The following is a 115,114-nucleotide window of genomic DNA, read 5'->3' as shown; positions in this document are numbered from 1 at the left end:
CGCCCGAGCGCCGCCTGGAAATTGTGAAGAATAAGACACGTATCCTAGCATGCAACGTGGATATATATATATAGATATAACAAGTTTCAATTTCATCAGAACGTTGGAAAAGGAATCGAGAAGCTCCGAGAAATATCCTTACGCCTTTTATCGTGTAGATTTGTGATTTATGAAAGATCCGCCCGTCTGTTTTTCAATCCGACTTCAGTACTGTATTTCTATCGACAAGAGCTTCAACTGGACGTAAGTTTTATTACGTTGTGATACGATTTGAAATTATGACATTGCCAGAATCAGATATGATTTATATATAGTGTTCTTGACATAATAGACATCATATAATCGGAACCAGATCGAAGAACAGACTGTTTATGTATTTGTATGATTTTCAGAATTGATATGATCGAGAATGTACAGATTTGAGATTATGATCTGTTATTGCTGAGATTATTAGTTGTGCTGGTATTGATATCGAGTTGTGATATTATATCTGTGATGTTGAGATTGACAGGGTTATTGAGATTGCATTGTATGTAGTCGAAACATCAGTAGATTGACATTGAGCAGATTCAGTATTGATTGAGATTATATCGTTATATCGTTGATATTGATCAGATTATGTCGTGATTTGAGTATTGGTCAGAACAGGTCTTGAATTGAGCTGTATATTGACACAGTCTATTCGATATTATTATTTCAGATTGGGTATGGACAGATTTGAATTAGAGACTTCGACTTCGTCAAATCGAGAAGAGAAAGGTATAAATTGATGTTGATGCGGGATTGCACAACTCGAGTCCGATTGGCTTGAGTTTCCCAAAATCAAATACTTTACTTTATTGCATTGATATTTGCAATTGAATGAAATTGATATCTTTGATCTATTGATTTATGTATTGAGTCTTAGGTGGATACGCCTAGGCAGAAACGATTGATCTCGTGACAGGGGTGCCTGATAGTGATGGAATCGTCACGCGCACATTGCACATTGTAACAAGATACTGATTTGGCGAAAGTGCCAAAGTCTGTGACGGATAGGTCAAGACACCGGATGTTTGGCTATATCGAAGTGGATAGAATTGAAGTTTCTTCTATTACTGATGTTCGATATGGAAAGAGCCAAAGTCCGTGAATAAGAACGTGCCACCACCCCGATCGGGAGTGTAGGTGGGTGTATGTTCTTATTCAGATCGGGATCCCTGGATTAGGATGAGTCGAGTCAGAGTCCATGAGTCACTGAGTGTGATTCAGAGTTTGTGTTGATTCATGTGTCGGATTTGATACATGTTATATTCAGAGTTTATATTGATTTACGCTTCTGATTTGATACATGTTATGAAATATCTATTTCATGCTTTTATATCTGTTTATATGAAATGCATGTATACATGATTTATACTGGGAATGTAATTCTCACCAGAGTTATCCGGCTGTTGTCTTGTTTGTATGTGTGCTTGACAACAGGTGGGATAAGATCAGGATCAGGAAGAGGATGAGAGATTATAGTTAGCGTGGAGATCCGGGCCCAGAAGCAAAATAGGATTCAGCACTGGATGTATAGTCGTTGAACCTAGTTGAGATAGTAACAAGTAGTACATGATTTGTACTTTACTCTTGACATGTATATCAGATAGATTACTATTACGTTTCCGCATTTATATTTAAAAAAAAGATTTAGTCCCACTTTTCTTAATTGTTATATTTGACATTAATAATGATTAAGACTTGAATTAGCGTCCGGGTCCCCACAGTGTGAATACTCGTTAAAAACGCGTATTCATATTTCCCGTCTGAATGTTTGAATGCCAACCACGCGTCTTCTCATTTATTCCCACGTGACTTTTCCTGAGACAATTCTGCCAACCTTGGTTTGAAATTTCAAAGCCTGCAAATTTGTCCCTACCTATTGCCGACATTTCTCCTACTTGGAGATTTGATTGAGAATCAAACACATCTCCACACATCTTTTCAATCTTATCATTCCTGCTGCTTACGTTTCCGCTAGACCACTTGAGAATCTACACCACTCAAACTTATCAGTGTTTACTGGCTTGGTCAGAAAATCAGCTATGTTATCCTTCGTATGGATCTTCTGCATATCCACGCTTCCTTCTTCTACTACTTCCCGTATAAATTGAAATTTAACTCCAATGTGTTTCGTCCTGGAATAAAAGGCTAGATTCCTTGCAATGTGCAAGGCACTCTGACTGTCACAAAACAAAGGAATATTCTCTTGTTTGTGCCCGATCTCCTCCAATAATCTTTTAATCCATATTGCCTCCTTGCAAGCTTGAGTAGCTGCCATATATCCTGCCTCCGTTGTAGATAATGCCACAACTGTTTGCAATTTTGAAATCCAGCTTACTGCTCCCCCTGCAAGTGTAAACACATAACCAGTAGTAGATTTCCTTTTATCAGGATCACTTGCATAATCTGAATCGACATAGCCCCTAAGTGTAAAATCCGATCCTCCATAACATAATGCAGCATTCGAGGTACCCTTAATGTATTTAAGGATCCTCTTAACAGTGCTCCAATGCTCTCGTCCAGGATTCGCCATATACCGATTAACTGCTCCCACTGCTTGAGCAATGTCCGGTCTTGTACAGATCATAGCGAACATCAAACTTCCCACTGCTGATGCATATGATACTCGAGACATCTCCATCATCTCTGCTTCATTGCTAGGATACATCTCGGAGGATAACTTAAAGTTAACAGGAAGAGGAGTCGAAATTGGCTTACTGTCTTGCATGTTGAAGCGTTGCAAAACTTTCTTCAAATAATTTTTCTGGGAAAGCCAAATCTTTCTGTTACTTCTGTCTCGATGAACTTGCATTCCTAAAATCTTGTTTGCTGGTCCCAAGTCTTTCATATCAAATTCCCTAGCCAACTGTGCCTTCAATCCTTGGACCTGATCTTTGTTGGGGTCTGCTACCAACATGTCGTCCACATACAACAACAAAATGATATAATCATCACCAGACCTCTTGAAATATATACAAGGGTCTGCACTCAATCTGTTGTATCCAAGGCTCATGATATATGAATCAAATCTCTTGTACCAACATCTCGGCGCCTGTTTGAGAACGTACAGAGATTTCTTCAACCTGCAAACCAAGTTCTCTTTGCCTAATTCCGCAAAACCTTCTGGCTGGAGCATATAGATTTCTTCTTCAAGATCTCCATGAAGAAACACCGTTTTTACATCTAGCTGTTCTAGATGTAGGTCAAACACCGCACACAATGCCAACACTACTCTGACTGTTGTAAGCCGAACCACAGGAGAAAATATCTCATTATAGTCAATGCCTTCTTTCTGAGCATACCCTTTTACCACCAATCTAGCACGATACCGCTCCACTTGGTTATTGCCATCATGCTTGATCTTATAGACCCATCTGTTTTCAATGGCTTTCTTTCTTCGTGGTAGTGTAGCAAGATCCCAAGTTTTATTCCTGTCTAATGCCTCCAACTCTTCTTGTATTGCTATCATCCATAAAGATACATCCGAGCTTTGAGTAGCCTCGTGGAAACTCGATGGCTCACCATTCTCTGATAATAGATAATATGCAATGTTACTTTCAGTGAAATAATCTGAAAACCAACCTGGTGGTCTTCTGTCTCGAGTTGACTGCCTCACATTGGAAACCTCAGACTCAACAAGTTCTTGTTCTTCGTGCTCTGGTACTGCTTCACAAGAAATTTGATCTTCGTCCGTCTTATTTTCCACCTGAAATATAGTAGTTTCTGAATTCAGTGTGCCTTTGTCTCCTTTTACTTTATCTTCCTTGAAGATAACATCCCTGCTGATGACAAGCTTGTGAACAGTAGGATCCCACAAGCGAAACCCCTTTACTCCATCAGCATAACCCAAGAAGATACATTTTCTAGATTTCGAATCCAACTTCGATCTTTCTTGCTCATTGTACATAACGTACACAGGAATTCCAAATATATGCAAATGAGAATAATCTGTCGGCTTCCCGGTCCACATCTCCATCGGAGTCTTCAGATCAATCGCCATTGAAGGAGAACGATTGATAATATAACAAGCGGTTTTGACTGCTTTCGCCCAAAATGATTTTTCTAGACCCGCAGTTCTCAACATAGCTCTTGTTCTGTCCAACAAGGTTCTGTTCATCCGCTCCGCCACTCCATTCTGTTGAGGTGTGTAAGCCGTCGTAAACTGTCTTTTGATGCCCTCATGTTGACAATATGCATCAAATTCGTTACTGGTATATTCTCCTCCATTGTCAGTCCTCAGACACTTGATTTTCTTTTCTGAATCAAGTTCAACCTGCGCTTTGAAATCTTTGAAGATCTGAAAAGATTCTGATTTCTTCTTGATTGGATACACCCAACATCTCCTAGAGAAATTATCAATGAACGAGACAAAGTATCTCGCTCCTCCTAGGGATACAACCGGTGCTTGCCAAACATCCGAATGAATCAGCTCCAATATGCTTTTGGTCCTGGCAGTAGAAGTGCCAAACTTTAATATGTGTTGTTTACTGGTAACACAGTGCTCACAAAAGGGTAGTGACATTTTTGTAAGTCCGGGCAGCAGCTTCCGTTCTGAGAGAATTTTCAATCCCCGTTCTGACATATGCCCGAGCTTTCTATGCCATAACACTGTTAATTATTCTCCTGAACCAATTGATGCAACATCTAGTTCTGTCTCTTTGTGTGTTTCTCCCAAAATTACATACAGATTTGCAGCAACCTTTTCCGCCTTCATAACCACAAGCGCACCCTTCACAATTTTCATGATCCCGTTCTCGATCCGAGTTTTGCACCCGATATCATCCAATTGCCCCAAGGACAAAAGATTTTTTTTTCAGTACCTTTACATGTCGTACTTCCTGTATGGTGCGAATGGTGCCATCAAAGATTTTAATTTTGATAGTACCGACCCCAGCGATTTCCAAGACATGATCATTTCCCATGAATACAGATCCTCCTGAGACTGGTTCATAATGATCAAACATTCTCTCCGAGACGTCATATGCCACGTCGCTCTTGAATCCATAATCCATGTGTCACAAAATTTGTGCCTGCCTTCTGCAACAGTTGCTGCTTCGCTGAATAATATTTCACCACTGCCTGAAGTACTAGACACATTTCCTTGAGAACTTTTATCGATACTCGTACACTCTTTCTTGAAGTGCCCTTTACCGCCACATTTAAAGTAGTAAATATTTTTCTTCTTACTTCTTGACTTTAATCTACCTCGTCTTTGGCTCCCACTGGAGTCACGGTCCATAAATCTTCTTCTTATCATCGGTAAAGCCTCTGCTTGCTTCGATGTTACCAACCTATCTTCCTTATTCTTGTGCCGGCTTTCTTCTCCGAGAACCGCAGTTAAGACATCGTCGAATCTTAGAAAGCCCATAAGAATATTGTTGGTAATGTTGATGATAAGCTGATCATATGAATCTGGTAGACTTTGAAGTAGAAGCTCCGCACGTTCATTTTCCCCTATTTTATGCCCCATGGAAGTGAGTTGGGCCAATAGAGTATTTAGTGTATTGATATGGTCGGTCATCGATGAAGATTCTGCCATCCGAAGAGTATAAAGCCTTCTCTTTAGGAAAATCATGTTGTGTAGTGACTTGACCTCGTACATCTTTGTCAGAGTATCCCAGATAATACTTGACAGTATTTCATCTGCAATAGCCAAGTGTAAATTGAAAACAACATTATCATTCATCTCATTCCACTTTCCATCGTCTGTAATTTCCACCGGTCTATCTCCAATAGCCGTCAAGCAATTTTCCTTTCTTAAAACTGCTTGTATCTTTATTTTCCACAGCATAAAATTGCTTCCGTTGAACTTTGTTATCTCGTACCTTCCCGCCATTATGTCTACAACAATTTTAGTAGACTGGACAAAATAATACCGCCTTAAATAAAAAATCTCAAAAAATCTTTTATGATGTGGAAGATCAGTCTAGGCTGCAACCACATAGCATAATCAGAATTTTAAGAAATTTTAAACCAAGGTTCTGATACCACTTGTTGGTCCCAAGTGCGGAATTTGAGATAATAAAACCCGAAAATAAAGAATAAACTGGACACCGAGATTTACGTTGAAATCCCCTAAAAATTATTAGGGTGAAAACCACGGGCAAGATGAAAAGAATTTCACTATAATATTTTGTGGTGTACAACTCACTCACTGTGTTTCCAAAGAGAACACACACTCTCTTAATACAGGAGAACAAAACACATCACAAATATTATAGAACAAAGCACTCAAATGCTTATAAGATGAGAGAAAACTCGAAGAAGAATGATTTCAGAATGAAGGGGGGAGCTCTAATTATAGAGTCCCTTGTCCGTGTGAATACGCGTATTCATATTTCCGTCTGAATGTTTGAATGCCAACCACGCGTCTTCTCATTTATTCCCACGTGACTTTTCCTGAGACAATTCTGCCAACCTTGATTTGAAATTTCAAAGCCTGCAAATTTGTCCCTACCTATTGCCGACAACCGGGTCATGCAACTTTATTATCCGCATTTTTTACGCATGCACGTTGTTGTGTCAAGCCCTGTGCCCCTTGTCGTGGACCACACTGCCCAACAACACAGCCCAACATGCGATTTCAATATGCATGGCGCTGTGCATGCCTTGTGCACACATGCGTTGTGTCGGGCACTAATGTGTGTGAAACGTCTGCTCTTTTAAAATGCGGAAATATTTTTTTTTATACAAGCTCGTCATTACAAAGTAACATTTAAAATAATCGTATTTATTTGCCAATAAAAATTATCGCAGTTTAAAAATAACTAATATCATCCAAAATCAACGTAAACATGTAAAAATCGTAATATCACTAACATATAAAAATGTGTAAACTCCTCTCAAAAGCCCATAAATCAATGTGCGGAAAAATAATGGTTCTCGGGTCATGTCACCGCACAACCCGCCTGCCTACTCAGTCTTCGACACCTCCTGTCTCCTGATCAAAATGCTTACCTGCATCACACACGCCTAGTGAGTCTAAAGACTCAACACACATGTACCATAAATAACAAATACATATATGTAGCACACAGCAGTGAAAAATATCATAATCAACATATCTTTCATGAACTTTAAATACATAACGTAAACGTGTCGTGTGAAATCATATCATCTCATGTCATCATGTACGTGTCAAAACAGTTCATCAAATCAGCATAAACTTAAACATTCCCTTTTAATTGAATTCAGCTTATTAGTTGTGACTTTCGTATCAGCTCTATCGTATCAGCTCTATCGATGGATCCATCTATAAAACCGTGGTACCCGGCGGCAGGGGACATCAGCGACAGCATTACCCGCCCACTGAGCCCGGGCCTCAGCTCATCATATTTCATGTCATCGTATACATATACATCGTCAGTCACAACCAATTTCCATCATTCAAAAATATCATCATTTTCATCATTTAATAAAACATGCATATGCGTAACTTTTCCTTTAATCCAAGCATGCAACATATTTATCATAATTGCGTAAAAATCGTAAAAATGATGCATAAACATTTAAAATATCATATATTCGTGCTCAGGGCGCTGCCAGGACCGGAATCTCACCTCGGGTGCAAAATGACCATTTTGCCCCTGAAAACCCAAAAATTACCGTTTTGCCCCTAGACTAATTTCACAATTATTGAAATTTTCTTAATTCCATTGACTCTAACATGTCCCAAATAATTATTTAAGCCTACATGAATTTTCCCATATTTTTATTTGACTTAAATCGATGACTTTTAAATTAATCTTTAATTATAACATATTAATGCATTTTAATCCCGAATTAAACCAAATCTTAGCATAAAATTCCCAAATTAAAAACTTAGACTTCTAATAATTATTTGAGCTTAAATATAATTTTCTATAGTTTTATTAAGTTTAAATCTAGGCGTTTCAATTAATTCTTTAATTAACGTTTCGTGCGGCGATTAAATACCGGATAAATCTAAAACCCATTCTTTTGATCCGAAACTTACCAAACTCTTAAAAATGTCCCAAAACATATTTAAAAGCATCCCTAGATGTAAACTCGAGCCAAATTCAAAACTTAAACGATTCATTTTAAAACTTGGACTGGAGTCCCGGTTTTAACCCGAATCGACTCGAAACTTAACCGAAAATTTTCCAACTCTTGATCACACCTAATAAACACTCAAAAGGTCCTAAAACCATCAATGCTCAGCCTCTAAACCTTTCTGAATAGATGTAAAAGTTGCTGTACATTTTCAGCTATTTTCTTATCAAGCCTTCATTGTACCATCCGAACTCTATCCTCCCTAAGCTCACACCAGCTCGCACCAGCCACGAGCCCAGCCACTTAGGTTCTAGACCAGACACTAAGGAGTCTATCAGAACCAAGCCAACCGCCCCACGCACGCTCTTAGCAGCTAGGAACCGAGAAATAACAACAAGCCTCCCACCGAGACCAACGCATCACTACTTGGCCCGATCGATTTTCCCATCACTCTAGCAGGGTTCAAGCCATTCCAGACCCCAACTCAGACCAACCAGGGTCTGGTCCAGGGCTGGAGAAAGCCCTCGCACAGCTGGTGTAGCAAGAAAACATGGATCGAAACTCCTCACACCTCACAACTGATCGGCCCTCAGTCTTTATCATCAAAACCCAAACAAGCTGCTCACACCAGCACCTAAACCTCTACAACCATGGACTGTACAGGCCCTTGACAACCTTATACAGCAGCCCCTTGCACCACATATCAGCAAGATTATGAGTAGCAACCGAAAAATGCAAACACTCAAAGAAAAACCGAAAAATCGTGCATGTACAAGGCTGGATCGATAAATTTTCATGCATTTCATAAAGCTTAGTATGCTATCAGTGTGTATGAAGAGAAAAGGGTGATACATGCGTGTCTGATGAGTTTTTGATGTACAAATTGAAACGTCCCAGATTTGACGACTGTCTTCACTGTACCAAGACGAGTCTTTCCAGCGTGCTTATGTACTCACTCACACGCACCCTAGGAAACTTTCCAGAGGGTCACCCATCCCAGAATTGCCCCAAGTCAAGCACGCTTAACTTTGGAGTTCTTATGTAATGAGCTACCGAAAAGAAGGTGCATCTCCTTTTCGGTAGCTAATCACATAAGAACTTCAAAGTTAAGCGTGCTTGACTTGGGGCAATTCTGGGATGGGTGACCCCCTGAGAAGCTCGTGTGAGTGAGGACATAAGTACGCTGGAAAGACTCGTCTTGATACAGTGCGGACAGCCGTCGAATATGGGGCGTTACAGTGTGTAACCTCAAGGATACGAAATTGGAGCAAACTAATCCGGGAAAATGATAAGAAACGAACTAAAGGTGATGATTGTGTTTGGAGATGTACAATTTACAAAAACATAAAGTGTAAAATTTGTGGTGTACAAGTGTGAAAAGAAGTTGACCAAAAAGGCAAAGGGAACCTAATAAATGAGCTTATAAAAAACCTCTACACATAGGCCATAGCTAGGCTGTTCGATGAGTTTAAGCACTGTGAATACATGCTGAACAGCATTCGTCTTCCATTCTTTGGAGGTGTCCATTCGAATTTGCTTTTGCAGCAAATTGTTGCTTAATTATCCTCATTATCCACCGTGTATTTTGGTTTTAAAAAATAGTCCTTTCCTAATACATAGGACGTAACTATTTTTTAAAAAAAATTAGATACAATGTGCTCCTGGTTAGGTTGCAAATTATTCCATAAATATTTAATGCAAACCGTTCAAATTTAGGTTGAGTTCAAGTTACCCTAAAGTACTACCCTAACAGTTGATTTAATAACCATGTTTCGACACATTAGCACTATAAACATTAATATTATTGGTGTGCTGTCGTTGAGGCACCAAAATTAAATTCCTATTTTCAAATATAGCGAGTGCAATGTGAGTATGGTTGAATCCACAGGAACGAGAGATTTCTTTTTTTCGATAATAAAAATAAATAAAAGGGAGGATTTTGTTGAATAAATATTAATTGAATAAAATAGTAAAAATGAGATTAACAAGCAATCAAGGATAATGAATTTAAATGAAATTCAGTACGAGCAGATTCTGATTCAAGGGGATTCCAATATTCGATTGTATCACTGTTCATTGGTTAACATTTGATTTATTCATGCATTTCCAAGCAATTAACCTTAGGGTTCTAGGGATAGCCGCTAAAATCCTTGTGCTTTTCTAATTTAATTGACTAAACCCAATATTCAGTCAAAACTTATTAGTAATTAACTGGACACAATAACATTCCATATTAATTAAAAATAGCATTCTCGGTTTGTGAAAACAGTTAATACTAAAATCTAACAGTCGAGATAACTGCAATTGATAAATCTAGTTTCCTGATTTATTTAGACTAAATATGCTAAGAATTCACGGATAGCAGTAAAAATTCATACATCGAATTAATTTGTCAGATTATTCGACATACAAATTTCATTGAATTAATATAAATCAACAAATACTTTAAACAATCAAGAATTTTAAATTAAGCACAAAAACCTCACAACAATAAAATGAAAATAATCAAGTTTTCCCTTGAATAAGAAATTAGAATTAGCCAAACATGATTTGGTTTCAATTTCCATGAAAATTAAATAAAAACAAAACAAAAGAGTGCAAACTAATTTCTTAAGAGATGATAAGAAGGATTCCAGTGCAGCCTCTCTTGCCTTCCACCTTGTACTGTACGCGAGATTTGTTGGAGGGTTGTGTATTCTCTAATTGATTATGCAGCCTCACTCATGTGAGTTTTGGTCAATGAAAATAAAAATGGGTCCAAAAGCATAAAATCTCAATAATCTAAATAAAAACCTAATCACTAAAAATAAAAAATACTTAGAAAATATCATCCAAGAATATAGAGTTTTTTATGGAAAAACTATATATAGTATTTATTCTTTAATATAAAAATTCCTTAATTTTCTAGGTAGTCGAAGAGTAGTCACAATGCGTGATCACGCCTAGTCAAAAAACCACTTCTGAATTTTTCTTCTCATATCTTCCACTAAGATCATATCAGCAACTTTAATTGTGATATAAAATCACATTTTTTATTTCAGATTTTATCACAAGAGCAGAAAATTCATCCTAAAATAAAACCACACAAAAATATGTCCATTAAGCACGTTGGAAGTAGTAACAATGAGAGATACGACAACAAAAATGCAAACTATTACGAGCCTATCAATTACCCATGTATTAAGATATGGACCATTAGATATATAATCTATCTTAAAAGTAGCATCTCATCAACCGTTGCATTTTAAGAGCCATACATAGTTAGAATAACCCGAAATCAAGCCTATCTATGTGGTCGTGGAAAGCTTTCCAAGTGGTTATCTCTTTTTCAATAAAATTGACGTTGCTTAGCGCTTATACCAAAAGTTGCTCGTAGTGTATGTGAGAACCGATTTTTTTTCCTTCCACCATATGATTGAACATTTGTAAGGAAATTAAGAGTGTAGGATCTTTTTGATTGTTGTATTAAAATAAGATAGATATATTGGCGAATATTTTATATGGAAAATCCTTGAGGTCAAGATATCAATCCATACACTTGTACATGCATATTTTCGAAAATTTGGGGAAATAAATATACAAGATTTAGAAAATCATACAAATTACATGGAATAAGGCATAAACATCCTAGCAAATTTCGAAAATCACCCACCAAATATTTTGCCTAGTTATTGTAGTGCCTAAATATTGGATTATAGGCAAGCTTATGTTACAAGAAAGGAAGCAAATCCTCCCATCCTTTGCACCTCATTTTCGAGCCATTAGATTAGGATTTTGGGGAACTCGATTTGGTAGAAGATCAGCAACCGTGGAAAGATTTTTGGAGCCAAAAATGTGAGATTTAGGCCAATTTTGGGCATGATTGGAGTGCCATAATTAACTCCCTTCTCCTCCCCTATAAATACCATGCCATACCTAGCCATTCCTCACACTAGAAATCCAAAAATCCCTTGCTGAATTTCGAAAATTCCAGCAGCCATCCTAGCCGAAACTCTGCCCGAAATCGTCACGAAGTTAGCCTAAAAATCGAGCCGAAGCGCTGCCCGGACGAGGAGCGACCTAAAATCCCGAAGCCAAGCATCGACGTCTTTTTAGCATTCAAACACTGTAAGGGGGCTGTTCTTAAATTTCAAAATTTCGGTTTATGCATATGTGATTTTTCGGTTTTTGGATAAAAATTTCGATCGAGTACAATTCTTTTCCTACTCTTTTTCTTGTGTTGTTGTCATTCGGTTTTTAAGCATTGTGAGGAGTCGGCTCTATATGGGTAGGAATCCCAACCACGACGTACCCTTACGCGGTGGGGGATATAACCGCTATACGGGCTCGCCCCCTTAAAATAGTAAAAATTAGGGACCGACGTCAGTAAACCATAGAAAGTAGATAAATCTCAGTGCTTGGTAAAAATTATGCATGTGTTGCGAAGTATGTATGCAAGCCATGAAAATCTCGAAATTTATGCATGTTGTTTTGTTGTGCTCGATATTTTCCCACTTGCTGAGTATTCCCAAATACTCACCCCCTTACAACCTTCCCAGATAAGCTTGAAGAAGAACTTGAGGAGGAAGAATCTGAGCAATTCTGGGGATGGTGAATACTCAAGAATTTAGATTAAGTTTAAAGTTTATTATGTTGTTCAGTTTTACGTTTCCGCATTAAAATCTGTCGTTTTTAAGATTTCGGTATTGTAAAGACAATGGTTATTTCATTTAAGATTATGATATATAAACTGATTTCGGTTTACACTGTGCTACAAAGGCTTGTTGTTTCGATTGTGTGATTGTTAAACAACGCCGGTGTCAATCCCGAGTCTCGGGGCGTGACAGTGTACGTTTAGAACAAATCACTTTTAAGTTTTGAATTTAGTAGTTAAACATGATATGATCATTTATTTGTTATTTAAACAAGAATACTATGCCAAAAGAATATCCCTAATTATGTTATTGTTTAAGGTCCATAATTTATACTTTTAAATGGTATAATACGTTTCGATATACTTCTCGCAACAAGCATTTTAAATAACATCCATAAATTGTGTAGACCAAATTTCCTTAAAATTTAATTTTTCTTTTTTTTTTAAAATGCTTCTCTATCCAGACACCCTCCTATCAAGGGCTAGCATTCAGTTGGAATGTTTTAACAAATTACACTATAATTTTGTCGATTATATGGTTCAATCTTCACGATCAAACTACATGAGTAAAAAGCTCCATCCTTAAAAATGGGATATTTTTCTGCCGGATTTTATGTATGTTTTTCATACAGTATACACCATCGAATTTGAACCCCAGATGAGCAATTGATTTGCAAGAAAGAATTGAGTTCGGCAAATCAATTATACAATGACCCATCTAAAACAAATAAAGAAGAGAAAACAAAATTGAGAAGCCGGCAATAACCTCAATTTTGGATGGAAGATACATGAGTTTTCTCAACTTTAGACTTTTGAAACACACATACATATTTTTTTTGACATTCCGACTCTCAATCTCACTCATTGATGGTATGAGAATGCCTATAAATAGTAAAGTTTGAGGTCTCTAAGCATATAACTCATGCACCTCATAAGAACAAAATTACATTATCTACAGAGAGAATTGCAGTGTTTAGAAAGCTTCAATAGGAGGAAAGTAGAATACTTAAAATTATTCTATGGTCGGAGGTAATTTTCGTTTTTCTGAAATTCCGATATCATTAACTCTTCGGAAATTTGTTTCTCAAATTGTGATATGAAATGAGCAAAAATTTTAGAAGCATAAATTGAGGGACTCTGTTAGTAAGTGAAGAGAGAATTGTACTCAAATTAAGAAATTGATTTTCGGAAGTTTTGATAAAGAAACTTGAATTTTTAAAACTATTGGCTGAAGGTAGAAGATGATAAATTTTTGCATATGTATATGATTTAGAGACCATGTGAAGCCTTCAATCTCATTTAGTGAGATGAAAAATTGGTTTTAAAAAATGACATTCAACCAGCTCAAATTAATTGACAGCATGTTTGATGGAAAATCATCGGCCAACTTGATTGACATTCTCAAATTTTATAAAGTTAAAAGCATATTGCTATAAATAACATGCAAATTTTTTTTATTAAAAATTAAGAATATAATGTGTTGGCCTATGCAGAAAAGACCAAATGTCTTCCATTGTCAGCATTTGAAATTTGTATTTAGAATTAATGTGTTAAATAGTATTGTTTAGTTATATTTATAAATATAATTTATACACATTAAAATTAGTTCTAAAAATTCATGTATAATTTATAAAAATATTTATTCTGTTAAATGTATGTATAATTTGTTGTTTATGTATATACATACAATATCGAGTGGAATATTATTAGTGTACTGAAATTAAAATCATAAATATTGCTTATGCTTTTTGCAATAGTATGAGATCTTGAAACGTTATAATTCACAAATTGTTCTTACTCAATTTATTTTTAGGTTTATATAATTTTATATGAACAAATTAAATTTAAAATATGAATGTAAAATTATTTAATGAAAAAATTTGTCTTATAAAGATTCACATAAATATGAATAATTAAGTTAAATAATAATTATAATGTGACATAAGAAAATATAATATGAGGGAGTTCTACATAAACTGATTTCAAACTGCCTTGTCTTGCCATTGATCTTCCTTGTGAACATTGCTCTGTCTAGAAGTTAGGTATTTAAACCATACCTATTTTTCCTGGAAGAACTCTTGGAAATTGTTGATTGTGTCGCTAAATAATTATTATATAAAACATTAAGTAAAACCAAAATTTTGTCTAGTGAATCGTATAATTATAAATAATAAGGTTTAGCCACAACATACTTAGTTATGCAAAATTATACATTAAGTGGAGTTGTGTTGAAGAAAATATTATTCTCAAGAATTTTAGCGTATGACAAAAACAAAGACAGCTCTGCGGTTCATATGTGTGACATATATCAGTTCAACCGTCCAGCTCAAATAATGGTGTATCTTTCTAACCGGCCAAAGCTAAAAGGAGTTTCAACCGCTTATCAGAACCGGATCATTTAAGGGACCATTTATTGCTCAAAGACATTCTCTGACCGGTTTAATACATTCAAAGTATTACACCATCTTGAAGTCAACATATATACATATGCTCCAAGATTGATCCGCATTTATGATCCTATCCCAAAGAAGAGAGACCAAGCATAGACTGCATGTTCTGATGCTAAATACAGTTACTATAAAAGGAACTCCTCAAGAAAAATACTTCAGAACGGTGCTGAGCAAAAAGAAGATTAAATGCGTTCATTAAAGAACATTTAATGCTCATAAAGACGACAACGACTCATCTGTTCAGAGAATCAGGTTAACGTTGCTATGTCCTTCCCGAACGTTAAGAAAATTGTGTATATTAACGGAAGAGTGTGCTAGCAGAAAGGTGTCCTTTTAAGCTCACTATCGAATCATAATACCTTGCTTGCATACTTGAAAAGATCTCCGAGCGCTCCTAAAAGTTTACATACTTCTTCGCTTAATCAGCACGCTTTCAACAGAAAATCATTTGATCATCTTAGGATCATTTTCGTGCTACTCACACCAAATCGTTTATTCTCATCATTAACCTTTTGGTTATTAGATCAAGTCTTGTTATTTGGTGAACTGAGTGTTCTTAATATCTAGAAGTGTAAAGTGATCACTAAGAGTTCCAATACAGGCAGTGTGATAAGTCCTGATTGGAGTGGGCTGTTGCAAATACATTGTAAGCCAAAGTCTTTTTGTGGAATCCTTCCTGGAAAAGGATGAAGCGGGTGACGTAGGAGTATTCAATCTCCGAACATCCGTAAAAATCTTGTGTTATTTACTTATCGCAAGCTCTTACTTTTTTAACCACAATTTATTTAGTTTGCCAAAAGTGTTTGAACTGTCATTGAAAATTGTGAACCGTTTTCCGCACTCATCAGTGGTTCAAGTTTCCAACCGTTTGAGAAAGAATTTTCAACCGCCTAAAAACACTTGAAATACTTATTTTAATTCAGAAAATTTGAAAGAGTTCATTCACCCCCCTCTCTAACTCTTTCCTGATCCCAACAAGTGGTATCAGAGCAGGGTTTTCTCAAACACTGACATCTTTTCAATCACTTATGGCTTCTTTCAATAAAATTCCAATGTTCTCTAAAGAAGATTATGACGATTAGAAAATTCGCATGCAGGCACATTTAGCAGCCCAAGATGACGACATGTGGTATGTCATCACTGACGGGCCAATGAGAATTCTGAAGGTGAATACAGCTTCAACAATAACCGAAGGTGCTCCTCAGATGGTTGAAAAGCACAGATCTGAATGGACAGTTGAGGATAAAAAGAAGACAAATTTGGATAACGTTGCGAAAGATATTCTCTATAAAACTCTGGACAAAAATATGTTCGCCAAAATCAAGACCTGCACTACTGCGAAGGAAATATGGGAAAAACTTACTCAAATATGCGAAGGCAATGATCAGACTAAGGAAAACAAGTTGACTGTGGCTATCCAGAAGTTTGACAACGCAAAGATGAAGCCAGGAGAAACTCTTGTAGAATTTGACGAACGATTCAGCAGTATCATCATCGAACTCACCTCACTCGGAAAAGAATATTCCAACAGAGAAATTGCTTTAAAGGTCATGCGAGCTCTTCCCAGAGAATGGGATGTAAATACTATAGCAATGCGAGAATCAAAAGATCTGAACAAACTGGAACTTCATGATCTCATCGCCGACCTTAAAGCGTATGAGTTCGAGCTAGGAATACGAACTGAAGAGGATCCATCCACATCGCAACAAACAAAGGCACTGCCAGCTACCATAGTGACTCTTCCGGTCGAAGAGTCCTCAAGTAAGTAATCGGCCGAGCAATTAAGCAATGAAACCATGTCTTTATTAGTTAAAAAATTCTGTAAATTCATGCGTAAGAATCAATCTCAGATGAATAAACCTCACTTCAACAAGGACCATACTGATGATGGTCAAGCTTGTTTTAACTGTGGAAAGAGAGGACACTTTATTACAAAATGCAACAGGCCAAGGAAAGATGAAAATAAATCAAGTGAAAGAAGACGAGTTAAAGACAACAAAAGATTTATCAAAAAGAAGAGTCAGCGAGTCCTAGTTGCAGAAGAAGACAAAGGCAAATGGGCTGAATCAGAATCTGAAAGATCTATTTCTGAAGAATCTTCAAGTGAAAGAGAAGAAGAGAAAGTAGAGTGTCTCATGGCCAAAGAAGATCAAGAATCTACTGATGAAATGGTATTTGACTTTAACTCTGATGAATTCACACGAGTAGATCTTGTCACCGCACTTCACGACATGGTAGATGAGTTTAAAAGGCTATCACAGCAGTTCAATGAAGCCAAAACAGAAAAACAAAACTTGGAAAACAAGTTAACTCTCTCTAGCTATTCGCAGCAAAAAGAGGTTAACAGTTTGAGAGTAAAGTTAAGTCTGCTAACGGCTGAGAATGATGATCTGCGAAGATTGTTCCATGCTACTTTGAAAGAAAACAAACGGTTAATAAATACAGTTAACACTTGGAACAAGTCCTTTGTTTCTCTGAATAGGATGCAGGAAATGCAGAAGCCAGCCGGAGACAGAACCGGGCTAGGTTATAGCATTAATGAATGCAGCACCTCAGGAGCACAAACTCAACCGCTACTAGAAAAAGGCAATTTAAAACCAATTAAATTTGTTAGATCTAGTACGGTATATGAACATGATAAACCTGAAGATCAAGGCACTCAGAATGTAAATCTTGAAAATAACAGAAGGCGATGCGGTTTAGGATACGTCGAAATTGAAAATGCTAAAACCAACCGATCATGGCTCAGATGCAGGCCTAATACAACCGTTCACAACGGTTCAGGTTGGGCTAGCAGAAAGTCAGGGTCAACCGGAAATCATTCAAAAACTAGACCGAACCATTACCACAATAGCCGACCTGTTCAAAAGAGATACCAGTTGAGTGACAATGACAGATGGTCTAAACAACATACTGGAAAGAAAAAGACACTGCATACACCACCTAATTATGCACATAACAGCTCTTTCCTTAGGACACATCATGAAAAATCCTTCAGGATAATTCAAGTGTGGATCCTTAAGGGTCTAATAAGCTCAGGACCCAAATAGGGAAGGGTACCAATGTCTCTTTTCAATAATGTTAGGTGTCTAAAAAGAAGAACTTGGAGGAATCAATCTGGTTCTTGGATAGTGGTTGTTCTAGACACATGACTGGAAACAAAGATCTCCTGTCAGAAGTAATCATCTACAAAGGTTCAACAATCACCTTCGGTGACAATTCTAAAGGTAAAGCTGTTGGTAAGGGTAAGATTATCCACGGCAAAATTATTATTAGAGATGTACTTCTTGTAGAAAATCTATGTTATAATCTGATAAGTATAAGCCAACTATGCGCCAGTGGTTACACCGTAGAATTTCAAAAACTCATATGTACTGTCAAAACCGCTGCAGGTAATATCATGTTAACTGGTCATAGAGAGCAAAATAAATATAAAGTTAAATGGAATGATGAGTGTCTTAGCGCACCTACTTGTTTTGTCGCCTTAAATGGAAATAAAAATTGGCTTTGGCATAAACGACTCAATCATCTTAACTTCAAATCTATTGCCACTATCAAGCAAACTTAAATTAGTATCTGGATTGCCTAACATTGATTTTGCCAAAGATAGAATTTGCAATGCTTGTCAGTTAGGTAAACAAGTCCGGTCAACATTCAAGAGCAAAGGAAGAAACTCGTCAGCCAGATGCCTGGAACTTCTTCATATTGACTTGTTCGGACCAATACCCTTAACAAACTTAGGGGGAAAGAAATACACTCTCGTAGTAATTGATGATTTCTCCAGATTTACATGGGTAACATTTCTAAACTCCAAAGAACAAATCGCTGATCAACTAATCAAGTTGCTCAAAAGACTTCAAAACGAGAAATGTGAAGCAGTTGACAGAATCAGGAGTGACAGAGGAACTGAATTTCTAAACTGATTCCTGTTATCCTATCTTGAAGATCATGGCATAAAACATGAATTATCAGCAACAAGATCACCGCAACAAAACGGAGTAGCTGAAAGAAGAAACCGCACATTGAAAGAAGCAGCTAGAACCATGATAGCCGAATCTGGTATCTCACAAAGGTTTTGGGCTAAAGCCATTAACACAGCCTGTTATACTCAAAACCTGTAACGCCCCGAAAATTTAAAGGTCCACACGAATCACATGCATATGATTTATTAAATTCTCTTGTATTTTAATTAATTGTTTTAATTGCATTAAATTAATTATGTTGTGCATATTTGCATGTTTAAAATATATTTTTCTACATGGTTGCATTAAAATTTATTTTTAAAAGGTTATTCGAGTTGCGATCGAGGAACGGATACCGAGGGCTGAAAAATGTAAAATATTTTTATTAAATGATTATTTTAATTATTTAAAATATGGCCGATGTTTGTTAGTATTTTTGAAAATAATGGTTTTGAGGTGATTTTATACGCCGGGACGTAGATTTTATCGGTGTTGGTTTTTCAAACAAAAACTCGAACGTTTTAGCAACCCGGCTATTAAATTCACAAAATTATGTAACCAAAAATTATTTTAATATTCTATTTAAATCCTAATTAAACTAATGGGCTTAATTTAGAGGCTTAATAGGCCTAAAGCCTAGTTAGTATTTAAATAAACTATATAACACATGATTAGCTCCCCAAAACCCTACAATCCCTACACAAACACACGCCTCACTTCTGAAAATTCACCCCAAGACACACGGCTCACACACATCACGATATTGAAGAAGAAAAATCGAGATTTTTGCAAGGAAGAGTCTAGCCAAGGTCTTGCTCCGTTCTTCGCAATCGTCAACGTAAAATCGTGCGTTAATTACGCAAAGGCACGCCTATTCTTCCTTTCAAAACCATCATCACATCATAGTATTCTTTTATGCATGAAAAACATGAAAAACAAGTAACATATTATGTATTTTCGTTTTTGTATGTATCATGTAAGTTTCAAGTGGGATTTTTGATCCAAATTGTGTTGTTTGTGTGCATAAAGGGGCTGCCATGTCTAGGGAAGGTTATGGTATGGTTTTACATGAATTTCAGACACCTAAACACCACCTAAACACCACACACGATTCAAACGCATGCTAGGAAGCAACTCGCTGTCATGGGAAGCAAGGGGCTCGGTTTTTGTTCTTCACGGCTAGGCTGGGCGTTGGCTGGTTTCAGGGGCTAGACAAGGTCGTGATGGAGTCAAGGGAAGAGTCCTAGCCATGCTAGGACTCGAGCTAAGAGGCTGGGAGGAGTCCTTGACAGCAAGGACTCCTACCCGAGAAGAGTCATGGACGGGCGCAACTTCTGTGCTTGTTGCAGACTTGTGGGCGCGATCCAGGGGGCCTGGGCTGGGTTAGGTCGACTCATTGGGGTCTTAAGTGAGTGCTCATCACAATGGTTCAGGGGTGGCTCGGTAGGTTAGAGTCCTGGAAGTTAGAACAAGAGTCCTTGTCAAGGTGTAACTCTCGGCCAACTTAGGTTAGTTGTGTGAGGGCTTTGATTTTCTGTTTGGGGTGGTTTCCGTGTGTTCCTTAGGTCCAGTAGGGTACTCTAGGGTGTTGGTCAGGGTTTGGACCAACATGGCTCGGGGGTGACTCGATAAAATCAAGAGATGGCTCGGGGTCGAAGTTTATGTGTCATATTAGGATTTCCTAAGCTTTAAAACTTGAACAACGGCTCACGGGGGTCGATTCGTGGTTCATGGGGACTAAAATAATATAAAAGACTAAACTTAGAATTTAGGAATTTTATATTAAAGTTTGGGATTTTTCGGAATTAAAACGCCTTCAAACACGTCCAAATACGAATTAATAAAAAAGTCTCGTTTTTAAGCTACATAAAATTATGGGAATTTTAATTTAAGCTTAAATAATTATTTGGGACATGTTAGAGTCAAGAAAATCAAGGAAACGTCAAAAACGTAAAAAGTCACGTCCAGGGGTAAAACGGTCTTTTTACACCGGAAAATTAGTAAACGTCATGGCAGTGCCCTATTTGCTGTTTTATATGCTAACATGATTATTTTTAATGTTTATGAATGTTTACAGGGTAAAATGATTATTTTATATGTTTATGATTTAAAATGTTAAAATGTTCATTTTAAATGCCTATGGATTTTCATGATGAAACAATAACATTAAAAGACATGTTGCATGCTTGGTTTAAAATGAAAAATGTTATATGCATGATTTTTATTAAGTGATGATAATAGGTTGAAGGATGTGAAGGGATTGTGACTAACACGATGATATGTTGGAGATATCGTGAGGGTTATGGTCCCAGTGGGAGCCCGACGATCGTATTTCCTTGGATACGGATATGTATATGTATATGTATATGATGATATGATAATACGTAAGGCCAGGGCCCAGTTGACCGGTGAGAGTGTTGCTGGTGTCCCCCGCCGCCCAGTACTGTGGTTACATGTAGATGGATCCATCGCCTAACACGTATATGAAAGTCACACTCAACGATCTGAATTCAACAAACATGAACACAAACATGAATATGAATATGAATATGAATATGAATATGGATACGAATATGGATATGAATATGAATATGTTTATGGGATATGTGTATGTTTATATGAAAACGTTTTTATGAAACTGTTTTTATGCATCATGAAAATGTTTACGAAAATATTTATGTTTATGTATATTCATGAAAACGATATTTTAAGTACAAATATTTTTCACTGTTATATGTTAACTGTATTACGTATTACTCGTTATCAAGAATATGACGTGTTGAGTCTTTAGACTCACTAGGTGTGATTGATGCAGATGATTATGATAATATGTTAATGGAGGTCTTGATGGTTGATCTGACTGGACTGGAGGTACACATAACCAGAGGACCGACGCTAGTTTTTCCGCACTAGTTATGATTTATGATTTTAAGTAATGTTAAATATATTTTTACGACGTTTTATTTGTGAGTGGTTTTTGAGAGGTTATAGTATGGGCTATTTTCAAATGTTAGTTGGTTGATTTATTTTAAAATGATGTCAAAAATATTTTATGGTTCAGGCCGATGCTAAGTGAGGTTTAAAAAAAAAAATTTCTAGTACTTTTTAAGCAAAACGAATAAGCAGACGTTTCAAAACCGGTCCATGATCAATAAGAATCATGAGAAAACTCCATATGAAATTTGGACCGACAAGTAGCCAGAAGTTGGATACTTTCGCATCTTTGGTTGTAAGTGTTTCATTCACATTAATGGCAAAACACATCTCACCGCTTTTGATGTTAAAGCTGATAATGGCACCTTTTTAGGATATTCAGCAGTGAGCAAAGCATACAGAGTTTATAACCAAATAACTCTCACTGTTGAAGAATCTATACACATTGTATTTGATGAATCATCTATATGTCATGACAGCAATAGTAACAGTATACATGATTTAATAAATAATCTTGATGCAACTAACCTTGAAGCACGCAGTGATGATGAGGCAGATCTCAGAAAAACAGGGGGAATCACATCAAAAGAAAATCCAACCGCTCAAGAACAAACTCAACAGGTGAACGAATCAGAGGACATCCAACAAACGCAGATGGAAGTAGCACTGGAGCAAGAAGAAGGAATTATTCAACCTATCGAGCTAAATCCATATGGACCATGTCTCCAGTGGAAAAAGGATCATCCACTTGAGCTGGTCATTGGTAACCCTACTGCTCTTCTTAGAACTAGAAATCAAATGATAAATGAAGTTATGCATGCTGCATTTGTTTCTCAGATAGAACCTAAGAAAATTGATGATGCATTACTTGACTCAAATTGGATAGAGGCCATGCAAGAAGAACTTAATCAGTTTGAAAGAAGTAAAGTTTGGCATCTAGTCCCTCGGCCTAATAACACTCATGTGATTGAAACTAGATGGGTATTCAGAAACAAAATGGATGAAAACGATTTGATTTTAATAAACAAGGCTAGACTTGTAGCTCAGGGCTATAGACAAGAAGAATGTACAGACTTTGATGAATTCTTTGCTCCTGTCGCCAGGTTAGAAGCTATAAGAATATTTCTGGCATTTGCAGCATTTAAAGATTTCAAAGTATATCAAATGAATGTTAAATTTGCATTTTTGAATGGATTACTAAATGAGGAAGTTCATGTAGAACAACTGATGAAACTTAAAATTAATATTTTATTATATGTTAAAACCTGTATTTTAAAATTTAAGTTTCATTAAAATTATAAAATTATGTTATTTTAGTATTGTTTGTTTATATTTAATTGTCTTACTAAATATGTTTTATTTTCTGGTTTTCTACGTGTTGGTAGAATAATGATAACTCAAGCTAGAAAATTCAAATGGAGGTGACTCAAACATGTTTGGAATCCTTGAGAAATTATCTACAACTTTGCAGAAGACATGATTGCCTAAAAAGATCTTTAAGATGATCAAATTGTGCAAATATCAAAAGGAGGACAAATTTACTTTTACTATGACCAGCATATAGTAAAAATATCATAACTATTTCAATATTTAACCAAATGAGGTGAACCAAGTGGCCAAATTCATATACAGACAATTCCCCACATGTTTACCATTTTGAGCAGAGTCAAATTCGGTGATTAAAGTCATGGAACAAAGCATTGAAAGAAGGGACATGTAATTGAACTTGGAGGAGACAAAGAATACTATTGCAACTACATGGCATTAATAAAAATTTTGACCATTTCTCTCATTTGGCCTATAAATAGAAGCCTTGTGCTAGCTTGAGAATCATTATATCTCATTGTAAAATATAGTGTGAGTGTGTATCAAAGTTCTAAGTTCCAATATATTTTCTTTCATGTTCTCAACTATGAGTGATATTTTAGTGTTGATCAAAAGTAATTTTATGGCAAGCTAAATCTATTATGTCAAGGTGAAGAGGATGCATTCTTGGTGAAGTAAGATTGTTTATATTTTGTATATTCTTTCTTTATTTTTTTTCATTTAGCTAACTAATTTTTATTGTAGGTATAAAAATGAATTATTTGTTGTTATCAATTTACATCAAATGCTTGATACCATTAAAGTGGTTATCTTGATTTGTTGTTTAATTTTGATACAATAAATATTTCATCACTTATTATTATATATATATATATATATATATATATATATATATATATATATAATAATATCATAATATTTCATTTAGACGATAGCGTGGCTCTGCCGGTTGTTCTAAATGAAATATTATGATTTAATACTAACATCTAACAATCTAACATTTACTTTATCGCAACTAACTTTTATTTTTCGCATCTAACTTTTACTTTCTCGCAACTAACTTTTACTTTATCGCAACTAACATTTACTTTATCGCAACTAACTTATTAAATCAATATATTTCATTTAGGCAATAGAGTGGCTCTGCCGGTTGTTCTAAATGAAATATAATGATTTAATTTAACATTTACTTTATGCAATTATTTATTTATATAGTCATAATTATAATCATAGGTATCATATATAAAATATCGGTTAATTCGGTATTTTCTATAGTGGGAACTATATTATATTATGTGTGTGTTTAATTTTTTGGAACCATTATTTATGGTGGTTTCTTTTGTTTTACTTTTAGTTAAACAATATTACATAAACCAAGAATAAATCCTCAAGCCTTGACAAAGTTTATAATTTGTAAACTTAATTCTTGCATTTGGTAATCTATAAATTAATAAATTTAAACTCAAAATAACCTCTCTGTGGATCGATCTCGTACTTACGAATTATATTACTTGCAGACAACCTACACTTGGGTGAATTATTATTTAAGTAGTAGCAACAACCACCTGGCTTTTTTAATCACACTTTTCCTAATTATGTTTACAAACTGGACAAAGCTCTGTATGGACTGAAGTAGGCACCGAGAGCATGGTATGACACATTAACCAAATTTTTGCTTGAGCATGGTTTCTCAATTGGAACGGTTGATAAAACATTGTTTACATTCTCAAAAAATGATCATTCATTGTTTGTACAAATATATGTGGACGATATTATTTTTTGATCAACTAACCCTAAGCTATGTGAGAGATTCTCTAAGATGATGCAGGAGCAATTTGAGATGAGCATGATGGGCGAATTAAATTACTTTTTAGGACTGCAAGTCAAGCAGTCCGAAAATAGAATATTTATCAATCAAGCCAAATACACTCGAGATATGCTAAAGAAATTCGGCATGGAAAATTGCTCTCAAGCTTCCACCCCAATGAGCTCATCAACTAAACTGGATAAAGATGAAGGAGGAATATCTGTGGACACAAAAATGTACAGAGGGTTAATAGGTTCTTTGCTATACTTTACTGCCAGCCGACCGGACATTATGTTTGCGGTTTGTTTATGCGCACGGTTTCAAGCTAAACCTATGCAGTCTCATTTTATTGCCTCTAAACGTATCCTTAAATATCTTAAAGGAACTGCTAATCTAGGTCTTTGATATCCCAAAGATTCAAGTCTTAATCTTGTAGGGTACTCATACACAGATTATGCTGGGTGCAAGGTCGACAGAAAAAGTACGAGTGGTTCATGTCAATTTTTAGGCGAACGGTTGATTTCGTGGCTTAGTAAGAAACAAACATCAATAGCTACATCAACCGCTGAAGCAGAATATCTTGCGGCTGGAAGTTGTTGTGCTCAGATGCTTTGGATACAACAACAATTGAAAGATTATGGCATCCAAGCTACTGAATCACCCATTTTTTGCGATAAAACCAGCGCAATAGCAATCACATACAACCCAGTTATGCACTCTCAGACAAAACATATTGATATCAGACATCACTTCATCCGAGAACACGTCATGAAGAAAGAAATACGGCTTGAATATGTTCATACTGATCAACAAACGGCCGATATTTTCACAAAACCATTACCAGAGGCTAAGTTATCTTATTTCCTGCAATATGCTTGGATTAATTGATTTATCTTGATGTATTTAGTTCTTGCAGTTATTCAATTTTTATTGCAGGAAATAAATGGAAATAAAAAGAGACAGTCGGTAATAGAAAAATAGAAATATTTAATTCAACAAACCATCGGCATTGTACATCCCTAACTTTATCTTCTACCGCCCTCAACCAGTTGCGCAACCAAACGGTCAGCTTACCGGTGGAGGTACGTAAAAATTCATCTGAGGAAGCAATCTTCCTCAGAGTCCTCTGCTCTTTTAAGAGCATGAGGAGGTAAATGTCATCATCAGAGAAGACGTATGATGCATCAGCGACATAAAGGAGTCGCTGATATTTCTTCAGAAGTGCCATCTCATTAGCAGTAACACCTAGTCCTCCATCAATGGAGGACCGAAGCTCTTCGACCTTTGTCCAGACTGCCAGCGTTTTCTCAAAAATGCTATCTTCAAGAGCAACCTTGCGGGAAGCTAACATCGACTCCATAAATTCTTTCACAAGATATGGCTCACTTGAACCGCCTGCTTTCGCCATTCTGATATTTGTTGTGTGTAAAACTAACCCCTCTACCTGTCTTTATAGATAAAGTGATTGAAGGGTCTCTCTCTCATATTGACAAACACTAGGATTTAAAGAGGATTTCTGTCTAAGCCATCGACGGTTCATTATCCAGAATTAGTCTTCAATCCACCTGTTTAGGGGGGAAAATGGTTAAGTCATTAATTAAATAGACTTCTCAACCGTTTCCTCCTAACTACATTACGCATACGGTTCATTTTACTTGGGCGAGATACTTCCACGTTATTGCGTAAAAATTACTCAAACTTTTCGACTGCTTCTGACTGATGTGACAGTTTTTACTTTTGAAATTTCAAATTAATTATTTTACCGCCGCTCAAATTTTGCAAAAATTTATTAAAAAATTCTCTCCACTAACAGTCCTCCACGTGGACTGGCTGGTGAATATCTGAACCGCACATACTGTAAGGCCCGAGAATTTTATCCTATTAATCTGAAATGATTTGGGGATAATTGATATGATTATAGATGGAAAGGATCGGACCGGGAAAGATGAGGATAATGCACGAAAATGTGCGAGGAACAGTAGCCTTCGCGCATATGCGCGGCACAGATGCGCGCATATGCGCGACGTGGGCAGAGGACCTCGCGCATATGCGCGAAGTGAGTCGCGCATATGCACGAGCCTGTACAAGCGAAGTCCAGAGGACCTCGCGCATATGCGCGGGGATGAGTCGCGCATATGCGCGAGCCGCCGAGAAGTTTATCCACGAGAACCGTAGGTCTCGCGCATATGCGCCGATATTAGTCGCGCATATGGGCGAGACGTGCAGTATGCACATTGAGCCACTCGTCCGTTTGCATGTGCGTGGATGTATATATATATATATACCTTGAAATTCTTCAGAACAAGAAAAATGAAGGGAGAAACGAAGAAAGGGAAGGAAAATCCCTACGCCTTTTATGAGAAATCCACCCGTCCGATTTTGAATCCGACTTCGGTATTGAGTTTCTATCGACGTAGGCTACAACTGGACGTAAGTTTTGCTACGTTTTGATATGATTTGAAATTATGGTATTGTCAAAATCTGATATGATTCATATATGATGTTCTTGTCATGTTAGACATCGTATAATCGAAACCGGACTGGAGAACAGATACCATATGAAATTGTTATGATTTTCGGAGTAGTTTTGGAGTCGATTTGATATCAGAATTGAATTGTTATCGATTATGAGGTGTTGGAATTGATATCTGACTGATATGGTAGTGCTGGATATATTGAAATTATGACATTATATTGTTGAAATAGAATTTGATTGAATTCTGATTATATCCAGTATTGATTGAGTGGTGTATTGACGCCGTACCCTCAATATTGTTATTGTCAGATTGAGTATTGACAGGCTTTGAGTTTGAGACTTCGACAGAGTCAGAGTATCAGAAAGAAAGGTATAAATTAATGTTGAGTTGGGATTGCACAACTCGAGTGAGGTTTGACTCGAGTCTCCCTAAATCACATACTTGAGTTTATTGCATTGATACTTGCAATTGATGAGATTGATTTGTATGGACTATTGATTCATAGACATTGTATGTATTGAGTCATTGGCTGATTCGCCTAGTTACTGGCTGATTCGTCTAGTCATTGGCTGATTCGCCTATCTTTGACTGATTCGTCAATTCTGCGATCGATTCGCCCAGACACTGGATATGTGAATTATATCGATGCCGTGTAGGGATTGATTCATTCCTATCGACTGAGATTCGGTATATTTATCATTATTCAGACACCGGGATCCCTAGATTAGAATTGAGTCGAGTCTGAGACGACGCGTCAGTTGAGTCGAGTCTGAGACGACGCGTCGGTTGAGTTGAGTCTGATACGACATGTTGATTTATAGTGTTTATATCATTCATGTTTGTTGAGTTGCTATATGTTAATGATATCTTATTTATGCGTTTATATATGTTTTTATATAATTGCATGTTTACATTGTTTATACTGGGATTTATTCTCACCGGAGTTATCCGGCTGTTGTCTTGTTTTGTATGTGTGCATGACAACAGGTGGGGCTAGATCAGGGTCAAGAAGAGGATGAGAGAAGACAGTTAGCGTGGAGATCCGGATTTAGGAGTATATCTGTTATATCACCTGAGATGTAGTGAAGAAACAGTAGTATTATGATGTATGGTCGTACAGGACTTGTACTTAGATCTGAATAGTGATCTTGTAAATGAGATAAGACTTATTTCATATGCTGCGTACTCTCGTATTTAAAAAAAAAATTTAGACCCTGTTTATTTTAATTGATTAATTATTCTCAGAAAGTGATTAAGAATGGAATTAAGTTCGGGTCCCCACACATACATACTCTACATTTGCAACCTCGCTGAGCTTACCTTGCTATTGCAACTCCATCGCATTCTCATCTAACTTGCAGGTGCTGAATTCAAACCCTCTCGGTATATCAAGAAAATGGCGGCCTCTATTGTTCAGAACACAATAGCTGTTAACTTCGCGTCAATATTTTCCATGCCCAAGAAATCGATGCAAGACATGTTTCGCACAATAGAATATTCTGGGCTTCGCTCCTTTCTGGGCTGTAGCTATAAATAATCCGACATACTGCTGAAGGAATTCTTCGAGTCTGTGCACATGAAGAACGACGAAATTATTTGTGTTGTCCAAAACAAAAAACTTCTGTTCACACAGAAGATGTTTGCTGAATTGTTCAGCCTACCCACGGAAAGAGTAACTGATTTCTCTACACTGCCTAATGGAAATATTGATATCTGGTGTAGTGATTTCTCAGACACGGACTCTCCAATTTCACATCCAACTTGTCAAAAACGCGACTTAAAGATTGAATACAGACTGCTAGCAGATATCGTCGCCAAAGGACTGCTTGCCAAAGTCGGTGCTTATGATAAAATCACTTTGGAGAAATTTCTTGTTATGCCCACTATCTTATCCAAATTACAAGTTAACTGGTCTGACGTTCTCTTCAGAATATTGGTGGCCATGATCAACAAAGAAAACCAATCACAAGGGTTTGCGGTTCCAATCTGCCACATGCTAATCAACGTCGGGGTTCAACCGGTTGATATGATAGAAGTTGGCAAAACTAAGCTCTTCAACTGGATATCGGTTGAAAAATTTATCCAAAAGAATCAACCGGCTGAGGAGATAGTCTCCATCAAGACTGAAATCGGGGAAGAGTTTGTCAAACAAAAGAAATCATCCAAAACCGTTTCAACCGCCAAGAAAACCAAGAGGAAGCTGGTTCTAAAAACAAGCTCCGATGATGAGTCCAAAGATGACGTTCCAGTTCCTCAAGTTTTTAAGAAAAAGAGAACTGCACAACCAACAAATATAAGATTAGTCAAACATCTTTCTACACCACTCGTTCCTGCCCCAATCCCTGCAATCTCCGTCACTAAGTTGAAAGGGATTCAAATTACAGAACCAGAGATTGAGTCCTCTTACTCTGGACTTCCCATTATTCTCTCCTCAGATAAGGGCAAACAGGTGATGATTGAAAATCCACCTCAAAACAATGCAGTTCATACGGCCATAGTACTCGCAAGCGAGCATGTAAATGAGGCTGTCCAGAAAAAGATAAAGATGTTTGACAGATGAGTTAAATATCGGGCTGCTGTAACTTTTGATTCGCTACTTCAATCCGGCAAAATAAATGCAGCTACTAAGCTGGAGCGGTCCATTTTGGAATGGACAGAAACGACTGATATTCAAACCGCTCTTCAACGACGAGACTTTCTGGAACTTCAAATGAAAGAAAGCACTCTCCGAATCATCATCCGGTTGAAAAGAAATAATTTTGACCCTTTTTGTCCTACATCCAAGGATGATTCGGCAGATCATCTCTCAACTTGAGATGGACGCGTTGTCACTGGCTATGAGAGTAGCTCAAATGCGACAAGATCTTAATCTCCCAGCCGTTACAGATCAAACAAAGTTAGACTCTCTGATGGACATTCATGAAGATCTGAGCTCCGAACATTGTCGAGCCATCCTTACTAAAAAGGATGGCTCATCTACTTCTCCCAATTTTCCAAGTACTGAAACACAGAGTCATCAGATTACCACCGATATTCCATCTGAATCTCCAACAATCTCTGCCATGGATAAGTCTACCCAACTGCCTCTACTTGATCCCTCAGCTGCTCAAACTGTTTCCATTGATGAGGCAGAAAAGTTTTTATCTGACTTTGATAAAGCTGTCACTTTTCAAGATCAAACAATCTCTTCACCAGTCGATCCCACCAAGGATGATTCAACAGCTCCTTCAGAACAGCTGTTGACATCCCCCAAGGAATTGCATACAACGCCAGCTCAGCCTGAAGCACCAACTGAAACCGGCTCTAAAAGCCACTGAGGATATTGATCAGATCATTGAGAATATTACAGCTGAACTAAATGAGCCAGAACCGTACAAATTGCTGAAAAGCTGCCCTCCTCTCAATTGGTCTCTCTCGAGCACAGCTTACTATCTGAAGAAGACAAACTTGAAGAACAAGTATCTCAAGAAGAAGCTCTAGAAGAAAGCTATCAACAGCGAATTCTGGCAAGATTGATCGCTATGGATCAATCAATTCTGGCGCTCAATCACAGACAATCTGATCTACAGAAGGACTTTCAATCAGTAAAATCGGCTCTTCGCATTGATATTTCCTCCATAGAAACAAGTTTCTCCATCAAGCAAGTCAAACACAACTCTAAACATCTCAACATGTGCCTTTGTCTTTCGGAGCAAATGACTCCTTTAGACAAATCTAGAACAACGCCTCGATGCCCAAGGCGCTCAGCTTGCGGAAATTATGACTTTCTTCGTTCACGGTGATGTCAAAAAAGAGGAAAGAGAGCGGCAAAAGGCTATTCAAGAAGCAGAACTATCTATAATGAAGGAATTACGTGAGTCAAGAGAAAAGGAAGACGAAGCTAAAGCTGGGGAACAAAGCTCAGGATCAAAGAAGGGTAATTAGTCATCTCGAACAATTGTGAAATACTTTGAACATTGTAATTTCATTCACTTAATGAAATACAATTCTTTCGCTCCTTTAAATCTCCTTAAAAAATACTATAGTCTTCCAGCTGGGTTTTGTCATCACCAAAAAGGGGGAAATTGTTGAAGAAAATATTATTCCCAAGAATTTTGGCGTATGACAAAAACAAAGACAGCTCTGCGGTTCATATGTGTGACATATATCAATTCAACCGTCCAGCTCAAATAATGGTGTATCTTTCTAACCGGCCAAAGCTAAAAGGAGTTTCAACCGCTTATCAGAACCTGATCATTTAAAGGACCATTTATTGCTCAAAGACATTCTCTGACCGGTTTAATACTTTGATGTATTACACCATCTTGAAGTCAACGTATATACATATGCTCCAAGATTGATCCGCATTTATGATCCTATCCCAAAGAAGAGAGACCAAGCATAGACTGCATGTTATGATGCTAAATACAGTTACTATAAAAGGAACTCCTCAAGAAAAGCACTTCAGAATGGTGCTGAGCAAAAGTAAGATTAAATGCGTTCATTAAAGAACATTTAATGCTCATAAAGACGACAACTACTCATCTGTTAAGAGAATCAGGTTAACGTTGCTATGTCCTTCCCGACCGTTAAGAAAATCGTGTATATTAACGGAAGAGTGTGCTAGCAGAAAGGTGTCCTTTTAAGCTCACAATCGAATCATAACACCTTGCTTGCATACTTGAAAAGATCTCTGAGCGCTCCTAAAAGTTTACATACTTCTTCGCTTAATCAGCACGCTTTCAACAGAAAATCATTTGATCATCTTAGGATCATTTTCGTGCTACTCACACCAAACCGTTTATTCTCATCAGTAACCTTTTGGTTATTAGATCAAGTCTTGTTATCTGATGAACTGAGTGTTCTTAATATCCAAAAGTGTAAAGTGATCACTAAGAGTTCCAATACAGGCAGTGTGATAATTCCTGATTGAAGTGGGCTGTTACAAATATGTTGTAAAGCCAAAGTCTTTTAGTGGAATCCTTACTGGAAAAGAAAGAAGGGGTGACGTAGGAGTATTCAATCTCCGAACATCCATAAAAATCTTGTGTTATTTACTTATTGCAAGCTCTTACTTTTTTAACCGCAATTTATTTAGTTTGCCAAAAGTGTTTGAACTGTCATTGGAAATTGTGAACCGTTTTTCGCACTCATCAGTTGTTCAAGTTTCCAATCGTTTGAGAAAGAATTTTCAACAGCCTAAAAATGCTTGAAAAACCTATTTTAATTCAGAAAATTTGAAAGAGTTCATTCATCCCCCCCTCTAAACTCTTTCCCGATCCCAACAAAGTTGGGTTACATAAAGGGTATTTATTAAGTAAAACCAAAATTTATATATCTAGTGACATGATCGATTAGGGGGTTAATCGTTGAGCTACAATAGCTCGGTTTTTGAAATATTGAACACCGATGAATTAAATTGAGTTTGGTATTCAAACCATGCGGAAAACACTCGAAATAATCCTTCGTAGAAACCGATTAAATATTTTGTAAAGCTTTTAAAATATATGCAAGTTGAATGAATAAAAGTATTTTAGTTGAAGCATTTTATCAAACACTTGGTATGCAATATTTTGGTATTTGAAGAACACATAAAATGCTTCAACAATGCATCCTTAGAACAATGAAAATGATAAGTAAATGCAATAAACAAATAGATACAAATTTATTTATGGATGTTCAGAGACTTCAAATGCTCCTACGTCACCCCTTCTTCTCCTTGGGAAGGATTCACTAGAAGACTTTGATTTATACAACTCTTTGTACAAACCCATTCAGCTAGGACTTACCCACTGCCTAAACTGAACTCCTAGCACTCAAGATTGTAGGCATCACCTTACAATCAGCATATTGTTTAATGTCTCATATGCAAAGACTACATACACAAGTTTATTGTCTTTGTGCAAGACTCACTCAACTAAACTTTGAAGTTCAACTCTCTTGTATATGTGTGAGTGATTGTGTGTGAAAAATTTATCTTTTACAATGTACATCTCAAATGTATCCTCACACAAGGGCTTGTGCTCTCAACTAGCTAATATATTCATGCTAACTGCCCATGCATTTGAAACCACCTCAAAAGCTCTTGTTTGATCTTCAATATGTTGTATTTATAGGCTCCAACACTGATATATACGTTAGACACAAGAATATGACCGTTTGGAAAATTTATGTACTGTTTTTGGAATTGCAACGGTCAAATTCGTCTTGCTGGACATTTTTCCGACTGCTCAACTCTGGTCAACTCAACTGGTCTTCAGTTCAATTGGTCAGCAGCTGGTTCAGTTCAGTTGGTCAACTGCTGGTTCAAGTTCAACTGGTTCGGTTCAGTTTCAGTTGGTCTGGTTCAGTTTCAGTTGGTCAGCAGCTGATTCAGTTCAACTGGTCAGCAGCTGGTTCAGTTCAGTTGGTCTGGTTCAACTGGTCTTCAGCTGGTTCAGTTTCAGCTGGTGTGCTGAAATCAGCCTAGCTGATTTCAGTTTGTGCAGAACCAGTAGTTTTATCATCATTTATTAGCATCTTAAGCTTCGATTCAGACTTTGACTTCTGAAGATGATTTGTAGATCTTTGTCTTATCTTTACAATGCATACTGAATCGCTTCAGTTCGATAACTAAGCTGAGAGATATGACCAAAATACCGCAACTGCTCAAACCCAACTGATTGCTGTTTTCGTGTGATCAGTTCGGTAATTGAGAGATCAGTTAGACCTTGATAACATTCGATTTTGCCCAACTGACGTGAAGTACAATTTATTCCAAATTGAGTTTTCTGATGGGTCAATTTGGCGGATTGTCATTTGGATCATCCAGCTGGGAGATATCGTCAAAACACTGAAACTTGTCAGAAATCAGTTTGTGCAGAATTCAGTTTCGGCTTGCTTCTTGTTTTAATAACTTCACACTTGAGTAAATATGTTAGAAACACAATAACAAGTTTTTTTAATATCAAAATCAAGATTGCGAACATGAAATGTTCCAACATCTAGTGAACCATGTAATTTTAAATAATTAAGGTTTAGTCACAACACTCTTATTTATGTAGTATTATACATTAAGAAGGTTGACGATCACACATTTATCAAGAGCATAATATTTAAACATTTGCGATTCAATGTCTTAGTGAGTCATATAATTTTGATTTATCAAAAAATATCCACATCATCTTTAATTGAATTAAAGTCACACATTAATTTTGAATCACATTTAGTTGCAATAGACATAAATTATATAAAATTATTCATCATTTTGATAATACTTGGTGATGAATAATTATGGAGAATATATATCTTATATATAAATAATTCAATATCCAAGTTATTCGTATGATTTTAATTAATTAAGAGTAGCCACAACATTTTTGATGAAGTTAAAATTATATATAAATTATGAGGATCAAATTTGGTTACAAGGGATATAATTGTAATTAATTATGTTCGAATAGTGAAATTTATCCACATGAAATTTTGGTATGTTAAATACAATTAATTAGGATACAATACTGAATTATTTTCTTAATTTATCCATATGGATTAAGAATGGAATATAATTCAATATTTATATAATTAAATTTATGAATCTAATTGAATGAAAAATTTAGTCAACAAACAATTTTTATGTCAATAATTCATATGTATATCATGATTTACATGGATAAAACATGACACATAGTTTATTGCTTCATTTGATAATATTAGTATGTATTCATTAATTTTGTAGCTTATTGTTCTGTTAATTACTCTGATATTAATTTCTAAAATTCAAGGTTATGATTATAAAGGTGTGGAAATGGAAGATTATTCTTCATACATGCTTAATGAACACTAATTTAGTATAAAAAAAGATGAACCATCTTTCATTAATAAAATCAGTGATTAATGTGACGATCGTTATTAAAAGTGGGAGGAATTTAATAGTTTCTCATATAATTTCATAAAAGATCAATATTTATGCTGGGTTAGGTGTTAAATCGAACAGTACAATAGTGTTCATACAAATATAAATATATATGTATATATATATATATATATATATATGTGTGTGTGTGTGTATATATATAATAAATATATATATTGAAAACAAGCCTCAAATTAGTAGTGTTTAAGATTTCATAATGTTACCTCCATTGAGTTTTTGTTGATAACATTGTGAACTATTATGAATATCAGAAGGTTAACGAGAGCAAATTTTTTAGGAAAATTATCAGAGTAATCGGAAGTTGCAAAATTTTATGAAGTATCTTCATGGTACTAAAGTTTTACATGCTTATGTATAGACCAATCGACAATTTGGAAGTGATTTGCTACTTCCGTTATAGAGTTTAAATTCATCATTTATTTTGAAGCATTATTATATGGTGTATTTTAATGAGTTTCATTTGAGCTTAGAATTATGAATTTTATGTATAAGTCATTAAGATTGTATTACTGCAATTTAGTTGTAGTGCTTGTGACTAACATATCAGTCAAATTAAGTATATCGACATAAATTATTTTAGCCGTTGAAGAATGTGTTAAGCAAAATAAAGTGGTCATTGAACATGTTATCACTAAATTGACGATCCTTGACCTAAAGACATGTAAATTAAGATGTTTAAGGATCATGTGGTAATTAATGATGAAATTTATTCCTAAAAGATTTCATCGTATAAACATTTGGTTTTGATTTATGAAACTCATTTAGTTATGATATTTCCCATATTCAATTAAGTATATATTCAGTTATCTTGAGAAAATATTAATAAAGTTAGATCTCGAATAAACGCAGGGTTTATTCATTAAGTTATACAATTTTGAGAGGCATAATACAATGTGATATATTGAAGATAATACTCGCTTTTAGAGGACCTAACGTCATGATTCAATGTATTTTGTTTTCTCCTACATGAATGTCGAAGTATATATAGATCAAGTGAGAGAATGTAAGAAAGATTTGAAGTCGGCAAATCAAATCATATAATAACCCATATAAACAAATAAAGAAGAGAAAACAAAATTGAGCAGCCGACAATAACCTCAATTTTGGACGGAAGATGCATACGTTGTCTCAACTTTAGACACACACATACTCATTTCTTTTTGACATTCTGGCTCCCAATCTCAATCATTGATGGTATGAGAACTCCTATAAATTGCAACGTTTTAGGTCCTTAAGCATACAATCCATACACCTCATAGGAACAAAATTACACAATCTACGGAGAGAGTTGGAGTGCTTAAAAGACTTCAATCAGATGATTCAATCAGAGGAAAGCAGAATACTTACAAATCATTTGATGGCCAGAGGTAATACTCGATCCACATATTTGTTTAGCATATTCATCGATGTATAGAAACATGATTTCGGTTCGAGGAAAAAAAGCTCTAACATGATTATCTCCCAGTTTTGAAATTTTCTTCTTTTATCTTTTGATTTTTTTTAAAAAAAAATTGTCATAAATAATTGATCTGCATTTTTTCAAACCCCCAAATAATTATAAGAATGATTAACTAAAAATATCCGTGTCTTTAACCTAAGGATGCCAAATCCACCCCTAAAACAATACATTGAAAAATATATGGGTACTTAGCGGTGAAATATATGTACGAGGAAATTAAAGGGAAAATTGTAATCGTGATCTAGTAGGTTTACTTCATTTTGATTTTGATTCTCGATGTTGCCAAGTTTTAGCATTAGTTCTCACAATTTTAATCAATTTTTGTGGTAGTGATGATATGATATTACATACATTAATATCATGTCAGTGCTATGTTAGTATCACATATGCATCACATCGAAAAAACGATTAAAATCGCAGAAAACCTAATCACAAAAAAACCAAGATAACCGATTAAAACCAAAATTTAAAAACATAGATAATTAAAATAAAAAAACAAATATACAAAACCAAAATTACAATTTTTTTCCGTAAATTAAATTATATACACAACAATATATAATATGGATGGTGTAGTTTTTTGGTTCGAGAATTGACCAAAACTTTAAACAAATGATCGACATATGTTGTCATTTTAAAAAAAATAGTAATTATTTAAGAGTACGTCTCTTGTGAAACGGTCTCACGAATCTTTACCTGTGAGACGGGTCAACTCTATCGATATTCACAATAAAAAGTAATACTTTTAGCATAAAAAGTAATATTTTTTCATGTATGGCCCAAATAAGAGATCTGTTGCACAAAATACGACCCGTGAGACCGTCTCATACAAGTTTTTGCAATTATTTAATCGTCAAGTGTGTGATTTTGGCGAATTTGTTCTCCGTAACTCTCTCTGCTATAAAAAAAAATATTGTCAAGGAGGAAGAATTAGATGCTATACACATCAAGAATAATTTATCCCCATCCCATTCTATGATGCTGTTCACTGTTTGTAGTTGAATTGTAAAGCATAAAGAGATTTGACTCGACTGTTAAATTTTAAATGGAGACCAGAGCAAATATATGCTCAAGCAAAAAAATAAAATAAAAATCACCGGTGGATATGAAAAGTTAGGCATCTGAATTAGTATCATTCGTTATTGTTTCCACACAATGATTCTCTAACAATGTATATCTATAATTTGGCTGAATGGCATCAACAACAATGGACAATAAAAAGATGCACTCGTGTTATAAAATCATTTAGACAATAAAATCACGTGGGGACATCGATCGTTTACAGATACAATAAGATAAATTAATTCATTATTCTAAAATTCATTAAAAATATAGTGGGAAATTGTTGAGTGCAATAATTGTCCCTGCTTGGTAAAGCGATCGAACCATGATGCTTGAGCTGCTGTGCGGTTTAAAATATTTGAGTTGAACCATTACCACTAGCTATAGCTTTTGGTAAAGCGGCAATCGCTCGATTCTACAATTGGTATCAGAGCCAAGGTCATGGGTTCGATTCCCATTGATTGCAAGGAGTGCAATTATTGAGAGAGAGATTGTTGAGTGCAATAATTGTCCATGCTTGGTAAAGCGATCGAACCATGGTGCTTGGTTTAAAAGATTTGAGTTGCACCATTACCACTAGATATAGCTTTTGGTAAAGCGGCAAGCGCTCGATCCTACAGAAATTATTATTTTTGATCCACCAACTTGTCTCATTTTGAGTTTTAATAATCTACTAAATATTCAAACTTCGATTTAGGTGAAGTAACTTGATTTTTTTTAATTTTATTTGTGCTAATGTAACATCGAAAAATACTGATTTAACTATGGGAGATGCTAACATGATATTATGAATTGCTGACTTGTGCGACGCCATGTCAAAAATTGGATCAAATTAACTGAAAATTAAAAGTTAGTGCACCAAGACCAAAGTTGGACAATAAGTTAGTTGGCTGAAACCCAGAAAAATTATTTTCCTTAAATTTATGTTGACATTTCTTAATTTTTATATCCATGATCACGAATAGATGAAGCTTCCATATTTCTGAGATATTCGATCCAAATTTCTACTTGTTTTTGATTGACGAGAAATTAAGAATGAATGACTTATCCATTTGTCCCAAGATTAGACTTGTTTTTGTTCCTAATCATCTCATGAAATATAGACATAACAAGTGAATAAATGCTCCATTGATGTTACTTTCTGGCCGTGTAGTATCGCGGCGTTCCTTTTGACAGATGGCTAAAAATTTTTACGCCAAGATAAAAGAGTGAATTAAAAATTTTAAAGGTATATATTTGATTATTTTATAAAGTTCTGTATTTATTTAAAAATTACGAACTTTTGGAAAAACCTTCCCACTCTAGAAATTAATGTTGAGACTCATATTTAAACTAGCGTGAGAAGTCATAATTTTTGTGCCAAATTAGGGGGTTATATTTAAGAACATGCAAAATTATCAAAATTTGTGTTTTAGTCTTATTTCGTGAGTGTTAACGACATCAATAATATTTGGTGTTAGCTCAACAATGTTTTTAAACACCTTTCTTCCCGGATCAAGTTAGAATCAGGATTCGAACAAGTCTCCATTTACATATACAATATATATGTGTGTGTGTATAAATATATCGTATACAATGACTACAAAGCTTCCCTCTCAGTAAAAAGGCTTTTTATCAAACTTGGCTTTCAAAGTATTAATGCTGAAAAGCTGTGTGATATGGTTCCCAGTTATGGCAATGCTGGCCATAGATCTTGCTTTTGCTATTAGTAATATACTTCTCAAGAAAATTGTGAACGAAGGGATGGATCATTTGGTCTTCATCACCTATCGTCAGTCTATTTCTGCTCTCTTTTTATCCCCTTTGGCGTATTTTTTGGAAAGGTAGGGATTGTAATTCCCAATTTTAACACAAGGAAATGCTTGGTACTCCACAAGATGAGCTAAATTCTCTAAGTTTGTCTGCAGGAGAAGCAGGCCTAAGCTCACATCAACCATATTGTGTCATCTTTTCTTGAGCGCCATTATTGGGTAATTTTGAGTATACGTCTCTCTAGATAGTTTACTTCATACTAAATCGGGAAAAAACGTTAAAACTATGTAAAAATTGAAAATGGTGCCATATGAAAAGGTGGGAATCACCTGATATATGGCATAAGAGAATAGTTCTTTAGAAAGTGTAGATCAGCCTGTCTCGGAGACATGGTTTTTTTTTTTCCATGGCGGAAGTAACACGATTTTAATCACGTTTAACGGGTCTAACATACTGTTGCAGGGCATCTCTAACACAGTATCTATTTCTGCTGGGCTTAGAATTCACCTCCGCGACTTTCTCGTGTGCCTTCCTCAACATGGTTCCCGTGGTCACTTTTTTAATGGCATTACCATTTGGGTGAGTGAGTTCAGAAACTCAATACTCTCCTTTTCTCCTCAACTTAGAGTCAATCTCTTTAAGAATCAAATATATCTATACGTGCAACCTGTATGTACTTGTTTCTTTGTTTTTTGTTTAATTTTTCCATTTGTTTGGCGCAGCTTGGAGACTCTGAACATAAGACACAGAAGTGGGGTAGCTAAGTTGGTCGGCGCAGTAGTTTGCCTCGGAGGCGCCGTCTTATTAACTCTTTACAAAGGAATGCCTTTAGTTAACAAATCCATGGAACAGTTGCAGCCAAATTCAAGTTTTGGAAGTGAAAGATGGGCTGTGGGTTCAATGGCCTTGTTTGCTGGAACATTTTTATGGTCCTCGTGGTTCCTCCTCCAATCCAACATCGCAAAGAAATACCCGTGCCAGTACTCCACCACTGCTATAATGACTTGCTTTAGCGCCATACAGTCGGCCATTTTGTGTTTGTCAATCGACAGGAGGAAATTCTCTTCCAGTTGGGCGTTGACTACAAGTGACATCTTCATAATCATTTATGCGGTGATTATTTCATTTCTGCATATACTTATTCCAAAATCTTTTGAGGTTTCTTGATAAGAAAATTTTTTTCTGATCCAGGGAATGGTGGGGTCAGGATTGTGTTTCGTCGGAATGTCGTGGTGTGTGAAGAAAAAGGGTCCCGTCTTCACGGCGGCTTTCAGCCCCCTGGTGCAGATAATGGCGGCTACAATCGATGTTCCGGTCTTACACGAGCAACTTCACCTGGGAAGGTGATGCTCAGCAATTCTTGGTATCTAACCCCCCCTCCCCATGATTTTATGGCCAGCTTGTATAACATTCATCTGCGTTTGTATGAAGCAGCTTGATAGGGTCGGTTACTGTTATGATGGGGCTATACATTCTGCTTTGGGGCAAGGACGAAGAGAACCAAATCCGAGGCACACAATTAGGACAGCAAACTGAAGGTCTGAAAGAACCCGAGGCGCAGTTCCAAGTCTTGAAATTAATCTCTGTTGAAACAGAACGTGCACCACAGGCTTAGTCTTTTTTTTTTTTTGCCTTTCCGATTCTCTTGGAAATTTTGCTTGGTTTGTGTATAGACAATATAAATGTGTATTTTAATTGAGAGGAAGCAACAACGCATTATATTGGTAAAATATAGTCGCGTATTGCGCAAGAACATTGTTCTTAAAAGTCCGCTTAAGCTTGAAGCTCGACTAAAAACGCTCCGCTTCGGAGAAAAGCGGAAAAAGCGGTTAAACTGTAGTTGACCGAATTAAGCATAATTGAGGTGTTTAATTAAGTGTGATTAAGCACAATTAATAGCATGTATTTATTTTTTAAATTTTTTATCTTGAAGGTATGTCTTTTTATTTTAAAATAATAAATTAGGTTTATAATTTAGATGTTTATTTTTTTAATTTTAATTCTGATTAAGCATGTCTGATAATGATTTGACAAATATTTAGCATTTTTTAATGTGGTCTAGTTGCAAAAACAAATAAAGATTGTAATTTTGAGATTTTTATGTTTTCTTAAATATGAGAATTAATGCATCAGACTTAAATTTATCATATTTATTTATTAGTTTATCCATTTATTGGTTTGAGATGATTACAATTACATTAAAATTAAAAAACGCTTTTTCACGATTAAGCGTGTGCTAATCTCGCTTAAGTTTGAAAAGCTTGGAGCTCCACATCCGCGCTTCAGGACGCTTCACGCTTTTTAGAACCTTGCGCAAGAAACAGAAGTGCTGATTTTTTTTTAAAAAAAAAATTAGTCTCGCATTCCATTAAACTATACTAGTAAAAAATTAGTGACGTTTATGTAAAGATAGTATTTATCTTCGATTTTATGAATATCTGGTTCAATTATATATTTACATCAAACATATTTATGGTATAAAAAATATGGTTAACTTTGAAGATTCAATCTTGATCCCTGCTCTTAAACAATTGACACGTGTCCATATTTTTAAATTTATTCTTAATTTTAACTGGGGCGAAGGGGAGGAACCATGGTTAGCTAATTCTCGTCACGCTGATTTTTTTTTCTCGAAAACCTTTTTTTTTTTTTTGAAATAGAACAATAGTTTACCATAATTTAGTGCAGGAAGAGGAAAAAAATCAGCAGTTCTGTTTTAGATACGTATACATGTCATCGTATATGTATACGTGTTTTAGTGCAGGAAGAGGAAAAAAAATCATATTTTAGGGGTTCTCTTTATATTAAAGAGTTTGAGTATTCATCTCAAAAGAAAATATAGTACAAATAATAATATACCCATGTATTAAAAATTACGAACAAGAACCAAATTCATATTTTATCTCAAAATGTTGTAGAATATACAAAATGTTGATCTACTTTTTTATAAAATACATAAAACTAAAGGGGTTTACAAACTTTTGAATAACCAAAATAAAGTGTTCGAGATAATATTTAAATTTATATATATTAAAAATTAAGATTAAAAGTACGATATGTTATTACTTTAAAATATTTTTTGCAAATCATATAATACATACTCAATTCATTTCATACAGTCACACTAAATATTAAAATAAATTTATCACTTTATTTTTTTGTTTAATATAATATTTATTACACAAACATATCAACTACAAATTTGAAAAAGCATATTTTGCTTTAAAATAACATTTTTTTTAATCGTTATTACACTAAATGTTTGTGATGAGATATAATCAATTTTTAAATTAGTTTAATCCACTTGAAATAAGGATTTTTTTAAAAATTATTAGCAAATAAAAAGGGAGTAGGTCTCTTGTGAGACGATCTCACGAATCTTTATCTGTGAGACGAGTCAACCCTACCGATATTCACAATAAAAAGTAATATTCTTGGCATAAAAAATAATATTTTTTCATGGATGACCCAAATAGGAGATCTGTCTCACAAAATACAACCCGTGAGACCGTCTCACACAAATTTTTGGCATGAAAAGGACAGTTTGTTAAGCCCATAAAGAGTGCCCATTACCCCTTAAAAGCCCACCAAGAAACTGCTTAGCCTACAAATTCATTTGGTCATCATTTTAATGATATCATCAATGAATTAATGGTAAGGAAAGCTGGAGGAATTACAAAGAAATTGGTCAACTTCCAATGTGGAGCTGGGTAGTCGAGGAACCATCTTGGGGAACCAAGTAAAAAAACAGAGAACAAGATTATGCCGAAACAGTTGCAAGCAAGTGGCAAAAATGACAGCCCGTGTTGCTGTTAATAATGGGGAAGAACTCGTCAGAACCCAAAGTCCAACGATAAGGTACTAGTCATTCAAAACTTTGTTTACAAGACTACAATGAACCATCAATCGAGCACATACGACTATGAATGCTCAGAGTGTCACGTCCCGAGACAGGGATTGGTTGACACCGGCGTTGTTTTCAAATTTACATTCGAAAATAACAAGCCTCAGAAGTATAAAATTCAGAAACCAGTCTTTTTATTCATAATACGAATATTCAATGTCTGATACAACTCAACTAATAATGTTTTACAGCGGAAAAGTAAAATCAGAAATACAATGTCTGAACATATGCTGCGGAATATAAAATATAAATCAGAGCTGATAAACAACGATCTTCTTCACTAGCCCCAGAATTGAATCTGGTCTTCTTCTTCTAACTTTTCTTCCTCGTTCTTATCTGAGATGGGTTTGGTGGGTGAGTGATATGGTTGTCACTCAGTAAGCAAGGGTGGGAATAACTCCCAATTTCGAAATCGTTTTCAACAGAACAGTAATACAATAATATACAGAAACTCATTATTTCAGAACAGAAATCAGTATTCATAAATCAGTAATCGGAAATCAGTATTCGGTATTCAGTAATCAGAATTTAACAAGTAAGCACTGAGCACGTTCGTGAATTTCATGGCTAAACTGATATCAGTCCCCTATATGTTCTCTCCTCTAAGGGGTGAGGCCAGTAATTAGTAATCAGTAATGTTCAGAATATATATTCCTACCATTAGTTCACTAAGTTTCAGTGCTTCAAAATCAGATATCAGAAATCAAGAATATACTTTGCTTTAAAACAGAAATCATCAAACGAGTTTCAAGATATTTATACATAAGCCCACTTACACTATTTTGCTTGAAGGATTTCGGTTGCAGTCTTCTGGAATCTGGTTGCCTCGCTATTGGATTTTACAGCTTCGAAATATGCACTCTCTTAGCTCTAATTTCAAGTGATAACTCAAGGTTTTGGTAACATCAATTTCAGGGATTGAGGGTGCTATTTATAGGTCAAAATCTGACTGTTAGCCTTCCAATTAATGACCATAATCTGCCATTAACAGCCATTATTCCATGTTAAATGCTTCAGTTACAAGTCCTGAGCAGAACCAGTAGCTATCTGCTGGAATCTCGCTACTGAACTCTTCTGCTGCTGGATTTTGTCAGCTGGAAAATACCATCTTCTGAAATATGAGTTGCTGCTGGAATTGATAGCTTCTAATGAAATCTGCTAGCTGCTGCTGCTACTGTAATTTCAGGTTCTCACACAGAGGGCAACATATCCACCTCAGCCTTTGCTTGTCGTGCTGTTAATGTAGAAGAACAAAATTAAGTACAAGGGATATCAAGGAAACATGGTTCAAAGGCCAATGAACTAACTATATACGATCTGGAGGAACCAAAACCTCGAAGCCAAGGAACCATTCACATGTTGGAGGGACCACGAATTGAGGGCGACAAAGCAATACTTGCCAACAAACGAAAAACACTTCAGGATTAAAAAACATGTTTTCCCCAGCATATCAGTCGACTGGGCCAAGAGCTTACGAGGGAAAAATTAATTTGGTACATGGAATTATGTCAACGGGCCAAAAACCTGTGGGGAATTTGTTTTAGTTTTAAAGTTGGAGGAACTGCAAAGAATTGATCTACAAATCCCAAGGTGGATCCGGGCACTCTAGGAACTAACTCTGGGAACAAAGTGGAAAAAGAGAGAGCAAGACTATTTCAAAACAGTTGCAAAGAAGTGACAAAAATGGCATCCCGTGTTGCTGTTAGTGAGTCAGTTAGTGGGGGAAAACAATTACTGGAGGAGCCAGTCCAAGAACCATCATTTTAAAGAGAAAAAATAGAATTTGGGGCCATCGTCAATAAGATACTCTCAAAAGAGCAATCTACAAATATGAATTTATTCATTTTTAGCTTCAATCTTAAAATTTCTAGTTCGATATTTCTACTTCATCTATCCTGCAATTTGTTTAGTTCCCGTAGCTTTCAGATTTTATATTTCAGCTTTTATATCATGTAAAAATGTTGTTTTCAATTCAAAGCTTCGCTAATCTCAATATCCCCAATGTCATCAGATTTTATAGTGGAAGACCATATCAGTCACCCCTTATTTTATCTCCCCAGATAACTCAGAAGAACAAGCTCAGGAAGAGGAAGAGGAACGAGAGAAATTTTGGTGATGGTGATAGATACGACCTCTGAAGATTGTTTCATTTATTTTAAGTTTTGATTTTAATTCAAGTTGTGAGAAGCTTCAGTAAATTTTATTTTATTCGAAATGTTTTTACGTTGTAAAAACAATTGATTATGACTTATAAATTAATTGACTAAACTTTGATATACAAGGACTTGTTTTTTCAGTTGTGTGATTATAAAATAATGACGGTGTCGACTAAACCCGGGCTCGGGGCGTGATATTTAAGTAGTATCAGAGAAGCCAGGTTTATAATCCAGTGGAGATCCTTTCGAAAAAAATTGGCTTTCTCACAATCACAAAGTCTTCTTCACAAGGAGAGAAACCTTATTTCGGCCAAATTTCATCGTTTTAGGTCCCCAAAATTGAGTTTTTGTCATTTAAGGAAATTTGTGAAACACTTGTAAATTTTCATAGAAAATTCGAAATACGATTCCGTCAACCGTCCCACGATTCTTTCGACATATACTTTCTGGCTATGTGAAAATCTCGAAAATTTCTATTTTTGGAAAATTCCTCAAATATTCCATTTCAACACGTTACTGCACTAGAATAACTTAGTAACTGTCGAGTTGATCTGATTTTCGGTTATTCTAAAGCTTTACCATTGCTTAATTCTAGGAAATGAAGTGCCAAACTCGTTCTGAGATCCCCTTTCGTATGGCCCGACTCGCCTTGGACCACAAGAAGCATGTGATAAGACACTTAAGGATTAGGCTGGCTAAGGAAAGATTGGAGAAACAAGCAATGTGGAAGGAAAGAGACCTCCTGGATATTAAGATGAATAATTTCGCCCACGAGGTGGAGCAACTTAAAGAAACAACTTGGAGCTTCATTGCGACATCGACACAAGACGATTCAAAGAAAAGGATCAACGCGACGACATTAAGCGCTACAAAATATCGAAGGGGACACATGTCATGATCACTCACAAATTACAATCATCATCCCCTTTCTCAACCCGATCCAAAGTCACTCCAATCCCAGAATGATTTAGCATTCTTCTATTGATTCAGTCCATCCGAAAGAAGCAGGTGGGTGCTGGTTTCTTCAAAGAGGTGACCAAGTCCTATTATGACACTCTTCAACAGGTTTCTTACCAAGGTCTCTCCCCTTGTCTAAATAGAAATCTTCGAACCTAGGTTGTTTTTTTAATTAATTTAATCTACTTCGAGTAAGAGAATTAAAAAAAGAGACTACTTATTAGCAAATAAGAAGGGCCATTGGTTAAGCCCATAAAGAGGGCCCATTACCCCCTTAAAATTCCACAAACAAACTTAATAAATAAGTTATGTCTCCTCTTAATAAAGTATGTTCTCATTTCCTCTCATTGGAAATTCACTTTTACTCTCTTTTATAATTCTCTAAAAGTGATACTTACTTGAGAGTTTGGAGAATTTTTGCTCGGGAGCTTCGACAAACCTAACTTTTCTTTGTGGCGTAGGTGATAATCCACTCAAAGTTCATTTTCAGGAGACATTGAAGTATTATCTGACTTTTACTCTCTTTTATAATTATCTAAAAGTGATCACTTACTTGAGCGTCGGAGAATTTTTGCCCGAGAGCTTCGACAAACCTAACTTATGTTTGTGGCGTAGGTGATAATCCACTCAAAGTTCGTTTCCCGGAGACATTGAAGTATTAGCTAACTACACAAACCAACAAACTATCTGAAAAGCTGATCACCCGAGTTCCTGTATCTCGGATAACCTTGTTTATTTTTCGCATCAGATCGATTTTTTAAAATTACATAAAAAATATATAAGAAAATATGGAATAAATTATAAAAATATAGGAATGAATTTTTTTTTGTTTTTCACAGGTTGGAAATAGATTATAATAATGTTTTAAAATAATGTTTTGTATAATATTGTACTATATTTCAACACTGATTAAAGTGTAACATTGACAACTTGTAGTAAAACAATTAAAAATGTATTGTAAATAACATTTCTCAATTTAATTATATATTTATAGCTAACAAATTAATCAATTAATATAATACAAAAACTAAAGGCAAAAACTTATGTGAGACGGTCTCACAGGTCATATTTTATGAGACGAATCTCTTATTGGGGTAATCCATGAAAAAATATTACTTTTTATGCTAAGAGTATTACTTTTTATTGTGAATATTGGTAGGGTTAACTCATATCATAAATAAAGATTCGTGAGATCGTCTCACAAGAAAGCTACTCAAAACTAAAACCAGGAAAATACAAAACAAAGCATGCAAAGAAATTTGACTTGAATATTCAAATAAGTAGTTAGCTGGTTATTCACTTGTAATAAATGCAGCAATAAACATAGAAAAAAAAAAGAGTTAATAATTTAAATCTACACTAGGGGTTGAGCTCCTATAATTTTCTTGTCATATATATGAATAAAGTTTCCAGACTAGCCTGCACAAACTTTGCTTGATTATGTATAAGTACATATATGTTCTTAAATGAATATTAGTTATTATGGAGATGAGAGGAGGGGACGTGCATGGGATTGTAAATGAGATATTGACAAAAATTATGATAAAGAAGAAGAAAAAGTAGTTCTAGCATTGTATTTTTTTTCTCTAACGATTTTATTATTTATATAATCAAATTTCAATTTTAAATTCGTGTTTTTCAAAATTTGGCAATTAATTTAGTTTTTAAGCTTGAATGTTGATATAGTATTTTACACTGTAAAAAAAAGAATGATAATAAAGATATCATATTAAAATCGAAATTTGACAATATAGTAAGCAACCATCGAAATGAGGAAAATATAGAAGACCAAAACTGTATTTTTTTTCCTTGTGATGAATAAGAAATAACAAGTAAAGCTTTTGGATATTTAATAAAGATTGGCTAAATTTGGTTCCATATAATTACACCAAACTTTCCGTGGAAAGTATCACCTACCCACCAAACTAATATGGTCAACCAATCGATAACACGTATATATAGCTATAAGTTTAATAAATTTTTAACAATTATTTCTCAATCAGTATGAGGAAAAAACTTGAAAATCTTTTCAAATGACTATTTTTTATAACTGTCATCGTTTAATTTGACGCAATTCAGGAAATTCATTTCGCTCGTCATTTTTTAGAAGATTTGGAACAATGATTGCGAGCATCATGTAACGTCCCAGATTCGACGACTGTCTTCACTGTATCAAGACGGGTCTTCCAGCGTGCCTATCTCCTCACTCACACGCACCTTAGGAAACTTCTCAAGGGGTCACCCATCCCAAAATTGCCCCAAGTTAAGCACGCTTAACTTTGGAGTTCTTGTGTGATGAGCTACCGAAAAGAAGATGCATTCTTAACTGCACAGTTCCATGACTGAATAGTTTTGGAATCACTCTCCTTTCGGTGTAAGATCAGTTCATTCATGTTCCCTCCGCCTAGAAGCCTGTCAGGAGCCGCTCATTGTCCGTGCAACCTCATGGCACCGGCGATCACCCCCCGCCCTCTTCGGTCCCGGGCCTCACATTCCCACCAGCTTCCGCTTGGTTCGTCCCCAACCACACCGTACTCGGAGAGGTCGGCTCTGATACCAACTGTAACGCCCCAGATTCGATGACTGTTCTCACTGTATCAAAACGGATCTTTCTAGCGTGCTTATGTTCCCACTCACACGCATCCTAGGAAATTTCCCAGAGGATCACCCATCCCAAAATTTTCCCAAGTCAAGCACGCTTAACTTTGGAGTTCTTGTGTGATGAGCTACCGAAAAGAAGATGAACCTTCTTAACTGCACAGTCCCATACCTGAACAGTTTCGGAATCTCTCTCCTTCCGGTGTAAGATCAGTTCATTCATGTTCCCTCCGTCTAGAAGTCTGTCAGGAGCCGCTCATTGTCCGTGCAACCTCATGGCACCGACGATCACCCCCGCCCTCTTCGGCCTCGGGCCTCACACATCATATCATGGGGATGATATAGTTTCAATTTGATAAACAAAACAAATTTTATTCTATCGAGTTTACATTTTGTTTTATAATATTTTATATATTGTGGAACGACATACAAAATTAATTATTGTATTTTAAAAATCTTGAGAAGGACACGGATAACGTAATTAAGATATGTATATGAGATATCATTCAAATATATATATCAAAGTTTTTGTCTTATTCAATATCTCATCTAATAATACAACTGTTTAGATTTCATGAATATCTTATAGTAGACAATTAATTTGATGAAATATTGTATAATTCAATTTGAATTTCACTATTCGGCTAAGTGAATTTATTTGACGAGTAGTTCTCTATGTTATCATCATATATGTTACGAATTAGTTTGTTAGCCACTTTAACTAAAAAATAGACAAAAACAACCTCTTAGCCACCTCGAAATCTATCGAGATAATATTGGAAGAACTAAAGTGCAACCGGCTAAATGTCTCAATTTACTAAAATGTACAAAATTGATCTATTATGTCCACAAAGCTTTAGAATTGTTCTCATACCATTAAAAATAGAATGAAAATTATACACAATTTTTTTTCATGTATTTCTTTTTCTGAATGAAGAATTTTTTTCTTTTTGTTTATTCTTTGAGAAATATTGATATTTTATATGGCATCAATATGTTGCAAACCACGAAGAAGCAACATAATCACTATATAACCCTTAAAGGTTTACATATACCATTTTCCAATTTCTTCTTCATTGTGTTGCATTGAAATTTAAATATGAATCATTCTTAATCTTAATATTTTGCTTTAAATACGTCTTCAAATATATATGTATATGTTTCATGTCACTTAGTTAGACCTAATTTCAAATATCTAAAAAAATGTGTTTGAATTATATCATAAAGAAATAGGGACATAGTATACGCAACATTATTTTTTATAACATGTTTTTTTTCATCCAATATGTTTGCCATAAATTTTTTGTTCAAAATTTGATTCATTTCTTAACTACGTGTATGAAGAACCAATAAATTATATAATTCACAGAAATCATATATTACCCTCTTCATAGAACATAAGACGCAAAATATGTGGCTTTGATTGGTGTGCTCTGATAAATATTTTCATATAAACAACAAGACAAATAATAGAATATCAGAAAAATAAATTGCCGCCAACAATACTAAATAATATGAATTTAAAAAATTCATGACACAAACAACCTTCATAAAAAAATGATGACTCAAAGTTCAAAAATAATTTATTTAGTACAATAACAAATGAATTGAAGTGTATACGAGCAACAAAAAGTATAAATCACTTTCAAATTAAATACTAACTCATATTATTCAAAATTTTTATAAATTTTTCAATATTTTTTTTTCAAATAAAGAGAATGCGCCTTATTAACGTCATGGTTTCATAAATATTTTACTTTTTAAAAAAAAACACAAAGGAAAAATGATACCTCAAAATCATCATGAAAAATCCTTTAATAAAACCTTAAGAAATAAAAATATAATACAAAGTCACACAATTTTCCTTAAATCAAAGAAAAATATTAGACCGTTGACAAAATATATCTGACAACGACAAAACATATGTTAACTTGTGATACAATTAAAATTTAGAATCATGCATAATCATTTAATTATAAAAAAATCGTATGCCAAAAATCTACTTGACATTATCTCTTTTAACAATTTATCCATGTTTGTCGTCCACCAGAGGACTCATAGATCAACTAATTTTTTTAGTCCACCTATTAATTTCACAATAAAAAATACTACAAAAATAATATAATCAAGTACATAAAAACTCAAATTCAAATACCTTCAATCAATTTTCAATTTAAATAAAAAAATTTGTACATAGAATATAATAATGTTGTAAAAATTTTGAATAATGATTTACAGACAGAAGTTTGGAAATACATTTGTCCCAATAAATAAAAAATATTATATCTTTATATTCTGAGACATAAGCTAAAACGAAGAAACATTTCATCATTTTTAATATTTTCTAAGTCGCTTCAAACTAAGTAATTAAAGCAAACTGAAAACATGCATTATGTGTTTAAGAATTAACAAAATATCTCTAGGAAAAAAAATTAAAAATAATCATTTTTGTGGGATATATGGTTTTGTTTTATATTTTTTTTCGGTGAACAAACAAATCACATAAGGAATCCAAACACAACATGAATAATGCAAACGATATATAACGCCAAAACATATAATGCTGTGTTAAAAAACTCATCTCATTGTAAGAACACAAAATGATCAAATGAAGCATATTATTTAGTAATATTTATTTAGCAGCATATATAAAAAATTGACTAGATAGCTTAAAAACAATGTTTGGAATAACTTACATACAAACATTTCTCTCAATCATGTATCTCAATTGACACATAAAGAGTTTGAAAATATCTTTGTTCTAAATGGGAGAAAGAAGTTTTATATAACTTTAATATTTATTAATAATTTATTTTTATTCAATCCGACTCATCTCCCTTCATCTGCCCATTATTACCTATCATCAATATGGTAGATATCTTTCATGAAAAATGGCTTCAATAACATCATGAACATGACAAATTGTAAAACAAAAAATGGTAAAATGGTAATGTTATATATGAAAATCATATATTTAATAGATAATATTTATTTAACATCATATATCGAAAATTGACTAAATAGCTTAAATGTTTATATTGAAATCACATACATACAAATATTTTCTCTCGATCACATATATTTGTTGATATATAAGTAGTCTAAAAATATCTCTATTGTAAATGGGAAGAAGATGTTTTATATGACCTTAATATTTTTTAATTATTTAATTTTTTTCAATGTTACTCATCTCCATTCGTCTTCCTATTATTACATTAATGTTCCTAATATTAATAAATTTTTTAATGTATAACATTATGAGAGTGATTTTCTATTATTTGATGTCATGATATAAATTAAAGTAAATAAATTTAAATTTAAAAATAAAAGTAAAATTTAAATTTAAAAACAAAAGTAAAATTAAAATAAAAAATAGCTTGATTGAGTTAAGTGCTCTATTAATAATCCTATTAAATTAACGTAGAAAATAATTTAAAGAACATCATGGACATTATACAAATTATAAAACAAAAAGGGTAAAATAGTAAGTTTACAAAGTAAAATAAAATCAAAATAATAATTAATTTGATTGAGTTAAGTACACTATTAATTATCATATTAAACTAATATGAAAATGACAATAAACAAATCGGTAAAATAGTAAGTTTACAAATAAAAGTCACATATTTATAATAATAAAATAAAATAAAATAGATGTTAGTAATATTAACAAATTTTTTTAAATGTATAACATTATGATAAATTTATAAGTAAAATAAAAATAATAATTAATTTGATTGAGTTAAGTACACTATTAATTATCATATTAAACTAACATGAAAAATCACTTAAAAAACCTCATTAACATGACAAAACATAAAACAAATGAAAGGGCAAAAAAAAACTCACAAATGAAAGTTAAGTACACTATTAATTAACATATTAAACTAACATAGAAAATTACTTAAAGAACCAAATGAACATGACAAATTATAAAATAAATAAAATGGTAAAAAGGTAAGCTCACAATTCAAACTCATATATTTATAATAGTAATATATATATATATATATATATATATATATATATATATATATATTGCTGAACTAATTTGTTGATCTATTTTTGATTACATAAATTTCAACAACCAACAAATGATACGAGGCCTAAGTGCTAGCATGAGCGATGCTGTAAAACGGGACAGAGAGAGCAATTTTGTGGACAAAATTTGTGTTAAAAGATATCTTATTTCATAGAAACTTTAATTAAATATTTATAAATTTTAATTTATGATCAAATAATTAGTTCTCTTGAATCACCATATTGTAATTTCATTATTCAAAAGCTCTCATGTACATATTTTTTATTATTGAAAATATCATCCGTAATTAAATTATTATTAACTTTTGATAATACAATACATATATATCCATATATATATATTAACCATGCTTTAAATTAAATAACTTTTGTTTAATTATCCAATCTAGAATCTTTTAAAATGTTTAATGAGAATTTTGCACTTAGTAGTTCGCTATTACTAATTTATTATTTAATTAGTACATTCTAAATTTACTAAATAAATAATTGTGAATTCATTATAATCTTGATCAACGATCAGACAAAGCCGACGTGTTGAGGGTACAAATCTCATTCAAATAATGAAAAATAAAAATTTCGAAGTATAAAATTTTACAACTTATCCATTTTTGACAGCCCCCAGTTTTGTTAACTCTTTCACTAAAACAGACAGTTTCACTCTCCTCACTTAATTAACAGTTAAGCTAAATTCCACAACTTTTGTAGTCACTAAACATATCAAAGTGCATGCTAGTATATAGAGCCTCTACGTTGTCTTAGGTCAAAGGACTAATGATATATAACTATAACCACGGACTATTCAACTCGATAAGTGATTATCATTTGGAAAATTCGATGGAGAGTTGTTCAGTGTATCATCAAATACACTATATATATAACTATAACCACGGACTATTCACATATGCTAGTCACAAACTCGATGTGATTTTTCAGCATTGTGCTAAAAAAGGAAAAATCAAGTAAAGCTTTTAAGAATTTAATAATGATTGGCCAAATTTGTTTGATAGAATTGTACTGTATAGATTGACAACGGAGCCAAATTGATATCATATTATATAACGATTATATTTAATTTTGTATCATATCATGCTGCATGTTTTACAATATAACAAAAGATGAAGATGGAAATATTGAGCGGAAGGTTTATTAAACCATGCAACCCAACTCCCGATAACCTTAAGAGCTACAAAATTTCATTGCTTGATGAGATGTCTCCTTCGATGAATGTGGCGGTGATTATGTTCTACTACAGGCCGGGTAACCTCCAGTTGTTGGAAGAATCATTGGGTAGAATTTTGGTAAAATTTTACCCACTTGCAGGAAGATATATGAAGCAAAATCAAACAGTTGATTGCAATGATGAAGGGGCAGATTTTGTGGAAGCTCAAGCTGATTGTGGGCTGCATGACTTTATCAAAGTTGATGCAGATTGTGGCCGATTGCTCCATGACTTGCTTCCATGTGAATTAGGCACGAATTAGCATATTCTTACGTGATTCATTTCAAAATTTATGCACAATAATACATTTTTTGACTTAAAAGTTTAGCCTTGCAACAATGCATATTAGCTACATCTTTTTGATTATATATTTTATGATATAATGCTAAAGTAGTTGAGTTTTGTGAAATTTGTTAGTAATTTCAGATGTTTATAACTTACGAAAGATGGCTGCATCATGAATAGGTGCGGTTGATCAAATCACTGATCCATTACTATCAATTCAAGTCACGAAATTCAAGTGCGGCGGGATTTCTCTTGGCGTTTGCGTTTCACATAGAGTGTTTGATGCTTCTTCACTAAGCACATTCATTGCTGCTTGGGCAGCAGATGCAGCTACCATTGGTCTAAGTCTAACATCAAGAGAGAACCTTGCCGAAAATATCATTAACCCAAGTTTCGACTCCGTGTCTTTGTGGCCTGGGAGGAATCTTGCATCCATGGACCGTGAACCATCGAGGAAAAGGGATCCCGCATTTGTCACCAAAAGGATTTTATTCAACAAAGAAGCTATAAAAAGTTTAAAGGATAAAATGAATGGAAACGGTACCATCAATCATGCTGTCTCACGTGTGCGTGTCGTGTGTGCATTTCTAGCCATGGTTCTTACAAGGATTGATCGAGCCAAGGAAGATGAGATGGGGTCCAGGGATTATATAATCGCACAAGCGGTTAATTTACGAGGAAGAACTATTCCATCGATACCAAAACATTCTTGCGGCAACTTGGTGGCACAAGCATTTCTCCAATGCCTTGGTGCTTCCGATGATACTAGAAGTATGAAATTTGAAGACTATGTTAATCTACTTGGCGAAGCGACCCAGAAAACTGTTTCGGACTGTGGAGAAATTTTTGGGAAAGGTGATGAAGGTGGATACAATGTGATTGTTGATCCAAAAGTTAAGGTCGTAAAGAGAATAAAGGGCGGTGAAGTACATGTGTTGTGGTTTAGTGATTGGAGCAAGTTCGGTTTCTACGAGGTTGATTTTGGATGGGGTAAACCTATTTGGTGTAGTGTTGGGAGTCCCGCGGCTGATAATCTTGTAATATTGATGGAAATTAAGGAGGGTGATGGAATTGAGGCGTGTGTTCATTTACATCAGAAGTTCATGGAGAGTTTCGAGCAACAGCAAGAGATCAAATTGCTTGTTGATAATTAAGGTTGAGAAATTAAGGTGTGAAATATATTAATGTATTTCTGTATCATTTTAAGACTGCGTTGAGAAAGGTGTGATATATTAATGTATTTCTATATCATTTTAAAATCGTTTGAATAACATCTTGTTTATGAGTATTTATTAATCTAAATATTTCAAAACACAATAAATAAAAATACACCATGACGATAAATCAAATATATTCACTTATTTATATAACATTTTTCAATTTGCATGATTATAACATAATGAGAGCTCTCTCAAATTAACAAAGATATTTTTTATCCAAATATCATTCACAATGAAAAACAATATAGATAAAATTAAGAGAATAGTAAATTTTACTAAAACCAAAATCACAATGTATTTAAATGGAGTGCATGTAGTGATTGTCAAATAAAATTCTCTTAATTAACTAAATTATCATAATGATGTTAAAATAAAACCTCTAAACTTGTTATTAAGTTAAATATCAATGGTGTTTTTACTAACTTTTAATTACTTGCGAATTTTGTTTAATTTTTTCCTTTTATAGAATAGATATTACACATCAACTCAAATATTTTAAACGGTATAGTAGCTCAATCGTCATGATTCGATCGATGTATCCAACAATGACAATTTTTGCACTCCAATAATTACACTAATTGCAATCTATGAGAATCGATCTCATGACTTTGACTCTTATATATACCAATTGTAAGATCATGCATTTGTCGATTTACCAAAAGTTATAACCAGGGTAACGATGCAACATTAATTAAAATTTTTTAAAATCGTAAAACAACTCAAACGTCACATTTGGATTGTTATACCTTACATAAACAATTATTGCACCTAACAAATATGATATAGTTGTTATTTTATATTTTAGAAATCATTTTTCTAAATCAAATTTATTCTCACTAATAAAATAATTTCATCAAACACAAAGTAGTTTTAATTAATAATAATAATTTAAACACAAATATTAATTGTTAGGGTGACCACTCTATGTCATCACTTATGCTTCATTAAGTTGCAATCATAGGAATAATGCAGAATGAATTGGTAAATATAACTTAGTTAATTTAATAAGTGAGTAATATTAAATAACAATTTTGTTATTTTGAAATGTGAAAAATAGTTTTTATATATATAAATTCATCATATATAATGATAAATTAATTAATATGTAGAAAAGAGAAAAAAATTGTTTTTTATGTATGTAATTTCATCATATATAATTAGAAATTAATTAATAGGTTGAAAAGAACAAACAAGATAACAAATCAATATATTATATACGATGATTTCGTAATAGAATAATGCTAATATAACCATACTTTATATTATGTTTAGAACGCAATTGAAAATTGATAACAAAATATATAATAATAGAAACTTTAATCTTAAAAACATTATTATCTAAAATATTATCATAATACATAATGAATCATAAATGAAATCACTAAATTATTGAGTAACAATTTATTTAATTATTACTTAAATCAATTTATAAAATAAAAAAAGATAAGATATAAATATTAAATATTCATTAGCAACCATGAAGAAATACACTAATTTTAGTAACAAATTTTAGTTAGCAACAAAGAAAAATTATGGGTAAATTGATAAATTCAATATGTATTAATATCCAAAGACATTTAAGATAGACAATAAATTATAAAAGAACCCATCAAAAAAATTATTGATTTAATTTGCTTCATTAAATGAATAAGGGTATGTTGGAAAATTCACAATTAGAAGTCATATATTTATATGTATGTTAGATTTTAAGTGGTTGTCATATATGTCGTGTGTTTAAGTCGTTATATCGAGTAAAACACATACCATGAAGTTCAAAACGCATTATTCATGGGTAATTTCTGATCTTCCTGAAAAGTGCCATACTTCTGCACAGACGAATCTTTGGAGATATGGCCAAAACTTTGTACAACAGAAGAAATCTTGAAATGGAACGCGATGAACTCCCAACTAAGCACAAAATAAACACAAGTAGATGAGGCAACTTATAGAAGGTCCTCTTACCCAGTAGCTCGTCAAAACTTTTAGGTTTTCAGGGACCACATTATGCCAATCTGAAGCCCGTTATTTGTTGAGTAAATGCAATTACCTCAAGTGGAACATCATTTTCGAAATACTGGAAATAGGCTTCCACTTAGACTTGACAGATCTTGAATATGTTCTCTCGAGACATCACCTCAGCTGATCTTTTGATTTGATCACTCGCAGGATATCCAACCAGGAGAAGTTAGTTCTCGCAGGTGTTTAGATATCACAAACGTGCAATCTTAGATGGAAGCAGAGGTCTGCTTGCCACAATATTCCATAGTCTACCTTCCAGGTCTAAAACATTTAGATTCTTTGAGTGTTGATTCAAAGAACCAAAATGTTGCTATGTAATCAAGCAAGCAATCTTTGAATTCAAGGCCACCTAAATTTGAATTCAAAGAACACCATTTTTGAATTATAAACACATGTGTTGATTAGTCAAAAATTATGAGGTAAGCCATGATGTTTTAATTTTGTTTTCTTCCCTAAACTTCACCTATAAATATCCATCCATTCTTCATTTCAAAAACACACCAAAACACAAAATCCTCTCATCTACAATCATAAGTGTAGAAGTGAGATAAAGGATTTAGTGCGAGATTTCTTAAGGAGTGTTTATCCTTGGAAGGAATAGGATTAGTGGAGAGAAAGTGAGTGTTAAAATCAGAGTGTTCTGAGTGAAATACTTTGTATTCTCAATTCTCTTGTCTTCTTTGTTATTAATAAAAAAGTGATCTCCTTGAGAGGTTTAAAGTGGACGTAGCCCAAACTTGGGGTGAACCACTATAAGTATTGGTGTTCATCTTATTCAATTGTTGATATCACTTATGATGTTCCGCTGCGATGTTACCTCGTTTGTTTCCCCGATATCCCAACAACTGGTATCAGAGCTAGATTCTCAAATACTATAGGAAGTCCTCGTATGTTTTAATGACATTATAGTATTTTAGCAATCTAATATATTTAAGATGGAGGTACGCACAAGCAATCTAATTGTTTTAATGACATTATAGTATTTGAGCATACGAGGACTTCCTATAGTATTTGAAACATACCAGAGCTAGATTCTCAAATACTAGATTCTCAAATCTAAAACATATTAGTTTCTCAAATACTATAGGAAGTCCTCGTATGTTCTAATATTTGAGCATATGAGAACTTCCTATATGTTCTAATAAATGTGAGCTAGATTCTCAAATACAAAAGATGGAGGTACGCACAAGCAATCTAATAGTTTTTTAATAATTTTTTACAATGTGGGAAAAATAGATAAAATAAATGTGAGAATATTTGGGTTGGATAAATATTAGAGGAAGGAAACTAATTGTTTTCCTCCATTATTTTTAATGACATTAATTAAAAATGTCATGATAACTAATCTAATATGTTTTTTTATTTTACACATTATTAAATTTTTTCAAGTGTCATTATTAAGTATTTGTAACAACATTTAATTAAAAGTGTCTACAAAAAAGTGTCACAATAGCCATTTATTGTTGTAGTGTGATGCAGGTTTCTCGGAGTGACTCTTTAATACCATCCATGCTCTTAGTGGTCTGGAGTTGGGTAAATCCGCATCTGTACTCTGGGCAATGTAGAAGCAAAGAAACTCTAAGTTATTCTCAGAGAAGGATTCATTCAATTTCATATCTACGAAATGGGAAAGAAGACAAACACGTGGATAGCATAAACACATTTGTTACACTTTTTTTCGAAACTAAATCTCTCAACTACCTGGGCGAAATTATTTATTGGCCAGCACACTTGTTGAATAATGCAAAACTCAAGACACCATAATAAATTGGATGGATGATGAATTCGCCATTAATTATCAACTTGGTGAGCGCAAATCCAGAGAGAATTAACAGCTCGAGACAACAAAAATAAGTTGGATGCGTGATGAATTACACCCATTATTGACCATGCATCGTCGTCAAATAAATGGAGATCATCAATTTCCCACCAAATAATAATAATAATAACCAATATCTTTTCCTGTCAATTGGAAATCTCTCTGATCCGTAGTACTTAATCAAATTATTTTTGGAAAAAAAATATTGGTTTTGCATAATTAATACATTAATGGTTTGATGATATTCAATTGTTTTGCCCCTATAACTGGCGGCCTGTGCTCTTCTCTTGCATCATGCAATGTATAGCTTGAAATTTAAAGTATATTCAAAATGTATTTAATGAAGGTTTTTTTTTTAAATAAAAATCATAAAACAACAAGTTTCGTAGTAAAAATCTTGTCAAAAACCAGTCTATGTCATAATCAAATCATTGTCTTTTTACAATTAAATGAATACAAAAGAATGATGAAGCTTATAACGTGAAAATAAAATGATAACATAATTAAAATGATAATTTTGATCGGTTAGGGCTTCATCACTATCTTCAAAAGTGTTCTTGCTATTCTTCTTCGACTTGCTCCTCATTCTTATATAGGGATGAAGCGTAAAGGGAGAGTATTTTGTGAAATACTCAGCAAGTAAGAGTCGATCGAAACAGAAACAAAATAATATAAATATATATAATTTTGAAAATTTGAAAGAGTCATGCCGCAGATACATGTCGCGACAAGGTCATGACAAAGAATAGGCAGAATGTAAACATAGCTCAAACGTATCATAGACATATTGTATTCGTAGTTGTATTGCACCGCTATTTCATCTCATTTTTCATTATGTTACTGATCAATCCTCTATATGTAATTCTTCTAAGGGTGAGACCAAATATTGGTTCCTCTAAGAGGCTACACCATATATCGGTTATTCTTACCAAAAGCATCAGGGTCATAATGTAACGACCATGGGCTATCCCGATCTTGGGCTCCCTCGGGGGCCTTGTCCCATCTTGGGTTCCTTCTGGGGCATTTTCCCTCATAGGCTTTCCACAAGCGTCATTACTCATAGGACTCTCCACACCAGGTTGGTGGAGTGATACATCCCCAAGTCTCGAACCCATGACCTCCTGGCATAATTACATAGTTCAAAGAGACTTGGTACCAGTTGGGCTACTAGATATCGGACCCGGGGCCCCACATTAGGTGGTATCAGAGCGTAAGATATTTGGGAACATGGTAGATCGAGTCAGTTTGAATTGCTTGATCATGTGATATATTTGTTAGCATTTTCATTGTGCTATGATGTGAAATACATGATTTAAATTGAGATATTATATTGTTGAGTTTTATTCGAGATTTTTGAGATTGTTGAGTCTCAAGAGCCAGAGATGATTGATACAAGATTGAGATGATTATGATGTTGTGATTTTATATGTGTTTGATCTATTTTATATCAGACATGGCTACTCGAGGTAGAGGTCGTGGTAGACCTAGACAGGACATACCAGTGGCACAAGATCAGGGCAGTGCTACTCATACTCAGATGGATATAACTCCGACTCCGATGGAGATACTGTTAGCCAGATTTCAGTCTTTGCACCCACCGATGATGAAGGGTATAGAGAATGCATTAGAGTGTGAGAACTGGTTGGAGAATATGGATCAGTTATTTGAATCTCTTGAGTATCTAGATGATCGTAGAATCAAATTAGTTGTTCATCAGTTATTGGGTGTTGCTAAGAGTTGGTGGATAATGACTAAGAAAGCTTTAGAGGGTCGAGGTACGATTGTTACCTGGGATATTTTTAAATCTGAATTTTATCAGTGTTTCTTTTCTACCTCTTACAGGAAAGATAGGGGAGCCGAGTTTGCAAATTTAAAACAGGGAAATCTGAATATTGAGGACTATGTTGCTAAGTTCTCAAATTTACTGAGATTTGCTCCTCATGTAGCATCTGATGAAGAAGCTAAGACCGATCACTTCATAAATGGTCTTAACCCAGATATATTTACTTTGGTTAATACCGGAAGGCCTAACACTTTTGCTGAGGCTCTTGATCGAGCAAAGGGAACTGAAACTGGAATCATTAGGCAGAGAGGTTTTCAGTATTCGCAACGACCCCAACAGTCACAGTTCCGACAGCATTTCAGACAGGGTAATAGTGGCGGTAACAGTGGAAACATAAGAGAGCAGTTCAAGGCTAGAGGCAAGCAATTTAAGAGGCATGACAGTAATTTTTCGAGTTCTAGTGGATCGAGACAGTCTGGTTCAGTTCAGAGCACTGGTTATTCAGGTCCGACTTGTGGTCAGTGTGGTGGTAGACATTATACCGATCAGTGTAGAGGAATCTCGAGAGCTTGCCGCTTGTGTAACCAGGTGGGACACTATGCTCGAGTGTGTCCTAACCGTGGCAGTGAAATATCTCAGAGTGGGGGATCATCGAGACATACACCTCACCAGAATCGTCAAACCCCTACAGTTCATTCTTATCAGTAATCAAACCGGACAGATCAGAACAAACAGAGTGGTGGCCACAGGGTAGGACAACCACCTAGACAGCAGGCTCGAGTTTTTGCACTCACTGAGGATTAAGCACATAATGCTCCAGATAATGTTATTGCAGGTAATTGTTTTCTTTCAAGTTATCCTGCTTATGTTTTGATGGATACTGGTGCATCACATACTTTCATAGCTGAGCACTTTGTGTTGTTGCATTCATTGCATTCTATGCCATTATCATCTACATTATCTATTTCTACTCCACTGGGCAAAGTGATGAGGTCAGCAGAAATGATAAGTGGTTGTGAATTTCGTTATGAGGATAATGTCATTGAGATTGATTGCATTGTGTTGGAGATGTCTGATTTTGACTGCATAGTTGGTATTGACATGTCGACAAGATACAGGGCTACTGTAGATTGTTTTCAGAAGATTGTTGAGTTTAGGTCTGATATGACAGATCACTGGACATTCTATGGTAAAGGTTCTCGAGCTAAGATTTCTTTGATATCTGTTTTGTCCATGACTCGTTTGTTGCAGAAAGGAGCCGAATGTTTCTTGGTTTATGCAATTGATATTTCAAGGTCAGTACCTATATTGATAGATATTCCAATTGTTAGTGAATTTTCAGATGTATTTCTAGATGAGATTCCAGGATTTCCTCCAGTCCGAGAGATTGATTTCAACATTGAGTTGATGCCAGGTACACAACCTATTTCTAGAGCTCCTTATAGGATGTCGCCAATTGAACTGAAGGAACTAAAGGAATAACTTGAGGATCTATTGGCTAAAGGATATTTAAGACCAAGTGTTTCACCTTGGGGTGCTCCGGTTTTATTCGTGAAGAAGAAAGATGGGTCTATGAGGCTTTGTGTCGATTATAGACAGTTGAATAAAGCCAGAGTAAAGAATAAGTATCCTTTGCCAAGGATTGATGATCTCTTTGACCAATTGCAGGGTTCTTCAGTATATTCTAAGATTGATTTAAGATCCGGATATCATCAGTTAAGAGTTAGAGAGACAGATGTGCCTAAGACTGCTTTTCGTTCCAGGTATGGGCATTTTGAATTTTTGGTTATGCCTTTTGGGTTGACCAATGCACCTGCGGTATTTATGGATTTGATGAACCGTGTGTTTTAAAGGTATATAGATCAATTTATTGTGATCTTCATTGATGATATTCTTATTTATTCAAAATCTGAAATTGAGTATGTCGAGCACTTGAGAGCTGTTTTGCAAATTTTGAGAACTGAAAAGTTGTATGCTAAATTATCGAAATGCGAGTTTTGGTTGGATAGAGTGGTTTTCCTTGGACATGTGATTTCAAGTGCTGGTATATCAGTTGATCCGAGTAAAGTTGATGCAGTCATCAATTGGTCTAGACCGACATCAGTTCCTGAGGTACGTAGTTTTATGGATTTGGCAGGCTATTATCGCAGATTTATTGAAGGATTCTCACAGATTGCGAGGCCAATTACCCAGCTGACACAAAAGAATGTACCATTTATTTGGTCGCAAGCATGTGAGGATAGTTTTGTTGAACTTAAGCAGATATTGACTAGTGCTCCAGTTCTGACTATTCCATCCGGTGTAGGAGGATTTACAGTGCACACTGATGCTTCACATCAAGGACTGGGTTGTGTATTAATGCAGCATGGCCGTGTGGTTGCCTATGCTTCACGACAGTTGAAGCCACATGAGTCTAGATACCCAGTGCATGACTTGGAACTAGCAGCAGTGGTTTTTGCGCTAAAGATTTGGCGTCACTACTTGTATGGGGAGAAATTTGAGATATTCACTGATCATAAGAGTTTGAAATACCTCTTTTCACAAGCGGAGCTGAACATGAGACAGAGGCGTTGGTTAGATTTGTTGAAGGACTATGATTGCGAAATAAAATATTATTCAGGAAAGTCTAATGCAGCAGCCGATGCTTTGAGCAGAAAAGTATGCAATATGTCCTTGATCACTAGCAGTGTATCTGACTTAATAGAAGAATGTTGTCTTTCTGGTTTGGATTTTGTGGTAGATACTCAACCTATAAGAGTATTTATGATTCAGGCAGAGCCAGAGTTGTTTGTAAAGATTAAAGAGGCTCAAAGGTTAGATCAAAGCATTCAGAAATCAGTTGAACTTGTTAAATCAGGACATCGATCAGAATTTCAGGTCAATAATGAGGGTATTTTGTTTGTGAATGATCGTATTGTAATTCCTAATATTTCAAAATTGAGGATACAGATTTTGCGTGATGCTCATTGCAGTAAATTCAGTGTACACCCTGGAAGTAAAAAAAAGTACAATGATTTGAAGAAACAATTTTGGTGGAAAAGAATGAAATATGACATAGCAGAATTTGTATCTCGTTGTTTGAATTGTCAACAAGTGAAAGCAGAAAAAAAGCGACCAGAAGGTCTTTTGCATAGCCTTAAGATTCCAGAATGGAAGTGGGACCATATCACCATGGACGTTGTAACGAAATTGCCGAGGTCGTCGAGGGGTTGCGATTCAATTTGGGTTATCGTTGATAGATTAACCAAGTCTTCATGTTTTATTCCTTATCAGATGACATATAGGCATGATCAGATGGCCAGTTTGTATATCAGAGAAGTTTTGAGATTGCATGGTGTGCCTAAGTCCATTGTATCAGATCGTGATCCCAGATTTTCTTCTCATTTTTGGCAGAGTTTACAAGAGGCCCTTGGTACTCATTTGCATTTGAGTACAGCCTATCATCCTCAGACAGACGGACAGTCAGAACGTACTATTCAGACATTAGAGGATATGTTGAGAGCTGTAGTTATGGATTTTGGCATTGGTTGGCAGGATTCATTACCACTTGTCAAGTTTTCTTATAACAATAGTTATCAAGTGAGCATCGGAATGTCACCATTTGAAGCACTATATGGCAGGAAGTGTCGATCTCCTCTGTATTGGGACGATTTATCTGAAGCACCCATTGTAGGACCTGATATGATAAGAGATATGACAGAGAAGGTAAAATTGATTCAGAGTCTTATGAGAGCTGCTCAGGATAGACAGGCTAAGTATGCGAACATCAGGAGACGGCCGTTGATTTTTGAGAAAGGTGACAGAGTTTTTCTGAAAATATCTCCATTTCGTGGTACAGTTAGATTTGGAAAGAAGGGTAAATTATCACCGAGATTCATAGGTCCGCATGAGATTTTGGAACGTGTTGGTGATTTGGCTTATAGATTAGCTCTTCCTCCTGCATTATCAGGTATTCATGATGTTTTTCATGTGTCTATGTTGAGGAAATATCATCCAGATCCTTCTCATGTACTTCCACCCGATGAGATTGAGTTAGATCAGAATTTGAGCTACATTGAGAGACCGATTCAGATTCTAGACAGAAAAGATAAACAACTCAGAAATAAATTGATACCATTGGTTAAAGTACAGTGGAATAGATATGGTGTCGAGGAGGCAACTTGGGAATTAGAAGATAAAATGAGACAAAAATATCCAGAGTTATTCAAATGAAGTACGCTTCTATTCTCGGTTTTAATTTCAGTATTGATTATTACATGTTAGACTTGAAAGAGATGATTGATTTCGAGGACGAAATCTATTTTTAGAGGGGAGGAATTGTAATGCCCGAATTTTGATATAATATGGCAGTAGTTGTGATGGTTCTTGGCTTTACGTTATGGTATGAATGGTAATGATGTTATAGAATGGAATAGATAATGGATGGGTAGAATCAAAGGTGGAATTTGAGCTAAATAAGTAATGGAAGTGCAGAAACGGTATGAAAAATATGGCACAAGTTGTGGTTTTTAGAATAATGTTTTGTATATTGATCCAATTGATGTGAGGTTACTTTCATTAGAAAGATAAGACATAAGGCTATAACTTTCCAGTTTTGAGTTTTGTTCAAATCATTAGGGAAGATGAGCCAAAAGCGCCCTGAAGTGTGTCGTGCGTATCGTCGTTCTTACAATGACACATGTTGGGAGATTGAGCATAACTTTTTACTCAGATCTCCAAATGACATGAGGCCAATTGGAGATGCAAGACAAGACATAGGACTACAACTTTCTAGTTTACCACTTTTCCTAATTCTGAAGGGAAGAGGCGTTTCGAAAGCAATCTTTGTAGTGGATGTGCACAGAGTGCGCGTCCGGGCGGGAATTAATGTGCGCCCGGGCGGGTCTTGTTCGGGAAAAATGGTGTTTTGGCCGAGAGTTCCGCGCCCGGGCGGAAAAAGATGTCCGCCCGGGCGGCCAGCGATTTTTAAAAAGCGTGTTTTCGAGATTTAAGTGATATAATAGAAGAGTTGGTTCACTTTTCCCTCATTTCTCTCCTCACTTCTCGATTTTTCACTCCAAGGGAAGCTAGAGTTCTCTTTTTCCTTCATTATCATGCAATAATAATGCATAAAATGCATAAAAATAATTAAATACAATTTAATAAAATAAAAATACATTATATGCTTTAAAAGAATTTAATAAAATATCAAAGAAATTTAATAATTTACATGCATGTGGTTCACGTGGACTTTCCGATTTTCGGGACGTTACACATAAACTTATCGTTTCTTGTTTCGGAAATTTTTGAATCATAATAGTACCTTTGAACTTATAAACATGTTTGTAACAAAAATAAACATAATTAGCAAAATAGTACAAATCAATGTCGAATAGAACATATCATATTATGAATGATAAATTTAAAACATACATATTTATTTTAAAACATAAGCTCGTTTACCTATTTTTTCTTGAAATAAAACGTGAACGAAGTTACTAGAAATGATCGAACAAGTGTTGTTTCTTGCTATCGAAACTTGTTTCAAATGGGATGTTGTTTATGCTTGAAAAAAGGTGTCGATTGGTTCGACTCTTGGACAGATTTTCTGTAGAATTTCATTACTAGGATGCTCGAAAAATGTTGCAGCCATGGGGCTCGAAGTTGATGGTGTTTTGATGCTTTTAGGTGTAATTTTACTAATGAACTTGATGGATATTTATAGAGGTATAAAGCGGTGGTTACCACCCACTACTTCCTCCCACTATCTCAATCAACCACCCATGACTAGACCATGATTACCCCCATGTTGTGCCTCCATAACTCCTCCATTGTAGTGGTAGAAGCAAGTGGATAGTGGCAGTGTAATTTTTCGACCGGGTCTTCACGGGTGCGAGTTCTCATATACTTGTGACTTGTACTTTCATTTTTATTAACAAAAATTAAGCTACTTTCTGAAGTTGCCTTTGAACCAAATGGATTCTCACATAACGGGAAATGCTGCACCATTTTCAAACTCAATGGATGATATATCCAAACAACACAGCTCCCAGTTTGCTAGTAGCTTGAAGGTAAAACTCTACACCTGTGTACATACTCTTTATTAGTTGATTAGATTTTTAGAAAGAAAACATTTTTTGATATAAGAGAGTTTTTTAAACAACTTTTTGAACCCTTGAAAGCAGTCTCATATTGTGAAACAGTAAAGTACTGTTTTTTGTCTCTACTTGTACTCATGCATGAAGCAATTTTATTTAAGTTTCTTGGGCACTACACATGAAAGATTCTTCAGCCTTGAATAAAAATCTAGATAACTGGCTACTTTTTATTGCATCTGACGTTCTCATTATTTACATTGATTTTAGGATTTAAAAAATCTGAGGGAACAGTTATATTCGGCAGCCGAATATTTCGAATCATCCTATGTCAAAGAGAATCATAAACACTTGTACGTCATTAATTAATAACAGATCCTATATATTATTTGTTCTGAATTCGAAAGAATCGATACAGATTTTGCTACTGATTGGAATTTGATATATTCAAGTTTTCAGTTTGGTAGAGGGGTCCAAAGATTATGTTGCTAGAGCTCTTGTCCATACTGTTGATCATTTTGGCTCTATGGCTGATAAACTCAAAAAATTCTTGGATGAGAAGGCCAATGAATTCTCTGATACAAATATTCGATTTTCTTCCATTCAACAGGTATAAATTTTTGAACTCTTGCTGAATCTACACCATAAAAATTGTTAATTTTGTGGTGGAGTAGTAGCTATTTTTGCCTTGTCCAAAAATTTTATGGTATGGCTGATATTTGTATGAATTGGAGGATCCTTTTCTGCACATTTTTCCTGTGGTAGATAATATATTCTGCTCAAATTTTTCCCATATTACAAAAGGTACATTATAGCATATATTTAATTGTATGTATGAAAGCGTAGAGATTAAACACTTACCAAGGATTCTTGGACTTGAGAGGCCTATCGAAACAGTCGATGATAAAGCACCATAAGAAGTACAACATTCCAGGCAATTACCTTCGTCATTTTTTCAGTAGCCCTTCAACTATCAATCCTTATTTTTTGTATTTAGACATCAGCTTATCATTGTCCTGTCAAATTTTTTTTTTTGGCGTGCAGTTGCAGATAATGTTATATCAGCCAAATCAAAGTTTTTGCACAAAGATTGCAGTCCATGTCCTGAATATGACAAGCACCAACAAGATCAAAGTAATTGTTTTGTTTTATTATTTTTTAAAAAAAATTGGTTGTGTTTATTTTCTTTAAATGCTCTGGTGATCAGAATTTGTGCATGAAGGGCGAAGGCACTTAACATTCAGTGTAAAATTTCGGCAGGAAACTACGTTTTTAACTAAAGAATGTAGAACCTTGGGAAAAAAGATTATTCGGATGGCTCTTGTCACGTCCCTTACTAGTTTGTCTCTAAATAGCTAAACTTGTATATCTATTGTGTTAGTGGGATTTTTAGTTTTCTGCGTGAACAGAACCAAAATTTATGTTATGGTCCCGAGTTATGGATCAAGTTAAGGGCAGTGAACCGTAGATTTATGATGAAATTGAGGGTCGTTTTGGGTAGACATTTGAGGCTCTCACGATCTTTTAGCACTAGTATTTTAGGAAGATATATGTTTAACCATTTATTTACATGCACTCAGGGACGGAGCCACCCCAAAGGTGGGGTGGGCTCCAGCCCAGTCTATTTTTTTGTGACTAATTAGGAATATGAAATGAGTTTTCTTTTTTTTTAAATTGTAGCCTTGTATTTTTAATTTTTTTCCCGATTTTTAGCCCAATATTAGCCCATTTCCTGAGGGTTTTCTTTTACGGCCGTCCTCCTAAAATGGAAACAAGAGGATGAAAGCTGCTAGTCTCCTGCTGATTTAAAATTTCACGTGAAGGAATTTTTAAATATTTGATTTATATTATTTAATGTTGTTTATCGATTCATTCAGCCCAGGATAAATTTTTTTTCTGGCTACGTCCCTGCATGCACTCACTTATAAATACATTGAATCATTCTCCCTCTCAAGATAAATTTTCCTATCTACTACTAAAGATAAACTCAAATCCTAACATAAATAGAAGATCATTTTATCTTTGAAATGATCCTATTATTCAAAAAAATAAGAGAACAACAAATCATATTTCTAAATAAAATAGTATAGCAGAATAATTCATTGAGCTTGAAATTTACATCTTGTTGTATTATATTATTCCATATAAGGCCCATGACATTACTCCCCCTTGGAGATCATGGTTGTCCTCAACCATGAGGGAAGGGTACTAAAAATTGTGTTGTACTTTTATGCATTTGCTTATCCCAAAAAGCTTGGGGTAGTGGTCGATAATCTTCAGGTGGGAGTTGTAGACTTCAATCAATATTTCCTTTGGTTTTTTTTAAGAAAGAGAAATGAAACATAGTGTGAAGTTTTGAATTTGCCGGTAGTTGGAGCTTGTATGCAATTAGACCCTCCCGTTCAATGGCCAATTTGTCTTCCTGAACATTTTTAATTGATTGTTGCAAGCCTATGGACGTGGGTTTTCTATTCCAAGTGATTAATTAGAACTTGCTGCCTTTTTTCAGTAGCTGTCATATCCTCCGGATACAGAGCTTTGATTTGATGTTGTAGTGCCTGGAATTCCCCAATGACGATTGCACTATTTTTATGGTCCCGAGTTATGGATCACATTAGGGGGTGGTGAATGTGGATTTATGATAGAATTGAGGCTCGTTTTGAGAGAGAACCCTACGATCTCGTAATTGACTTGAGGCTCACATGATTTTATCAAAGATAAATTTATCTATCCACTGTTTAATTAACAAACAACCAGACTTTATTAGTGTAAACAGTGAAAATAGAGTAAAAAATTTCTGTTTTGAACCTACAGAAGACATGACATCCTCGTAAGTAGGACATCTCAAAAATTTCAACAACACAACAACATTTATATACTCGAAAATAGATTTCAATACATTAAACCAAACATCAATTACAAACAGAGCCACGCAAGCTCAATGAAACATAATAAATTCCAAGACTCAAGTATAAACATACAAATACACGAGACATCTCCTCGAAAAATGATTCAATATATAGTATAAATATCTAGAGACTCCAAACTCATTACGACTCAACTCATTGTGCTCCAATGACAGACATTCTGCCCACTGCATCAGAACCACATGTAACTTGCTATGGAATCACAAACAAACCACAGCAGCCCTGAAGGACATGGGTCAAAACCTAGTACGAAGATCAAAAAACTTAAAGAATATATAAATGAAATGAAATGTAATCAATATAATGCAATGCATGTAGGGTACCAGATAATCTCGAGTATCAAATTAGATCTGATAAATCAATATCAACAATTGTGGCCCCATGTGTCAGGGGTGTGACATGTCAAATACGCCATCGTCCCTGCACATCTGCATCAAAGGTGTCAGTATGCAGGACTGCTCGACCCTTCCGCTGTTCATTAGAGGTGTGACGCTTACACGCCCCCGAATCTGATGTCTAAAAAACTCATCCAAGAGTAAACAGAAATCTCATAAACAACAGAGTCATGGCTAGATATAAATGCAAGTTCAACCATGCATATAAATCCACATATTATTCTAATATATGCAAAATCATGTTTTAATTTATGAATGAAGAATAATCTTAAAATGCATTCCAATAACTGTAAGAAAATTATCAATATGAACATTAACCTTCAACTTTAATTACCACAATAATTTATGAAGTTTCATATGCTTCCTGGTTATCCAAACTTGTGACAATTAATTAATTTCACATCAACTTCTATTTATTTTTCAATAAACAACAATTAGCCTAAAATTCCAAAATCACTATTTAGGCTTTAAAATTCTAAAACTTGCGACTTATAAATTAAATTCCAAAAAAAAAAGTTTCAACATCGTCAAAAGCTAGAGTATTTAAACAACTAATTGTTAGAATATAATATATTATTGTTAGCTCTCAAGGGTAGATTAGTCATTTATTCTTTTTGTGTTTACCCTAGGTATATAAACATATTCTCTTTGTATTATTTATTCAGTTTTACAATACTACGACTTGAGTTTTCCGCTCACTCTCTATTTCTTCATGGTATCAGAGCCTCCATCTCATGGATCTGTCAATCGTAGAGAAGAACTGTTAATCTTATCCACAGCTTTCGCGGATCGAACTCCGCGGTGAGTTCGCTGGGGGGCAGCGCGCCCCCGCCCGGGGTTTGGGACGGAGCCCCTACCGATTTTTTTTTGCTGTTTTCGTACAACTTTTCGTTCGTCTAGTTTCTCTTTGGTAATCGACTTCTTCTCTGCATCGTGTTTTGTTTTATTCGTTCGGTTTTGTTTGGTTTTGGCATCATGGCTACTCGTAAAGACGATTCTCTTCAGTCAATTAGTGTTCAATTGGATGGAAAAAATTATTCGTATTGGGGTTATGTTATGAATAATTTCTTGCGGGGGAAATCGATGTGGGGCTACGTCACAGGTGTACGAGACAAGCCTACAGACCAGACGAACCCTGATTATGCTGTGTCATTGGATGTTTGGGAGGTAGATAATTCGAAGATTATTACGTGGATTAATAATTCTGTTGCGCACTCAATAGGTGCTCAATTGGCAAAATACGAGACTGCTAAGGAGGTTTGGGATCATCTGGCACGCTTGTATACACAGTCTAATTTTGCCAAACAATATCAATTGGAGACAGATATTCGTGCCCTTCAGCAGAAAGATATGAGCATCCAAGAATTTTATTCTGCCATGTCGTCACTCTGGGATCAATTGGCATTAACAGAATCTGCAGAATTGAGAGCATTCTCACCTTATATTGCTCGGAGAGAAGAACAGCGCTTGGTACAATTTTTGATGGCACTTCGGAATGATTTTGAGGGTCTGCGTGGGACGATTCTTCATCGTAACCCTCTTCCTTCTGTTGACTCGGTTGTAAGTGAATTGTTAGCTGAAGAGATTCGTCTTAAGTCTCACGTTGACAAAGGGACAATCCCGATTACACCATCTGTCTTTGCAGCTCCTCAACGACCTCAAGCTAATCACCAAAACAAGTCAAATACGAAGGTTTCTCAAGATGAGTGTGCTTTTTGTAAAGAGAATGGGCACTGGAAAGCTCAATGCCCACTATTGTTGAGTAAAGGAAAAGTGCAGCCGCAACAGCAACAACAACGACCACATAACACTCCGTGGAAACCACAACAGCAACATCAGCCATCTCAGAACACTCCATGGAAACCACAGCAGCAGCAGCAGCCATCTCAGAACACTCCATGGAAACCTGGTAATCCATCAAACCAGTGGACATATCGACCACCTCAGTCTAACAATGCAGTTGCTGCACCGTCTTTTGATCCGTATGTGTTTGAGCAGTTTCAACAGTTCCTCGCTTCACAGCCTCATGCTATGTCAGCTTCTTCACATATAGGTTTGTCATCCTCTGGCACTTCAGGTATATCTTCGTCCATCTGGGTCTTGGATTCAGGAGCATCTCATCATATGTCCCCTGATTTGTCATCTTTTGCTTCTTTGTCTCACAATTCTTCCATTGAAATTGTGACTGCTGATGGTACACCTATGCCATTAGTAGGCGTTGGTTCTCTTGTTACGTGTTGTTCATCTCTTCCCGATGTATACTATATTCCCAATCTTACACTTAATCTTGTTCCGGTCAGTCAATTATGTGAGTCTGGATACTTAGTCTACTTTTCTTCTTCAAATTGTTATGCGCAGGACCCGCGATCCCAGAGGCTGATTGGGACAGGCCGTAGACAGGGGGGACTTTATGTTTTGGATTATCTCAGAGTACCAGATGTTGCAGCATCTAGTGTGGATCTCTCTTCTTTTCGTTTGAGTCAGTCGTCTTCTGTTTTTTATTTATGGCATAATCGTCTAGGACACGTTTCCGCGTCTCGTTTGAATTTTTTAGCGTCTACAGGAGCACTAGGAACTTTGAAAAGTCATGATATTTCTGATTGTAGTGGTTGTAAACTGGCAAAATTTTCGGCATTACCATTTTATAAAAGTCTATCTTTTTCTCCTACTCCTTTTGATCTTGTTCATTCAGATGTGTGGGAACCATCTCTTGTTCCCACGAAAGGGAGGTCGAGATATTATGTTTCTTTTATTGATGATTGCACTCGTTATTGTTGGATTTATCTGATGAAACATAGATCTGATTATCTTGCAATTTTCAATGATTTTAAAGCTCTTGTGAAAAATCAACATTCAGCTGTCATCAAGTGTTTTCATTGTGATTTGGGGGGGTGAATACACTTCTAATGATTTTTCGCGTTTGCTTGCTTCTGATGGTACCATACGTCAAACCTCGTGTAGAGAAACCCCTGAACAAAATGGTGTTGCCGAAAGAAAACAAAGACATATTGTTGAAACAGCTCGCTCTTTCTTACTGTCTTCTAATGTTCCTAGTGCATTTTGGGGTGAAGCAATTCTTACTGCTGTTCACGTGATCAATAGAATCCCAACTTCACACAATTCAGGTTTGTCACCCTTTGAAAAAATGTATGGTCATGCTCCTGATTATTCTTCATTGCATGTTTTTGGTTGTGCCTGTTTTGTTCTCCGACCGCAGATCGAGCGCAATAAGTTGTCTCCGCGCTCTGCTCTGTGGGTTTTCCTGGGTTATGGTATTGGTCAAAAAGGATATCGTTGCTTTGATCCAATTAGTCAAAAACTTTATGTCTCTCGTCATGTTGTGTTTCTTGAACACGTTCCATTCTTTTCTATACCTGTTAGTTCGCATAATATGACACATGCAGATCTTATTTGTATTGACCCTTTCACCTCCGACACCGACGAGACTTTGCCCACGACCACACTAGAGACTCCTGCTCCTCCAAATCCCCCTACAACAACCCAATCATCTCCTGGCATCGCGGATAATCCTCCACTCCGTCAGTCCACTCGGGTTCGTAAGTCTACTCGACTACCTGATTTTGTTTATTCGTGTTATTCTAGCTCTTTCGCTTCATTTGTTGCCTCTGTTCATCGTCTCTCTGAGCCTTTATCCTATAGCGAAGCTGTTGGTAATCCACTTTGGCAGAATGCTATGGCTGAGGAACTGACTGCTCTTCATCATACTCATACATGGGATTTGGTTATGTTGCCACCCGGAAAGCACACTATTGGCTCTCGTTGGGTCTACAAGATCAAGACCAAATCTGATGGATCTATTGAACGCTACAAAGCTCGTCTTGTTGCTAAAGGTTACTCTCAGAAGCATGGCATGGGTTATGAGGAAACATTTGCCCCCGTTGCTAAAATGACGACAGTTCGTACTCTAATTGCTGTTGCTTCTGTTCGTCGATGGAAAATCTCTCAGATGGATGTCAAGAATGCTTTCTTGAATGGTGATCTTCATGAAGAAGTTTTTATGGCTCCTGCTCCTGGTGTTGCTCACCAACCTGGTGAAGTTTGTAGACTTCGTAAGGCTCTTTATGGTCTCAAACAAGCTCCTCGTGCTTGGTTTGAGAAATTTTCTATAGTGATTACTTCGCTTGGGTTTATTCCTAGTCATCATGATTCCGCATTATTTGTCAAGTGTACTCCTGCAGGTCGTATACTTCTGTCTTTATATGTTGATGACATGATAATCACCGGTGATGATATTGATGGTATTGAGGCTTTGAAGTCTGAGTTAGCTCGCTGCTTTGCTATGAAGGATTTAGGTTTGCTACGTTACTTCTAGGAATTGAGGTTGCCTATTCTCCAAAAGGTTATCTTTCATCTCAGTCAAAGTACATAGCAGATCTATTTGAGCGTGCACGTCTAACTGATAACAGAATAGTTGATACTTCCTCTTGAGACCAATGCTTGGTACTCTCTGTCAGATGGACCTCCTTTGCCAGATCCTACCTTATACAGTACTATTGTTGGCAGCTTGGTTTATCTCACTGTGACTCGTCCAGATATTGTGCATGCTGTTCATGTAGTAAGTCAGTTTGTCACTGTACCAACTACAGTTCATTGGGCTGCTGTTCTTCGCATTCTCAGGTATCTTCGGGGAACTCAGTTTCAGAGTCTTTTGTTTCTCTCTACTTCCTCCTTAGAGCTGCGTGCATACTCTGATGCTGATTGGGCTGGCGATCCCACGGATCGTAAGTCAACCACTGGCTTCTGTATTTTTCTTGGAGATTCTCTTATCTCTTGGAAAAGTAAGAAACAAGCTGTTATCTCTAGATCTTCTACCGAAGCCGAGTATCGTGTTATGGCTTCAACTACTTGCGAGATTGTTTGGTTACGTTGGTTGCTTGCGGATTTCGGTATTCTTCTTCGTCATCCTACTCCGTTATATTGTGATAATCAGAGTGCAATTCAGATTGCACGCAATTCAGTTTTTCATGAGAGGACAAAGCACATTGAGATCGATTGTCACGTCACTCGTCATCATCTCCAGCTTGGCACCATCACGTTACATTTTGTTCCTTCTTCTCTGCAGATAGCTGATATGTTTACCAAGGCACATTCCGCTTCGCGCTTCCGTTTTTTGTCTGACAAACTCTCCATGCTTTTAGCTGTAGCATCGTGAGTTTGAGAGGGGATGTTAGAATATAATATATTATTGTTAGCTCTCAAGGGTAGATGAGTCATTTATTCTTTTTGTGTTTACCCTAGGTATATAAATATATTCTCTTTGTATTCTTTATTCAGTTTTACAATACTACGACTTGAGTTTTCCGCTCACTCTCTATTTCTTCACTAATAACCACATATTCTTAAAATTCCCAGAATTTGACAATATACTTCAAAATTCTTCAAATTATCTTTCAAATATCGATGAACTAAATGGTGAAAAAAACATAGTAGAGCAAAGCTTAAAAACCAAACCGAGGATCGTCCCCTCGTGTATGTGCTTCGAGGATCGTCTTGGACGTCTGTTTCTCAGGATACAACGAAAAAACCAGCAGTGACTTAGCACGAGACACTACTACGGTAAACTGAAAACGTACATTTACTTTATCACCGAAATTTAACGGAGGCCAAATGAAAAGCTAACAATATGAAATGCAAGAGAATACTTGAAAGAGATAAGATTTTCATATATCTGAAATGAGGAAATGAACACACAATTTATAAGCTCCAAAATGCACACCAAAAGTCATGCATGATTAATTAACTCAATTAGTCTTCTCATTAACTCAAGAATATGAAGAGCCAAAACTCGTCAATTAACTTAAGAATGTGAAAAGTCAAAATACACTTCCACAATAATGAGCCACAACTAACTACAGAATGTGGAGAGCCAAAAGATACTCTCACATTTATGAGACATAATTTTTATTCAAACTCTAAATTTGATTCAAATTCCAACAAAAGGTTGAAGGGAGAAATGTGCTTACGTTCTTTCTTCACATCATTGATACACAAAGTTGTTTAAAACATTACCACTGGTAATACTAGAGATGATGTAAATTAGGGATGATGTAAATGAATCAAAATGTTTGTGAACTATTCGAAACTCGATTCGATAAAAGTTCATTTAAGCTCGTTTAATAAGACTCGATAAGATAAACGAACCAAGCTCAAGCTTTACAATATTTGGCCCGTTAACTCGTGAACATGTTCGTTGGTAAGTTCGTGAGTCTATCTCTTAGATGAAAAATACAATTTTCATATTTGATTTATTGATTTAGCACATTACTTATAAATATATAGAAAAATCTATTAAATTTATTTATTATAATAAATTTAAAATTTTTAATAAGAATTTTATATTTTTCTCCAAATATAAAATTTATTTTTTAATGAATTTAATGAAAATTTAAATGTATAATTCATATTTATTAAATTCGTTTAGGCTCGATAAAAGATTGAATAAGCTTGTGAGCCATGAATATATTCGTTAAATAAAGCTCGAGTTCAGCTCGATTATAAATGAATCAAGCTCAAATATTCAAGAGTTCGGCTCGACTCGACTCGATTGTATCCATAGGTAATACATAGGAAAATCAGAACACATAAAATAATTCATCATTTTCAAACAAATGAGGTTATTCTTGACGCATCTTAGCCTCTAACTCTCGTGTAGCTTCTTCTTTCCAATCTCTACTCCACTACACCATGACCAAAGGAATCATCTTGTTCCTAAGTTTATCTTTGTGGTTCAAAATTTGCACTGGATGTTCAACATAGCTAAGTGAATTGTCCTACTCCACATCATCGGTACTAAAGACATGATACGGATCTGACTCGTACTTCCACATCATAGATACATGAAACACATTATGTATCAAAGACAAACTATGCGTCAAGTTCAAACGATAAGCCAATGAACCAATCCTCTCAACAATCGCATAGGGACCAATATAACGTGGATCTAACTTTCTTCTATCCTCAAATCTCATAGTACCACGAATCAGTGATACTTTCAAGAAAACATAATCGGCAACCTGGAACTCTAAAGGTCAACGCCTTTTATTAGCATCATAATTCACTGGATTTGAAATTTCTATCTTGTTGTAGTATATTATTCCGTAAAAGGTCCATGACAATTTACTTTGAAGGGATTAAAAATGTTGAACTCAACATGCGACATAATTATAAAACAAAGAACTAGTGATTGGGTTGGAAAAAAAAAATCCCCACTAATAAAATTGTGTAAAAATGTGGTTTTTTGCATTCATAATAAGGCACATATTCTACCTTCCTTTTCTCCGGTTCAATTAAATTTGTATCACATAGTCATCAAAATTGAATATTTATAATGCCTATGATTTGTCATGAAGTGAAAACTTACTTTTGCCACAGATATTCCATTCGATAAAGCTTTTCAAGTAGCAAAATCAGAACATAAATCATCTGTATTAAGGTAAAAGATAACATCAGAAAAATGTGGTTTTTTCTTTATCATTCATTTTTTTTTTTTTTGAGACATTTCTTGGTTATGAATATAGCTTTCAGTTTGATATTCTTTTATGTAGAAAAGGACAGTCAAGGATTGAAAGTGCTGAAAATTCTCCAATTTCTAAAGTCTTCTCTTACACAGGGATTGTGTCTAATAGAGAATCAGGTGAGTGCATAGTATATTTAGCTCGAATGATTCATCAAATTGTAACTCTATCTCTCAAAAATTGCAGTTTTGAATTTATTGTATTTACATTGACGATGAAATATGATTATAATTCTTAATCGAGATTCTTGTCTATAAACTATTCTCGTTCGAACGTCGACAATGGGTTCCTACAAACGTTCGGGATCACTCGATTCATTTGATTAGCATACAAATAAGTCCCCATGCAGAGCTGAGTTACATGCTCAATTACAATATTTTGACATGCTTCCTTGAATTCAAACCAGGGAGCTGCTCAGTCTCACCTCTTCGTTTGCCACTCAGAAGGTCGGGAACAATCCCTTACAGATCAATGTCACCTAACCTTTCTAACAAAGAACATAAGGTAAGCAATGAATTCCAGCCTTCTAATCTCAGATATTTCTGCATGCAGTCTAGCTTAGACGAAGAAACATCAGTTAATCCTTTTGATGCCATGTGTACAATAAATATTATTGCAGAGTTCATTAGAACTAAGACGAGCCATTTCAGTTTGCAGAAGATTCGAGATGAGAAATCGAGAAAGAGATACTGAATCTTATCTCAAGAGAAGTAGCCATATATTCAAAGCATTTCTTAACATACCTAGTTCAAGAAAGGAATTGTAGATTATTGGAGATGACAGATACAGACAGTTCCATTACTAATATATGCATGATCAAGGTCATTTTAGTGGTTTATCTACTAAGACAAATATTTACCCGTCACAGATTTTAAATGCTAGCAGTCGATTGTGAATTCTAGTAGACTGTAGAGTGTAGGCTATTTAAACTTAAAGCACGTAAATAACAAAACTATATACATTGAATATTACTGTGCATACAAAGAGATAAGATGAGGTTATTTCAAGGAATTTCCGTTGATATAATAAGATAGAGAATAGTGTAAAACCATTTAATTACATTCAAGTTTAACTGACATAAACAACAATCTTTGTGTGCAATTTTTATCTTTTAGGCTTTTATCATTTATGTTGAAGTGTATCTTTGATTAAAGGAAGAATGAAAGAGATACTGTTCGAGAAAATCTGCTTTCCAACTCAACAGCCAAACATTGAGCAGAAAACTAGAATAATGCTTCCTTGTATAACAAACTAGACGATTTTTGCAAGAAGGAAATCACCGGGTCCATTCCAAAATACAGAGGAGAATACAAACATGTCGAAAGGGAGATACATCATAGGGATAATCCGAACATTTTAAGACCAGAATTTACAGAACGTCAGCATTTGACTTCATGACCAAATCATCTGCATCGAACTGCAAGATTCTACCTATGAAGGGATTGCAGGCCACATATTATCTCGTTTCAATATTTTGAACACCGTATGAACATGTATGAAGGGGAGTTTTACTGGAAATATTACATATTTGTTTTTGTTCAAAATCCAATATCAAAACTTGGGAACTCGGCTATTTCCTTTGTAATGACATCATATATTAGAGTCTCCGGTTCAACATTGGAGGGATCTTGAGAAGCACCTTTATTTGATCAGCCATACCAAAACCATGAACTCCTCCTTCATGGTCTACCTTACTAGTTCCTTTGTTTTCTTCACAAAACTACAGCAGCGAGAAAAAAAAAATTTGTTACTGTCAATAAAGCTCAAAATTCATATACTGCTACCAAAACATCTTAACATGTTTGACCTTTTCTACTATATTGGAGCTCAAATCATTTGTTGATGTAGCAGTTAGTTTAGTTCTATGCTTTGCGAGGTAATAGAACATGATAAGGCCAAATCTTGCAAATATTTTAGTGATTTAATTTTATAATATTTGCCCTTATCTAGAATTTTTATCCCTAATTTTGTGATTATTTGAATTAATAATTTTAGATTTGAATAAAAGTGAAAAAGTGTTTAAATTAAGAGATAAAATAAATTTACTAGATTTCAAAAGAAACAAAATATCAAAAGAAGAGAAATAAAATATTTTTATTCCTTGATGATATTGAAATCTTGAAAAATCTATGTAAATCTTGATAAATATCTTATATATACTTTCTTTACTTGACATGGGCTTAGAAGGGAAGAAAGAAGGAGGCCCATTGAGTAAGGATAAAAGGAGAAGAGGCAGAGACGTGAAAAGGAGGCGCAAAACAAAAGAAAAAACCAGCGCGGAAGGGACAGATCAGAGGAGAGGAGAGAAGAGAGAAGCATACAGAGGGAAGAGACAGAAGAAGGCATCGCAGAAGGAGAGGGAAGGAAGAGAGCATAACAGAGGAGGAGGGCCGTAATAGGAGAGAAGAGGAAGGAAGCACAGAAGAAAAAAGCTACGATGAAGTAGTGAGAACGCGGAAGAAGAACATAAGGGGAGGAAGATTGGAGGACAGAAGCTGAAGGAATTCCTCACACACGTCTAAATCACAGAGAATTCCTCTTATTTCCTTCTTTCTTTTGTTTTCTTCTATGAATTTAAATATGACTTTTCACTTATATTTTGAATTCATGGAATAATTTTCTTTAGGCTAAGACCACAATAGGGCCAAACAATACTTTATTTGATATTTGTTTTATTTTCATTATATTATTTTTCTAGATTTTAATTATTGATTGACGTTGGTTTAATATTTATTATTAATAGCCTGATCAACTATTTACATGTCTGTTGATTAATCACGAATCGGAAGATGATTGATTAAATATAGCAACAAAGACGTCATCAACACATGGTTAAACTGACTAGAAATAGTATTCAGTTTCAGTGTGCGATTTTAGGTGAAAACTGAAATTCCACAAAGATTTAATGCATTTAGATCTAATTAAATTCAATTAGAAATAATTTAACTGTTAGATTTAAATAGGTTTATTAACTCGAGGAATCGTTTAACAAATAAATTTGGGGATTTCACCGTGATTGTCAAGAATTAAATAATTAATTGGATTTTAACACGTGTCAACATAGTAGAGTTTGGTACCGTTGTGTGTCTTAGTTATTTATTTGAATTTGAATCCCTTCTTGATATATGAATCCGTCGTTTTAATTGCAATTATTTTATTTGATAATTTAGATTAATAATCCACGTATCATCTTTTTATTTATTTTGTCTAGCTTAAGTCAAGTGATATAAATTCTAATAATTAAATATTAGTCTCTGTGGGATCGATACTTGGACTCATCATCCATTTACTATAACTTGACCTAGTCCACTTGCTAGATTTATTTCCAACCGAAATCGTCGGTCAGAACACTAAATCATCATGAAGAGCCAGATTCTAGGCATGAAAGTTAGAAATATAGTTTGTCTTTGCATGAAATGATTTGGGGGGGATTTTCAAGTTCCACATTTTTGTTCGCTATCATGAGAGATGCTGATGTTGAAGTTGTTTGTCCAAATGAATTCAAGGTCCGAGTTTCCAGTATTTCAGGCTCTGCAGCTGAAGAAATTAACTCCAACTCACTATTATCAGTGTCCTCAACATTACAGGTGAGCAATGTATGGTTAAAAGTTTCAGAGCTGCAGTAAAGTAAGGAAAAGATTAAAAAGAAAATTAACACCGACTAAGGTTAGTAAATGACCGTGAATGAGTGTGATTGTCCATCATATATATTCCACCAAAAAGCAGGATTAACTATGAAAGTGTGTGGACATGGCCAATGGAGAAAAACGAATGCATTGTCCAAAGTTTTCCATGATGCAACATGTTCCATTGTTGTTAACCAGATTGACAAATCTTCAACTGATATCACAAAAAGTTAGTTGACATTATCTTAATAGAAAGTGTGAGCTCTGTCGAAGAACAAAATCATTTCCCACAGAAGTGAGATTCAGATATAGAACCAAATTTTTGGATACTTCAGCAATTTTCCTATGTCATCGAAAGAAATACTTTTGTCTCTATTTTCAGAAAATATTTTTCATATTCAAAATTGAAACAAATCATTACCATTGCATTTTCATTTTCTATTGCAAATACATATTTTTTCATCATATTTTTCATGTTTCCTAACGTACTTCCATTCATAATTTTAAATTGTGTCACATACCAGAAATATACAAGTACACACATAAGTGTGTGTGTGTGAAATAATTAAATCAATATATTCTTAAATGACAAGACATCAACAATAACGATGTATTCTTCAGGAAATAAGAGCAAATATAAGTTATATTCTCCAATATTAACTTCCAAAAAAACATTCCCCACAAACACATATCTGCAAATGCCAAAACAAGACAGAGAACTATCAATGATTTTTGCCTGTTAATAGACAGAAAAAGAACTACACAGAACCAAGACAGTTTAAGACAGTGTGTCTGTTACTAACAAATGCATCGACAACTTCAAGGCTCTGAAACCTGAAACTGTTTACAGCACTCCAATTGAAACAGTAATAAAAAAAATGCTATTTTTAAATTTGATTACATTTTTTGCAGTATGCATACCTGAGACAGAATGCAGATGAGCTAGTCTGAGATCTTCTTGCATTTGCAGAAAAAGAGCAATTTTTTTCTGCATCATTCAGAATTTCAACATCCTCGTATTTTATAATCTTAGTGCTACAATCACCATCCAAGACTTCTTTTTTACTTTTAACTTCTGCACATCCATTGCAATTTTGTGCATAGATGTTTATGTGATGCTTGATACCATAATGAACTGAAGAATCTGAGCCATGGTGCTCCTCCAGTAAATGTTTGTTCTCTGAGACTTACTTTTGGGTTTTCGGAGAATGGACAAGATTTCAAGGGCTGCCACAAAATAAACTTGCAACACTCAGGTTATAATAAGGAATTAGGATGTACAAGAATAACACATAAGATAGTAAAAATGGGATGAGTGGATGCTATTAGCATAGTATATTTGCACGAATTTACTGACATAATCATTTGTAGATGCTTAAATATCATAGGAAGTGATGAAACAAAGAGATACTGAAATTCTCAATTTAGTATATTCTGCAAACTATGAACTTGTTATCCGCGGCATGGTGAACAGTATCAAATTTAAATTCCTTATGAATGTTTCTACTGCATAAACCAAAACAAAAACAAAAATAAAGGATTGCCAAAAAAATTGTTTTAGGAAATTATAAATAATATTTTAATAACCACAGCACAACTGATTGGTAAACAAGGTCTGAATCATGTTCATTGAAGAAACGATGCAGCATAATCATATATAACTCTTCTAAAAGAACAACACTGACATCTTTTCCTGGATGCAGAAACAGGAACGAAGTCAAAGCACACACTAATATAAGAGATCACGAAAAGAAACATTGAACAAGAAGAGTGAGACATCATTTGACATTGTATATAAACTGGATACACATTGCTACTAGTACAATAGAAGAAAGATAGAAAAAATTATTTCTGAATCGATACTGATCTGGAACAAATACGGATGTACTAATTGCAATGCTATCCAGATCAAGGGATCTATCACCAGCACGTTTAGGCACATTTGTGAATGTTCTACGACTTATATTGGTGTTTACAACCTTGCAATTTGAATCACCAAAGTCAGAATGTTCCTTTTGAGAAGTTTTGTATTGTGGTTGTCCTTGCATTGAAACCAACATAAAATAAATAAGATGAGATGATTAGATGACATGTCTCCCCAAGTCAAGTATTCTTAGAGGAAAAGGAAATGAAAACATTTCAATTCACTGATAAAATGCTATTTAATTGGATGTACTTGTTTAAACTTTAAAATAAATGAGGTCAGGTTACAGTTCAATATGTATGGATCATCTTCTCCTCTTGAATAGCATAGAAATCTAACAAAACCTGGCAAAACAATATGAACCATGGCACAAGGAAAAGTAACGAAAAAAAGAAATCCATCCTCTTATAATTACACTGCTAACTTAGTTTTATACAAGCAGTTCAAAAATGCTATTGCTTTTACTTTGTACTGCGAACGAATTCCTCCATGATTTGAGGTATAGATGCTGGAAAAATTTTCCAAACCCCCAAACTAGGCATGGATGAAGTTGATAATCATGAAAAAACAGTAAAATTTACCAAACTGCAGACTTTTATAAATATGGTAGAAAGGGATGTACTGGCATGAAATTTCTCGTAACAAGAAATTTCAGCTTGACTATCAGATATATTTTTTCCAACTATTTTGTGATTTTTCACTGGTGGATCGATTGGCGGCTTACGATCTACCTGTTCTCCAATCTCCACTAAATGACCCTCAAATGCTAGTGATTCACCAGAATTAACTAGTTCTTTCTTTCTCAGAAACCTGCCACCCAAGAGCGCTCTGTTTGTATCATACAGCATGACCTCATGGCAGAAAACAATTAAGGGAGGTTATAATATATTGAATGGATAAGAGCAACAAATAAGATGAATGGAAAAAATGAACACTCTGCATTTCAAGCATTCACTTTTAAATTACTTGGTGTAGATGAGCAGTATGTCGTCACAATTGGTATCGAGAAATGAAATTATGCACAATATCCATACTTTAAAAAAATGAATAAATTGATGTTAAAGCTGAATATCACATAAACGTTTGGATCTTGATATCAAGATTGACTCATAAACAAAAGAATTCCGTGAACTCAAAACTCTGAGAAAGACAAGAAAAGGGAAGAAATTAATATATGAAATTTAGGATAGAAAATTGTTATGAATTTTAAATTTTTTCCTTCAGTTTCAGCTTTCTTTTCATTGAATTTAATTATAATTGATTGTTAGACAACAATACCTAGAACAATTTGCATCAAGTTTCTCCAGCATCCTACTTATATCCCTGGTTACTTGGCTGTAAAGACATCAAATAAAATCAGAATATTTTATTTACAAGACTTGATCATAATCTACACCCCCCCTCAAGCTTGGCAATAGATGTTGATTAAACCAAGCTTGCCAACAAGAAATTCATGAGTTTCTTTTGACAATCTTTTTGCAAGGAGATCGGGCAGTTGATGAATAGTAGTAGGCACATGTTTAATACTAATAATCTTTGCATTTAACTTATCTTTGATGAAGTGTCGATCAACTTCAACATGCTTGGTTCGATCATGATGAACTGGGTTGTGAACAATGCTGATGGTTGATTGGTTGTCACAATAAAGTTGCATAGGGTCATCATATTGCATTCTCAGTTCATTCAACACTCCTTTTATCCGTATTAGTTCGCACACTCCATGAACCATTCCTCTAAACTCTGCTTCTAGGCTACTTATCGCAACTACTAATTTTTTTTACTATGCCAATATACTAGATTCCCCCAAACAAATGTATAATACCCTGAGGTTGACTTTCGATCAGTTATAGAACCTGTCCAATCTACATAAGTGAATACATGCATCTTCGATCATCTTTGTTTGCAAAGAAAAATCCTCTCCCAGGGGTTTGTTTCAAGTACCTTAAGATTCTACATACTGCATTAAGGTAACCTTGACATGGTGAATGCATATACCGACTCACCAAATTGACAGCAAATGCAATGTCTTGACGAGCATGGGCTAGATAGATGAGTTTCCCAACGACAAGTAGATATCTACCTATATCCACTGATGTTCCCTCAGACATTTTTCCTTTGTTTCCAAGCTCGATTGGCGTCTTGCTTGGCTTGGAACCCAACATACCAGTTTCTTCTAAGAGACCTAGTGTGTATTTCTTTTGAGAAAAGGAGATACCTTTCTTGCTTCTTGTTATCTACACCCCTAGAAAATATTTCAACTCACCTAGAACCTTGACTTCAAACTCATTTGCCATTAATTGTTTGACATTCTCCATCTCTTGGATATTATCCCATGTGACAATTACGTCGTCAACATACACTATGAGAATGGTAATTTTAACTTCTTCGGAGTGTTTAATTAACAGTGTATGATCTGTTTGTCCCTGCGTATATCTAAAGCCTTTTACAACCCTGAAAAATCTATCAAGCCAAGCTCTTGGAAACTGCTTCAATCCATATAGAGACTTGTGGATTCTGCATACAACTTGTTTATCCATTTTTTCTTCAAATCCTGATGGTTGGCTCATATAGACTTCATCTTCAAGATCCCCATCAAGAAAGGCATTTTTTATATCAAGCTGATGGAGAGGTCAATCAGGATTAGCTGCTATAGAGAAAAGTGTTCTTACAGTATTGAGATTTGCATCTGGAGCAGAAGTTTCATTGTAGTCTATTCCATAGGTTTGGGTGAATCCCCTGGCAACCAAGTGTGCTTTGTATTTTCAATCCATCTGCTTTATATTTGATTGTAAAAACCATTTGTACTCTACTGTATTTTTTCCTTCTGTCAATTCCACTAAGCTCCAAGTATTATTCTGTATAAGAGCCTTCGTTTCTTCTAAAACAGTCATTCTCCACTCAGGATTAGCCATAGCTTCTTGGATAGACCTGGGAATTATAACACTTGACAAACTAGAGGTAAAAACATGAAAAAAGAGGGAAAGACGTGAGTAGGAAACAAATTTAGCTATGGGATGTTGAGACAAGATCTCACACTTTTCTGAACTGCTATAGTATAGGCAACTCAAGACAATGGGAATAACCTGACCGATCATCCACCATCGGCTCGGTTTCATGACAGTGAGTAGGATTCACAACATCGATATTTGCTTGAGATTTTTTTCGCCTTGAGTAGACTTGTAGTTTTGGTTGAGGTATTGATTCTCCCTCAGTGTCTAATATTGGTTCAGAAACGGGATTATGAAGATGAGTGACAAAATTGTCCAGGTTAATGCCAAAGAGAGGTGGAATATCCCAACAAGCTTTATGAGAGTTCCCCCCTGAAGCGTAGAAGGAGAGAAATAACGGGCGTGTTCAAAAAAGGTAACGTATCGAGAGACAAAGAGGCATTTGGTCAGAGGTCAATCGCACTGATAACCCTTCTGAGTAGGAGAATACCCAACGAAGACAGTTTTCATGGCCTGAGGAGCAAGCTTCCTACAGTTTGGGATTATGACTATGGATAAACGTGGTGCCCCCAAAGGTTCGAAGCTGGTGAGAGTAGGAGATATGAGGGAAATGTTGAATGAAAACGGCACCCCCCACGAATGTCGGCACAATAGTCAAAGAAAGTTAGCTTTGACGGAAATTTTCAGACGCGTTTTCACGCTGACAGGAAGTTCTATCAACAGAGCTCTATTCTTTCATTCTGAAATCATTCCTTCTTCGAGTTTTCTCTCATCTAAGCATTTGAATGCTTAGTTCTATAATATTTATAAGTTGTTTTGTTCTCCTGTATTAAGAGAGTGTGTGTTCTCTTTGGAAACACAGTGAGTGAGTTGTACATCATAAAATATTATAGTGGAATTTTTTTCATCTTGCCCGTGGTTTTTACCCTAATAATTTTTAGGGGTTTTCCACGTAAATCTCGGTGTCCAGTTTATTCTTTATTTTCGAGTTTATTATCTCAAATTCCGCTATGTGGGACCAACAAGTGGTATCAGAGCCTTGGTTTAAAATTTCTTAAAATTCTGAGTATGCTCTGTGGTTGCAGCCTAGACTAATCTTCCACATCATAAAAGATTTTTTGAGATTTTTTATTTAGGGCGAGATTATTTTGTCCAGTCTACTAAAATTGTTGTATGCATAATGGCGGGAAGGTACGAGATAGCAAAGTTCAACGGAAGTAATTTTATGCTATGGAAAATAAAGATACAAGCAGTTTTAAGAAAGGAGAATTGCTTAGCGGCTATTGGAAATAGACCGGTGGAGATTACAGATGATGGAAAGTGGAATGAGATGAATGATAATGTTGTTGCCAATTTACACTTGGCTATAGCAGACGAAGTTTTGTCAAGTATCTCTGAGATAAAAACAGCCAAAGTTATCTGGGATACTCTAACAAAGATGTACGAGGTCAAGTCGCTACACAACATGATTTTCCTAAAGAGAAGGCTTTATACTCTTCGGATGGTGGAATCCTCATCAATGACCGACCATATCAACACACTAAATACTCTATTTGCCCAATTCACTTCCATGGGGCATAAAATAGGGGAAAATGAACGTGCGGAGTTTCTACTTCAAAGTCTACCAGATTCATATGATCAACTTATCATCAACATTACCAACAATATTCTTATGGGCTTTCTAAGATTCGACAATGTCTTAACTGCGGTTCTCGGAGAAAAAAGCCGGCACAAGAATAAGGAAGATAGGTTGGTAACTTCGAAGCAGGCAAAGGCTTTAACGATGATAAGAGGAAGATATATGGACCGTGACTCCAGTGGGAGCCAAAGACGAGGTAGATCAAAGTCGAGAAGTAAGAAGAAAAATATTTACTGCTTTAAATGTGGCGGTAAAGGGCACTTCAAGAAAGAGTATACAAGTATCGATAAAATGTCTCAAGGAAATGTGGCAAGTACTTCAGGCAGTGGTGAAATATTATTCAGCGAAGCGGCAACAGTTGCAGAAGGCAGACACAAATTTTGTGACACGTGGATAATGGATTCAGGAGCGACGTGGCACATGACGTCTCGGACAGAATGGTTTGATCATTATGAACCAGTCTCAGGAGGATCTGTATTCATGGGAAATGATCATGCCTTGGAAATCGCTGGGGTCGGTACTATCAAAATAAACATGTTTGATGGCACCATTCGCACCATTCAGGAGGTACGACATGTGAAAGGAGTGACGAAAAATCTTTTGTCCTTGGGGCAATTGGATGACATCAGGTGCAAAACTCGGATCGAGAATGGGATCATGAAAATTGTTAAAGGCGCGCTTGTGGTTATGAAAGCGGAAAAGGTTGCTGCAAATCTGTATGTACTTTTGGGAGAAACACACAAAGAGGCAGAACTAGCAGTTGCATCAATTGGTTCAGGAGAAGAATTAACAGTGTTATGGCATAGAAAACTCGGGCATATGTCAGAACGAGGGTTGAAAATTCTCTCAGAACGGAAGCTGCTGCCGGGACTTACAAAAGTGTCACTACCCTTTTGTGAGCATTGTGTTACCAGTAAACAACACAGATTAAAGTTAGGCACTTCTACTACCAGGAGCAAAAGCATATTGGAGCTGATTCATTCGGATGTTTGGCAAGCACCGGTTGTATCCCTAGGAGGAGCGAGATACTTTGTCTCGTTCATTGATGATTTCTCTAGGAGATGTTGGGTGTATCCAATCAAGAAAAAATCAGACGCTTTCCAGATCTTCAAAGATTTCAAAGCGCGGGTTGAACTTGATTCAGAAAAGAAAATCAAGTGTCTGAGGACTAACAATGGAGGAGAATATACCAGTGACGAGTTTGATGCATTTTGTCAACATGAGGGCATCAAGAGACAGTTCACGACGGCTTACACACCTCAACAGAATGGAATGGCGGAGCGGATGAACATGACCTTGTTGGACAGAACAAGAGCTATGTTGAGGACTGTGGGTCTAGACAAGTCATTTTGGGCGGAAGCAGTCAAAACCGCTTGTTATGTTATCAATCGTTCTCCTTCAGTGGCGATTGATCTGAAGACTCCGATGGAGATTTGGACAGGGAAGCCGACAGATTATTCTCATTTGCATACATTTGGAAGTCCTGTGTACGTTTTGTTTAATGAGCAAGAAAGATCGAAGTTGGATTCGAAATCCAGAAAATGTATCTTCTTGGGTTATGTTGATAGAGTTAAGGCGTTTCGCTTGTGGGATCCTACTGTTCACAAGCTTGTCATCAGCAGGGATGTTATCTTCGAGGAAGATAAAGTAAAAGGAGACAAAGGCACATCGAATTCAGAAACTACTATTTTTCAGGTGGAAAATAAGATGGACGAAGGTCAAGTTTCTTGTGAAGCAGTACCAGAGCACGAAGAACAAGAACATGTTGAGTCTAAGGTTTCCAATGTGAGGCAGTCAACTCGAGACAGAAGACCACCAGGTTGGCTTTCAGATTATGTCACTGAAAGCAATATTGCATATTGTCTATTATCAGAGGATGGTGAGCCATCGAGTTTCCACGAGGCTACTCAAAGCTCAGATGTATCCTTGTGGATGATAGCAATGCAAGAAGAATTGGAGGCATTGGACATGAATAAAACTTGGGATCTTGTTACACTACCACGAGAGAAGAAAGCCATTGGAAACAGATGGGTCTATATGATCAAGCATGATGGTAATAACCAAGTGGAGCGGTATCGTGCTAGATTGGTGGTAAAAGGATATGCTCAGAAAGAAGGCATCGACTTCAATGAGATATTTTCTCCTGTGGTTCGACTTACAACAGTCAGAATTGTGTTGGCATTGTGTGCGGTGTTTGACCTATATCTAGAACAGCTAGATGTGAAAACGGCATTTCTTCATGGAGATCTTGAAGAAAAAATCTATATGCTCCAGCCAGAAGATTTTGCGGAAATAAGCAAAGAGAACTTGGTTTGCAGGTTGAACAAATCTCTGTACGGTCTCAAACAGGTGCCAAGGTGTTGGTACAAGAGATTTGATTCCTATATCATGAGCCTTGGATACAACAGACTAAGTGCAGACCCTTGTACATATTTCTAGAGGTCCAATGATGATTATATCATTTTGCTGTTGTATGTGGACGACATGTTGGTAGCAGGCCCCAACAAAGATCAGGTCCAAGGATTGAAGGCACAATTGGCTAGGGAATTTGATATGAAGGACTTGGGACCAGCAAAAAAGATTCTAGGGATGCAAGTTCACCGAGATAGAAGTAACAGAAAGATTTGGATTTCCCAGAAAAATTATTTAAAGAAAGTCTTGCAACGCTTCAACATGCAAGATAGTAGGCCAATAATGAGCAGATAGGATGGAGATGTCTCAAGTACCGTATGCATCAGCAGTGGGAAGTTTGATGTTCGCTATGATCTGTACAAGACCGAACATTGCTCAAGCAGTGGGAGCAGTTAGTCGGTATATGGCGAATCCTGGACGAGAGCATTGGAGCACTGTTAAGAGGATCCTTAGATACATTAAGGGTACCTCGAATGCTGCATTATGTTATGGAGGATCGGATTTTACACTCAGGGGCTATGTCGATTCAGATTATGCAGGTGATCCTGATAAGAGGAAATCTACTACTGGTTATGTGTTTACACTTGCGAGGGGAGCAGTAAGCTGGGTTTCAAAACTGCAGACAGTTGTGGTGTTATCTACAACAGATGCAGAATACATGGCAGCTACTCAAGCTTGCAAGGAGGCAATATGGATTAAAAGATTATTGGAGAAAATCGGACACAAACAAGATAATGTTCCTTTGTTTTGTGATAGTCAGAGTGCCGTGCACATCGCAAGGAATCCTGCCTTTCATTCCAGGACGAAACACATTGGAGTCCAATTTCACTTTGTACGGGAAGTAGTAGAAGAAGAAAGTGTTGATATGCAGAAAATCCATACAAAAGATAACATAGCTGATTTTCTGACCAAGCCAGTGAACACTGATAAGTTTGAGTGGTGTAGATCCTCAAGTGGCCTAGCAGAAATGTAAGCAGCAGGGAATGGCAAGATTGAAAGGATGTGTGGAGATGTGTTTGATTCTCAATCAAATCTCCAAGTGGGAGAAATATCGGCAGAATAGTCAAAGAAAGTTAGATGCAGGAAAGTTCACGGAAATTTTCAGAGGACGCGTTTTCTCACTGACAGGAAGTTCTATAAATAGAGCTCTATTCCTTCATTCTGAAATCATCCCTTCTTCGAGTTTTCTCTCATCTTATAAGCATTTGAGTGCTTAGTTCTATAATATTTGTGAGGTGTTTTGTTCTCCTGTATTAAGAGAGTGTGTTCTCTTTGGAAACACAGTGAGTGAGTTGTACACCACAAAATATTATAGTGGAATTCTTTTCATCTTGCCCGCGGTTTTTACCCTAAAAATTTTTAGGGGTTTTCCACGTAAATCTCGGTGTCCAGTTTATTCTTTATTTTCGAGTTTATTATCTCAAATTCCGCACGTGGGACCAACAACGAATACTTAGTAATAAGGCTAGTGAACATGAGAGCACGAGCAACCTCCAAAAGATGACAATTTTTTTCTTTCCGACACCCCATTTTATTGTGGAGTATGCACACAAGAGCTTTGGTGCAAGTTCCCATTGTTTGATAGATAGTCACCAAGAAGTGCATTGAAATATTTGATCGAGTAAAACTTACACCGTAAATTCTTCACTAAAAATATGATTTTGTATGCTCAAAATAAACGTCAGTCCACGATGACCAATAATAGTAAAATGTATAAAAATATACGGATATCGTTCCACAGGGACTGTATTACACAATTATTATTTTCAACTATTAAACATTTTGCAACGATGATTTGAATGATTACCGACTACTAGAATGATTAAATAAATAATTAACAACATGATTCAAGGATTAGACGATGAAATGAACAAATTAAGATGATTAATTAAAGATCCAATGAAAAATGAATTTGTCGGGAGTCTTGGTTCACCTACCCCTCGTTAATTTAATTAATTAGTCTCGACAATGATCCACGCTTTGATAGGATTTCCTAAATAGTTTAACACACCCTCCCGAGCCATGCCAAACTAATTCAACACAATGAAGTAATTAAATCTCTTTAATTATTTATCAAAGGTGAATTGTACGTCGCTCTGTGAAATCCTCTAGCTTTCGATCTATTGGACTATTACTATCAACGTGTATCCAATTTCATATCTCTATGCAAATTGTAAATCAACGGACTAATCTACTTGTTCCTATCACAAGCTATTCTCTCGAACTCACTCGCAAATTATTATTAAAGTTAGCTACATTTTAATAATGCAATGAAAAACAATAGCATAATCAAGAATGACTCAAAATTCGAGAGTCAAATTAACTAAAACCACGGTTTTGAGGTAGGATCCTTTTAAATCCCAACAAATATGAAAAGTTAGCTCCAACAATTCATGATAAAAATATGCAAAACGATGTTTAAACTAGAAGTTCTAAACTAGAAATACTAGATTGATAAAAACTAGAAGAATGGTGCTCGGAAATCTCAAAATTCTTCAACTCCAAGCAACTCATCCCCTCCAAGCTTCAATGGGTTTTTTTTTATAATATTATAAATTAATATTCTCATTGTAAAAATGTGGCAAGTTTTGAAGGTTTGTAAAACTAGTACAATCTCGTACTTACTGTCCCGGATTCATATTTTTTATTATTATTATTTTAAAAAAAAGAAAAAGGAAGTGGGGGCACGGATTCTAAGAATCCGTGTCCAATCCGTGTGTCCGGATTTTAATTTTTTTAATTTTTTTTAAAAAAAATAATAAAAAGGAGATCGGCGACTGTTTGTGCAAAACCGTCGCTATTGACGACGGTTTAACCAAAAACCGTCGCTAAGTCTGCCACGGATTCTGAGTCCGTGGCACAGGGTCACGGATTCAATACCCGTGACCCGTACACCCGTGACTCCCTTCTGGTCTTCTGCCTATTTAAATGTGGTGATGCTCTTCATTTTATCACCGAAGCCAAGCAACTTAGGAGCAAAATTATTTATTTCGATCACCGAGCATCGAACATTCTTTTCAGCACCGGTCTTCAGACTTTTCCATTTAATCATTAGCGTGAGTCTTCTGCATTTTTCGGAATATTAAGAGGTTACAATATTTTTTTGTTTAGTATATTTTATATTGTTCGTTCATTATGAGTTTTTTAAAGCGGTAACCCTCTTTAAAATGAGGTGCGCATCTCCTTCTCGGCATGTATACATTTTATAACTATTACTATACTTAATAATTACATGTTACAATAAATAACTATTTTGTAACTATTATAATGACATGTTATAATAAATTAATATTACTAATGTATACGTTTTAATATAATATAAATAATACAAACAAAATATTAAAAAAATTAATTAAATTACCTTCTCAGACATAATTATACGGAACTTGTAATAATATCAACGGACGATGCTAATATCTGAAATAAATGACAAGTATTATAAAAAAAATTACACAAATAAATTACTTCTTAATATATAATTATAATATTATCAACGAAATTAAACATTACCTCTTCATATCTCTTCAAATGAAATGGACGATAAAATCAACAAATAATATTAATATATGATCGAAGTAGAAAAGATAGATTTTGCGCATATAAATCGGATGAAAGAAATAAGTTGCGAGAATGAATATGAGGAACAATTATTTTCGGCGATGATGGAAAGAATACCCGCATTTCTACTTAAAGGAAGAAAACACACAGAGCGGACACGGATTCTTAGAATCCGTGACAGTCTTTTACGGATTTGCCTTAGTGACGGTTTTTGGTTAAACTGTCGTCAATAGAATAGCGACGGTTTTGCACAAACAGTCGCCGATCTCCCTTTTATTTTTTTAAAAAAAAATTAAAAAAGTTAAAATCCGGAAACACGGATTGGACACGGATTCTTCTTTTTCTTTTTCTTTTTAAAAAAATAATAATAAAAAATATGAATCCGAGACAGTAAGTACCGAATTGTACTAGTTTTACAAACCTTCATAATTTGTCACATTTTTACAATGAGTTTATTAATTTATAATATTTTTTAAAAAAAACCCAAGCTTCAATGGCTTCTAAAAGTTTTTTTTTTTTTTTTACCTCAATCTCGCTCTTATTCCAGTTATCTCCCCAAAATTTGAATCACGCTCGAACGGTAAGATTCTCCCTCCGAGCGCCAACAACTCTGTCTCACTTCTTTCAAAGAACATAAATCTCACTCGAACGGTAAAATTCTACCACACGAGCGCCAACTGGTTTGTCTCCAGATTTGAGAAATCACTTTTTCCGCTCGAACTATAAGATTCTACCGCTCGAGCGCCAACTGGTCTGCCTCAAGTTCTCATCTTTTTCTTCTTTATTTGATACTTTTCACCCTATTTCATTTTCCTGGCCATTTCACCTGCAAAGTTATCAAATATGAGTGAGCCACGATCATATGCATATGATATTGCTAAAATGAAACAAAATTTAAATGAAATGCACACATACACAATGCAAACACATACAAAACTAATGCAATAAAATACGTAAAAAAGACACATATCAACCCCCTCATACTAACCTTTTGCTTGTCCTCAAGCAAAATAGGTTATAGAACATGACGACGAGACGAAACAAGACACCAAATAAAAAAAAATACTAAAACAACCAACTCGATGGTGAAACAACAACCTTGTGTCTCATGCCTCTGTGGGTTTTTGATACACATCTCATCAGTCAAATCACAACATACATTAAGACCCTTTTATAATATATATAAGATTTGAGAGCATAGAATGGAGAGTTTAAAGCTCATATGGTAAAATTAGAGATGTCGAGTGCAGAAAATACGGAATTGAATGTTTGTACAACAGATTTAGAAGGACTGATGCACACATGTTGTCTCAAACATTAGACCTTCCTTCTGTTTTTTGAACTTATTCAACACGTATTATTGTTTCTAATGAGATTCAACCCTAACCGATCTCTATTTAGTCTCTAATAAGCAAATGAGTGAATACAATATGGCAAAATATTTTGAAAAACAAGAGTTATTTAGAAAATTATATTGGGTAACCAAAATAATTGTTAAGAGCTTCTTGCAGTTAATGATAACTAGTTATCATGTATATTAACAAAGCTTCTTGCACTTAATCAATCAATTTTAAATTTAACATTTTATATGTTGTTAGAATTACCACTTTTATATATTATTTGAGAAAGCGTCTATATATTTTTCATGGACAGAGACGGATATATTCTAGGGCTGTACTGGGCTGTAGCCCAGCCCACTTTTTTAATAATTTAGCAATGGTTTTTCAAAAACCGTCGCTAATATTTGCGATGGTTTTGGTAAAACCGCCGCCGATGTGGATCGGCGACGGTTTTAATTACACCGTCGCTACTAGTGACGGTTTATTCAAACAGTCGCTAATAACAGTCGCTATTAGCGACTGTTTTTTGAAAAACCGTCGCTAATAGCGACGATTGTTTCAAAAATCGTCGTACATCAATGTCTTAGTCCAATCAAGTCCCGTCCATTTACAAGGATGAGACCAAATTTATCCTCTGATCCGCCCCACCTCAATTCTTCAAAATTTCTCTCCCAAGTCCCAAGCCCTTTAGCGACAGAATAGAATTGCGGACTCCCGAAGAAATCGAATTGCTCATCGGCAAGGCAACAATCCAGGTAAGAATCGGCTATACATTTTTTATTTTGTTTTTTATAGCTTCTCTATGTGTGATTTGTGGTTTCTTGATTGTTTGTTGTTGAGTTATTGATTGACTATTACTTGTTTATTTGTTTAATAATTATTTTATTCTTGTTTAGGATTATAAATTGAACTATTTCAAAATGGAATATCAATCTGCTGCAAAGAAAGGAAAAACATTGATATCCTCTTTCTTTAAGAAGAGAGATCGTCAAGCTAGTGAAGATACTTCAATTCCTACGGTCCTTACAATGCAACATCAATCCAGTGAAAGTCTTCTATTTCCCAATATCCAAATTCTTTCATGTTCCTCTCCTAGAGACGATCATCAGTCTTCGTCTACTTTTATTGATCCGGGAAAAAGAAAACAGATATGTGAATATCATGTTAATGTACGAGATGAGATAAGACGTTCATATCTAAATACGAGGCCTTATCAACCAGATATGTTGGAGTATCCAGGTACAAAATTTGGAAGCCAGAATCGTCGTTTTCAGAAAAAATGGTTTCAAAAATTTTATTGGTTGGAGTATTCGCCTTCAACAAATAAGGCATATTGTTTCTATTGTTTTCTTTTCCTGAATGATGTTAATTCATCTAATATCTCGGCATTGGTCAATGAAGGATTTGACAATTGGAAAAGGGTAAACCAAGGAAAAACATGTGCTTTTCTTGCCCATATTGGTTCTGCAGCTTCTTCACCTCATACTATGTGTGAGAGAAGGGCTGAAAATTTGATGAGGCCCTCACAACATATTGATAAAGTGATGCATGCACAATCTAAAGAGGAAAAAGAAAAACATCGTCTGCGTTTGAGCACCTCAATTGTAGCTGTTCGTTGGCTAGCACTTCAAGGTTGTGCTTTTAGAGGTAACGATGAATCTCTATCTTCATCTAATCGTGGAAATTTTCTTGAATTGGTGAAGGCTTTTGCAAAAATGAATATAGAAATTGATGAAGTTGTGCTTGAGAATGCTCCAAAAAATGACCAATATATCGCTCCAGAAATTTAGAAAGAGATTTTACATATTATGGCCAATAGAGTACGACAGATGGTTCGTGAAGAAGTTGGAGATAAATACTTCTGTATTCTTGTTGATGAAGCCCGAGATATATCTAAACGAGAGCAAATGGCCATTATATTGAGGTCTGTGAACAATCATGGAATTTTGACAGAAAGATTTTTTGCCATCAAAAGTGTTAGTGACACTACCTCAATGAATTTGAAAAATAAGATATCAAATGTTCTTGTTCATCATGATCTCCATGTTAAGAAAATCAGAGGCCAAGGATATGATGGTGCTAGCAATATGCGTGGAGCGTGGAATGGACTTCAAGCATTATTTCTCAAAGATTGTCCCTATGCATACTATGTCCACTGTTTTGCACATCGTTTACAACTGACATTGGTTTCTGCAGCTAAGGATGTTAGTGTTATTTGGACAATATTGTTAATATTGTCACTTCTTCTACTAAGCGCATTGCTGAATTACATACTGCACAAAGAAATGAAATTGAGTATATGTTGTCAATTGGAGAACGTGATTCTGGAAGTGGTGCAAACCATATTGGTAATTTGCAACGAGCAGGAGCTACTCGTTGGAGTTCTCACTATGATTCGGTAAAAAGCTTGATAGGTATGTACACTGCAACTTGCAAAGTTTTTGAAGTTCTCAGTGATTATTCTCCAAATGGAAGAGTTAAGGCTGAAGTTCGGGGGATTTACAGAAACATGGCAAGCTTTGAATTTGTGTTTATTTTGCACTTAATGTATAAAATTATGAGAACAACAGATACTCTTTGTCAAATTCTTCAAAGAAAATCTCAAGACATTTTGACTGCTATCACATTTGTCACTACTACCAAAACTTGCCTTCAAGAATTTAGAGAATGTGGGTGGAATGAATTTCTTCAGGAAGTTAAAGTTTTTTGCTCAAGAAATGAAATTGATGTACCTGACCTTGATTGTCTATATAAGATTGGACGTTCCTGTCGGCAAACTACAATAGAACATCATTACCACTTTGATGTTTTTAATGCAGCAATAGATTTCATTTTGATGGAGTTAAATACTCGGTTCAATGAGTCATCGGTGGAACTTCTTTCTCTTAGTACAGCTTTAGATCCTAAAAATTCATTTGACTCATTTAACAGTGATGATATTTGCAAGCTTGCGAAGAAGTTTTATCCTGGAGATTTCACATATCAAGAAATTGTTGCTTTGGAGTATGAATTGATACATTATAAACTTGATGTTATGCAGAGTTTAAAGGTTTCTACACTTGTTGAGTTGTGTCAGCAATTGACCGAGAGTGGACGGTCAAGTGTTTATGTTATGTTGACTAGATTGATTCATCTTGTTTTGACATTACCTGTGTCTACTGCCACTACTGAGCGGGCTTTTTCAGCAATGAAGCATGTGAAGACGGCACTTCGCAATAAAATGGAGGATGACTTTCTTGCCGATTGTTTGACACTCTATATTTAACGAGATTTAGCTAAACATATTGATGTAAATTCTATTATTGATGAATTTTATGTTTTAAAATCTCGTAGGGCACAACTTCGTTGAACGATATAATGTAAATTTTTTTTAATAATATATAACTTATCATATTGACTTCAAGCCCCCCCAACTTTTATTCCTGGATCCGTCCCTGTTCATGGATATAATCATTATTCACAAATACGAATTAAAGTATAACGGAGAAAAATAATTTTAAAATTTACTATTAACGCAGACTTCAACGATTACAAAATCGATCTACACTTCTTGAACTTGAAGTTAACGTGATTATTAAGGTACAACAGTAAAGCCTTTCATATTAGAACACAAGAAAAATTAAAATATGAAAATAAGGCGTGCTTTTTGAATTCATCTCAATTTATTTGGCATTTATCTCCATAAATATCAAATATATTAAATACTGCCCGGTTGAATGCCAAAAAACACTACGGCTAATTTTTTAGAACGGCCCGAATGGTGAAATTAAGTTCCTAAACTGCATTGATCTGCGATTGCTTTTCGGCTAAGCCCAGTTCTGCATGGGCTTCTCTTTCGGCCATGATTCTTTTAGTGGACTTGTAGAAGGTGGCGTACAAAAATAGTTGGGCCAGACCAAGAACCGATCCTATCCCATTTGGGGCCTACATTACAAAATAGTATATAAAGAGATAATTGCTTGAATGAGTACTTCGAATAAGCATGTAAACGTTTTCCACGTTTAAAAACAACAATTATATTTACATATTTTTTTTAAAATTTGTGAAAATTAATAAATAAATCTGATAACTTCGAAAAACTTGTTATATTTCTATTTTTGTACATTTAAATGTAAGATAAAAAAAACTAAGAGTGTGAAATGTAAAATAAATATAAATTTAACGAGGATGCATGTGAAATATTTGGATTTTTTTGAAAGAGTATATCTCTAGTGAGACGGTCTCACAAATTTTATCTGTGAAAAAGGTCAATCATATCGATATTCACAATAAAAAGTAGTACTCTTAGCATAAAAAATAATATCTTTTTATAGATGACTCAAATAAAAGATCTGTCTCATAAAATACGACATGTGACACAAATTTTTGTCTTTTTGTAACTGCCACAAATCTCAAAGTGACGACATAGTAAAATACTTTGACATGCAATATTCTTGTAAGACAATAACTTACAGCAATGAAGGGATCGAAACGAATAAGGGCATAAGCAGTCCAACAAATTCCACCGAGGAAGGAGAAGAGAGACAGGAAAAATGGCATGTACTCCACACTTCTCGTTCTGATCACCAGCTTCTGCAACCATTTTAATAAAAAAAAATATTCATATATTCCATTAATAAAGTTAAAACATTTATCAAATTAGAACACAAATAGCCAATTATATATCCATTTACATGCAAGTTTTTTTTTTTTTTTTATTTTGCCTAAAAAGGTGCTTCTGAATGTGATCGAGTACAGTAATCCAAACTTGTAAAGTGGTAATTAATATAAAAATCAAGAAACCTGAAAATATATCGTACCATGACCGCCAACGGGGCCGCGTACATCATAATGTTCCCCAACATGCAGATGCTACGGACGACGATGGACCGGAGCTTGGTTGAATGAAGCAAAGTTAAGACAAGAAGGGCCAAAACCGCCACGAAAATGCACTCCGCCACCACCGTCGCCACCAACTTGAGGCGTTTCTTGGCATCAGAAAATATAATAAAGAGCGACAGATACACAATCTCGATCACTAAACCCGCGCCATTGATGGTCACCAATAGGGTACTGTTGGGGTGGACCACAGGCAGGCCGTACAGAATCCATAGCCCACAGTTGATAAATGTTGCCAAATAGGGTATCGGCGAGTATTGTTCCACCGATTTTTCCTTCCATATCCCATAAAAAGTTGGCCTAGTCACAAAAATAAGATCACAATCCCAATTTTTCTATTAAAAAAAATGCATTTTCACAATGCAAACATAATATATTACTATTCCACATCGAAAGAGTAAAAAGTTATCTGCTTTTCAATGATAAATCAACAACGTCCTTACTTAAATATCATGAAAACATGAAACGAAGCTTACACAGGAGACAGGAACAATATGAGTGCTAATATGTTTCCTGAAAATAAAAAGATCATAAACAGAAACCAGTTAATAAAAAAAATCAACTAATTATCCAATTAATTTAAATATTAGAAATCCAAAAAAACATTTGATAAAAAAAATTTTGTTCGAGTGGTACACGACGTTGCATGTGTAAAAGAAACGCTAAAATTTTAATTTATGCACCTAACCGTTAAATAACAAAACCCGGAAATATCAAATCTTCTGATTGGTAAAAAAAAAAATTATTTCCCTTTGTAATATCGGTATCAATTTCAATGTATTTTACGTATATATGTATATATATACACACTTCCGCAAAAATAAAATATAGAGCATGCCACATATATTTATGGATCCTTTATAAAATTAACATATATATATATATATATACATATATATATAGTTAATTTGAAGGGTGTTTTTTTTTTAATGCATGGAAGATAAAGGAATAGGAATGCTGTATATATATATAGGCAAGAAGAGAAGATTCGATCGGGATATGCTAACCATGACTTAAGGTTCTTGTAGACGTTATCAATTATACCCAGAGGATCATGGGGTGATGCTAATATATGCTTTTACTACCATGATCTGATGGTTGCTGTCACGCCCCGGGACGGGGGTTGGTTGACACCGGCGTGGCTCTCAAATTCACATTCGAAAACAACAAGCCTCAAAAGTAAAGAATTCAGAAAGCAGTCTTTTATTCATAATACTGAATAATTCATTATCTGTTACAACTCAAATAACTAATGTTTTACAGCGGAAATGTAAAACTAGACATAACAGTGTCTTATCAAATGCAGCAGAAATAACATGAATAATAGCTTAGCACAGTAGTCTTCTTCACCAGCCCCAGAATTGATTCTGCTCTTCTTCTTCTAACTTTTCTTCCTCGTTCTTATCTGAGATGGGTTTAGTGGGTGAGTGATATGGTTGTCACTCAGTAAGCAGGGGCGGGAATAACTCCCAGTTTTCGAAATCGTTTTCAACAGAAACAGTAATACAATAATATACAGGAACTCTTATTTTCGGAACAGAAATCAGAATTCAGAATTCACAGGTTTCAGAACAGAAATCAGAAATAGTAAGCACTGAGCACGTTAGTGAATTTCATGGCTAAACTGATATCAGTCCCCTATATGTTCTCTCCTCTAAGGGGTGAGGCCAGAATCAGAATCAGAATTCAGAAATGTTCAGAATATATATTCCTACCATTAGTTCACTAGGGAGTTTCAGTGCTTTAAAATCATATATCAGAATTAAACATACAGAAACTGTGCTTTAGAACGGAATTATCAAACTGATTTCAAGATATTTATATATAAACCCACTTACTGTAATTTGCTAGAATTTCGGTTGAAGTCTACTGGAATTCTGGTTGCTCTTTCTACTGGATTCTACTGCTCGAAAATAAGTACTCCTTTAGCTCGAAAATTCAAGTGATGGTCTCAAGATTTGTGTAACCCAATTCAAAGGTTTGATAGTGTTATTTATAGGCCAAATTCTGACTGTTAGCCTCCCAATTAATGACCATAATCTGCCATTAACAGGCCTTTATTCCATGTTAATGCTTCAGTTACAAGTCTAAGCTGAATCAGTAACTGTCTGCTGCTTTCTCGCTCTTCTGCTGCTGGATTCTGTTTGCTGGAAAATACATATCTGCTGGAAAAATATCAGCTTCTGAAATATGAGTTGCTGCTGGAATTTCAGGTTCTCGCATCCCTCCCTCCTTATGAGAAGTTTCGTCCTCGAAACTTGATTGAACATGCTCCTCAAAGAGATAATGGTATTGATCTCGCATCTTTTCTTCCAACTCCCAAGTAGCTTCTCTTTCGGTGTGGTTGGACCATTGTACTTTGACATATGGAATAGTTCGTCTCCTCAGTACTTGGTCTTTGTTGTCCACAATTCGAATTGGAATCTCTTCATATTTTAGCCCTTCATTTAAATTTCACTCAACCAACAGTGGTCCAACTTCAAGAATATGACTAGGATCGGAAATATATCTTCTAAGTTGTGAGACGTGGAAAACATTATGGATTCTTGACATATCAGGTGGAAGTGCTAATCTGTAAGCAAGTGTTCCCACTTTATCAAGAATCTCAAATGGTCCGACGTATCTGGGATTCAGTTTCTCAGCCTTATTGAATCGGAATACACCCTTCATGGGTGACACTTTCACATATGCCTTCTCTCCAACTTCGAATTCCACAGATCTTCTTTTCAGGTCAGCCCAACTTTTCTGTCGATCTTTTGCAGCTTTTAATCTCTCTTTGATCAAAGCGACTTTATCCACTGTTTCTTGGATCATTTCGGGTCCAACAATGGCTTTTTCCCCTACCTCATCCCAATACAGTGGTGATCGACACTTTCGTCCATACAGAGCTTCGTATGGTGCCATTCCAATACTACTGTGGTAACTATTATTGTACGCGAATTCGATTAAGGGCAGATGTTCGCTCCAATTACCACTGAAGTCTTGAGCACATGCTCTCAGCATATCTTCTAGAGTCTGAATTATCCTCTCTGTTTGGCCATCGGTCTGAGGGTGATATGCCGTACTAAGAGTAACCTTAGTCCCCATAGCTTGTTGTAAGATCTTCCAAAAGCGGGATGTAAACCTCGGATCTCTGTCTGATAGTATGCTAGCTGGAACCCCATGCAATCGTACGATCTCATTCATGTACAATGTGGCTAGCTTGTCCAAATTATAGTTCATGCGGACAAGTAAGAAATGTTCAGATTTTGTGAGTCTATCTACGATTACCCAGATGCCGTCATGACTTTGTCTAGACTTTGGTAACCCAACAACAAAGTCCATGGAGATATGTTCCCATTTTCATTCTGGAATTTCTAGAGGTTGCAGAAGTCCTCCAAGTCTTTGGTGCTCTGCCCTGACTTGCTGGCACACGTGAGACTTAGAAACATACATTGCTACGTCTTTCTTCATTCCACTCCACCAAAAAATTTTCTTCAAATCTCTATACATCTTGGTACTGCCAGGATGAACTAAAAATTTTGACTTATATGCTTCAAACATTACTTCTTGTCGAAGGTTATCGATGTCTGGTACACACAATCGTCCTTTCATCCACAAGATTCCTTTGTTATCGATCTCAAAATCTGGTGATTTCCCTTCTTTAACTTGCTCTTTTAGTTTCACCAAAGCGGAATCTCTATCTTGACTTATCTTGATTGTGTCTCGAAGACATGGTTGTGCTGAAAGTGATGTCAGGATTACTTTGTTCATATCCTTCCGACTCAAAGCATCGGCTACCTTGTTTGCTTTGCCTGGGTGGTAGCTTATCGTCAAGTCGTAGTCTTTCAAGAGTTCAATTCATCGTCTCTGCCTCATGTTTAACTCTTTCTGAGTGAACCAGTACTTGAGGCTTTGATGATCAGTGAAAATCTCACACTTAGCACCATATAAATAGTGTCTCCAAATCTTTAGTGCGAACACTACTGCAGCTAATTCGAGGTCATGCGTTGGGTAATTCTGCTCATACGGCTTCAACTGTCTTAACGCGTATGCAATCACCCTTCCCTCTTGCATGAGTACACATCCTAAACCTCGTTTAGATGCATCACTGTAGATGGTGAAGTCTTTGCCTTCAGTTGGCAATACCAACACTGGCGTAGATGTAAGCTTCTTCTTCAAAGTCTCGAAGCTTTTCTCACAATCTTCACTCCATTGAAATTTAGAGTTCTTCTGTGTGAGTTTGGTGAGAGGTATTGCTATTGAAGAGAATCCTTCAACAAATTTTCGATAATAGCCTGCTAATCCCAAGAAACTTCTAATTTCTGTCACAGTCTTTGATCTAGGCCAATCTGAGATTGCTTCGACTTTCTTAGGGTCCACAGATACTCCTGCTGCTGATATTATGTGTCCCAAGAATGTGACACTCTCTAGCCAGAATTCGCATTTCTTGAACTTGGCGTATAGTTCCTTTTCTCTCAGCTTCTGGAGGGTGAGACGAAGATGTTCTTTGTGGTCTTCCTCACTTGACGAATATACCAGAATATCGTCGATGAATACCACAACAAATTTGTCAAGAAATGGCTTGAACACCCTGTTCATGAGATCCATGAATACTGCTGGAGCGTTGGTTAATCCGAATGGCATTACCATGAACTCATAGTGTCCATATCTTGTTCTGAAGGCTGTCTTCGGAATATCATCTGTCTTGACCTTCAATTGGTGGTAGCCTGACCTTAAGTCGAGCTTGGAAAAGATTGAAGCTCCTTTGAGAGTTGGTCAAACAGGTCATCTATCCTTGGAAGAGGATACTTGTTTTTTATTGTAATCTTATTCAGCTCTCTGTAATCAATACACATCATCATGCTTCCGTCCTTCTTCTTTACAAATAGGACAGGAGCTCCCCACGGAGATGCGCTTGGTCGGATTTGCTTCTTATCCAACAATTCTTGAAGTTGCTCTTTGAGTTCTTTCAACTCTGCCGGAGCCATTCGGTATGGTACTTTTGAGATTGGTGCAGCATTGGGCACTAAATTAATCTCAAATTTCACCTCGCGGTCGGGAAGTTCGCCAGGGAATTCTTCAGGAAAGACATCAGGGAATTCTTGTACTACCAGAATCTCTTCTAGCGTAAGTGTGGTTTCTTTCTTTACCTCGCTTAACATGGCTAGGTAAACTTCTTCTCCACTTTTCATGGCTTTCCAAGTTTGAGAAGCAGAAAGAAGAGTCTTTCGTTCTTTGGTCTTGCCATGAAATAAAAGTTTCTCTTGGTGTGGAGCTTGGATGGTTACCGTCTTTCCATGACAGTCTACTAAAGCATGATTCTTGGCTAACCAATCCATTCCAAGAATTACGTCGAATTCTACCATGTTTAGTTGAATCAGGTTTGCCTTGAAATTCTGATCTTCTATGAGGACACCAATATTCCGATATAGAGTGCGAGTTTCTAAAATTCGATTAGCAGGAGTTGCTACTCTATATGGTTCTTCTAAGTTATCAGGCTTAGCTCCTAACTTCTTGGAAAATCTCTTAGACATGAATGAATGCGTAGCACCACAATCAAATAACACATAAGCAGGTATATAATTGATTAGAATGGTACCAGCTACGACATCATTCGAGTGTCAGCCTCCTCTTGGGTGATAGCATAAACTCGAGCATTTGGCTTGTTCTCCTAAGGCTTGTTTGGAGTTGTTCCTCCTGCTGGTCCATTCCTTGGATCTGGAAGAGGACATTGAGCAATGCGATGGTCCATCTTTCCACAACGGAAACAAGCTCCAAAATTCCTACGACATTCACCAGTGTGTGTGAATCCGCAAGTTTGGCACTTGACTCTTTCTTTGTTTGATTGAGAAGAAGTGGTTCCTTTGGATGGAGCACTGGTAAATTGGTTGCTTGAAAACCTAGGCCTCTTGAATTGCTGGCCCGATTGGTACTGGCTTGGCTGAGGACGTTTGAGTTTGTTCTCGCCTTCACGCCTCTTGATGTCATTCTCAGCCCTGATGGCGGCTCCCATCAATTCATCAAAACTATTGGGCTCGATAACGGCAAGGGCAGATTGAATACGGCTGTTCAACCCCTTCTTGAAGCGATGCATCTTCAAGGCTTCGTCTCCCATGATGGTTGGGGAGTAAGTTCCTAACGAGTGGAACTTGGATGAATACTCCACCACTTTCATGTTTGGTTCTTGAACCAAGCTTTCAAATTCTGACAGCTTCTGCACTCGAACTGCTGTCAGGAAGTACTGCTTCAGAAATGCCTCTCGGAACCTTTGCCAAGTGATAGGTCCTACCCTTACCATAGCTGGTGAGACTCCTTCCCGCCATTTGGCTGCTTTATCCACAAGAAAAGGTGTAATCACATCTACCTTGACCCCTTGTGGAACCTCAAGTAGTCGAAGATGGTTCTCCACCTCCTTCATCCAATTCTGTCCGACCTCGGGATCGGAACTTCCATCAAAGTTTGGGACTCTTGCTCTTCGGAGAGACTCATAATGCTGTTTCCTCCCATTTTGAGCTGGAGGTGGTGGTGGTGGTGGCTGATTAGCATTAGGGTTCACCAACCCTTGTAGCGTGGTTGCCACAATCGTGGCTATAGCCATCAAATCCACTTGACTGATGCCAACTGCTGGTGGTTGCTGTTGGGGTTGTTGTGCATCTTCGTCATTACAGTTGTTGTTGCGGTTGCCGTAACGAGGATTGCGATTGTTTCTAACTGGTCGACCGTCCATTTCCTACAATTATGAAAGTTCTAAGGTTGATGGCAGAATAGAGACTAAACAAAGGAATCACAATTATCGAGTAATTGCTCCAAAATTAAATATGAAACCAATGGATAGAAATAAATTTTTATTGATTCCTCAAGAAAGTGCAATTACAACAAAACATCGAAAATGAGAACATAAATGCAAATGGAACACGTGGTATTACGAAGGACTACTACTGAATGTCTAATCTATCACTTCTCCTAATCCCAAATCCATAGGATCCTTTTCAACTTCTTCTTCTTCTTCGGGATCCTCCTCGGGTTCTTCTTCATGATTGGCTACTACTGCTTCCAGATGTTCAATATGACCATGCAGAACCGCATTCTGGTCGCTAAGAACTTCGACAGTGTCCTGCAACTCTTGAATCTGAGCATCAGTCTGTTCTCTATACTGATTATGCTGGTGTACGAGTTGGTGATTTTGATCCTTGAGTATTTGGATCTTCTCAACTAGGGTATCACGTAACTCGATGAATTCAGCAACAGTCTTTTGAGAGGTCTCAAACTCTTCTTGAGTCTTCTTATTCCTCTCTTCTGCTTCATGCAGATAATGAGCATATCGTTGAACATCACACCTCAAGTGTTCTGCTCGACGCTCTAACTCGTCTTTGTCCAGCTCTAGGCAGTAGTTATGCTCCTTAAGTTTCTCTAGCTTCTTCTCTAAGCTTTTAATGTAGCTACTCTGCTCAGCCATATCCTACATCCAAATCATGAAAGTGAAGGTTCAGAAACGATATCAAGAATACAAGTCGAACTATAGACAATTACTGGAATGAACAGAATCAGTATGCCTATAACATTTAGTAGAAGAAAATGGCTCAAAACTTTTTCGGTCTCAGAATAGCGTGAAATTTTTTCTAAAAATCCTACACATCAAGAACATGAATGGTACCAAGTTTGGTGCAAAAATATTAAACCGTTTGAAAATGAAAATTCTTCAAAGTTTCAAAATTTTGAAAAATTTTACGAAAATGATGATATCCCTATCTTAACGAAGGATTTTTGGGTTCATCGGTGGTGCTAAAGCGATTGAATGATTTTAGGTTAGGTTTTCCTCGTCGAGAGCTTTCCAACGCATACTTTTAATAGTAAAAATTCCTCCTGTATCAAAAGTTATGGCCGTTTGAAGTTTGCGCGAAAAACACCTCAACTTCCATGCCATTTGCAAGGTCAACTGCATGCGCCTACTGGAATTCACGGGCTACTGCAATTCTGATGCTACTGCAATCAGTCTGCTGCTTTTCCAGCACTGTTAGAACCAGTCTGCTGCATTCCGAGTCTACTGACCCAGTCTTCTGCATTCAGATCTGCTGGTTTCTGTCTACTGGTTCTGATTTCAGGCTACTGGTTTTGGGTCTACTGGTTTCCATCTACTGGTTCTGGTTTCGGGCTACTGGTTTTGGGTCTACTGGTTTTCAATCTACTGGTTCTGGTTTCCCTTACTGATTTTCCTAACTGTACATAGTCGGTCTATCATTTCAGTAGTCTATTACAGTAGCTTATTTTCAGTAGTCTATCACAGTAGCTTATTTCAATAACCTTCAGGACTTAATTTCAGAACTCTATCAGAACTTATTATTTCTAGTTCCTCCTCCCCAGATTATGAAACCTGGTTCGCTCTGATACCACTTCAATGTCACGCCCCGGGACGGGGGTTGGTTGACACCGGCGTTGCTCTCAAATTCACATTCGAAAACAACAAGCCTCAAAAGTACAGAATTCACAAACCAGTCTTTTATTCATAATACTGAATAATTCATTATCTGTTACAACTCAAATAACTAATGTTTTACAGCGGAAATGTAAAACTAGACATAACAGTGTCTTATCAAATGCAGCGGAAATAACATGAATAATAGCTGAGCACAGTAGTCTTCTTCACCAGTCCCAAAATTGATTCTGCTCTTCTTCTTCTAACTTTTCTTCCTCGTTCTTATCTGAGATGGGTTTGGTGGGTGAGTGATATGGTTGTCACTCAGTAAGCAGGGGCGGGAATAACTCCCAGTTTTCGAAATCGTTTTCAACAGAAACAGTAATACAATAATATACAGAAACTCTTATTTTCGGAACAGAAATCAGAATTCAGAATTCACAGGTTTCAGAACAGAAATCAGAAATAGTAAGCACTGAGCACGTTAGTGAATTTCATGGCTAAACTGATATCAATCCCCTATATGTTCTCTCCTCTAAGGGGTGAGGCCAGAATCAGAATCAGAATTCAGAAATGTTCAGAATATATATTCCTACCATTAGTTCACTAGGGAGTTTCAGTGCTTTAAAATCATATATCAGAATTAAACATACAGAAACTGTACTTTAGAACGGAATTATCAAACTGATTTCAAGATATTTATATATAAACCCACTTACTGTAATTTGCTAGAATTTCGGTTGAAGTCTACTGGAATTCTGGTTGCTCTTTCTACTGGATTCTACTGCTCGAAAATAAGTACTCCTTTAGCTCGAAAATTCAAGTGATGGTCTCAAGATTTGTGTAACCCAATTCAAAGGTTTGAGAGTGTTATTTATAGGCCAAATTCTGACTGTTAGCCTCCCAATTAATGACCATAATCTGCCATTAACAGCCTCTATTCCATGTTAATGCTTCAGTTACAAGTATAAGCTGAATCAGTAACTGTCTGCTGCTTTCTCGCTCTTCTGCTGCTGGATTCTGTCTGCTGGAAAATACATGTCTGCTGGAAAAATACCAACTTCTGAAATATGAGTTGCTGCTGGAATTTCAGGTTCTCACAGTTGCAATTATAAATAAACTCTGATATTCTTGAGCAATGAGTTGATGAAAATAATTGGGCTAATAGGTTAAGCCCGAGTAAGAATAAATATTATTCTAAATCGCATGGAGATGTGAACCAACGGCTGATTGTATCCCCGAACCATTGAGGATCACACAAATATCGAATTATGTGTTCTCGTTAAGAATTTGTATGCTACATATCTGAACACCCTATGATGTAGCATAGACCTCCGTTTAAAATCCGGAATAGTTTGGAGTTAGCGTTTTATACGTGCAGGTATAACAATCTGAACACGCTATGAATAGTTTCGAAATAAATGACGTCCACGGACTGTTTCGAACATCGAAACAAATTTTTAAACTTTTGTTGCGCATTGGGTGCGAGAAAACGATGCTACAAAAGTATCAACACATGGATTTATTATAATTATAAATAATAAGATTATTTTTGGATATGCAAGATTATGTGAGCTCGTTCGATGAAGATTACAGTCGAAATTGAGAGGATAGTGAAATTGTTGATTTAAGAAAATAATAAAATGTAAATTAATATATTTCGAGATATTGGAAATTTTAATAAGAAAAAGAGCATAAAGAAAAATATATATTAATAAAAACCGATCTCAAAAAATTTCTGAACAAGGCTTTTAAATGCACAACTGCCACAACACACATTTAAAGATAAAGCAAATGTGTGTTTACGTATTATATATAATTCTTTCAGTTCAATTTTTATATGAGCCCAATAATACATATTATAAAATTAATTATCTGAGAATATCAAATTCGGTAAACCACACACTAAAAAAAAACGAAAATTTAGTCACGGTTTTCAAAACATTGTCTTTAAATTTAGCGACGATATTGCAGTCGGATTTGAAATTTTTTTATATATATAATATCAGTCTGTTACAATTTGATATATTTAGTTTAACGTTATTTTTTGGACAAATTTTAACTTAATTTGTCATGTTTGATAAATATTCAAATGAATTAATAAAAAAATTAAAATAAAAACATATTAGTAATTTAAATTATAAATATAATAAATGTACAATTTATTAATTGTAAAATTTAAAATTTTATAAAATTTAAATAAATAAGTTTGCGACGGTTTTTCATAAAAATACAAATGTCGATAGTTATTAATTATGTCGCTATTTTAGTGAAGTTTTTTTTAAAAAAATAACCGTCGTTAAAATTGCGATGCTTTTCCTAAAAATATCGCAAAATTTGCGACGGTTTTTTAAAATTTGTCACTAATGATTAACGAAGATCGATATAAAGATGAAATTTAAAAAAGTCTTAAAACCCTAGCTAATGAAATTAGCAACAATTTTGACAGTTGCAAACTTTTTTTTTTTACAGTGAAATGATCGACTGACCATCTTATGCATACACATCGGAAATAAAACTCCTAGTGTAGCATAGACTCACCATCAATATGTTAGGTACTTGAGGAAAAAAAAAAAGACATAAAATATTTATCCACTAAAAGAAACGTTACGTACGCTTATTAATGCACAAAATTTAGACTGCACTTTTCAGTATATTAAATGAATGCGCGTAATTCACCCAATTATTTTTTTCAACTCTTTAAAGTAAATGTGGCGATATACGTTGACTTTTTTATTTAAAAAGGGTGATTTTGAGCATCATAAGAAACGTGACCCAAGTACCATTATTTGATTATCCTAGGTATATTAAAAGCTACAATCCAAGTATACGAATTAGTCAACCAAATACATACATGTAGAGAATTATATACATAATATAATATATATTTTTTATAGTCATTCATGCATGTGTATTATCTTTTATCAAATCAATTCTTATATGCTGAATTATATATATATATATATATATATATATTAATAATAATAATGTTGCTTTTACTAATTTGTAACGGCCCGAAAATTCTAAGTATGAGTCGAATTGAATTATCGATCTGATGGGATTATAATATTTTTAATCTAATTAGGTAGCAACTCTTACATTATATCTATGTGTGTGTGTGTCCGCACATTGAATTATAGAATCTGACTTTTATTATTATAATGTTTCATTTATATGGGTTCAATAATTGTCAATTTGGGATTTGTTATGTTTAGCATGGATGAAAAAACTCATGAGAAATTTAAATGGAATTGGAGAATATTCTAACATTAAATCATCTAGTAATGGTTAAAAAAATAACTTTTGATTTATCTAATATAAGTACATCTTATCAAATAAATTAATTATTTTTTTTATTTCTTGGTATTTAAATTGTAAAGTGGACAAGCATTCATTTAAGTGACATTCTATGGATTAATCTTTTTGATGATATAGAGTGACACTAATATAAATTAAAATTTGAAAATTATATTTTATATTACGAAAATAATATAAAAAAGTTAACTTTTCAATCTATTTTAAAAAAAAATAAAAAAAATCAATTATTCAATCACCTATCTTTGTTGAATTTAGAGAATATTAATATTATAAAATTTAGGATGATAATAATTAAAATTTAATTATATCATTAATATTGGTATTAAAAAAAAGATGTGCAAAGTAAGAGATTAAAATATTAACATAATACAAAGTATATTTTGACTCATCGATTTTTCATCAATAAATTATTTTCACCTGAAATTTGGCCCTCCTAAGCAGAAATCCTATGTTTGCCCATGGTGTAGGACCGAGCGCTTGCCGCTTTAACAAAAGATATAGCTAGCAGTAATGATGCAACTCAAATCTTTTAAACCGCACATCAGTTCAAGCACCATCGATCGTTCTACCAAGCCGACACAATTATTGCACCCAACACATGGTCTTCTTGCTTGACAATGAATGCACCACGACATTGTGGCTCGTTTTTGCGGTGTTTTGCACTGTATTGGATGCAGACCTTGAGGTGCAGAGTTGAGCATAGTTTTATTGTACGTATATATCTAGGCAGGTTCGTGCTTTTCTTCCATGGCTCGGCTCAATGGTGAACTACGACTCCATGGTTGTGTACCCAGAGTACTAGTTACCAAATTTTTCAGTTATGCACTCGGATTTGGTTGTGGGGTTGCGGCCATCTTTATTTCTGACACCTTGATTTCGAGTTTGCGCAGTTCCAACCACAAACCACAATGCGCTTGCATCCTTTTCTGTGTCATGCTTTTTGTTGATTTTTATTATCGTCCGAGCTATACCAGCAGCCAACCTTCACTTAAAATAGTAATGTCAAAATCCAGGATATTTGGAGTGAAACATGCATGCCAAACAAATGGAAATTTTTATACTTGGCTCTTTCCGTGGTGATGTGTTTGAACCATTTTTGCATTGCTACGATATCAGAAAAACAGCTATCAAAATTATTGAGACACTCTCTTTTGGGTATTCTAATTTTGGAGTAATTTCATGCATAAATATATAAGAAACACGGGGTAGAACAATTATCGGCAAATGGATTTAGGATATCAATCACAAAAGGGAGATTTACATCATTGATTATCCGCACAGAAGGTGTGAAATAGGATATCAATACATGCATTTACTCCACAATCAAATTGTGAGTTTCAAATATTTTTTTAATCAAAGTAAGTAATAACTTCTTTTGTCTCAAAAATGAATATGTTGAATGATATCAGAAAGTGAACTGAAAATTGAGGATTTTAATGCATAATCAAATCAAATTTTTGCTATTAAAACACACAATAAACAGTCAACTGTATCACCTAAAATTGTGATTTTAACAATTTGCTGGATGCAGGAATGGCTAAAGAGACTTCCGTTTCCCACAGTTCCTTCAAACATCACAACAATCAACCCATTAATCAATAAACAGTAACTTAAAGGCCTTGGAAGCAAGAAGCCACGACAAAGTACCAGAATTTTATATTATACACGATCTTTTATGTTTGCATAACACCGGAAACACACGAAATTTAGATTTCAAGCAACAACACACAATCAGCTTCTAAACCCGAACGCAGACCACTTCTTCGAAGTCTCTTTCTTCGTCCTTCTTGAATTAGGGTCGATAAGGTTTTCAAGCGACGCGAAAATGTTAAAATATGTCGATGTTTCTTGTACTTGTTAAAGAATTTGTAGTTTCATCCTCATTTATCAGCATTTCAAACTCTGATTCAGATTTCGAATTGTGAATATGATTTGTAGATAATCCGTATTAGCTTCATAACGAATGTTAATTCGTTTCTTTTCAACAACCGAGCTGATCAAAATTACCAAAATATCGCAAATGATTATGCTCAACTGATTGCTATTTTCGTTGCAATCAGTTTGGTTTTGTAACAACCAGTTGACCTAGATAACACTTGTTTTAGCCCAACTGACATGAAATACGACTTGTCCCTAATTGGGTTTTATGTTCAATCATGTTGGCGACTGGTCATTTGCATCACTGAGCTGTGGGATATCATCGCAACATTGCAACTCGTCAGATTTTCAGTCTGGATAAATTTGAGTTTCGGATTTCATTTCGAGTTAACAATTTCATACTTAACTAAATATGTTAGAAACATAATAACAAATTTTGTTAAACACCGTCAGTATTTCTTAACCCAACA

General features: G+C 35.3%; 4 protein-coding genes and 1 long non-coding RNA gene across 14 annotated transcripts; 3 read left to right on the top strand and 2 right to left on the bottom strand.

Moving 5' to 3' along the window:
* Nucleotides 1-39,426: 39,426 nt before the first annotated feature.
* Nucleotides 39,427-41,562, top strand: LOC142524654 (WAT1-related protein At4g01440-like). Of its 2 annotated transcripts, none has more exons than XM_075628703.1 (6): nucleotides 39,427-39,867; nucleotides 39,952-40,014; nucleotides 40,259-40,375; nucleotides 40,519-40,909; nucleotides 40,988-41,159; nucleotides 41,231-41,347. In XM_075628703.1, the coding sequence occupies exons 1-5, from the start codon at nucleotides 39,683-39,685 to the stop codon at nucleotides 41,141-41,143; spliced, it is 912 nt and encodes a 303-aa protein (XP_075484818.1). In that variant the 5' UTR covers nucleotides 39,427-39,682; the 3' UTR covers nucleotides 41,144-41,159; nucleotides 41,231-41,347. The 2 variants fall into 2 exon arrangements, with proteins under 2 accessions (XP_075484818.1, XP_075484817.1); XM_075628702.1 differs by having other exon boundaries at nucleotides 39,432-39,867; nucleotides 40,988-41,139; nucleotides 41,231-41,562.
* Nucleotides 41,563-54,536: 12,974 nt separating this feature from the next.
* LOC142524772 (pelargonidin 3-O-(6-caffeoylglucoside) 5-O-(6-O-malonylglucoside) 4'''-malonyltransferase-like) lies at nucleotides 54,537-56,238 on the top strand. The gene is made up of 2 exons (XM_075628865.1): nucleotides 54,537-54,922; nucleotides 55,137-56,238. Exons 1-2 carry the CDS (start codon nucleotides 54,568-54,570, stop codon nucleotides 56,108-56,110), a joined length of 1,329 nt encoding a protein of 442 aa, XP_075484980.1. The 5' UTR covers nucleotides 54,537-54,567; the 3' UTR covers nucleotides 56,111-56,238.
* A 10,850-nt stretch (nucleotides 56,239-67,088) lies between these two features.
* Nucleotides 67,089-79,681, top strand: LOC142525589 (protein ABIL4-like). Of its 3 annotated transcripts, none has more exons than XM_075629908.1 (8): nucleotides 67,089-67,847; nucleotides 68,142-68,224; nucleotides 68,331-68,481; nucleotides 68,718-69,005; nucleotides 78,586-78,646; nucleotides 78,759-78,847; nucleotides 79,135-79,232; nucleotides 79,379-79,681. In XM_075629908.1, exons 1-5 carry the CDS (start codon nucleotides 67,752-67,754, stop codon nucleotides 78,613-78,615), a joined length of 648 nt encoding a protein of 215 aa, XP_075486023.1. In that variant the 5' UTR covers nucleotides 67,089-67,751; the 3' UTR covers nucleotides 78,616-78,646; nucleotides 78,759-78,847; nucleotides 79,135-79,232; nucleotides 79,379-79,681. The 3 variants fall into 3 exon arrangements, with proteins under 3 accessions (XP_075486023.1, XP_075486021.1, XP_075486024.1); XM_075629906.1 differs by having other exon boundaries at nucleotides 79,348-79,681; XM_075629909.1 differs by lacking the exons at nucleotides 78,586-78,646; nucleotides 78,759-78,847; nucleotides 79,135-79,232; nucleotides 79,379-79,681 and having other exon boundaries at nucleotides 68,922-69,110.
* Nucleotides 79,682-79,921: 240 nt separating this feature from the next.
* LOC142525090 (uncharacterized) lies at nucleotides 79,922-87,848 on the bottom strand. 7 transcript variants are annotated; one of them, XR_012815019.1, is made up of 4 exons: nucleotides 83,276-87,848; nucleotides 82,408-82,568; nucleotides 80,536-82,345; nucleotides 79,922-80,448 (listed from the first exon to the last, which is right to left on the bottom strand). It is a non-coding gene; the product is annotated as an uncharacterized LOC142525090 (long non-coding RNA). The 7 variants fall into 7 exon arrangements; XR_012815018.1 differs by lacking the exon at nucleotides 82,408-82,568; XR_012815022.1 differs by lacking the exon at nucleotides 80,536-82,345 and having other exon boundaries at nucleotides 79,933-80,448.
* Nucleotides 87,849-99,949: 12,101 nt separating this feature from the next.
* LOC142524919 (bidirectional sugar transporter SWEET7-like) lies at nucleotides 99,950-101,585 on the bottom strand. Its single transcript, XM_075629081.1, has 4 exons — nucleotides 101,530-101,585; nucleotides 100,975-101,353; nucleotides 100,628-100,747; nucleotides 99,950-100,099 (listed from the first exon to the last, which is right to left on the bottom strand). The coding sequence occupies exons 1-4, from the start codon at nucleotides 101,583-101,585 to the stop codon at nucleotides 99,950-99,952; spliced, it is 705 nt and encodes a 234-aa protein (XP_075485196.1).
* Between the last annotated feature and the right edge of the window lie 13,529 nt (nucleotides 101,586-115,114).

The sequence above is a fragment of the Primulina tabacum genome, chromosome 14 (assembly GCF_025594145.1).
Source record: "Primulina tabacum isolate GXHZ01 chromosome 14, ASM2559414v2, whole genome shotgun sequence".
NCBI lineage: Eukaryota > Viridiplantae > Streptophyta > Magnoliopsida > Lamiales > Gesneriaceae > Primulina > Primulina tabacum.
The sequence above is the reverse complement of the archived record's forward strand: the minus strand, read 5'-3'. Positions and strand labels throughout refer to the sequence as shown.

Bases quoted from the DNA above. Each gene is read 5' to 3' on its own strand.
- LOC142524772 (XM_075628865.1), top strand. From the start codon at position 54,568: ATGAAGATGGAAATATTGAGCGGAAGGTTTATTAAACCATGCAACCCA. The intron at 54,923-55,136 runs GCACGAATTAGC...CATCATGAATAG, and splicing joins CTTGCTTCCATGTGAATTAG to GTGCGGTTGATCAAATCACT.
- LOC142525589 (XM_075629908.1), top strand. From the start codon at position 67,752: ATGGATTCTCACATAACGGGAAATGCTGCACCATTTTCAAACTCAATG. The intron at 68,225-68,330 runs GTACGTCATTAA...TCAAGTTTTCAG, and splicing joins AAAGAGAATCATAAACACTT to TTTGGTAGAGGGGTCCAAAG. The intron at 69,006-78,585 runs GTAATTGTTTTG...CTTTTGCCACAG, and splicing joins CAAGCACCAACAAGATCAAA to ATATTCCATTCGATAAAGCT.
- LOC142524654 (XM_075628702.1), top strand. From the start codon at position 39,683: ATGCTGAAAAGCTGTGTGATATGGTTCCCAGTTATGGCAATGCTGGCC. The intron at 40,015-40,258 runs GTAATTTTGAGT...ATACTGTTGCAG, and splicing joins TTCTTGAGCGCCATTATTGG to GGCATCTCTAACACAGTATC. The intron at 40,376-40,518 runs GTGAGTGAGTTC...TGTTTGGCGCAG, and splicing joins TTAATGGCATTACCATTTGG to CTTGGAGACTCTGAACATAA.
- LOC142524919 (XM_075629081.1), bottom strand. From the start codon at position 101,585: ATGATCTTTTTATTTTCAGGAAACATATTAGCACTCATATTGTTCCTG. The intron at 100,748-100,974 runs GTACGATATATT...AAATGGTTGCAG, and splicing joins CGGCCCCGTTGGCGGTCATG to AAGCTGGTGATCAGAACGAG. The intron at 100,100-100,627 runs GTAAGTTATTGT...TTTGTAATGTAG, and splicing joins GTTTCGATCCCTTCATTGCT to GCCCCAAATGGGATAGGATC.